This window comes from Brienomyrus brachyistius, chromosome 22 (assembly GCF_023856365.1).
Source record: "Brienomyrus brachyistius isolate T26 chromosome 22, BBRACH_0.4, whole genome shotgun sequence".
In the NCBI taxonomy this organism is placed as follows: Eukaryota; Metazoa; Chordata; class Actinopteri; order Osteoglossiformes; family Mormyridae; genus Brienomyrus; species Brienomyrus brachyistius.
The window spans coordinates 8,591,649-8,728,315 of NC_064554.1; the positions used below are offsets into that span (position 1 = coordinate 8,591,649).

The 136,667-nt window shown below is 46.9% G+C and overlaps 7 protein-coding genes and 4 long non-coding RNA genes across 27 annotated transcripts; 4 read left to right on the forward strand and 7 right to left on the reverse strand.

Moving 5' to 3' along the window:
* Nucleotides 1-31,621: 31,621 nt before the first annotated feature.
* On the reverse strand, nt 31,622-46,292 carry LOC125718473 (equilibrative nucleoside transporter 4-like). Its single transcript, XM_048992331.1, is given in 12 exon segments — nt 31,622-32,240; nt 32,821-33,028; nt 33,030-33,062; nt 33,244-33,431; nt 34,145-34,259; nt 37,391-37,647; nt 38,258-38,332; nt 38,423-38,551; nt 39,391-39,504; nt 39,659-39,790; nt 40,544-40,790; nt 45,074-46,292. Coding segments are annotated over 11 exon segments (1,548 nt in total). The 5' UTR covers nt 40,707-40,790; nt 45,074-46,292; the 3' UTR covers nt 31,622-32,106.
* A 12,335-nt stretch (nt 46,293-58,627) lies between these two features.
* LOC125718187 (uncharacterized) lies at nt 58,628-60,048 on the forward strand. Of its 11 annotated transcripts, none has more exons than XR_007384792.1 (7): nt 58,628-58,760; nt 58,921-58,960; nt 59,081-59,120; nt 59,201-59,319; nt 59,440-59,519; nt 59,680-59,759; nt 59,879-59,925. It is a non-coding gene; the product is annotated as an uncharacterized LOC125718187 (long non-coding RNA). The 11 variants fall into 11 exon arrangements; XR_007384791.1 differs by lacking the exon at nt 58,921-58,960 and adding an exon at nt 59,001-59,040; XR_007384794.1 differs by lacking the exon at nt 58,921-58,960 and adding an exon at nt 59,800-59,839 and having other exon boundaries at nt 59,001-59,120; nt 59,879-59,901.
* Nucleotides 60,049-60,230: 182 nt separating this feature from the next.
* On the reverse strand, nt 60,231-65,861 carry rusf1 (RUS family member 1). 4 transcript variants are annotated; one of them, XM_048991831.1, is made up of 15 exons: nt 65,730-65,861; nt 65,319-65,472; nt 64,933-65,010; nt 64,686-64,800; nt 64,227-64,272; nt 64,101-64,133; nt 63,920-64,025; nt 63,077-63,178; nt 62,764-62,834; nt 62,473-62,657; nt 62,329-62,386; nt 61,385-61,449; nt 61,134-61,280; nt 60,998-61,063; nt 60,231-60,472 (listed from the first exon to the last, which is right to left on the reverse strand). In XM_048991831.1, the coding sequence occupies exons 2-15, from the start codon at nt 65,460-65,462 to the stop codon at nt 60,387-60,389; spliced, it is 1,302 nt and encodes a 433-aa protein (XP_048847788.1). In that variant the 5' UTR covers nt 65,463-65,472; nt 65,730-65,861; the 3' UTR covers nt 60,231-60,386. The 4 variants fall into 4 exon arrangements, with proteins under 4 accessions (XP_048847788.1, XP_048847785.1, XP_048847787.1 ...); XM_048991828.1 differs by having other exon boundaries at nt 65,710-65,776; XM_048991830.1 differs by having other exon boundaries at nt 65,700-65,763.
* A 2,466-nt stretch (nt 65,862-68,327) lies between these two features.
* On the forward strand, nt 68,328-76,880 carry LOC125717797 (uncharacterized). Its single transcript, XR_007384622.1, has 4 exons — nt 68,328-68,595; nt 68,982-69,096; nt 75,932-76,134; nt 76,219-76,880. It is a non-coding gene; the product is annotated as an uncharacterized LOC125717797 (long non-coding RNA).
* Nucleotides 76,881-77,331: 451 nt separating this feature from the next.
* prr14 (proline rich 14) lies at nt 77,332-89,725 on the reverse strand. Of its 3 annotated transcripts, none has more exons than XM_048991067.1 (10): nt 89,045-89,725; nt 88,669-88,801; nt 88,065-88,194; nt 87,595-87,684; nt 87,240-87,277; nt 82,530-85,955; nt 82,251-82,368; nt 78,699-78,811; nt 77,872-77,940; nt 77,332-77,775 (listed from the first exon to the last, which is right to left on the reverse strand). In XM_048991067.1, exons 2-10 carry the CDS (start codon nt 88,782-88,784, stop codon nt 77,475-77,477), a joined length of 4,401 nt encoding a protein of 1,466 aa, XP_048847024.1. In that variant the 5' UTR covers nt 88,785-88,801; nt 89,045-89,725; the 3' UTR covers nt 77,332-77,474. The 3 variants fall into 3 exon arrangements, with proteins under 3 accessions (XP_048847024.1, XP_048847023.1, XP_048847025.1); XM_048991066.1 differs by having other exon boundaries at nt 78,699-78,814; nt 89,045-89,724; XM_048991068.1 differs by lacking the exons at nt 88,669-88,801; nt 89,045-89,725 and adding an exon at nt 88,345-88,656 and having other exon boundaries at nt 78,699-78,814.
* Nucleotides 89,726-90,157: 432 nt separating this feature from the next.
* cd2bp2 (CD2 (cytoplasmic tail) binding protein 2) lies at nt 90,158-93,046 on the reverse strand. Its single transcript, XM_048991069.1, has 7 exons — nt 92,901-93,046; nt 92,321-92,396; nt 92,050-92,182; nt 91,753-91,910; nt 90,726-91,278; nt 90,550-90,635; nt 90,158-90,349 (listed from the first exon to the last, which is right to left on the reverse strand). Exons 1-7 carry the CDS (start codon nt 93,026-93,028, stop codon nt 90,239-90,241), a joined length of 1,245 nt encoding a protein of 414 aa, XP_048847026.1. The 5' UTR covers nt 93,029-93,046; the 3' UTR covers nt 90,158-90,238.
* A 718-nt stretch (nt 93,047-93,764) lies between these two features.
* LOC125717799 (uncharacterized) lies at nt 93,765-95,592 on the forward strand. The gene is made up of 3 exons (XR_007384624.1): nt 93,765-94,219; nt 94,886-95,189; nt 95,494-95,592. It is a non-coding gene; the product is annotated as an uncharacterized LOC125717799 (long non-coding RNA).
* On the reverse strand, nt 95,278-97,125 carry LOC125717798 (uncharacterized). The gene is made up of 3 exons (XR_007384623.1): nt 96,910-97,125; nt 96,592-96,730; nt 95,278-95,681 (listed from the first exon to the last, which is right to left on the reverse strand). It is a non-coding gene; the product is annotated as an uncharacterized LOC125717798 (long non-coding RNA).
* A 4,679-nt stretch (nt 97,126-101,804) lies between these two features.
* Nucleotides 101,805-107,081, forward strand: LOC125717941 (myosin regulatory light chain 2, skeletal muscle). Its single transcript, XM_048991332.1, has 7 exons — nt 101,805-101,944; nt 102,815-102,910; nt 105,770-105,845; nt 106,041-106,145; nt 106,262-106,340; nt 106,472-106,520; nt 106,759-107,081. Exons 1-7 carry the CDS (start codon nt 101,942-101,944, stop codon nt 106,858-106,860), a joined length of 510 nt encoding a protein of 169 aa, XP_048847289.1. The 5' UTR covers nt 101,805-101,941; the 3' UTR covers nt 106,861-107,081.
* A 1,017-nt stretch (nt 107,082-108,098) lies between these two features.
* LOC125717939 (TBC1 domain family member 10A-like) lies at nt 108,099-118,098 on the reverse strand. Of its 2 annotated transcripts, none has more exons than XM_048991331.1 (11): nt 117,993-118,098; nt 117,626-117,727; nt 115,600-116,385; nt 114,796-114,895; nt 114,511-114,618; nt 113,835-113,941; nt 113,401-113,515; nt 113,129-113,194; nt 112,549-112,738; nt 112,085-112,239; nt 108,099-111,997 (listed from the first exon to the last, which is right to left on the reverse strand). In XM_048991331.1, exons 3-11 carry the CDS (start codon nt 116,367-116,369, stop codon nt 111,131-111,133), a joined length of 2,478 nt encoding a protein of 825 aa, XP_048847288.1. In that variant the 5' UTR covers nt 116,370-116,385; nt 117,626-117,727; nt 117,993-118,098; the 3' UTR covers nt 108,099-111,130. The 2 variants fall into 2 exon arrangements, with proteins under 2 accessions (XP_048847288.1, XP_048847287.1); XM_048991330.1 differs by having other exon boundaries at nt 117,880-118,041.
* A 10,158-nt stretch (nt 118,099-128,256) lies between these two features.
* On the reverse strand, nt 128,257-135,898 carry hsd3b7 (hydroxy-delta-5-steroid dehydrogenase, 3 beta- and steroid delta-isomerase). The gene is made up of 6 exons (XM_048991620.1): nt 135,068-135,898; nt 132,946-133,101; nt 132,021-132,129; nt 130,989-131,088; nt 129,534-129,696; nt 128,257-129,363 (listed from the first exon to the last, which is right to left on the reverse strand). Exons 1-6 carry the CDS (start codon nt 135,222-135,224, stop codon nt 128,954-128,956), a joined length of 1,095 nt encoding a protein of 364 aa, XP_048847577.1. The 5' UTR covers nt 135,225-135,898; the 3' UTR covers nt 128,257-128,953.
* Nucleotides 135,899-136,667: the final 769 nt, after the last annotated feature.

Here is a 136,667-nt window from a genome sequence, read left to right on the forward strand (position 1 = left end):
GACCACTGTCGGGTTTATCCCTTTAACCAGTCATCAAAACCGCTGAATCCGAAATCAATAACTTGAAACACAGGCATTGCTACTACGGGGGGGAAAAAACAAGCATCAGAGTTTATTTTTACGGTTAATCCGCACAGGTTACGCACATTCACGCGTTAAAGTACATTTTTCTCCTGTCTAAACAATGCATAAATGTATACGGAGCACTAATTAATCTCAAACCGCTTTGGTGTATTCACGTTTTAGGCATACATGTTTATAACATGGCTACCCCCATCACAATGATATAACTGAGCCTTCGACATATTTAAAATGAAAATTATCAAATTATTTAAAAATGTAAAATGTTGTTTAACACCGATTGCAGTTTGAGGTTTTTTTCTACCAGGCCCATGTCATTGTATACAGTTATTACAATGCTGTATTGGGCTACACGCAGGATATCACTACGGCACATCCAGTACATTTTTATGGAGTTAAAAATCAAAATATCTGTTAGTATAGTACTGCCATCGTGTGAATGAATACTGACGAACATGAAGCCTAAACAATGGCACCTTTTACACAGTTACATTGCTGCCATGGGCGGGGACTCGGCGGGGCACTAGTGTGTTTGGAAATTTCTGGAACCGAGTTGTTATGACGCTTAATTGTTCTCAATAATCTGGTGTGTATTTATTTTTTTTCTACACCGAAACGAAGTGATTAACTTGCCTTCGGGACTGGAACATTTTCATTTACGTCTACTGAATGATCGGTGTTACAGTAAAAACGTGCGAGTTACAGTAAAAACGTGCCGGTCATAGTGCACAGTATATGTTTTATTAGAAAATTCCGGATACTGAAAATTAAATCCAAAGATGAATTACCTGTACCACTGTAGTTATATACGACAAAAAAGGTGATTTTATTTAATGATCTGTTAGCCTTCTTGGACGGGACAAAGAAGTGTTTCTTATTAGTTTAATGTATACCGGAGTGTCTCATCGTACAGAAATGCTGTAAATTCGCGCATACATTTAATGATAAGAAGTAAACCTTTCATTTGACTCATACATTCACTAGTACCTTCCACACAATATCGTCACCGGGCGCTTAACATTTATTTATGATTTCTTCGGTCGAGGAAGTCAGCTTAATACAGCGTATGCAAAAGTAATAGTGTCGAGTCTGTTCATGATTCCAATAACAGATACAGGCCACGCCCATAACTCTTGGCGAGACTTGACATTCTTGTCATTCTAATTAAAAACAGCTATTTGAAAAGCTTTTTTTTTTAATCACATGACATGAAAAAAATCTATCACCCCTCCAGCTTTGCTGCACTGTGTCCCATCCATGATTTAACAAGCACCCCGTGGGAAGCTGACATCAAGTCCTGACATCACCACACTTGAAATCCCATCTCCGCTGGCCATGAAGTACCTTGTCAATTAACAGACCAGACTGCCTGTTGTAGGAGTAAGGGATGTGGTGGGGGTTAGGGGCGGGGGATGGTGGTTGCGTTGAGCTAGGGGCGGCCAGTGAGTGAATGCAGCAAACCATTCCTCAAGGGGCATATTGGTGGGGGTGGTGGAGGAGGTCAATTTACCAGTGATAGACCCATACATGTGGTGTAAAAAAACAGGGCCCGAAGGGGGCACACAACACATATCTTTGGAGGGAAATCGGCTCTCCAACTGCGGCCGATCCTATTGTGAGCGTCTGTATATCGGGCGCCGTTATTGTTGCGATTGTTAAAAAAATCAACAGGACCTCCGAATCGTGCTGGGACTGACAGCCCGACTGATGCAGCCGGCATTGGTGAGCTCCCACTGGGACGGCGTTACCACAGCTTTGGATGGTATTTCAAACGATTTTTTGGTACTTCACAGGCAGTGTTTTAGCCCTATATTATGTTAGTTATTAATACAGATTTACCGAAAGACTATAAGGCCATCGTTGAATTATATAGCACCATATTTAGATATAAAACACAAATCAGCTTAAGTAGAGCACAGGTGTCTGTATTATATACCGGGACGAAATTATCTCATCCATTGATTGAAGAGTCATGATGCTTGGGGAATTAAACGATTTGATTGTCCTATTGACCTTTCAGTAACAATGTAACAACGGCAATTCCTCACCGTTCTCGTATCGCATGACACTGACTAGAAATAGTCTAGTATTTTAAATAAAACTTAACATTTACTGGCTAACATTCTCCGTGGAAAAAAGGCGAATAGTGACTGAATATTACAATTCGCGGGTCTTCGACATATGTTGACATTTTAAGTTCATGACCAGATCGGTTGAGCTTCCGTTACAAAAAAACCAACGAGGAAGAGCAAACTACTTAAAATAACACACACAAAACAGGAATAAAATACCTTAATGGCAGCTTTCAGTGATGTAGTATTTGCTGATTTCCACTCCGCTACTGAAATATAAAATATGCATTATATTTGTTAAAATCCCAGCAAATCGTCTTTTAATTAAAGGGTAGACGGTAGATATAACGGCTTCTCCAGACGTTTGAACTCATCAGCGAAAGACATTCCAGGTGGCCTAATACTTTCTATTAAAATGATCCCTGCCGAAATGCACATTAAATAACGTTTAGTGTATTTCGAATTTAAATGTAGAGCCTGTGAAGTTTTTCCACCATATACGTGCGACTTTCCATCACAATTAAAAAGAGAGAAAACGTCCAATGCACTGATGTCTTACAGATACTAGGGCATACCCCGCTTGTTACAGCGGAGCGATGCGCTGCGTCCGCAGAGTCACGCCGGTATATTTCACAGCTCACTGACCGAATCTGTTGGTATTTCTCAGCTAGAAGGGGCTGTAAAACTGGAAGGCACGCATGCTACAGGTGGGCGTGTCAGTGCTATATAGCCTGGATGCTGGCGACACTTTGAAGGCTACCTGACTAATTCAAAGCGAAGATAAGTCAGGGCGCCTTCTTGTTTTTCCTGGGTTGTTTTTTTTCTCTCCACGTGAGAGACCAAATGTGATGAACCCCAGGATCAAAGGTGCACTGCGAACTACAGTGTGCTTGAAATGGCACGATCGCTAAAGATTTTCCTAATATAAAAACGTCAAAATATCTCTTGTGCCTGATACACGTACGTCTATCAGCTAAAATATAAAAATACTGTGGAAAGCTTAAACACTTTACACATCAGAGAACGTAACATGAACTGTAGGTAATATTTTCTATAAATACGCAGTCCGTTTATGTACCGAATGTTTCAAGCTAATATTTAATTAAGAAAGCATACTCTAAAAGCATTTCCAATGCATTAATGTTTTAAATATGCGACTTCCGCTTAATGAGAAACGTACATAGGATTCATTATTCCCAACCCAATAAAAGGTATATGCAATTATATGCAGGCCTACTATTAATAGGAATACAGATTACTCTTTGTAAATTAGGCTATATTTCACAGCTTTGGAGAGGCGAATTGTTTCCCTTAATAGGTTCGATGACAAGCAGTTTGATGACATTTAAGCAGTTATTAAATATCCTGCTAAGTTGTACCTACAATTATTAAAAATAACAAACCCATAACAAAATGTAAAAATGCATTTCATGTCAGTCTAGCGCAGCTTCTAATAAAATGCAGGGATACAGTTTAAATAACATCGATTCTTTCTAGTTCACAAAATCTCTTGTGGGGCTTAAACTGTTTATTTTTTCCAATATTAGCATGCTAGCAACGACACATTTAGCATATTGCGTATAAAATCCTATTGCAGATATTCTAGGCTTGTTAATAGCCTAATGTTCCCAAATATAGTTAGATTTTTTTGGAAGGGTTAAGTGATTTATAATGGCTCCGAGCAAAATCAAGTATTTCTAAAAACAAGCGTTCGCGTGTTATTTAAAAATGAAACGCGAATAAATAAAAAGTGTACCGAGCCCAGACATCAGGCGGATTTGCTCGCGGCAGCAGCGGCGGAGTCCCGAGCGCTGGCGGCGGAGTGAGAAACCTCTTTCCGTTTTGCATTTTAGAGTGCACTCTACTCAGCTTTGTGTTCTGAAACAAAGGGGGCTAGCTATTATGCGGCAATACAATATTAATATATTGTTTGGGTTATTTTGTTTGTTCTGCGAGTAACCTTCGTTATTTTAAGAAGCTTTCTTTAATTATGGCAATTTGGTCCGGTCGCGCAGCGGTTTGGCTTTAAAGTTCAGCGGGTACATAAAAACACTTTTTATTGGAAGCTACTGCTCCGCAGATGGATTTAATTACCCCCCCATAAAGGTCTGCTTCAAAAGATGTTGTTTTACGAATCAATTTAACATGTGTATGATGACTGCTAATGCTGACCGAAAGACATCTCAGTATTCATGCCATCCAATGTCATCCAGTCTCTTTTGTCTAGATGTAGGCTAAAGCTATGCAAGCTGCTCTTGTTATAGTAATGATGTTTTTTTTCTCTTAACCTTACAGGCATACAGTTTTCTTAACATTTTTCCCGCAACCTAGACCACCATATGCGGTAGCAGATAAAATACACGATCACTGTGATAAAAAAAAAAAATCGGCCCTTGGTTTTAGGGTCCTCTACTGTATATTTTGCCGAGGGGGGAGATCCCCATAACCAATTTTGCCTGCCCATATACCTATTTCGCCCCACGTGAAAATGTCCGGTACGCCAGATGACCATTGCAGCCCTCCATGCTAAGAACTTAACGTGAAAGCCTTCTTATACTGAATTTTTTTTCTCTCAGACAAGGAGTTTTCGAGCCGTTCACACGCAAGACATTAACGGGGAAAAAAACCGTGGTATTACTTTATAAATTGATTTGCACGGGCGCTAGGCTCATTTGTGAAGTCTTTACCTGTTCTCCCTTAGCAAACCAATTTTCCTATTACACGACCAAATCGATTTATGTCAATCCAAAGAGAAACGGATCAACCACAAATGAAAATGCGAGCGATTATAATTTCAGTATAACTGATGTATTCTCTATGGTCTGTAAGTGATCAAGCTCTGTACCTACATAATGATAGGTTCAGTGATATTTCGGTGATGTGAGGGTTAAACATGTCTTTATACGTTAGGTTTAACAGAGAGGGCTTAATTGTTAATTTTGGCATTGGCTTTATGAACAGCAGATGGTCGACTAGTGGAATCTTGGTCCAAAACCTAATGCTGTCAATTTCTGTTGTCATGGTTAATTTTCATTCCACCTGGTCTCCTGTGAGAGAGATAATATTGTCAATTGCTTTTATACATCAATAGAGTTTGACACATGGCGATGTCAGTATCAGAGTAGCAAAGAATCAGATTCACATTGCAAATTTACAGGTGAGTGTGTGAGAACACAGAACACACCTAGTGCCAAAGGCATAATAGAATAGGGATCTAACAACTGCCACATGTATTTGGGTTTCCATATTGTTCCAACCCACTTCTGATTTTGAGGAAGAGCCTTTCAGCCAGCTACAAAAAGCTGCGATGCTACCAATGAATCTCATCTGAAGAGATCTTATAGAGGCCCCTGATTGGTAGAAAGAAATCATGTGAAATGATTGACCACTGAACCCCAATATGCAGGTCAGTCTATGTCTGTGTCAGTCTGCAGCTTGTGTATGGTCACAGTACCCTTTGTTTATTTTTTTGAACCGAGATGCAATAAAGGTACACCTGGCAACCACTGCAGATTTACAGCCTGCAGTTGTTACACCCGTCACAATTCACAGGCGTGCCCTTCTCTCTTGGTCTTGTAGTTTTCCACATTCCCTTGGACCAGAAGTACCACTCTAATTATATAACTTATGGGAGTCTCACACCTTCGATGAGCAAACAAGCAGGAGTAGCGAATGAGGCGTGATCCATAATGAAAACAACATTAAAAATGTGACTGTCAGGCCGGCTTAGCTACAACCGCCGACACAATTACCAACCAAACGGCATGTTCCATGGACTGTGACATCAGCAAATCAGCAACTGAAGGTGATCGCAATACGCCATCCATCCTGTCTGGGTACCAGAGAAAGGAACGGCTCAGTCACAACAACCGCAAGGGATCGACTGTCACACCAAGGACGTAAACATCCCCCTGACACAAAAGTGAGGAGACACCGTCCTTAGCAACATACGGAATGGTGGCTTTTTATTTGAACACGAGGGGACCAGATTTCCAGAATAATTAGTTTCAGGGATTTTTTAACTGTATGCTGGGGACCAGAAGAGCAGTGTGTGATAGCCATAAAATGGTAGTGTTTTGAAGTGGGTAAGTCCTGTCTGGAGGGAACTGAAGTAGCACCTTATGGATCTGCGGCGAGACTCAAGCAATATCACAAAGTAATGGAACAAGGTCTATATATACACTAAGGCAGCCACAGTGGGAAACGCAGGTGAAAAAACAGTCTCCCCAGGACTGCCTACTATTTAAAACAAATGCTAGGAGTTCAAGTCAAAGGGAGGTTCACAGAGATTTCACATTTCTGAATGGAGTAAAAGGTCTCTCTATTTCAGGGCTCTCTGGTACCTCAGACCATTGTTTTATCTTCAAAAGGAGTGTCAAGTTCCTCTGTCTCTGCTATGTTCATACTTCATTAAAAATACTGAGTTCTTATTCTGCATAAACAAGCACCCCTAAAACAGATTACCGCAAACAAAACTGACAGATGTATTACACAGAATACCACAGACAATCCAAACAGAATACCATACACAATAGAAAGATGTGCTGTGTTATAACATGGAACTTTCAGCTATGTGGTTTTCCCGTCCTACATCTCTCTAGGTAAATGTGTTTCATTTCCTGTACTTGGTAGCTGTAATACAGGAAATGCCAAATGTAAAAAATCGACCAAATGCAAACCGACCGCCTTGCTTCTGCCATCCTGAGATTACAGAAGGCCCCATTTGCAAAACTAGGATTTGAAAATATAAGAAAATGAATGAATGAATGAATGAATTAATGAAAAAATGAATGAATGAAAGAATGAAGGAAAGTACTCCAGCTGGATGGAAAAGAAAGCTAAAAGCTTGGCACCCTGGGAAGGGAGTTGGAGGGCCTGTGTAGATCTTTGCTTGTCTTAATTTTGTATGATTTCACGTGTCACAGAGGATGCTGTAAAATGACCTTGAGCTATGAAGACAAAGGCGAACTAAAGCAAGCTTAACAACTAAAGACTGACACTGAAGGAGAATATTAATATGTAAATGTTAGAGTAAGAATACCTAGTCTTGAACCTCAACACAGCTACTATTATAGTCTTTCTTATAGTCACTCAATGGATGAATTGACGTAGGATTTCAAGTTGTTCTTAATGGGCAAAAGAAAAGTAAGTTCCTGTAGCTCCACAAATACAGCATTGTACTAATAACTCAGGAAAATTATAACCCTACTCATTGGGTAAAGTCTTGGTTAAAACCTCAAGTAAATGGGAAGTATCTTAAGACATTAATGTGGTTCGGTGAGTGAATCTCGGTGAGTGAATCCCAGCCAGTGAGAAAACAACTTGAAACATGTTGTTTTGAGAGAAGGGGATAACACACAGCTTCTCGAAGATACTCAAGGTAAAAATATCTGCTGATTTCCCATAATTCATTTATTTGATTTTTTTTTTTAAATTGATCTTACCTATCTGAGGAGAGTATGCAGAGCCTCGCAGCTACAAATCACCCATCTATGTGGAATGGCAGCCCAGTTATTTAATGATGCACATTTTGGAACCAAACATGGACTCTTTGAAGAGGAGATGGGAAACCTCAGAACTAGTTGGGGGATAGTTTTCACCCACTGGAATGAACAAACCGCTATGCTGACTGACTCCTACCATCCCATCTCAGAATACCACTATAAAGAAAGCTGGAAAACCCACAGGCAACCTGGCCCTCCACGACAAGGGCCAGTTCACAGATCAGTTCTGGTTAATCAAAACAGTGGAATGTCATTGCTCTGTTAAATCGTAACCGATGTAAAGGAGCCCGGCTTCCGTTGCTTGGACGCGGACGGCCGACCCTTGTGACTCTGTCCACAAATGTCACACAGTCGGGAGCCCTGACCCTAAAGTGACCCACGGTTCAGCCCGGGACGGAAGATTGAGAAGCTGGTTAGTTGAATTACAGAGGATGTCTTAACAAAAACCGACTACAGAAATGCTATATCGGGACCTTTACCCTAGATAGCAATAAGAAATATTTTTACGGGACTCTGCGAGAGGATTTACCGTGCAAAGCACTCAAGAGAGTGGGACTTATATTTTACAAAACTCCATCTGTTCTTTGAACAGAAATGTTTACTGCCTTTGAGTAGGTAGCTACTTATATTGGTGCACATGATAAAGGGATATAACTTGAGTCATCTATAACGGAACATTTGGAGTAACTACAATTTAAAAATACTCTGCTGAATTGTTTGTGAAAATGACCACAACTTCTCTATATATTACATTAAACGGATTAATGGACTGGTTAATAAAAACGCAAAGCTTTCCCCAAAATATTATTGAATTTGTTGTTAGACATTATGATGTAGAAGACAACAACCGGAAACATTACCAGAAACAGTCCGCACCATATAGAAGCATAAACTGACAACCCCAGTTCAGAGCCAGAAAAATCGGGGTGAAATGTAACTGGTGGATATCCAGGTCCTACTGGAAAACGGGTCACGGTGTGACGGATGAATTATCCATAGTATATGGATGTGTGATTACTTCTTATGAGACGGCTTGTGTTAAAAAAAGTGTAAGGATTGACATGTAAGGCTAGGGTTCCTATAGACTGCCAAGCATTTTTACATCTACATTTATTCAGGAGTCGGTTTTATCCAAAGCGACGCACAAGTGAGACAAATAGCACATTACAAACAAACGCTACGTGCTGTCCAAAGCCAATAAAACATGATTATACTGTACGTCAGTTTCTGTTTATATCCGAATTCAGAATAACTCGCGAAATTATTAAGGCAGCAACATGTTTAATTTAGGCTATTAATGGTTTGACTTGAGAAAAGCAAATGCAGTTAAATAACGTAGGCCTTTATGACATGGCAATTATTACGGTTATTATGGTGCATATATACAGCACGGATCTTAAAGAGAGTTAAGACGATTCATATATTAAAGCATAGGTCGTCTTAGCCGTCGGTCGCCTTGCGATGTTTAATAAGATGTTTTGTTTTGGTTTTTTTTTTTGCAAAAGCTGTCTTTTCCCAAAATTACGATAAACACTTATCTTAAGGAAACAAGGAAACAGCCGCAATGTTGACTTACAGCGGATCCAGATACGATCGCATGAAACGAAAGACGAAAGTGTGATTCAAGGAGGGGAAAAGAGAAGCCGCGATCGTGCTGTGCGGAAGAGGAACAGGGAGTTAAGGCTGGCGGACCTATGGTTAATCTGCAGCCGCTGCCGACGGACCGCTGGTTAATCGGTTATTCTACGGATTTCCATGGAAAGCGGGACACCTTTTTAATGTCAGGACGCAATCTATTGAGCGCGAATGAACTTTGAGGGAGATCGGGGCATCTGTGGTAGATGAAGAGTCTCTTTTTTCTGTCGCCTGCCCCTAATGACGACGGGAGGAAACTAGGGTTTCTGTCTCAATGGGGCAGAAGCTTAGAGGACGGCAGGAATGTGTGTTAAGTTACGGCAAACTATCACGTTACTATAGTAATCTGCGAGTCCCCGCATGACCAGAACCGAATACTGCAGGAGGTGGTGCGACAGGGTACTGCAAAGTCTGAATTAAGGCGTTTTTTTTTTACGTAATTTAAAATTCTAGATGCAAACATCAATCCATGCATAATAAACAGGATAAGAGGGGAAAACTGATTTAGAAAGCTTTCAGTTTCCTGATTAGACAGGCTGCATTGAGAGGACAGCTATATGAGTAATGAGAGTAATAATCTGTGAAGTGGCTACACTCTGCTGTTCCCTTGACAACCTCTGACCTGAGCCTCTCGAATCAATTATTCTTAGGTCACCCTGCTGGCTGAGAGCGCAGTCTTGGGCAGAAAAGCACACGCAAGTGCTGGAATGGAGACTGTTTAAGCGGGAAGGAGCCGGTGGTCTTGTAGCTGTAATGAACACTATGGATCCCCCTATGACCCAAACTTGTGCCTGCCAGACTTTGAATCAAATGTCTGTTTTTCCCACCTGAAGTGTAAAATACAAAAGCTGTCACACCGCAAACATAACAAGCAAGGACTGGGGTGGAGGGGGGGGGGGGAGCTACACTCTGAATGTCTTTCTTGCGTTAATTACGTAATAAGGGGGCGGGGTCTTCAACAGACAAGGACAACTTTCGGTTTGGTCAGATGCCTCCCATTTCCCGAGGCTTCTTGGATTTGGCCAATCAGAAGAGGCTCGGTGGAGGAAAGTGCAAGCACTGGGCAGGGCAAACAAGGGGCGATTAAGGGCCTCCTTGCCAGGGGTTGACGAAAGGACCGCGGGCCACGTTTTCAAGCAGCGAGCGGTCCGTTGGCAACCCCCAAATCAAATAGCCCCGCTCCGCCACGGCGGTTTCTGCTGCGTAGACAGAAAAATATTAGGCTAAAAAGCCACGTCAGCAGAAACATTCAGCCAGACCGCCTGCGTGATGCATCGACTCCAAGATCTAATAATCCTTTATTTGAGCTAATCTCCCAGAGGTTGCAGTCTCTTGTTCATTTAAATACAATGAGTTAGCAGATATTTGGTGAGCCCGACAAGCTCTGAGCTCCCCAAAACATTCCCACAAACAGCAGCCTCCGAGAGCCTGCCTGCAGGAGAGGATGACAGCTCAGCCCCCCCCCTCTCACATATATGTTGTACCCTCTACATGGATTTTATTTTCTTGGGCCTCGTCTTCGAACTGTCATAGCTAATACTATGCTAACAAGGTCTCCCTTTCTCGGTTTCAATGCGCTGTCCCTTTAAATATTGAGGAAATTTGATTTGATTTAAAAGTTCCTCCCTTTCACCCATTACTGCAGTTAAATAAATGCTTTAAACGCATCCCCACAGTGAGATATGGGTTGCTTTACGGCTCCGCCAGTCAAGTTTTTAACTCCAGAAAAACTTTGGAGAGCAACAGAGTTAAATTACGTATTTTAGGGGGTCTAATTCTTTTCCACTTCCCCAAAGCAAGTAACAAATTACTCTACCTTCTGATCACCATCCACTTTGCCTGGGAGTTTCTTAAGTGCAGTAACGGGAATAAGGAGCAAAATTTATTGAACTTTTTGCTGTACTGTCACCAGAGGGTTGTTAGTTTATATCCAGGGGAGCATGACAAAGAGAACTAGCTGCAGTCACTCATCTCAGTGCTGACAGTGCCACACTTGACGGGCAGGCAAGATGGGTGACCTTCCCAGGGGGGGCGTGGTCTCACAGATGGCTTTGTCTTGGCGAGGTGGGGCCTGACTGCTTGGCCTTCAATTCATCACATACCATCTGTTGGGAGCCCTCAGTCAAGAGTGTGGTGGGATGCCTGTGTTCCCAGCCAAACAAGTGCGGCCTGTGGCCCAGCTGCAAGACCCGCCCCTGCTCCAGACCCCGCCTCCTACCCCAAACCCCACCCCTGCTCCAGACCCTGCCTCCTACTCCAAATCCCACCCCTGCTCCAGACCCCGCCTCCTGCTCCAGACACCACCCCTCACTCCAGACCCCGCCTCCTGCACCATACCACACCCGCCGCTCCAAATCCCACCTCCTGTTCCAGACCTCACGCCCCCCCACTCAATATCCCAACTCCTGTTCCAGACCCCGCCTACGCCACTGAGAAAAAAAATTCTTTTTTGATGATTAAAACGGGCTCCCCAATAATTTCTGGGTTGGCCACAGGATAAAAGCTGGTGACCTGGCCGGGGACAGGCTGTAAACCGTCTGACGTGCCCCACTTTAGCTAAGGGAGGACAAGCAGGGAAAAGCATACACGCTCACACATACATACACACTCCAACAACAGCAAGGCAGCTTGCACTGCAGTTCACTGAGCCAACCTCTATATGGCTAAACAGACATGGGCAGGCTGGAGAGTGACCTGTCAGGATCAGGCGGGGCTTCCAGGGAGCAGAGCCGCTTGGCAACAATACCTCTGGATTATTAATACACCTCCTGCATAAAAGGTGCATCGATCGCTCACCATTTAGCGTCACCACCGTTGTGGATTCATCGTTATTATTACAGTTTAGCATAATTTATTTGCAAGATGTAATTATGTAAGATTGGAGACATACTTTATAAACAGACTTGCAAACCTCTAGTAGCAAGAACGGCAAAAATAAAAATGACGTGATGCAGCTGAAACATTACACTGTGGGTAAGTCTATAACAGGCCCTTCAAAAACGGATGTCAATACAGAATTTTGTGAGCCGGCTAATTCTTCTGCCCAAACGCTAGATTCCATAGGAACAGGCACACTGATTTACTCTAAAGATCTTCTTCTAGCAATAATGCAGTGATACAAAAAATAAGTTGATTCAGTGAAAATTAGAAATGAAATATTTGTGGTATATTGAATCATGTCTTTTATGTCCAGATATGTGAAAATGTGAAGTCTGTATTTAATTTCCCTGACTAAAGGCAATCTTTGTGCTACACTCCATTCTTTGGGAAACACAAGCTGGCTGGAACGTATCGTGTTTGTGTTTGAGCTGGACATGCCATATGTTGTAATAACTAAGGTTATTAAAATGGAACTGAATCAGAACGGGGAATTTCCCAGAGCATTGTGGGATTAATTCATCACTGTGCTTTAATGACAATGGCCAGTACCCACAACACTCTCATATACATCCTCAGGGGGAATTAACACTACATGCTACAATTTTTGGCCAATTCTTTTAGGCCAAGGAAATAACTGGATAAAATATTTACAATGTTTACAGTAGCACTGTTATTACCTACAAAGGTTAAAGCCTCTTCTAACCAGAATGCACATGCATCCACCTCAAGCATCCTCTGTACTTACTGGTAGCTGTGGATGTAGCCCTTACTGGCTGACATTTCTCCTCAATCTCTACTGACTGTTCCTAATCTGAAATATGGGGTCAGGGCATAATTCAGTGCAAAGATATCTGGTATTATTATTCTTCCATTCTGAATGTTTATATCATTTTTCTGCATCTAAGTCATTATTAAATAATGGACAACACCCTCCAAAGATGGCTATCCCTCATTTGCATCGGGGACGTGCTGTTCTAGTTCTCAACAGGATGGACCAATGGTGGCGTTTTGCAGAAGTTGGAATATTGGGGTAGCCGCTAAGTAGGAGGCGTGGCCATGGCAGGATTGGAGCTGCTGAGGAAGAGGGGGCGGGGTCAGAGCAGGATTGGAGCTGCTGAGGAGGAGGGGGCGGGGTCGGGGCAGGATTGGAGCTGCTGAGGAAGCGGGGGCGGGGTCGGGGCAGGATTGGAGCTGCTGAGGAAAAAGGGGCGGGGTCAGGGCAGAATCGGACCTGCTGAGGAGGCAGGGCCAGGGCAGGAGTGGAGCTGCTGAGGAAGAGGGGGCGGGGTCTGGGCAGGATTGGAGCTCCTGAGGAAGAGGGGGCGGGGCCAGGGCAGGATTGGAGTTGCTGAGGAAGAGGGGGTGGGGTCAGGGCAGGATTGGAGCTGCTGAGGAAGAGGGGGTGGGGTCAGGGCAGGAGTGGAGCTGCTGAGGAAGAGGGGGTGGGGTCAGGGCAGGAGTGGAGCTGCTGAGGAAGAGGGGGCGAGGCCAGGTCAGAAGTGGAGCTGACAAGGAAGGGGCGGGGCCACAAAAGCATACCTCAGGTGACTGATCCCTCCGCAGTTGCAGATTGTCAACTCCTAGTGTAGATTACACATGGCACAGTGTTTTGTGTTCTCAGCAGAATATGAACCAACCCCTCCAATGCCCTGACCTTCCCAACACCAAACCCACCCCCCCACCCCTCCCAGCACGGCAGACTTCTGGAGTTAGTCTCAGCCATTATAGGCCTATTTCAACTAGTGTACTCTCCAGCAGAGAAGACAGTCTGCTTCAGAGCCCAAAATCAGGAGTTCGCTCTGGTAAAGGCTCCTAATGAGCCGTACGCCTCTCTAAGGATACCAAAGGCTCCTTGTTAAAAGCCAGCACAGCTGAGTCCAAAGAACTGATATATAGTCTTTTTTGCATGTGAAGTATCTGTTGGTATCTGTTGAAGTAATCATTTACCCTCCCTCGTCCCCAAAAGACGCCTCCCACTGCACTTGAGGCTGAACTTTCTAATCGGTAATTACCGCGTTAGTCTGTTTGGTTTTGCAGAGCATAGATTCCATAGGCTGTCCTCCTTGAACCCACAGAACCCAGGCCACACATCAATCCCCGAGACAGATGGCCCAGATCAACGGCAAGTTTGAAAAAACAGGTTAGTCTGAGTCGACTTCCTGCCATGTGTATGTGCCAGAGTTATGACATCCAGCCAAGATTCTCTATCGAGAAAAGAAAAAACGATATAAACAACAGCGGACAGCCCCCCAGGACAGAAAGACACGGGAATGTCGTTCCGTGATGTGTGAGGTCACGGGATGCGCTTGACACACCTGCAATTAGTTTGTAATTAAGAGCATTATAAAGAGAGAGACTGTGCTCGTATTTCCCTGGTTTGTTTGTTAGAGCCAAAATGGCCACCCTTGCCGTTTTGCCTCTCTCCCAAGCGGAATTATAAAAGTTTAATATACTCACTACTCCATCCTCCAATCCCTACATCTTCCTGGAGGAAGAGGCTTTTATGGGACTGTTTTGTAGGGAAATGACAGGCACAGCAGTAAAGGGCTCTACACTCAGTGTTCTTGGTCGGTTAATCTAGCTGAGACGAAAACCAGTTAAACAAGTAATATAAAGCAAATCTCATTACCAGTATGAAACACCAACAGCTATAAGACACTAAGCAACACCAGCTCATTCAGCAGGAGGACTCAGAACCATCAAAACTTCACTGAAGACCCGCAAGCACAGGGGCAGATTTACTATAAGGCAAGGGTAGGCAGCCACCTGGGCCCCTGAAACCCAGGGGCCCCTAAGAGCCACCCCTCATGAAGAGAGAATTTCCAGAAGTTACATGTAAGAATTTAAGATAATGTAATCTGATGCAAGGTTAATATTTAAATGACCATTTAAGCAAATACTCCTTTAAGGATCCACAAGCTGGAAGCTCAAAGATGTTCTCGTTCATGGTCTTGCAAGATGCATATTGGAAATTTTCCATTCGTAATAATAATAAGGGGCACTCCTGACATGGTTGTGATGGAACTATGACAAGTCACACATGTGTTACCTGGTAGCAACTGATGGGAGCCCTGGGGTCTGCAGTTACAGGAAGCGGGTCTTAAAATGCAGTCTCCATACCTGTGTGAATGAGCCATTCCTCCAGTCAACTCATCAATCAATCATTCAGTCATTAGATATACAGCTTCAATAGCACATGGGAAAGTACCATCACAGACAAAAACTTCCATCCATATAATATTCAGATCTATGTAACAGAAAGTACAGGATACGTGAAAGGAGGCGCCCTGGCGCAGACGCTAGTCAATTGCAAGGCACACACACAACCATGCAATATGGGCAACTTAGAGACAGCAATTCACCGATTAAAGTATTAAAGTCCAGAGACAGGTCTGGAGGTGTGGGGGCACAGTCACATCACCCGTCTGCCCATGAAGTCCAACAGAAGACCAAAATCCAATTTTATGAACAAGTTGTGGTACTTCTCTTTGGAATGGCTGCTAAATTTAAGAAAGATTCATGCAGGGATCTTGCAGGCCCTACTCCTGCATGGCTATCAGGGATTCAGACAGCATGCCTCCTGGGGGCTCTACATTTGGGGTAGAGGGAGGTGGGGGAGGGGGGTCAGCTATCAGGTTGCCGTTCCTGCCCAGTGGACAGTGGAGTAACACTATGGCTGAGTGGCAGTCATGTGATGGACAGACGACTCCGTTCGGTGCACAGAGCCCAGCGGATTCCTTCCGATGTCAGAACCAAAGGGATGACTGCATACGCACACCCTCTTAGCTGGACTTACAAAGTTTCCTGTGATGTATTCAAACATAACAAGACCCCATAAAGAGTCACGCTGTCTGTGCATAACACATCCTGTATATACACTTAAAAATGTGGCACAGACACGATGACTGGAAACAGGAGGCACTTCGCCTTTCCGTGCGAAACCACGCAGCTGCTACTCATGGCGACTATCAGCTGTGTGCTTAACTGTGACTCAAGTCTCCTTTAGCTGCCTCAATGGGGGGCTGAACTGGAAGATTCTGGCTACAGAGAGGCTGCAGAACTCTGACGCCCCATTAGCAAGAGCCTCAGTTGGTGAGGCAGTGAACACCAGCATCTCCTTAGCAAAACTTCTCTAGGCCCCCGGATACTAAAGGCCCATGAGTGTTAAGGTTACTCAAGGGGGTCCAGGGAACTTGGGAGTTATTTGAGGATGTGTGCTGACACACACAGAGGCCCACTGGCACCCCGTTCAATGGGACAACATTATGCACCATCGTGACAGCAGTCGACTAGGTCTGGTCTTTGAAAGACAAGAGCTGCTGATCGTTCTCTCTACACATCTTGCGACTGAACCCAACCTTGAAGTAATTACCTTGAAGTATGAACCTTAAGATGCCCAACACCCAAGGAAGAGAGAAGGTGCGCTAAGTTGCATAGTTGTCGTCTTAATCTTGTGAATCCAAGGTGACCCAAGGTGACCATATGTCTGAATGAAAGGCTCTGTGGTGAAGGCACAGAGAAATGTTGCCCCCCCTCCCGATCCCGCTGCTGTTGTCGGCTGACTAGCTACATGATCCATTCTGCTTGTAGATGCCTGTGATCCATCCATTGGGGTGATGTTAAGGCATTTTGCAGTGGGACTGCAAGCCTACCTGCACTTCTACAGTCATCTAGTCTTGTTGCCATTCGGGACCAGAGATGTTTCACATTTATCATCCAACCCAGGCCCTCCGTTTGTGCCTTGACATGAGAACAATCCTACACCCATCTCTGCTACAGCAGGCATTGGCAGTAAACCAAATGGGCAGCGGCGGGGAGACGCTTCTGGGGAGCAAATCGTGGAGCTCTGGTAATGGCAGATTCCTCTCGCTGCTGGAATTATTTTTCAAAATGTACAAAGTTTATTAGACTGCAGGTTACTTACAGAAGGGGCCATCCATTTTAAGGAGGCAGACACACTATTCAAAACCTGATGCATAACAAAATCAATACATACCGTGATTTTTACCCACAATGTATAGAGAGAGTGTGCAGCACAGAAGCACTTCACTGCACCACAGTGATCTTTACAGCAATTGGACAGATTATCAGATCCCTTCCTAACCACAACAGGGCAGGAGGGGAACAGCTGCAAAGAGTGAAAAGCTAAACACAGTAACTCATTGGTTACGGCGACGTGATCCCAGTGTCACGTGATCACCTTCGATGGACCACAGCCACAGTGTCAGCCTGCGGCAGTACAAGAATTCTGACCATATGGCTACTATATTCCTGTTAGTCCAACATCGCTGCTGCCAGGGATGTTAAAGGACTCAGTATTAGAGGAGCTCACTCCTCCTCCCCCCCCCCCCCCCCCCCCGCTAAATACTCGTAGTGGTGAAACTATCATGGTTAACCAGCTCTGATTTCTGATTCATTTGGCTTTTGTAAAGGACAAAGTAAATTATGGAAGTTCAGTATCATTTTAAATATATCAATCTTCAAAGGTATTCTTGTCTATAGGAGACAGCAGGGGTGCCTGACACCTCTGGGATTAGTAGTTTGAATCCCAACCCCCCACTGTATGTGAAGTTCACCTGTTTTTCCCTTGTGCTTACTCCCATAGTCCAAAGCCACATAGGTCACAGTTTAGTGCCTTATTCCCTTTGCTCCTTGGGACAGGCTCCAGGCCTCCCCAGCACAGACCAGAGGTGGGGATTTCAGTTCCAGAGAGACCAATATTTTCTTTCAGCTAACCAGTTGCATGCTCTGTGACCGTGACTCTTTATACTCAACTGGTTGACTGAAACAAAACCTCGCTCTGGATTTTTACTTTCCGGAACTGAATTATCCACCTATAGCACCGACTAAGCAATTGGAAGGTGGATGGATGGATCTGTTTCCATTTAGGAATCCGCGTGGAGTTTCCAAAACGTGGCATAGATCACGTTAATTATGTTAATCACATTTAATTTCATATGTTATATTTGCACACTTAGCATCTTCAGGAGGGCAAACATGCAAGGAAAAGGAGGTCTCATGTTGTAGCACATGGGTAGGCGATATGGGTCACCATGGGAGCGATGCAGCCTGACGTGTTTGTAATCAGCCCCGAATCACTCGCACAGTTGAGCCATAACGCTTTTGAGTTAGGAGTGGCTGCCCTAAATACATAGGTGTGATAAGGGCCGTTTTGTCGAGTGAGGTACCGCAGAGCAAATCTGTCACCCACAATGCATCAGGGTTTGGGCACAGAGATGCACAGAAAATAAGAGGGAATAGGATTTCTTAAGACAGATTATTCTGCAGCCTGCCCTTCATTTCTCGTGGGCTTACAGGAGTGTATGAAGTACGCGGCCAGCTGGGCTCGCAGCTGCGAGTGACGCCAACACGCTTTGCAATGCATCATGGGTGCACGGGTAGAGATGTGGCGTGCCTCGAACTGATAACGTGTCATCTGCATTTTAAAAAAACGTGCACAAAAACAGGAAACTGTCTAACAAAAAAGAAAACTTAAGCATACCTACATTTGCAGAACAACAAAGACCTATAGAGAGGAAGAGCCCAGCTTCTGGGGTGGCCCCAAGTTCTGGCTTTCTTCAACACACAACCAAATATTCAGTGGTTATGCTGATAATACCTCCAAACAGAATAAACCCACTACAAATAGTGAGCTCATTTAGTCCAGGGTACACTGCATGATTTTGATAAATTAAAGGAAATTAAAAGCATGAAATGCCTCTTTACTGCAGAGCCAACCAAACCAAGTCAGCTGACATTTTGTTCTGTCATGCATGATAATTCATCTCCTGGAGGAAGTCACGTTTTCTAAGCGTGGTTCACATCATTGTTTTTGTTCAGATCTTTTTCTTGACTGAGACCCCACTGCAAATGAAATTAAAGGACACCGACCATCCTGACAAAATGAGCCTCATGACTCATTAAAGAGAAAGTGAGTAATTGCCTGGAAACAAATTGAATTTCTTGTTTATTTTATTACCTACAGAAGACACAAAACACGGGCTAACAAGTAATAAATGGAAAGTAACACAATAAATCAAAAAAGGAATTCAAAGACATTTAAGAATTGTTATTGAATTGTGCAGAAATGTATCATACTGTACTGCTCCTCTGAATGTCTGCAAAATGACTACAAAATAAAAGTTGTCACCAGAAGAGATGAATGTAGATGTTTTTATTCAAAAAGGCTCCAAGTTATAGATTCTAAGCTTGACATAGCCGACAGATTTTCATGGTGGTGGGATGGACATTTCAAGAATGTATTTATATATTTCATACATACCGTCCAAGGCAATGTTCAAGGGTCATAGAACAAGGTCAGCCAGCCTCCCTGAAACAGCTGGAGTTAAGGGCCTTACTAAAGGCCCCAATGGCCACAGAATTTGACTTCACTACCATCCAGACACGTCCACAATTCCCTAATCCAGTAAGATACACACTGACCCCTGGAGACAATGAAAATAACAATGCCAAGCAGAGGGGGATTTCAATGGTTAGCATAAGCATGAAAACAACACCTTCAAGAGTGACAAACTACACAATCAGGAACTAAAAATGAACATGAAGAGTGATAGCTATCCAATACTGTGAGGTGAGGAGCAGTGTGGTCCTGATTTACCCAAAGGTACTATAGACCACATGGGTCCTATTACTTGGAGGTATCAGGAAAAGACTGCAACACGATGAGGTCATTTATGTATCTGATGTTTGAGAGCTAAGGCAGTACTTCTGTGAGAATTTCTGGAGAGCTTTTGAGGGTTATGGAGGTTGCCAACGCAAGCGTTATTCAACCACAGCTGCTGAGTCTTCGGGGACTGACTGTTGGGAACAAAAGTGGACTCAAGAAATGCTTGTCAGCAGGAGACGATACCTGAGAGTTACCCTATCGCACACCTTCTGCCTTGTCTTTCTGCATTCCCATCAACTTGTGGCAGATGTTTGCAAGCCATGCTCTGCCCTGACATTTGAAAGGCCTTCAGCTAGTTGCGCACACGGACCATTTCTACTTGCTGGTGACACTAGATTGCTCTTAGAATATCAGTTGCCTGTGCTTTCCAGATTCGCTCCAACAAGTGAGATTCTTGCTCCAGCTCGGTTCCAGGGCCTCAGGTAGTCTTATTCAAGCTTCATCTCCATGCCAACATACTTTCTGAGACACAGACGAGTCCCCAAGTTCAGAGTGCAAGTGCATCATAGATGTTCTGTACTTGCCAGGCCTGGACAGGCCATTAGACATACTGTGCATTGGCCAATGAGTTTGTGGGTTGATCGTGGGGGACCCCAAAATCCAGGGCTAACTGTTAATCCCAGTCCAGCCCTGATACTCACTTAACATGCATTCACAAAATGTGGTACATGAACAGTATTAATTCAACAGAAAGAACACAATGGTCATCAGAACTAAAATGATGGGGTACCTGAAATTCACACAGTTCATAAATATCATAACTCACCTCACTGCTGTGTCTCGTACAGATGTGACCCGTCCAACAACTTTGCATTTCATCAGCCACGTATGATGAATTTCTCAATGATGTTGGGTGAAACCTCATGATCACTTTGCATGGCATGGCATTGTGTGAAAAATAGGAGCTCTAACCAGCTGTGTTTTTAGTGATGAATGGTAAATTTGATGAGGTTTTCAGCACAGAGCTTCTGTGTGTTGGGTTTTTCCCCCCCTTGAATCATACAACAAAGATGCTTAATCAAGAGAACTAACAGCACATCCTTTTAGAGCCTAACCCAGGCAGCATAGGGTTGCGGTGCACCTAAGAAGGCATTGCAGGACAAATACACACACGATATATATAATCTAGGGATACCAATTAGCCTAACTGCATGTCTTTGGACTTTGGAAGGAAACTGGGGAGCCGAGAGGAAATTCACACGAGGAGAACATGCAAGCTCCACAGACAGGGAGGTGGGAGGTACACCCCCAACCCTGAAGGTGTGAGGTGTCAGTGCTACTTACAGAACCCACATTTACGCACGATTAAAAAAATACATAATCTCACTTATTCATTACGAAAACAATAATCTCAGTCAGGGAAGAGGAAGCCCTAAATGTGAACAGAACTCAAAAGTCTTCAAAGCCAAGATGGAAAGAGTGATGGAAAGATCAGCAGCCAGGCTTTGGGTCCTATGTTCAGATGTGTAAGTCTTCAAGGAGTCTCTCTTCTGTGATCAAGGAAGCTGCATCACCATATTAAATGTGCACATTCCCAGCCAGTGCAAGGAATTACTCTTCTGCAGACCAACACTGAAATTTAGATAATGACACATTTTTGCCCCCTAAAATAAACAAAATTAAACTGATTAAATCAAACCAGACATGCTTAATATTTCTGAAGTTTTACACTTTGGAGTGGGACTGTTAGATTTAAACATTAACTCAACAAAGTTTGCGTAACCTTGTAAATGACCAACCCCCAACTGAGTTTTTGCAAGAGACAGATATTAAATCCAGGACAAACGCAATTTTGTACAATTCGTTGTACGCAAGTGAACATAACAAGTAGAGCATAAAACACTGAATAGATTAGTACAGTGTGTTTCTCTGTATAATCCAGTTTGAATGTTACCATCCATGTTCTGAATTTGCAGATCTGAGAGTAGGAATGTAAGTGACGCTGAAGACGATGGTGGTGTTTGACGAGGGTGCAGCAGGTAATGGAGAGGACAAAACAAGTTTATGGGTTAATAAAACTCACATTAGCTCCAGCGTCAGGCTTGACCCAAGCAGAATTACAGCGTTGCGCTGATTTATAAAAGTCTTTCACGGGAAGCAGGGCTTACAAGAAGTGACGTCAATGGGTTTATGGTTTCAATAAAACAGAGCCGCCTTCTCGCCCTCCTAGCAGCCATCTGAGCTGGGGTTTACCGGCGGTTCTGGTGGTATAAAAAATAAAAAATAAACTTCCCAGAAAGTACAGCGGCCTGTGAGGGGAAAGTGGTCTTCTGGTTATTTGGGAATGGATGGGGGGCACTGAGGAGGAAGGGGAGTATAGCCATATAGAGGTGCATCATTTTTTATATGATTCAAAGGTACCTAAAATAATGCGGTAAAACCTTTCAAATGTTGGAAATATTAGTAAGGTTTAGTGTGAATAGGGGTAATAACAGGCACACTGTGTCTTTCCTGAGAAGAACAAGCAGGGAAACTGAGGAAGTTTAAAGCACTTGACTCCTAAGATAGGATTTGTTATCCTGCCCATGCCACCTTTAAGGGCAGCCTCCTGAGTCCAGTAATAAAAGAGCACTGGGCTTTTTAACGCTTCCTAGCACGTCACAGTATAGCGCTGAGAGCCTGGAGTCTCAAGATTTCCGTAGATCAGGAAAACAAGAGACATTCAGTTTCACAAATGTCACTATCCCAAACCTCTTGCCTTAGCTGGGTGAGGACCCATGCAATTTTATTTCAACCACAAGGACTCAAAAGACATAGCTGAGTGTGCATAATATTATCTCTGTAGTGCATTTACCACATGAATTTATCCCCCAGATACGCATTTTTACCGTTTGACCTATTTGCAGTGGTGTATATTTACAGATCCACCTCAGGTCATTGTACTTTAACTCAGAACCGGGCTCTGACCTGTGTGGTAGCTGCTCCCTTCCCATGATTTAAACCCACATCCTCCCTTACCCCCCCCCCCCCACACCCACCCCCACCCCCGCGTCCCCTCTGGTTCTGGCATCACGTGCCACTCGCTACTCGAGAAATACTACCCGCTTTAGAGGACGAAAGGAGACCGAAGTGGAATTTCAGACCTTCCGAACGGACGAAGAGGCATTAGGGGAATGAGGGATGGGTTTGGATCTCGCGCATTCCTAGCTCTCCGTTACTCCTCTGTGCTATTTTGATGCAGGAAACATCACTTTGCCCCCTCATGGGATCGCAAACCATGCTCATCACCCGTCCTGGTTAAAAGCGGAGGTCACAGTAATCCATATCTCCGCCTGCCACTGTCAAAAACCCATAATCCAAATCCTTAACCTGCCTAAAGACGTCATCGTAAGCCTAATTCCTCGCTAAGGCCCGTATTCTGCCGCTTCCCCACCAGCGACAAAGCCGGCCGGTGTACTGCCATTGTCGCCGTAAGGAGATTTGCGTTTCCGCGCCGCCATTTGAATACCTGACAAGAAGATTAATTCATTTTCTACAGAGAGAGGAGCCCGGAAAACAAACAGAGCGCTGATTAAATCCTCCCGCTCGCCAGATAGTTTTGTTAGGGAGCCTTTAGTCTCTTCAAAGGGGAAGAAAAAACAGCGACAGAAGTTGGGTGACAGTATGGGGGGGGAGAATAAAGCCGGCGCAAGTGCTTTCTGTCGGCTCCAACTGGAACAGCTTGCTGGCAAACCGACATAACGGCATTTACATCCGTCATCAGGAAACTCGCGAGGCACAAAAGCGACGTGTTACGTACCTATAATCCCGTATTTACATAACGCGCTTCTCTTGTTGCAAACGAGCAGCTATTTTGCGTACCGCTACCGCGCGCTCATCACTCCTCTCCTCTTCTCTCCCTCCCCCGCTGCCCTCTTTCCGGCAGCTGTCTGTCCCGGAGGCGCACTTCGGCCACCTTGGACACACGCTCGGCACAACTGCAAAGGAGCCCTTCCAACAAGAACAGCCATCCAATACGATATCAGTAACTTTCAGGAAAACACAAGAAATTCTGCCAATTTGTTATTGTTCTCCTGTTCGTTTGTATGTATTCTTACGTTAAATTGTTTTTTTTTCACACCCAGATAAATTGCTTTTGGTCAGTAGTGTACGTGCTCATTCCATAGAAACACCCCCAAAACCATACATATGACATGTGTTTGGCCATGACACTGGAGGTCTCTTGCCAGAATTACTTTATTTGTTATTTAAATTACCTAATTGCTGCATTCTAAGGAATTAATGCCCTCCCATGTACACCCAGGTAACCAGCAGAACTTCCTTAGAACCAGAAGCCTGTGGCTCTTTATTGAAAAGCCCGTCTCTTACATTGACATGCCACTCCATGCCCTCAGACAGGGTTAACTGTGTCTGAGGGAAAGTGCGCATGCCAGGGGTTTACTGCAACCGTTAACGATGATGTCAATAAGACAGCAGAGCTTAATAGACTCATTAGGCCGGAGGCACCTTACTCAGGGCTGGATCCCCCCACCACACTGTCACATGTGGACTAGTCCACCCCCCCCCCTTGTTCAGATTGACTTAACCTTGCAGAAGGCGATGATTCCTGATTCTTGTTTACAGCATCTCTAACCCTTGCACTGAATCTTCCCATAATTCCTTTTATGCGATTTCTATAGTGGCTGGTATTGGAGCTCCGTACTGGAACATACCAATGCCTGTGAGCCTCAAAGGGTGATAATTTGCTGCTGGAAAATACTGAGATGTACTGGCATAGACACAGATAAACACCTTTAGATTGGCATGCCAATGCCTGCCAATTTTATTATTATTATTATTATTAATTTTTTTTTTTTTTTTTTTTAAATTAACTTTTCACACGTTCATTCACAGGGTTTAGTAAACTTAGAGTGCCACCTGCTGGGTAGACCAAGCCAAAAAAAAAAATTGACAAGCGACCAAATACCAGAGCGAACAGCGAGAGCTACTTCACTTGGATCAGAGAGGCTTTCCCTCCTTCCATTTCCCAGCGAGTTTAACGGGGAACATCTTCCCCACTGCTGCATGCGAGGATTTACTGAAGACTCCAGGTGCATTTTACCACATGAAAGAGACAGATTAACTATCCCAAGAACCTCCACGAAGCCGATGCTAAATAAAAGCTCGGTTCTGAAGCAGAGCCTTTGTGTGGCTTTTTCCACCTTTCATCGACTCGTCTGCTGGCTTGGTCATGTGACATCATCACCACAGAACCCGCAGGCTGCTGGTAACAGCACCTGTGACCCGTCCGTCCTGGCCCCGGGGGGGCAATACAGGGTTACAGCGATGGCTAATACTCTAGCAGGAGCACAGTGGCAATCAGCAATATTGCCAACATCAGAGCCCTTGGGAACACAGGCGGCCATTATGAAGGTGGGGAGCAAGGAGCTGCTCAGGGGAGTGTTTTGTGCAGCCTGAAACACATTAAAGCCCCAACAGTGGGGGGGGCTACACAACGGTAAGGAGCCTTCCCATCTGCCCCGGCTCAGCCTCCTACCTCCTTCAATGACTTAAATGAGCGACAGGCCTTAACTGTTAAACAGCCCCCTCTACACACCACCCTCCCCAATCCCCTCTCCCAGCCCCCATAATTGATCCCCCCGCTCCCCCTCCTCTCCAGCCCAACCGTCGGGGGGACGTTCCATTGGCCTGGATTGAAACCCAGGGTCTCTCGCCAGGTCCAGTTAAACAGGCTGGGCTGACAGCTTGAGTGATGAGAACGACTCCTTTTTAAAGGCTTGGAGAACTAAGGACAAGTGGGAACAGAAGGACCCCCGCTCAGCGTGAGCCCCTTTCAGATGCCTGCACTGCGGCCTCCCTTACGCGGGGCTAACCCCGACTGTACGCGGGCCTTTGATATCTAACTCCCCTAAACCAATATTTGACAGTCCTCTCATTTTAAAACATGAAACATTTCGAGAAAAAGCCCTCTGTACAGAGGTGTAACATATTATTTTTCCGCATACTACTTTGGGGGGGGGGGGGGGGGGGGGGGGGGGGGGGGGGGGGGGGGGGGGGGGGGGGGGGGGATTATCTGTACCCTGCTAGAAATCACCGGCTTGACGTTTGGTCACCTAGAGGTTTATTTGAATGAGCAGCCACAGGAAAACAACCCTCCCCCACGCAGAGGTTGCTGCTTCCTGTCCTCGGTGGTCTGGCACCATAACTCACTCCCCTCCCCCAGTCAGTGTGGTCCACTATGGGGGGGGGGGGGGGGGCGGGGAGGTTGTCTTTCCTGAGAGACAGGTTCACATGCAGAGGGATTGAAGGGGCTTTTTTTATTAGGCCAAACGAATGAAAGCTTGTCTCGTTTCAGCTTTCTGAAATGCATATATGGTCACAGGGAATGTGCTGGAATATCTCTCACAGCCTGACATCTGCGTCACCTAAAATACATCAGCAATAACACTCATATAAAAGTTAAAAAGACTTAGTCCTTGTATCCTCAACATCCAGACCTTGCTTGTGTGGGGTCTCACTCACAGCTTTTACCTCACCTCTCTCCTTGGCACTGCAATGCACTCTGGGAGATATCCAGTCAGGGGGTGGGGCCAGTCATCTGGGAGATGGATTAGGGTCAGTCTCAACCACTAGGCTGGCTATGTCAGGTTCATTCCTAACATCCCTCGGGACAGACTGTCATGTGCTGCTATACTTGATTAGTGAAATTATTCTCTCTTGGCAAGATGTATGTTGGTTTGAATGAGAGCAGTAGCACTGCGTTGGTGGCGTTGCTGTTGTCTGAGGGCCTGTGCAAGATGGAAGAGCCAAAGTGCTGTCCCTTTCTGGTTAACGTCTCGTTCAAACTGCTTCGGTTACGCCGGCCTGCCTCCGAGGGAGCAGAAGCACAGACATTTCGATTTTCCCAAAGAGGTAACCATCAGAAGCCGTAAGTCACAGCAGATTTTAAAGATGGGCCCCAGAGAGGATGGGGCCATTGCGGACAACGAGCCATGCTAAGTGTGGTACGGGGTCGTTAATCCGATAAAGGACCAGAACCAGAAGTCTTGTCCTTTGTTTTCTTCCGGTCCACCCAGATCCATCAGTTCATAGGGCTACAGAGAAGCTCGTGCCCAGCACCCAGGTGACAGATGATCACAGAAAGGCCCAGCAGATTCCGGAGATGGCATCAGCACTCTCCCCTGGGCCATAATGGCTTCCAATACGCCACATTTCCACCCTGCTACCATTTACCCCTGGATAACGTTAAGTTACCTTTATGCCTCTTTGGAATCTTTTCACAAGTCAACACAGATAAGCTCCCATCACACAAGCTTCCAGACCTGAAATCTACTCTCGAAGTAGAAAATAAATCACCCCCCCCCCTCCCCCCCCGGAACCTAGATAACTACGTACATTGCACACTTCACCCCGCAGAATTAGCAGATCTATGAACTCGGAGGGGGTGTCCTATCGGCCCTTTCGAGCAGGAGGAACTGCTGATGTGTTAATCCAGCTGTCGGACGCACTAATTACCTACTCACACGGACCAGCTGCCTGAACATCACCTGTGGTTCGACACCACAAATATCTGAGGCAAAACTAATCTGTCAAAAAAAAAAACAAATAAGAAGATCCAGAGAAACTTCTTTATCGGTACGGAACAACACGGGTCTCACTCAGCCAGTGTGGATGTTGACTTCGGAAGGATGCTATCTATGCTCATCAGATGTGGCTTTAATCAGCAGAGTGAGGAGCGAAGCGCAAAGACAGCACAAGCCTTAGCAGTGGAACGTATGTAAAGTGTGAAATGAATGAGGATTTGCCGGCAGAGAAGACAGGAGAGAGACAGAGAGACAGCGGCGAGAGAGCGGCTATGCAAATGGATGCAGAGCTAAAATATTAATATCCCCCCCATCATCCGTGGCACCTGCATTCCCACCCCCCCCGCCCCCCGCACACGGCAGCCGGCACCCGTGTCACCCGCGTCCTTATCTTTAAATAGCCGTGCTGTGATGTGGGATCTGCAGGGCCATGAATCTGCAGACGGCGCCCCGACAGAACGTGCATTTATGTCAACCGTACGCCGATCCACTCTAGCCCATCTCCCTGGAGACGACGGGGCCCTTTGTCATCGTCCCGCCGCGGTGGAAGGGGGGTGTGGGCCGTCCACCTTATTAGGGGGCTCGTTGGAACAAAGGGGGCGGCCCTGCTGCAGCCTTTCGTCATGTGGCAGGCTGGGCCGGGGGGGGGCGGGGGGGGGCACTGTCGAGGCCGGCTCGTCGAAATATTGCGAGAGGCATGCGTACGAAATCCTAGAGGGTTATTTCTAGCCCTGCAGCGGGGCGTGGGGCTTTGTCGGCGCACTCTCATCTGGGCCCCCGGGTCCTTGCAGAAAACGTTTCCCTCACATGCAGATATACGGCTCTGAGTGCCTTCCGATCATTCCTGAAGGCCCCACTGTTCACCGGGGCAGGTTTCCTTGTAACCCGCCCTAGCGTGTCCAGGCAGTTTCATTTGCTCACCATTATGCTGGGAATGAGGTGGACTTGGAGTCAAAAGGTGGAGTCAAAATAAAATACATTTAAAATGCTGTCAAATGCACTGGTTGGGTTCTGCCGGCTTTATGTATTAAAACGTATGAGATTGAATGTTTTTTTATGAAAGGATCCTTTTTCTGATGGAAGAACAAGGCCCCTCTATGTCCCCAAGGCCACTTCGAAAATAAATTGTTCAGAAATAATCACGAAACAATAAATACTTGCAGTAGAACGCATCTGGGTAAAATGCGAAATATTCAATTCATGCAGTTTCTGAAATGTTACCGCTGCCTTGGTCGCTCTCATCTATTAGTGTTTTGAAAATTGCGTGTTTTCCCATTTAAGTATTCAAGGCCTGCCTCGCACTTTAATAGACTTCATTCTGTGAAAATTGCCTCTGGTGTAGATGGCCCTCCCTCCTTCTAAAACAGAAATGAATAAGAGCGCCTTTTAAGGACACCGACATAAAACAGGATGTCACATGTGGTAAATAACTTTCCTGGCATTGATTTAAACGCCATGTGGGATCGCTGTGAAGTCCTTAAAGGAGAGCCAGTGCCCATTTGTTTGGTATTAGCGAGTTTGTTTAGACTTTTAGCACGGTGCTCGGTTGTGAGTTAGAGACGGGGTGTGCTTGTGGAGATATCTGGGGGTGACACAAATTAAAAACAGCCATCTCCATCACTGAATGACTAATGTACAGCCATTGCAAAATAAACACAGAAGATGGCTTCCAGATGTAAAAGGCCCGAGAGCAAAGTGAGCAGAGTGAGTGTGAGTCTGCATGTGTGTGTGTGTTTTGCCATGCCTTTTCGCACCATCGTTATGTGTCATATAAACACAGAATTTCCACTTGTTTGCTGCTAAATATGAATGCGGCTGTTCGGAAACATTTCTAAACACAGACAGACGCACTATTAAAGAAGCTGAATTTCATACCCCACACATTATAGTAATGGCACCCAGCTATGCACGCAGCTACATACTGAACTTAGGCATGACTATAAGTGGTACTTTGAAACAGGTATTGTTTTTAAAGTTTTATTTGACATGATTTATCATTTAAGAGAAATATGTAACACACCCCGTAACTGAAATGCAAAGACGTCGGTTTTATCAGGCTTACAGGTGTGCAAACATGATATATATTGTCATTTCTGCAGATGCAAGCACAGTTTTGATTTGCTACGTGCTGTTTACCCGATTTTTAATCTTCACAGTTCCCCGGCTCTGCAAGCCTCACGCCAGGCTCAGCAGAAATGGATAAATGATCCTGTGAATATGCGATTACATGCATTGGATGCATCCAGAAAGTGCGCAGCCTGGCTGAAATATTTATGAGCTGTTGTTTTTTTAAGCAGAGGAGGGAAAGTGTTTTCCCAGGTGGCTCAGATGAGTCGACCGCTATTATAAAGAAGCGTGCTTTGACAGATCACCGCGCTCCTCAGATCTCATTAGGCAAACCCTGATGGCGTACTCTGCTCCGACCGAGGCCCTCGCCGCAAAAAGCCCATTAAAATAAATTCAAAATCTTAACACACAATAAAATCTACATGCATTATTCAACTATCTCATTATGAGGCAATCAAAGTACAGAAATACGCAATATTCCATGACATTATTGCGGTCTATAAAACTCAAACAGACTGCTTGTGAGCGATTTCCTGCTTGTGGGACATCTGCTAAAACCTAATTAGGCTGTAAAATATTTTGAAAGTACCTGGCCGTTGTGTTTGAGAAAAAAAAGCAATTACTCGATTGGTTAATGCATTATGTCCGGACCAACTTGTGATTAGGATCCTGGGGCATCTTAGTACATGAAAAAGCATATGACCTTTATGGCTTCTTAATACTAAATAACGTTCATTTAACGTTATTTTGTAACGTTATTTTTTTCGCCATGTCCTTGAATAATGCATTAATGGAAGCACAAGTTATTTTCTGTTCAACGCCTTGTCCCCAACGCTAACTACCAGTGTGTAAACGAAGCTGTATCAAATTGGTGCCCTCTGCTGTTCCATACGCTATACAACAGCGCCACCTATTGGTGATCATATGACGTTTTTTTAAAACTACTACTTGGCGTGTCCGACATCATGACTGTAATCACTTCTGGTGATATGTAACATTTAAACGAAACCTTCAACCATTTAAACGGGTCCTGGGGAGGGAACCCAGGGAAGTCTGGCCTGTTTTAGCGGTGGATTAGCCAGGTGGCATTAGCATTTCAAGGTGAAGCAGGAGACACAAACACTGATGTCATTCTCCTCAATTCATAAAAAGTCTTACCTGCAGAACCTGGATCAGTAACTTCTTCGGGTTCTATCCAGTGTAGGCCCGCTAACAGTCCAGTGAGTTTCTCCCCGTCCACTAGTCTGTACAGTGTGCATAATCTGCCAGCTGGTCAGTAACCTTCTTCAGAGGCTTCAGTGACCCTGACTACTGGCACAGGATATAACGTTCACTCTGTGTCTAGCTGTAAATCATAGCCAGGCCTGAGCCCTGCCCTTTGCATTACACAATGTAAAAAGTTTGGCCCAGTTAGTGACAGCAAGCAGCAAGGCCACTGGAGACAGTTAGAGCTGGAGTCTCTGTTCAGATAATGCTGTACATAACTGGGCTCCCTGGCACTGCCTTGCAGGATGCCCCTAAAGCCTAGAACTTTCTGGAACAGTGCGACCTCCCTGTAGGATACAGCTGGGCTGGGCAGTCGATCCAGGCCCGCAGCCCTACTCAGCATCACCACAAGGCCAGTTAATGTAGAGCCAGCTTCATTTAGCTGGAATTCTTCTGTGTTCAACTGCGATAAGATGGTGAGCATGGAAGGACCGGCTTACGCTTGCACTTTGAACCACTTACATAAGATACGAAATACTAGCAAAATAATACCATTAATAATAAAACTAGTTTTAGTAATACCTCTGTTTGCTGCTAAATATGACATAGGGTGCAGATTTCCTGCTGGGCAGTTAGAAATCTTATGTGGATATGCTGTACATATGCTTTGTACACATCCGCATTCTCATGGAATTTAATCACCGGTCCATGAAGTCCCTAGGAGTGCGGCAGGCAGGACTCGCCGTCCCGGAGCGCGGATTCCGGCAGCGACTCGTCAGTCCTGACTGCCTTTGGATGTGGAGAATTGGTTCCTCCTAGTCTGGTACGGTGCCTGCATTGTTAGGAGTCTTTGTATCCTTTCAATAAATGATACATCAGTGATGAAAGGTGTGCGGGTGCTGAGATGCGTTGCAGAACCACGCATAGCAGACACACTCACGCTTTACGCAGTCAGAGACCAAGGAGTACAAAAAGATGGTTTTATTATTTACACAGAATGACTTCGAGACCAGAGGAGGAAAGGGGTTCGACGTCCATGGCAGCTTCAGAACCAGCTTGCACATACCAGCGTTATTTATATATTTATGTACCTGTTTTTTTTTTTTTGGAGTCTAATCCGGGAGAACCCAGAGGGGGGGAGACGAGAACTCAGCCTCAAATAGAGCGGTTTGAAAAAACCCATGTCCAGGTGAAACCGAAACGGCGAAGTAGGTCAAAGGAAGGACCTGAATGTGCAGATGTCAGAGAGCGCCGTGGCCTGGAGAGCGGTCCAACGCGGTGGTACTACAGGATAGCAGATGCGCGAGTGCGTATGTATGGATGCGCTCCGACGCCAATGAGTTGACGTGTCTAAATATGCACGGTTACACAATCAAGTCCAAGTGAGCACTAGGGAGGCTCAGTGCGGCGTTTATACCGCGGCTTGTAAGGGCGGTGGGGTGGGGGTCTCCTCAGTAACCTGAGGTGAAGTTCCACAGTGCTTCTGAGTGGGAGGCGGAGCCTTGAGCCGTGAAACTGTAGGCGAAGTAGGCAACTGCAGAGCCCAACATCAGGCCGGTCATGTAGGACACGGTCATCGTGTTCCCTGTGGGGCAGGGGGATGGCGGGGGAGAATTTTTCAGACAGGTAAGAATGCAAGTGAACATTTTGTGTGATGTTCCCTCCTGTAATACATCTGCTGAAAATTCAGCCCAAATCCCGCATTAAAATGGAGCAGGCAGCATGAAATGTAGAGTATATATAACAAAAACACCACCCAAATTCTCAGGAGTCTGTCAACAGTAATTCATAAAAAATACAGACCTCTACATGCCTGTAAGGAAATGTTTTCCTTAAAAATTACCTTCTGCAATACGATATACCGGATATTACTGCTTGAATCAAATTTTGCGGGGGGAAATGATATCTCAGTTGAAAGTCCATCAGTGGTTTTTAAAACTAGGCTTTTCAGACACACACGTAAACTAAGTCAAAGCTACATATAGCATGAGATGTACAACCGCACATTTCACTTTGGGCCTGTCACACGCAAGGCTTGAGGTGACATGCACAGGTTCGCTATAATAACCGGGTGTTAAAATGACACACAGAGGTCGTGACCTCATTCCCCTGTGCACTAGCTGTGAGTGTGAAGAGCCCAGTGCAGGTGGCGTGCAAATGCCCACCTGCCAGCTCCCTTTGCTCCGGCGGCACCTTCCGGGCGGCCAGGATCATGGGCACACTGCCGAAGTAGCCGTTGCTGATGCCCATGAGCAGGGAGAAGAGGCAGGGCCAGGCAGGGTGGCTGAGCGTGGGCCTCTCTGCCGGGTAGACGCACATGATGAAGAGGGGGATGAAGACCACGCGGAAGGAGGAGAACAGCAGCAGGCGGGCCGCCTTTCCAGTCGTACGGCACGGCAGCCAAGATCTGGGGAGATTGGAGGACGGCGGGAGTCAGGCTCCTCCCATTCATGGCCTAATCCCTCCCCATAAGTGACTCCCCAGTCAAGGCTCAGCAGAGGCCCCCCCACCCAAATCAGGCTCCTTAACCACTTTCACGAGACCCCGGTTTCTCCGCGTCCTCACCGCCTGCGGTCTCCCGCACTTACTTTGCCCACGAAGTCTGACATGTTGAAGACAGCCATGATGAGAATGGGCAGCCACTCCCCCAGCGTGGCGTTGCGGATCTCCGACTCCAGGCCCGGAAACAGGCAGAGGGTGATGAAGTAGGTCACCGCAATGGAGAGCATGTAGGCCCAGATCACGCGGGACACCACGTAGCGGTGCAGGATCATGTCTGTGTCACCAGCAGGGGGTGCAGGTCAGACCCCCGGTTGTCATGACAACCACATATGTGTAGTGCCCCGATAGCATCATAATTCATACGTTTTGTCTTAAATTTATTTTACATGTTTTTACATTCCAGGGTCTCAAGAAACACACAATATCCAGATGGGATCTTTAATTAATAATCCCTGACAGATGTGTTGATTAAATGCACTGCACCATTCAATTACTTTAAACCACATTTGTTAATTGAAGACTACATTATTTTCCTTTTTTAAATTGATTTTGTGTCAGGAATAAATTTAATGGCTAAAAAGCCAAATAGATGTTTCACAATGTTTTCTGTGTGCCCATTATAATGATGAAAATGATTCATTTGCTTCATTATTTCGATTAATCTAAGGTTACTTCATTTCCCTGGTGTTTAAGTAACTAAAAGATTGATTAATCTAAATTAAGTTAATAGCTAATTCATTCAAGGGATGCACTTGTAGCTTTTTTCTTATTTAGTCTTGTTTAATTTAATTTAATTACTACGGTGAACCTTCAGTTATAGCATAGTGTTTACTGTGATTTGAAATATGTGGTACATTTAATCAGCATCTCATAGAGGGAGGATTTACTATCACCAGACTGGAACAAAATCCATAATGTCCACTTGCTACTGCTGGACCTGGGATATTGACCTCTGGTGTTTGTCACATTAATGCCTATTTTGCTTACCTTTCACTGTAGGCCAGCTTGTCTTTATTTTTTGTTTGGGAACGTCAAACCTCACGTAGGTCCCGCTGCCGGCCAATTCGCCATCGGCAGGAAGGACGCCCAAGGCTCCATCATCCTAACAGCAAAGACAGCACAGGTCTGGGTCCTCCAAGTAGAAGCCATGAGAAGCAGCTGGAAGCTCCTCCCCTTCCAGCCCGTGCCCAATCATTTCCTCTCTCCTGGTAATCAAGTACCACCCTCTATGACATCGCTAACAGTCAGTACCAGGTTGTGCTTCTCTAATCTATTAGAAAGTTGCAAAACCATTTTAAAAACCCGGTACAGCAGAATTACATTGGTTGGTGAAACCTTTCGAGAACCGTGCAAGATTCCGCCTTCGCCTCTTTCATTTTTGTGGAGGCTTTCCAATTCAGTCTCATTTCTGACTAGCGCTGTTCCTCTGTCAAGGCAGAAAGACAAACAACAGTGCCCTCTGACATCCAAGGAACAAAACATTATTTCATGCCAGGGATGCGCTGGGCTGTGCTGTGCTTATCTGACAGCTAAATCTCAGCAACTGCCTGGGGGGGAGGGGTGTTTCAAGCCAATAACTGAGACAGCAACGTTTCAAGGTAAACCCAAACAATCCACCAAATGAAACAACCTTCCGAGATAAATGATATTAAAAGGGGATAAACAGACTCTGGCGCTCACATGATCACAATTGTCAAAGAGGCGGCCATTTTAGGGAGGACGGATGGAAAGATTTTCAAATGATGGATTATTTAATTGTTGAAGGAACACAGTTTTTTTTTGCACCAGAACACAGTACCAGCCTTCCCTGTCCAATTATCAATGGTGTACCGCCTGGCTGGACTGGGAATTTCTTTTCTGTGTTGTTTCTAATTCCCAGTACTGCATGTATAATTGAAATCAGTCCACATTAACAAGTGGGATTCTCTGCTGGCCATTTCAGAGCTATTCTTTAGAGCTCAAAATTCATGTTAGTGGTTTTAAGGGTAGATAAAAAGGCAGTCTGTTCATTGTTTTGCTGTCATTCAGTTGAAATTTGAATTCACTATCACTCTGTCCACGCACACCTTCAAAAATAACCTTCTAAAGCCTGGATTAATGAGGTCGTTTATATATTTATTTATTTTTCCCCCCACTGTAAAAGTAATTATTTTCCTCAGCGTGTGATAAAGGAAAACCAGCCCCCATGTCTGGACGTTAACGTGACTTTTAGCCTTAAAATGGGGAAACTCCGTTGCCAACCCGACAATTAACGGGAAATTCAGAACAATAACACAGTAAAACGTAACTTGGTAGCGTGTTGTGAACATGGGCCCCTAAACCGGCTTCAAACAGGAATAATAAGTAAATGCCAAAAGCCTTCTGGATTTTTCACACCAGTAAAGTCAAATTTTTTAATAAACGCGTCACGAGCTGAACAGATCCGGGTATTGCTGCAAATGCTGATCACGGCTAATAGATGATAAGGACCGAGGCAGCCAGCATGCAGCCTCCCTGCTCGTGACGCACTCACAGCCTGCACACCGCCCTGTTGTTATGGCGACGCAGGGCTCTGGCAGGGGCGTGGCGTTTGGCTGGGGATGCACAGCTGGCGCCCATACCTCAATAAATTACCAGATAAATGCCCCCCCCCCCCCCCCCCACCCACCCACGGAAAGGAAGAGCCGTGTTACAGACCATGCATTACTGTATTTAATTCTGCAGTCACTTTAGCTGCTCAGCCTCTGTGACTTCGCTGTATTGCTCACATACTTCACCTTGGCTCAAAAACACTGTCACAAACATTCTCCACCCTGTTAGATATGTATGCCAATCCTTTACAGAGATACTCCACCCTGTGACATAGATACTCTGCTCCCTGACAAAGATTCTCCACCCTGTTAGATATGTATGCCAATCCTTTACAGAGATACTCCACCCTGTGACATAGATACTCTGCTCCCTCACAAACATTCTCCACCCTGTTAGATATGTATGCCAATCCTTTACAGAGATACTCCACCCTGTGACATAGATACTCTGCTCCCTGACAAAGATTCTCCACCCTGTTAGATATGTATGCCAATCCTTTACAGAGATACTCCACCCTGTGACATAGATACTCTGCTCCCTGACAAAGATTCTCCACCCTGTTAGATATGTATGCCAATCCTTTACAAAGATACTCCACCCTGTGACATAGATACTCTGCTCCCTCACAAAGATTCTCCACCCTGTTAGATATGTATGCCAATCCTTTACAGAGATACTCCACCCTGTGACATAGATACTCTGCTCCCTCACAAAGATTCTCCACCCTGTTAGATATGTATGCCAATCCTTTACAGAGATACTCCACCCTGTGACATAGATACTCTGCTCCCTCACAAAGATTCTCCACCCTGTTAGATATGGATGCCAATCCTTTACAGAGATACTCCACCCTGTGACATAGATACTCTGCTCCCTCACAAAGATTCTCCACCCTGTTAGATATGGATGCCAATCCTTTACAGAGATACTCCACCTCTGTGACATAGATACTCTGCTCCCTTACAAAGATTCTCCACCCTGTTAGATATGTATGCCAATCCTTTACAAAGATACTCCACCCTGTGACATAGATACTTTGCTCCCTTACAAAGATACTCCACCCTGTTAGATACGTATGCTAATCCTTTACAAAGATATTCCACTCTGCCATTTAGATACTTAGCTGACTTACAAAGATACTCCACCCTGTGACATAGATACTCTCCTCCCTTACAAAGATACACTATACAACCACTTGGATACACTACTCCCTTACAAACTCCACTCTGCCTCTTGGATACTGTACTCCCTTATAATGATACCTCACCCTGTCACATAGATACTTTACTCCCTTATAGAGATACTCTGCCCTGCTACTTGGATATTCTACTCTCTTATGAAGATACTCCACTCCGTCACTCAGATATTTCACATCCTATCACATAGATACTCTACTCCTATGCTAAGGTGCTTCAACCTGGCACTTAGTTACTTTACTTCCTTACAAAGGTACTCAACCCCACCCATTGGATACTCTACTCCCTTGCAGAGACAGCCCACCCTGCTACTCAGATACTCTATTCCCTCCATTAGATAATCAATTTTCTCTTTCACCCTTATTCCTTAACAGATGCTAAAGTCGTTTACACCGCATTTTTGTAACCAAATTTAAACTTATCCAACTTAGCATTTTCTACCTAAAGAAAAACTTACGAATCTTACTTCCTCTGCGTTGACATCATGGTGGACCTGGTATCCGGTGGCCCGGTCCGTGTGACCTTTGACCTCGGTGCGACCCTGGCGGGCAAGGCTGGTGTAGTACCGCACGAAGCGGGTCCGACGCACCAGCAAGTGCAGCATGAAGCAGGTGAGCTCCATGCAGATTGAGATGAGGAAGAAGATGATGGTGCTCTTCCTCTCGTTTTTAATTAGGAGCTTGGTGAAGATCCGGCTCAGGGATATGATGACGCCCGCAGTACCTGCGTCCACCAGGCAGCACGTTGGATTAGTGAATCTCTGATAAGAGACTGATTTCTTCAAGTTTATTTTAAGTACCAAACCAGATGACTATATAATAATAGTACTACAAAAAACATACTAAAATATCTGTCTTTTCGTTAATTTTTCTTTTTTAATAATTTTAAATGTGGTCCTACAAATCAAGGACGTGGGTTCGATGTCAACACTGATAGGAACCAAATCAGCCCCGAAGCCTTCGCACAGTATAGGTAGGTGTGTCCATACCCAAATCTACACCCTTGCTATAAATCTTTCCTATTTTCATTGTATGTGCATTTATGTTCCTAACAAACCAGGACAAACAGTGGGCTTAGTTAACTTGGCTGTAAAATACAAATTGTACCCGACAGATGAAACGTTTTGTTTCAGAAAATACAGCAAAACAATCAGATAAAATGTAAAGGACGCAATAAATCAACACAGCTGACTAAAGGACCCCTCTGCTACAAACGCCATGGATTTGACATTTGGATCCGTGGTTAGTGATTGGATACAGCAGCTCAGGGGCAGCCTGTGGGAAGGAGGGGGGAGGGTGGTGATGAGGCCTGGAAAGGGTGGGGTCTTACTCACTCTCTCCGGTCATCACTCCTTGCGTGTACCTCTTTGGAAGCATCCCCATGTAGCCGTAAAAACTGGACTGCTGAACTGGAATGAAAAGAGGGGGAGATCAAAGCACAGGGTGGTGCGGGGAGAAGCTGGTTCCCTGACTGAGCAGCAGCTCCCAGGCGCGGTTACCTGTGCATCCAAAGGCCACCACCCCCACCGCCACCAAGTTGATGACATAGGACTGCTTGTTGGTGAACTGCTCCAGCCAGACGTCACAGACACCCACAAACAGCAGTGGCCCGAGAGCAAACAGGTAGCCTGCAGGTAGGCGAAGGGAGCGGGGAGATTGCATTAAGTTCACTCTGTCACCTGTGGGGATAAGCCCCTCCCCCAGCAAACTTGAGAGCTTGGTGTGACCTCAGACACGTTGAGATACTCCTGGGATTTGTCCCTGTGTCCCTCGTGTTTTAAAAAGCCATCTTAATTCACCCCGCTGAATTCACGAGTGGCTACATTATCAAAAGCCTTGCGTTATTACTCGGGAAAACACAAAGGGTTTTCTGTTCCAAACGCATCCTTTGATCTCATTAGAACTAAGGCTCTATCTCTGCTCTAATGGAACTGTCTTGGTCTGCCATGTGTGCGATTTAATGCTCTCTGCGCTGTTGAGAGTATTAATAACTCAGATATTCCATCAAGGCCATTGGATACAGCTGCTTTTGGGCTGTCGCGGCGATCCCCAGCCAAATGTTCTCTTAACTGCGGCTCACACACATAAGAAAAGCAGGTCTTCCATTTGTAGCTGATCCTGAGTTGTTTCGGAAGACCAAGGTCAGTCTGATGGCGATGGCTTCCCCCATGACAAGCAGCATTAATGGAGTCCAATGAGTTCCTCAAGTTCCCAAGACACAGGAAGGACTTGGAAGGACCTATGGTTGAATTCTTATACATTCTCTTTGATTCTCCTGAAAGACCTCAAACGTTAGGAAGCACATCTTCTCTAATATGACCCACTTAATTACGATACCCATTAATAAACCTATAGAGTTGACAATCGTCAACCAAACAACTACTTGCTGGTATCGTTGCACTAAAGAAGCATTCAGACTATTGTTCCAACAGACAGGTGATATTGGAGATGGTCCCCTATCACTCACCCACAGTGATCCGGGTATGTAGACCCAAAGTCTCCACCAAGGCATTGTTCAGGACCACCGCCAACAAGGCCACCAGGATGTATGTCAGACTCATGTCAAACACGATAGACGTTCCTGAAGGACCAGCAGAAGGGCAAGAAGAGAGATCACAAAACTTAGCCCATCGCTAGTTCCTCATCAACTGTACATTTTTCACAATACATTTCAGAACCCCCCCGCTCCCACCCGAATGCCGTCAGCCCACTGAACCACAGTGGATGATGCGTACCTTGGAATTTGTGATGTAGGTAGTCCACGTCAGTGATGAAGCTGTTGTAAGGCAGCAGGAATCCAACTCCGGCTAGCAGCATAGCAAAGTATATCCCATGGTACCGGTCATCTGGTGTAGGCTCCTCGAAGACTTACCATGGTAAATCAGAGGGAGGAGCATGTCATGAGCATCCCAGCTGGGATGAGGAGGGGGGACTTTTTATTACTTGTCCTCTTGGAGAACCTTTAAGAGGTAGAACCGTCTCCTGTTCTGTGCAGGATTACAGGCTTGCGTAGACTGCATCTATAGCAACCACAGCCACTTCACACATATCCCATAGTACCGCTTATGGGCTAGGGTTTTTTTTTTTAGCCAGCTCACCCCACCCATCCCTATTCCACTGCCTCTAGGAGTCTCAGCCTTGGAGCCCAGTGCTAGCAGTCATTCACGACAGCCTCAAAAAGCAGGGTATGCTTACTCCTAATCACTTGACTAGGCCTCCTTTGGTAATGGCCCTGGTCCATTAGGGAGCTTGTTCCACGTTAACAATCCAAAGGAAACCCACAGCGGCTCCTTCGACACGATGATCGCAGGGCTCCAAAAAGCAGCCAAGCCTCTGTATTTCGAGGCCCAAACCAATGGCAGGCGAGAGTGTATCTCTGATTTATTCTAATCCTGGAGGATGAGTCTGGGACTGACTGCTGGCGCGTGGGGGACTCAGGGAGCAGATGCAGATAGAGGATCAGCTTTCTCCAAAAGCCGAGACAAATTACCATACAAATGGCTCCATATCTTACAGAGGCTGATGGTACTGGGGGGCAAATTGATCTTCAGGGGCACGTTCAGTCCACAGGGCAGCTCCACCCTAACCCTCAGGCCGTGACAGTGATGGCGGTATCTTACCCGGCTCTGCAAAGGTAAGGATCCCTCTGTCGGGAACGTCTTTGGCTTGGAGGTCCTCCTCTTCCAGCTGGTAGCTCTCAAAGCTGAAGCTCATCACTACATTTCCCTCCGGCGTGGTGATGGGCGTGGTCTGCCGGCGCCTTTCCATGCCGTTCGACGCCATTCTGAACCCGGCCCAGACCCCACTGTCTCCCAGCTCTGCCGTGGTTCCTCCCAGGGATGTTAATATGAGAGTTCCTCCTCCCTCCTGGGTTGGGGGGGGTGGGAGGGGGGGGCGAGGGGGTGCCAAGAGTCACTTTAATCCTAATGAACGTTTATTCCTGGCTTTTATTACTGCTAAGAAAAATACTACATTTCAAACCACACTTTTTAAATATGCCAGATTAATCCTATCCTAAATAATCCAATTAATATTTATAATTTAAAAATTATTTATACAAAATTTTTGACATTGAAGTCTTAGATAAAACTCAGACTAAAATATTTAAAACTTAAATAAATAATGCATTCTTATGCAGCAGATGTTTCAGATGAGTTTCGCTTCGTTTCAGGCAGATTGCTGGAACGGAGTGGGAGTGAAGGCGAGGTTGAGATGGGGAAGGTCTGCCGCATGCGTTTAAGGCTCCATCGCGGTCCCACACGAATGCAACTACGAGAACAGGATTTTAAAGAGGTGACAGACTAGGCAGAAGGTGGTGCCTTTGATTTACAAGGTGCCCAGCTGGCGGGGGGGGGGGCGGGGGGGAGGGTTGATGACGTCTGGCAGGACAGGACTGCCCCGCACCACCAAGGTCTGCCAGCGCTACTTCTCATGCAGAATATGCCAGGAGGCCTGGCAGGGGTGCCAGCCAGCGGCACAGTGGGTCACGCCAAGTCAGCTCCTTCCAGCCTCCATTTCATTTGCTGTCCTTTGATAACATGCGCTTCATTATGGTAAATGTAAAAATGCACTGAGCCAAAATGCGATCGATACTGAACGGAGGGGAAACTGCAGCGTGCACATTACTGCCATGTCCCATTAGACTGCACTGTACCACCTCCACCGCAGGCACAGGGGGCATCATCTGTAACGCGGGCTGGCAAACCGCTGAATATTTACATATATTTTACGTGGCATAAGAAATATACTTCTTGGGCTCTATATATAGTTCAGCTTCATAAGACACACATTTTTGATTTCGCAGAACAGGCACTTACACGCAAAACAAAACAAAACGAAAAAAACAGGAATGATTTTGGTTGGACCGGAAAGACCTTGAAAGAGAGGATTCCTCTTGGGGGCCCTGCGTTCTGCGTGACCGCGGCTCTGAAAGCGGGCCACCCTCCCAGCAGCGCCTCGCCTTCCCGGCTCCAGCCCCAGTGAGACCCCCAGGCTTTGCAGGCACAAAGCAGCCTCAGCTTTCTTCTGTTTCTCTTCTTTGCCTCCAATTTTTCGCGTGTTCCTCTCTTTTATTTTTTAATGTGTGAAACACTCACACTGCTGCCGCATTTCTAGTTGTCCCACTTTTCCGATGAAACTATTTTGGTTTCCCTGTTTGTTTTGTGTTTCGAATTGGATTTCCGGGACCCAGCTATTGAAAAAGCACACAGCGACTCTGCCATCAACTCTTTGATAAATTGCCTGAGCTTCACTTTTCTGACTGCCTTCTCAATACTTAACTGCGACACAGGCAGGCGGCTACGGAGGCAGAACCAGGTCCTGGCTTGCCGCACTGTGGTGTCCAGCAGATCCCTGATAATAGATCACACCGCAGATGAGGACCTGGGTCTCCTGGACCCTGTTTTAGGCCCGAGCACCCCAGCCTTGAAATAGCCGACCGCTTCCTCTCTTTCGATTTGGCAAAGTATAGGAATGCAAAGTCACGACAGGCCACCAAGCTCCCAAACAGCTACACTACTGCCTAATTTTTTGTTGAACCAGTGTTTGCTCTCCTTCACTCTTACTCATAATTGAGTCTTACCGCTACGGCAAGGTACCATGATGTGTTGCGTTTAGCCTTGTTACGGTATGTTCACACTGGGGATGCAAAAAAATAAACACACAACGAAAGGCGCAATGCTTTGTACTGCGTTTCTTCCCGTATTTTCATCTCCTGTTTGTCCATGTTCTTGTGCGTCTTTACACGTTTTCAATGCTGCGTTGTACTAGCCGTCGCTACGAATGTACATGATCGATCGTCCCTAGTGTTTATGGGAAAAAAGAGGGAAGGAAAAACATGCGTACAAACACATCGGAATGCATTTGCATTCATCTTTGATGTGTGCAGAAATGTGGGCAACGCGGCGCAGTAGTGGGGACATCATGCATAACTTTCTATGCGATGTATGACGTTCTGGTTGATGAAAAGTGCAGCTAAACGCCCTTATTGCGCCCTGGTCACGTTCTTTAAAGAAGTCTCCTAGTTACAGTCACTAATGCTCCATCAAGTTAGACCCTTACACTGCCCCCTTGAGGGCAAGGACTCTAAACCCTGTTGCCCAGGAAACAGACCAGAGAAGGTTTTATCTGAATGGACTTACTGTTTGTCAGGACTAAAACAAAACAGGCCTTAATTAAAACCACAGTAATTAGCTCAGTAGGAATAACTGTGCTCAATAAAAGTCATGTAGAAAAGTTGACACCCAGGATGGTCTATATGATAGAATCTATGAATATATGTATATATATAACACACATATATGTGATATAAAACGACAAGCCTGTAGTTCTTATTTATTCATAAGATCTAGAAATTGCGTCCAGCTGGAAGGTGTGAAATTTTCAGACACATAGGCGATCCCAATTAATTTTACAGCGGACAGCAAGGCGTCTGCGTTAGATGTGAAAACCTCCGGCCGTAGAACGACCCCCGACTTCCTTTCCGTCTCAGTTTTATTTGGCAGGATCAAAAACGCACCAACCAAAGCGCACCAGAGCCAGGCTTGGGAGGCGCGATGAAAGCCTTTTGTCGTCGCTTTTGCTTTTTACTTACGGAAGGGGGATGTTGAGAGCGGCGCTTTCAGAAAGACATGCCACTCTTTCATGGTGCATAATGTACCGCACGCTAAAGGCGATTTTGAGATGGCTGGAAGTCTGCGATGTATTATTCCTCAAATGCAGGGAACCAAATGTAAAAAGAAAAAAACCTGCAACAGGCGCATATGGTGACCGAATAGCTCACTGACTGGGGGCGCAGATGCATATGGATCCTGAATATGGTCACTTCATTAAAAGGAAAAACAAAACTGTATGCTTTGTCATTCTTTCACGTATTCGTACGGGGCGACGACGTAGACTGAAAATTCGACTTTTTTTTTTTACTGCATTACCACTGATGCTCGCCCTGCAGCACGGAGCCGGTAGATCGCAGAGCCCGGTGTTCCGAGCGCAGCCCATGCGGGTGAAATAGCGGCACCGCAATTCCCGCACGTTTCATCACCGAGTCCGATGTGCCACAAACTGACAAAACATTATATCTAAGCCATTTCAGCAGCAGAGGTCCATTGTTTTCCCCCGGCCCAGATGCCAGCTTCTGTTTTCCTGCGCACATGTAAGATGAGAATGGGATACAAGCAGAGAGCCTTACAGCCAGCTGTCTGGGGGAAATGCTAAACTGAGACAGTCTTGACGTGTTATTTGTTCATGGGGGGTGTTGAAAAGCGCGCGCGGGGGGGGGGGGGGGGGGGGGGCTGCCCCAGGTGTGTTCTGGTAGCATGCCCCACCCCTGCCCAAATAACGATCAGGCGTGGGACAGAAAACTTCCAACAGCTATACCTTTCGATAAATATATTATCAGTATACCAGTTATGTTAAACATTAGTCTTCAATTGACAACAAACAAACAAACAAACAAGGACAAAAAGCACACATGAGACGTCAACGCAAACATTTGTTGCTATAATAGGATAAAAAAAATACTGCCAACAGCCAAGTCAGGCTGTGTACTTTCCTATTAGAGAAGCTTGTATTGTACGTGATGTACCTCAGTCAAGATGAATCTTTTAAACTAGGTTTGATGAGAAAGGGGTTTATCTGCTGTCAGCGGAGGGTGGCGCTCATCATGTTCCTAAGAAGTATCCGAATGTTTTATGTAAAAGGTTAAAATAATAATACTAGTAAAAATATTCAATGGTATTGTAGTCCTCTCAAAATCTCAAGACTCAAGCGGTTTGTTAAGGTCAAGTGAAATTAAAATCAATCGAATATTCGTACAATTAGTTTTGATTAAAACATGCTTAGATCATTTTGAGAAATAACTGCGTTGTTATGACATTCATCAAAATAAAACAGTATTCTTTTCCCTAACAGGTAACATAAAAACCAATTTTTATTAATTTCTTAAAAATCAAAACTAAACTACTGATATTGTTTTCGTTTGAGTGCTCGGCGTAACAAATAATACACAAACATCGCTGTTTGATTAGTTGACCAAATGGCACATTTGAACTCCGTCCTGCTCGTACTTACCTACACGACGCGTCCTTATCTAGCCTTTATAATCATTTCATTGTGTGAGAGACCCGAGCCGCGCACAACAGGTCCCGGCTTACCTTCCGCAGACTCCTCGGCGCTTTCGCTTCCTAAAGATGTGGCTGCATTAAAGAGAAAAGCCGGGGACGCGTCTTATCTGCCATCTTCGCTGCGGGATGCAGCCTCCATCCATCGGGGAAATGTTCGTGTGCTGTGCTCGGCTTTCGAGCAAGGTGCACTACCGCCTTCCCTCTCTCCCACCCTCCCGTTTTCACGATCACAGATAGTAACTCGGTATTAACAGCAACGGGGGAACGAGTGTTTCAGCAGATTTAAAGGGTTCATCCGCGCACAGAGCACCCACCCTGTACATTTGCGTAGAATAAATACCAAGGAGATGTTTTCAAATGCACTATGGAACATATCATGCTAATTTAGGCTAAAATTAATTTTTCACCATTTATTTTAAGCGATTTCATATTTCATTCCTTTCCTTTTCATCAGCGCAGTGTGCGGTTCCGTCGTGCTATCGTGGAAATGAAGAAGCAGACTTTACTCACGAATTTGTCAAACGCTTATTTACATTTGCTTAATTTATTAACCGCGCACAGATGGAAAAGCATCTGAATGGAAAAGGCGAAAGCTTGATAAATAGCAACGTAGCCTATTTACACAGGCAGGCGAGCTTGCAAGTCTTGGTTTACACATGCATGTATGAATACACACACTAACACATATATTAATACATGTACATATATGATTGTATACGAAATAAATCCGGGATGTGTTCTTTTAAATATTAATATGTCATTGTCGCGTGACAAAGGGAACAGTTGTACATCCCACTGTTGTCTTTGGAGCCTTAAATTCTGATCGCTGTTATTGCTACGTGACTAGATTTAAGCCTAGATTTCATTCTGGAACCTTCCCCATCACAGTCCTCAAATCTCCATATTCACAATAAGCACTTATGTTTGTCCCAGACCCCGTTGTCATCCCGTTAGTGTCACCAAAGCACAGGACGGTGGCGTGTCTCAGCTGTCAAATTGCGGGGCTCCTTCTCTCCCCAGGTCCCACCGCATCTCGCCCGGCTCATGCTGCCTTTGCTCAGATTTTAAAGGTATCTATCTGCTGACGGCATCCTACATACAATGGGTTCTGGAAATATCCATTTAGATGCGTGATTTAGAAGTCTTATCGCTTACTGCAAGCCATGGCGGCAAAGCGATGTTCAAACAGGCTCCATATCCAGATGAAGAAACGGGTCTCACGTGTGTAGGGGTCACGTGTCCTGCTCTCTGAAGGCAGGTTTCAGCTGTATTTGATCATGAATATTTAGGCCTACAAACAAATTATTTTCGACATGAAAGACAATTTTTTTCCATCAAAAATGAACGGGGTACCAATAGACTGACAACTCCCTGCCAGATTGATGAAAAACGATTTTTTTTTTTCAGTTACAGGGGAAATACGTTATGAAAAAAGATAAAATTACATTGCACATTCACTGAAAGATACCTACATATGAGAACTGAAACCCGGGGATCACCAACCTGTCTGCACTTTGATGAAACGTCTGTCAGAATCTGCCGTGGTGTTGGCGTTCACCCCTGTACAAAGGTGTTATTAATTTAATCTTGTAAGGTTCTTCATGTTTTTATCACAAGAACATAGAACATATGTGTGTGTTGGTTATGTTCTTATGTTTATAGGCATGCATATGTATGTAAGCATTCATTCATACATACACACATTTCGCACATGCTGAGATTTTCTGCATTTGCATGTTACTTAGCATTTATTAAAAATAACCTGAATATTCTTTACTAACAAATAAATTTACAGTATATTTATCTTCTGAGTGCCTTTATTAGCAAGAAAACATCATATCTCTGATTAATCAAAGTAGCCTCCTCGAGCAGTTATAACAGCAGGGAGACTTTGAGGCATTCTCTCCACACAGGACATTAAATACTGCTCTGTTTCATGGAATGAAACAGTTAACTAGTGCATTTAAAGTTAAAGGACAGCCTAGATCACGATCACCACGCAACCAGTTAATATGGTGTCAGACATGCACTGTACTATACTCTTTCCACATTATAAAGGAAAGTTCTTTTATCTCACTTTTCATCTATAATTGACTCAACTCAACTTTCCACTGTTTAACATGAGGAAAAATCTGCAGTTTATGAAATGAATGGAAAAGTGGTATGCAAAAACGTTTGTCTGGTAGTATATATATATATATATATATATACACTGAACAAAAATATAAACGCAACACTTTTGTTTTTGCTCCCATTTTTTATGAGATGGACTTAAAGATCTACAATTCATTCCAGATACACAATATTACCATTTCTCTCAAACATTTCTCACAAATCAGTCTAAATGTGTGATAGTGAGCACTTCTGCTTTGCTGAGATAATCCATCCCACCTCACAGGTGTGCCACATCAAGATGCTGATCTGACATCATGGGTAGTGCACAGGTGTACCTTATACTACCCACAATAAAAGGCCACCCTGGAATGTGCAGTTTTGTCTCACAGCAAAATGCCACAGATGCCACAAGCATTGAGGGAGCGTGCAATTGGCATGCGGACAGCAGGAATGTCAACCAGATCTGTTGCTCGTGCATTGAATGTTCATTTCTCAACCATAAGCCGTCTCCAAAGGCGTTTCAGAGAATATGGCAGTACATCCAACCGGCCTCACAACCGCAGACCACGTGTAACCACACCAGCCCAGGACCTCCACATCCAGCAGGTTCACCTCCAAGATCGTCTGAGACCAGCCACTCAGACAGATAATGCACGGCCCCATGTTGCAAGGATCTGTACACAGTTCTTGGAAGCTGAAAATGTCCCAGTTCTTGCATGGCCAGCATACTCACCGGACATGTCACCCATTGAGCATGTTTGGGATGTGCTTGACCGGCGTATACGACAGCGTGTACCAGTTCCCACTAATATCCAACAACTTCGCACAGCCATTGAAGAGGAGTGGACCAACATTCCACAGGCCACAATTGACAATCTGATAAACTCTATGCGAAGAAGATGTGTTGCATTGCATGAGGCAAATGGTGGTCACACCAGATACTGACCGGTTCTGAGTCCCCAGACCCCCAATAAAGCAAAAAACTGCACATTCCAGGGTGGCCTTTTATTGTGGGCAGTATAAGGTACACCTGTGCACTACCCATGATGTCAGATCAGCATCTTGATGTGGCACACCTGTGAGGTGGGATGGATTATCTCAGCAAAGCAGAAGTGCTCACTATCACACATTTAGACTGATTTGTGAGAAATGTTTGAGAGAAATGGTAATATTGTGTATCTGGAATGAATTGTAGATCTTTAAGTCCATCTCATGAAAAATGGGAGCAGAAACAAGAGTGTTGCGTTTATATTTTTGTTCAGTATATATATATATATATATATATATATATATATATATACACACACACACACACACACACAAACAAATATAAACACATGTCTATGTATTAATACAGACAACACAGGGCAGAGTTTAAATTGCCTATGTTTAGAAAAAATTCTATAGCAATTGCTATAAATTTAAAATTGCTTAAATTTAAATTTAACGTTTGCTTTGGTACTTAACTCCCTTGTTCTGGCATCGGAAGACTTGCTTTCTTTGCAGGCTTTTCTGCTGTCTTAAAGCTAGTTTGTTTAATTACGGCAATAATTACTTGACTTGAAGACCCTTGCTCTGCTCCAGCATTGGTTGCCAGTCCTTAAAGATACAGAACGTCTGACTGGACCAGAATCCTTAAATCATGGTGGTCCATTCACAGCTGCTGGTGACTGGCGTGCTTCAGAGGCTGATCTGAAATCAGTGACAAAATAAGTGCCTTATAATGAAATACAAACACTCTGACACAATCGTCAGTATTGATCTGTCTACCAGAGAAATGCATATCCATTATAAGTAGGATAAAGTGACACTGATGTCACGGGTCCTTTGTAATGAAAATTCCTCTTTCTACACCGGCATTTAAAATATTTCTAAAAGTGTTGTATTAATGTGCATGTTTGTTTCAAAAACATACAAAGGCCTCTCGTGGATTAATGACGAGGGCTTAAACTGAACCTGGGCTTAAACTGAACCTGGGCTTGAACTGAACCTGGGTTTAAACTGAACCTGGGCTTCAGCTGCTCCTTCAGCATCGATGCTAATGATGATGCATGTGGTCCTCTTATGATGCTGATGGTCGATGATCCATTAGAGGGTGCTGGGGGTGGGGGGGGGGGGGTCATTTCAAGGAGCTTGACTGTACAGGCTTAGGGGTAAAAGAATATGAATCTATCCATTTGTCCTACAACCGCATGTTAGTGGTCTATACCTGCAGGTCTGATGGCCTGACAGAAGGCAGGGCAGCTCCGGCCCTCCTGGGGCCCCTCCTAGGGAGGTCACTCTGGGGAGGGGGGACAGAGACACGGGGCCACCTCAGTTTTTGTTATTCTCCACCCCACATTTCTACTATACTTCCCAATCTCTTAACCCCCCGAACGTGTCGACGCTCTAAGCACCTTCTCTTTCTGTTCTCCCCATCAGATAAGGTACGGCCATTTCGCTGTCCGGGGGGGGGGGGTGGTGAAGGACAGTGATGAGTGGCCACAGCGCTCATTGAAATTCCAGCTGGGGCGACGGGCCACGCTGTTCACGGTAGCCAGCGGAGGGCGCTGTGCACGGCGGCTGGAACAGCCCGTGGCCCTGCCCAGGAAGCCATACACAAACCGCGTTCCCTTCAAATAACACTACAGCAGCTTATAACATTAAGTGAACCCCCCCCCCCCCACCCCGCTGTGGGGCTTTCTGTTTTATGAATGTGTAAAAAGGTCACGGCGCTTACTTTACTGCCACCCTTTTGCCGGGAAAATTAAATAGTTTTTTTGCACGGCTGCTCCCTGGAGATTACGGCACGGCGGCATGTAAGGAAGGCGGCTGGCATTGACGTTTTAATTGGCCTTAATGATTCACTGCAGAGCGTTTCCACGGCACTGGGAACGAGGGTGCAGCCAGGCAGAACCCCCACAGACGCCCCCCCCCCCCCCCCGCCCCCACCCGAATCAGCTGGTAGAAGTCGAAGGGTTTCTCTGAGAACTCCAACTTTCACTGGAGAAGAGATTCAGACTTTCCAGCCCAAGGCGACATGCCTGGTGGGTTTCAGGAAAGCGCGGGTTTTAAATAGAAAAAAAAATCATGAAAATGACCTCAGGCGACTCCCAGTCTGAAGGCAGAAGAAAAGGCAACGTATTAAAAAATGCAAAACAGATATGATTTTTAAATCACGCGGCACAGCATTGGAAAAAGAATCAAAGGCCATAATAACATGTGGTAAATTTGCACTTCAATTACCGACAGTCGAATACAGTAACAATTAGCCTTTGTAATTATTTGCATACTGTCAATTACATGCTGCATCTTTCCCCAGAGTCATTTTTAATGAAGTCCACCCCAGGGTTTGGGGTTTCCATGATGTAACTGATCAGTACCCATGTTAAATGGCATGTTTTGAAGGCAGTGTGTTTGAAAGTAGGTGATGTATGCACTAAACTGAAGAACAGCTTCACAAATGACAGGAGGGCTCACCTGTGAGTGCGTGGCGGTCATGCATCTCCGCTGCAGGATCATGGGCGGATGACTGCGACCCCAAGCCGATAAACAGTGATTGTGAGCCGGGCATGGCTGGTATCCATGGCAACACACGTGGGGGCGGGGCCATGAGACACGGCACAGAGTCGCTATACATCTGCATCCGGCAGCCTCTGTCGTTTTCCCACCATTGGGAGCATTTTCCTCACATAAGCTATATAAAATTCTTTGTGGCATGGATTCCACAAGATGTTGTAAACATTCTTTTGGGATTCTGGTCCATGCAGACATGATTGCGTCACTTAATGCCTGCAGATTTGTCAGCCGCACATCCACGTGAATCTCCTGTTCTACCACATCCCCAAGGTGATCTATTGGATTCAGATCCGGTGACCCGGTGGCCACTGAAGAATAATAAACTCATTGCCATGTTCATGAAACCAGCTCGAGATGCCTGTTGGTTTGTGACTTATCGTGCTAGAAATAGCCATTAGAAGTTGGGTAAATTGTGGTCATGGTCATTAACAATATGTGAATATGCTGTGTTATTCAAGCAAAGACGGATTGGTATTAACGTCCAAAAGGGTGCCAAGAAAACATTGCCTTCACCATTAGAGCAGCAATCCAGCCTGGAATGTGGACACATGCCGTTTGGGTCCATGGATTCATGCTATTGACACCAAATCCTGACCCCACCATCTTCATGCCTCAGCAGAAATCAGACCAGGTGGTTTTCTAGTCTTCGTCTGTCCAGTCTTGGTAAGTCTGTGCCCACTGTAGCTTCTGTAACCTCGGCTTTCTGTTTTTGGCTGATCAGGAGTGAAACCTGACGTGGTCTTCTGCTGATGTAGCCCATATGCCTCAAGGTTCGATGTGCGGGGGTGCTGTGCATTCTGGGATGCTCTTATGCTCATCACAGTTGCACAGTGTGGTTATCTGAGTTTCTGTAGCCTTTTTCTCAGGTCAAACCAGTCTGGCCATTTTCCTCTGACCTCTCTCATCAACAAGGTATTTCTAGCTGCAGAACTGCCACTCACTGGGCGGTTTTGGTTTTTCGCAGCATTATGATTAAACTCTAGAGGCTGTTGTGTGTGAAAATCCCAGAGGATCAGCGTTAGTAAAAACATTCAAACCAGCCCATTTGGCACCAACAAGCATGCCAATTTCAGCAGGGTGGTCAGGCTAGCATTCCCCCCCCCCCCCACCCGCCCAGTCTGTAACTAAACAACATGCTCCACGGGGCATGGGGGTCAGAGTTAGGTTAGCAACCGCAGTGCAGTGTGCTGGTGCCAGGCTCACTGCACCATGCCAGCTAGCTGGGCCCAACACACTGATCCCACAGCCTCAAGTCGTCATTTATCCACTTACTTAACACCCCTCCCAGATCATTCATTACAACAATGATCATTAACTTTGTGACAGTACAGTTGAGGAGTTTGGTTTTGCTTTTCCCATTGAAGTCTATCATTTCAGAGATCATTTTTGGGCAAATGAGTGCAAAACTTTAAAATTTGTTTAATTTTCCACACGGGGCAGAAGAGATCACATGCTCTGAAGTGTTATTTACGTTATTGGTGTATTCACCCCTGTCAGCATTCTCTAATGGAAAATTCAAGCTCTGTTCAGTTCGGAAAGTCTGAGGCGCCGTGGGCATCCATGGCGGAAGGACCAGCCACAAAACGAGTGTGGATCACTGGAGCGTGAAGGCAGAGGCCAACACTAATGGACAGGAAGAATATTATTACACGTGGCAGCATTCTTAAAATGGACCAATTAAATCAAGCAAAGGCAATTGCAGATCTATTCACCGTCAATTTTGATCCAAGGTCCGAAAACTGTGCAAACAATTCCACTATATACCGTTAATATGGCTGTAGACAGATGCATTCTGGGAAACGTATGCCCCCCTCTAAATCAATGGCATCAGTAATTATTTCTGTGTGGCACATTTCATGGCCTCCTCGTTATCATGGTGCGCCCTTGTGCGGCTAAATGACCTCGCCATTCTGCAGGTTAATTAGCTGGCAGGATTATTCACCACCGTGTGAGATCAGCCAGTTGGGAGGAACTGCAGTCAAGGGAGGCCGGATGACAGGCCCCTGGAATGAAGTCTTGTCATGTGGTGCTGGAGGCATGACCTCCTGGGCTGTGAGGCACACAGACAGGCTAGTCCTATGAATATATCTGAGTGCATATAGAGACAAGGAATTCCTTCAGCTGTTATATACAGTATTGTGCTAAAGTCAGACACAGAGAATGTTTAAAGCTATTTATCTGGGTAGAAAGTGTATATTTGCTCAGAAATAAAACATTAGAACGTAGGCAAAATAACAGTGACACAATAAAAAGCAATAAGATTTTTTTCTCTCCTCTAAAGGGTCACTGATATCTTGTGGAATGCCTAGATGAACACCACTTCAGTTCCTAAACCTCTGCTCAGGGGTACCCCAGCCATGTGTTTCACTCACTTAATCGATGAACTTATTTGTATAATTAAGTTGATGAGGTTTCCATTAGCCGAATCTGGAATGCTAGTGGTTCAGTCAACAAATACATGAGTATATTGAATAGTTACTGCAAATATTGGGGTAAATTTAGATTTTTTTAAATGGATAAACTAACACATTTTATAAAAATCAGTGTTACAGCAACAACAAGATTATTTAAACATAATTTTCTATGCTTGCACTTTTTTACTTGCCTGGTTTTTCTCTGTTAGACAGTTTGACTGCTGTGTGTAACGTATAACTCATCTATATCAAACCCACAATAGTGTGTATTTTTGAAGATTAAGCATGGATATATTTTGTAATGTTGCAGTAAGAGATAATAACAAAATGATAAAAAAATATATACAGACAACGTGGTCTGTTTGTTTATCTATGATGACGGGCTCTTTCTGACCCCCCTGAAACAGCACCTTACCTGAGTAACTTTAATACACACTCCCATCGAGTGAAACGACAGGAAGAGGCAGTGCTCTAGCCTACGGGCTGTCGGGGCCCTCAGCCTGAGGCATGTGAGTGCCGACAGCCCAAAGTAACAAACAAACAACAAAGAATTAAATAAATAAAGATTTTCTGGTAAGGGAAGGTTTTAAGATCCTCAGGTGTCTGTCTGACTCACACAGGATGGTGACTCCTGCTGGATTCGGGAACTTCTGTCTGTTCGGCTGTCGTTCCGCATTCCCCCGCCCACATGTGAGCAGCCAGCCCTGCTCTCGCTGCCGAGTCTGTCTGTAGGTGTGCAGGTACCTGATTTCATCACCTTTCTGGCATAAAACCGGACTTGGTTTCAGTGACCATAGATTGAAGATCCCCTCACTAAACACCATCACGAGATTCAGTCAATTTCTCAGACCCGGTGTCTGAACCAAGGGTATGTTCACCACAGAAAGGAAAAATTCAGCATTCTGTATTTAAATAAAACTCTGAATTTACTTCTATAGTAAATTCAGCCAATGCAGAGCATGTGCCGATAATATCAGCCTGTTATCAGAACTGCAGAGGTTTGTTTTAATTGAACAAGTTGATAATGGAGCTTTTGATAACCAAATCGTTGCTGAAGGGCCAGCTCTCTCCTTCCCAGCTTAAGGGTTTAAGGATTCTCTGCACAGAAAATGAAAAGCAACTTAAATCTACGGCAGCTTACACAGAGAAATCTATGTTCTATCATGAGCAGAAAACAGTTAATATTCTGCCCATGACGCTGACATTTCCGAACGTAATACAAGATGCTTAGGATTCATCCTGATATTTATCTGCTGTCTTAATTCATTTGTTTCGTCCTTTGAATCCAGCTCCATTCTTCTCCAAGAAAATACGTATTTGTCCCACTAATATCTGGCATCACTTTATTTGCAAACAATGCAACCATAAGTCTAGATAATCAATGGATGAATAAACATGAAAGGAGCTGTCACTGCATTTGGCAGCATGATGTCAGCTGTTACCATAGTGATTCAGAGGCGCCCACAGACAGGGGCACCGCTAGAGATTTTGGGCCCCATGAAAGTATATTAAATTGCCCCCCAATCCAGATATGTTCAGAGATTTTTAGGGCTGCTTTGTTTGATCACCAAGATATGGCGCACCATGTACTGCTTTTGTGGATGGATGGATGGATATACATTACATGTCATAGAAGTCTAAGAGCAGATGTCCACCATCTTAATCACCTCATCCTTTCTTCTCTTCCTCCACCCTACCTCTGGCCTAATCCATTCATCTCCTCCTCCACCCTACTTCTAGCCTTATCCATTCTTCTTTCTCCACCATACCTCTAGCCTCATCCTTTCTTCTTTTCCTCCACCCTACCTCTAGCCTCATCCTTTCTTCTTTTCCTCCACCCTACCTCTAGCCTCATCCATTCATCTCTTCCTCCACCCTACCTCTAGCCTCATCCATTCATCTCTTCCTCCACCCTACCTCTAGCCTCATCCTTTCTTCTCTTCCTCCACCCTATATCTGGCCTAATCCATTCATATCTTCCTCCACCCTACCTCTAGCCTCATCCATTCATCTCTTCCTCCACCCTACCTCTAGCCTCATCCATTCAGCTCTTCCTCCACCCTACCTCTAGCCTCATCCATTCATCTCCTCCTCCACCCTACCTCTAGCCTCATCCATTCATCTCTTCCTCCACCCTACCTCCGGCTGCCATTTTATGTTGCTTGCAGCTCCACTTTTCCTATGATATATTTGTTCACATTAAAGTTAAATGTGATTCAGTTTCAAGTTAGATATTTCACTTGGCCTGTCTGAATCTAATAAGGCAATTAATTCAACTTTTCCTTTCACAGCATATAATGACTTTAAAGCATATGATAAAATAAGTTTTATGCTTTCTGCAGAACTATTACAATTTCTAGAACCTACAACAAAAAAAAATCAAAGAATCCAGATTTGTGAGCGTATGTTCAAGTTCAGAGAAGAATCCTGAGAAAAATGCACTTATAAGGGTCATGAAGAGCAATAAATGGTAAAATGGTCCTTGATTGAAGGTTAAATATGTCCACAACAGCCAAAGTATAATGGAAATATAAAATGAATATTTTGCAGTGAGAATGAGAAACTTTTCAATTTCCATTATTATTAAGTAACGATCACAGCAGATTACAGTGATTTAATTGAAATCAAAGTCAAGTCACACAGATGTAAACATCGTCAGATTGGAACTGTGAGGATAATTAAAAATCCTAATTAGTTCCTCTACACTGTACTGATAAATGCAGCACATAGCAAACAGAGGCCCTACCCAGGAAGGGTTTACAGTGTCAAAACATAATAATCCTCACAGATTCAATATGTATTTTTCATGGCGAGTTCTGGCAGTAAAACAACCCCACATGCTTCTATGGTCGATTGTATTTGGACTTTACACTCCAAATGTCTGATTTAGGAAACGGCAATTTGTACCGAATGACAGAGGTTCCTGAAAGCATTTAGCAATGAGCTTTCAAGACAAAAACACAAGAGCAGACTCATGCTTCTAAAGAGGTTCACTTTTTGTTTTAATAAGGATGTTGGGCTGAACATTTTGCCCAAAGCTATCATTGAAGCAGGAAAAATAAAATCCCAATATTCCGCTCGGGTCCAGCCGGGCCGGATTCACAGAGGCAGACGGCAAAAACGAAGACGGGAGATGTCTCTCGTCTGTGAAGGTCAGGCGGAGCCGACGCCTCAATCAGCCCGTCCTCCATCATCTGCTTCCTCTCCTCCCCCCGTCCTGCATCCCCCCCAGGCTCTCCGTCACCATGGCAGCCCGACAGGACATCAAGGCCCCGCCTTCAGCTCTCGCTCTTTGAATGGGACCTACCAGGGCCTGGAACGGATCCAAAGCGGAATGCAAGGAGAGCAAGTGCAGGGCGAAACGAAACATTTACGGTGCCGGTAATAGAGGCGGGGAGCTCCCAGCTCCCAGCGTAACCTTGAGCCATCGAAAGGCGTGAAAAAGCTGGGAATTTTTTGTATGCACTGGCTGTAAAGAACTATTGTTGCTTTGCTGAATGCAAAAAAACTGAGATTTTGCATATTTCATGCACTATAAGCTCTGCCAGGGTCACGCTTTCTCACAGGGGATTCGTGTGGGTCTGTGAGATCCCTCCCTAATCCGACACTGCGAGACCCGTGTGACGCCACACTGCTGTGCCCGTGTGGCCGCGTGTCGGGTCGAGAGGCTGATGCGGGAATCTGCAGTGCGGTTACCGGGAACACAGCCCTGGCAACCGGAAGCCACAAGCGGCAGAGACACTTCGAGCGGTGAGCTGGCCAGAGCTCAGCAGGAAACAGCGCGGCCAGACACGAGGCCAGCAAACGTTTACCGCGAGGACGCCGGGACCATTAATTACCCTCCGAAAGGCTGGTGTGTGGAGCCTGTCGGATATGCTCCTACGTGATTGTGAAGTGTAAATCACAAGCAATGCTGTGCAGACGCCCGCCAGCATGCCCATAGCTCCACAAAGCTGGACTCGAGGGGAAGTAAAGCTGCGTTTTTCAGCCGCCGGTAGGACGTCCTTAAATAAGGTGCGCAGTGTGACGTGAAGGCAGCGGCCCACCGGATTGGGTCACACCCTCGGAGGATGTGCAGGCTGTCAGGCGGGGACGTTTCCCCCTGTGAAACTGCATCTTAATTGCCATCTTCATGTATAAATCCCATCTGTCCTCTTAATATAGTGTATTGTTCTGAAGCCTTTGACCCCCCCTGCCTTATATGGCTGGTTGTAGATGGCGATGGGGGAGGGGGGTGTGACTCATCTCTCTCATCCTAATGAGAGCCATTAAGGTATGCGGCCGCCTGCCCCTCACCCTGTACCCACAAGTGACGTGGAAAGTGGGTTTAACCCGACATAATAGGAGGCTCACAAATTCATACTGCATAAAATCAGAGCCAAAAACAAATGAATTGTCACTTTTATGGGAATATGACAGCAACCCCCCCTCCCCCCACCCCGCAATTTATCCTGGCACTTGATATGGCCCAGTTCCAAACTCCTTAAGTAAATTAAGGTACTGCTATTAATGTAACTTCAGTTTAAACCTGCACATGCCAATGCCTGTAAAAATGAAACTGAATAATGGTGCAGTGGCCGACGTCCATCCCGGGCACTTAGCAGGGCCGCCAAACGCGCCTGTATTTAATACACTTTGGCGCGACGAGGCCTCATGAACACGCATCTCCAATCTACTGACGCTACCCAGTGATTCATCAGCACCATGCTGCTTGTTTACATCGGAACAAATGCAGAATAAAGAATCCAGTTATTTTTGTACAGTTATATAACACTTACAATATCAAAAAACCGATGAATAATCACATGCTACACCACTACAAGATCAAACATGCAAAGTATTTAGCTATTACTGAATATTATACTCCCTTTGCTGATATACTAGAAATGTTCAAGATAAGGTTTAAAACGCCATTTATTCAGCATCTAAAAGAGATACTAGATTCTTAAAGTGTTTAAGCTGGGATACTGAATGGTAACAGTAGTACTGTTCTGGTCCTGATACTTTGTTAGCAATACTTATATTTTAATCATACTTACTTTGACTGCTGAGAGTCTACCGCTGGCTGCTTTAATAACACAGCATTAACAGGAAGCACCTTGTAATGCTTATTTTCATAACAGTTGGCTTCACACAAACAACAATATGCAAGAAGGGAAAAACCAAACTAAAAAAAACTTTTCATTTCACCCTTTCTGGAATGAGAAATTTTGCTCACTTCCTTCCAAAGGTGAAGATAAAAAAAAATAAAACATTTTCTGTTGACAGGGGAGAGAATATTTGCAGTGACACATCTCAGCAGCCACGGGCTGCTATGTGTCTATAGGGGACGTGTTCAGTCAGAAGCGGGAGAGGTCACCCGAGGGGCAGCCTGCAGTCGGGCCGGAAGAGGCGGAATAAACCGGGGACGCGCTATGATTGGATTAAAGTGAGACCACAAACCAGGGTAGAAAATGAGGACTAACGATAAAAGTCTCAGTCTCTGAAATTAGACACAAAACTGATACATTCAGCTACAAAAAATAAACACCCTGGCAGTGAATCAGAAAAATAATGACAAATGCATAAATAATACATGCAGTTTGAGGCCTAAGACAGACATGGTAGGGTTATGGAGTGTGATGCGGTAGGTGGAGGGGGCTGCCAGGCATAGGGAGTGTGATGCGGTAGGTGGAGGGGGCCGCCAGGCATAGGGAGTGTGATGCGGTAGGTGGAGGGGGTTGCCAGGCATAGGGAGTGTGATGCGGTAGATGGAGGTGGTTGCCAGGCATAGGGAGTGTGATGCGGTAGATGGAGGTGGTTGCCAGGCATAGGGAGTGTGCTGCGGTAGGTGGAGGAGGTTGCCAGGCATAGGGAGTGTGATGCGGTAGATGGAGGTGGTTGCCAGGCATAGGGAGTGTGCTGCGGTAGGTGGAGGAGGTTGCCAGGCATAGGGAGTGTGATGCGGTAGGTGGAGGGGGTTGCCAGGTATAGGGAGTGTGATGCGGTAGGTGGAGGGGGCCGCCAGGCATAGGGAGTGTGCTGCGATAGGTGGAGGGGGTTGCCAGGCATAGGGAGTGTGACGCGGTAGGTGGAGGGGCTATCAGGCATAGGGAGTGTGATGCGGTAGGTGGAGGGGGTTGCCAGGCATAGGGAGTGTGCTGCAGTAGGTGGAGGGGGTTGCCAGGCATAGGGAGTGTGATGCGGTAGGTGGACGGGGTTGCCAGGCATAGGGAGTGTGATGCGGTAGGTGGAGGGGGCCGCCAGGCATAGGGAGTGTGATGCGGTAGGTGGAGGAGGCCGCCAGGCATGGGGAGTGTGCTGCGGTAGGTGGAGGGGGTTGCCAGGCATAGGGAGTGTGATGCGGTAGGTGGAGGGGGTTGCCAGGCATAGGGAGTGTGATGCGGTAGGTGGAGGAGGCCGCCAGGCATGGGGAGTGTGATGCGGTAGGTGGAGGGGGTTGCCAGGCATAGGGAGTGTGATGCGGTAGGGGGAGGGGGCCGCCAGGCATAGGGAGTGTGCTGCGGTAGGTGGAGGTGGTTGCCAGGCATAGGGAGTGTGATGCGGTAGGTGGAGGGGGTTGCCAGGCATAGGGAGTGTGATGCGGTAGGTGGAGGGGGTTGCCAGGCATAGGGAGTGTGATGCGGTAGGTGGAGGGGGCCGCCAGGCATAGGGAGTGTGCTGCGGTAGGTGGAGGGGGTTGCCAGGCATAGGGAGTGTGATGTGGTAGGTGGAGGGGTTGCCAGGTATAGGGAGTGTGATGCGGTAGGTGGAGGGGGTTGCCAGGCATAGGGAGTGTGCTGCGGTAGGTGGAGACGACACTAACATGAACATCAGCTGAACGCTTTCACTTTATGTGCCCTTGTAAAATGGCATATGTGTCGTGATATACACGCTGGTCACATACTCGACTGTGGTTCTCAGTATAGCAATTTCAGATGCTGCCACCTTGTGGACGATCACACACGGTGAAGAATGGAGTCCTTGACTGGAGAGTCAGTCAAGCAAAACTAAGATTAAGATGTCCAATAAGCGGAAACCTGGAGATGATGGAATACATCCATAAATCAAAGGAAACCCTCAAAAAATATAGGGTGGGGGAGAAGATACAACAACACATGGATCTTTTCATAGTTTTATCTCGTTATCAAATCAAATGGCACACAGATGATGAGAATGAAGACGGACGACTCCAGGGGAGCTTTCATGATGGGGAGGGGTGTTCATCACCATGGGGTCCCAACACGTCACAACACCCCTCCCGTTCTTTCTCGCCTTCAATCGCTCTTCTTCCTCCACACCACCCTCCACTCATCCCAGTCCAGGAGCGTGCGGTCTGTCTGCCAGCCGGCCCCCCGCAGGCCTGAAAGACAGAGGCCCTCCATGCTGATGCGGCTAATGCTAACAGCGACAGCCAGGACACACCGGTCTGCTGTAGAATCAAAGACACTGACTTCTGAATGCCTGACTCACACCTAAGGAAGCTTAATGGCCTTCATCTGGAGCACTTTGGGGAAGCGCATTAATCCGACTACACGTGACTGGAGACGAGAGGACAACGGAAGGTTGGAGCCCATTGGTTAGCTGTCCGCTCCTCACTGTACAGTTTAATCAGTCACTTTCATATCGATCTCCATCCTCAGCTTTTCTCTTTTCCCAACAGTCACTGCAGTTCAGTCACACAGCTGTATTGCATTTGGGTCTTTGGGAATGAACAGCACCTCATCTCCCCCCCCCCACCCCCCCACCACCAACACAGAGAGGATTCAGGAACTTTATTGCAAGGAATTGATAAAAAATGATCTGACAAACTCTATATCCTCAGGGAAGCAATATCTAGTGTTGAGAACAATATGCTGTTTGGACGGAGCTATACAGAGGAACCTACCATTAAGGAAGAGTGGAAACATCTGGTCAATGATTTTGTGACTCTCAGAGACCATTTCCCAGGGGCCTGAACAGGAGAGACAGGGATGAGTAAAGGGATCGGTGAAAATTAAAATAAATGACATTCCGCAACTTACTTTGCGTCCGAGTGGCTGAAAGTGCATTTAGAGCTCCCTCTGGTGGACACATTTGGCACGGCATCATGCTGAGGCATAACGCCTGGCTGGCAGCCTTGATTTCCTCGTCTGCTGATGTGTCTGAGCCCCGGCACACCAGCACACGACCTCGAAAGCATTACGGGGTCACGTTAACAGAGCGGACCTTTAAAGGCTGGGAAGCTAACCTCAAACAGCTCAGCCAGTCAAAACAAAAGTCGGTTTCTACTAACCATCTCTCATCCCAATGAGGTACGCCTTACTGTTACTCTTCAAAGCAAGACGAAGCTCATCAGGGCTACACAGCGAGGAGAAAAAAAATACATCATAAAAACACAACAGTTATACTGCGTTTCTCCGTGTTTCATTGTTAAATACAGACAAAAGGCAAAGCTGCACTGTAGTTTGCCCTGTGTTTACCACACTGTTTGTTAACATTCCCCCTAAAATGTGCACAGACCAGTTTGGGACTGGTTTGTTTGGCTGTGATTGTGAATCACATTCTTTCATTTTTCCTTTGAAGACATGGGTCTGGGAGTGTTACCAACACTGCAGTGGAAAGCAGGACATCAGGTACGTTTGCAAGCCAGAGCACGTTCGAGTCGTTAAACACGTTCCCTGGGGGGGGGGGGGCGGGGGGGGGCAATGTCCAAGCTGGATGTCCAGAGAATTTTGCAGGAAAAGACACAGACAACAGGACAGGCAGGAGGGGAAACAGACAAAATGGAGAGAGGATAGGGCACAGGAAACACATGGAGTAGGGAAGAGGCAGAAGGAGAAAGAGAGACAGAAAGAAAGAAAGAAAGAAAGAAAGAAAGAAAGAAAGAAAGAAAGAAAGAAAGGGACACAGGAAACAGACTGAACAGGAAAGAAAATGGAGAGAGGAAAGGACACAAGGAAACCTGATCCGGAGAGAAGAGACTAAAGAAAGAAGGTGGTACAGGAAACAAACTGAGCAGGAGAAAAAATAGACACAAAAAAATGACAAAGGAAAGAGAAAGAGCAGGAGAGCAGAGACAGAGGAAGAAAGGACAGCAGGAAGAGCAAGAAAGAAGAGAGACATGGGGAGGGACGGAAAATACACTGAACAGGAGAGAAGAGAGAGAGGAAGAGAAGAAAGGACACGGGAAACACACTGAGCTGGAAAGAAGAGAGAAGAGGAGGTCGACAGACATACCTGGTGATAAGGTCCCCAAATTTTACACCAAGTTTAATGGGGACTCTCCCTCCGAACTCTGGGGGGAAACAGCTGGCAGACAATAAGACACGTCCATTCTTAATAAGGTAGCAAGGAAAACGTAAAACCGTGAAAAAGACAGACCAAGGAAGACAGGCTCTCTGCTGTTGGCTTCTGATGGGCTGAGAATCCGACCATCATGCAGGTACTGGTGCAGCAGAATGGAGAGGCGGGCCTCGTTCAGGGTTTCCATGACAATGGACCGGACTGCCTTGTAATTGGCCAGAAGGTGCAGGACAGTGAAGGAGAAGAAGAGGACAAAGGTCAACCTGGACAAGAGAGAGAACGGTGCTATTAATGTGGCAACACCAAGGCGATCTGTGGCAGTGCTGATGGGTTTAATATGGAGGAAGGTGTCAGCAGGGGACAGCTCACAGCGCACTGTCGGTGACGAGGGGAATGAGGACCAAGCTGACCAGCAGTCCAGCCAGATTCACCAGCGTCTCCTAAGAGAGAACACAGACATGAAAGATGACATGCTTAGGACAGAAATAACGAGGGAGAACAACGGACTGGGTGAAGGCCTTCCCTTCACGGGGTGATAACATTACAGGTAATTGCATTAAGCCCTCAAATCATCACTTAGACAGAGGGAACAGCAGTAACAGTCAGCCTACGCTGACGGTGGGAAGCACATAAGGACAAGTGCAGTGAGGGGAGAACATCTGCCTGGGGAGCATTTCAGCACCTGGCTGCCATCTTTAGCAGATACGTCGGCCATGTTGTCCCTGCGAGCCTGATGTAAGGTCAGAGCAGCTCTCGTGGCTCCACCTGCCACTCCAACGATGGACTAAGGGAGACACACATAAAACACACAGATTATTACAATACTTATTGTACTATGTAATCTATATTACAATAGATTACATATTACAATAAAGGTCCCACATATGCAGTATATAACTAATCAAATCCCTTATGTACAATATGTAATTAATGAAGTCCCATAAATGCAGTATATAAATGAAGAACTCCCATATATATATAGCACATAACCAGGGATTGACATAACTGGTACGCAGGTACGCATTCACCTTTAAAAGCGATACGTGCGGCAATCGATCGTTGTAACAGCGTGAATGCGTATGTATTTTATGTGTATTTGTGCCGATATGACAAGAAATTATTGTGCATTTTAACCTTTATACGATAATCCATACTTGATTTGCGGAGGTTAAAATGCACAGTAATTTCTTGTCAGATCGGCGCGAATGCACATAAAATACATATTTACGCTGCTACATTAATCGATTGCCGCACGTATCGCCTTTAAAGGTGAATGCGTACTTGTGTACCAGTTACTTCAATCCCTGCATATAACCAAAGTACTCCTGTGTATATCGTACATAACAAAAGAACTGCCTTATATACAGCATATAATTAAAAGAGTCCCATACATAAGCACATAATTAGGGTTCAATACATGTTTTGTAGCTTACAATTAAAGAAGTCCCATAAACATAATACATAATTAAAGGAGTTCCATGCATATGGTATATAACTAAAGTAGTTCCATAAATAACATTTTAACCTTTAAAATCCCAGCTATGCAGACGATGAAAGTGAAGCATGCTGGGAAGTTGGGCGCCAAAATCTCCATGAACATGGCGATGTCATTGAGAACGTCGGCCACCAGCCTGAGAAAGAGGCATTGGGAATGGCTGAATCCCCACCTTCCCAGCACCCTGTCAGGGACACCCTCCAAGCCTTACCTCCATTTCTTGGCATCGCAGTCCAGTTTGCTCCTGGGACGGATGAGCACAAGGGAAGTGACACGTTAAAGATGACACGCAGCTAAGAGACACGCAGACGTGGCTGGCCGATGGCAACATGCTCACCCTTTGACCCAAGCGAACAGAATTCTGCCCAACATCCCGGTGCCATCTGAGGGAACCAGTAGGTATACAAGTCAGAACCAAAGGCACCTTCCCTGTGACAGACTGCTCCACCCAACACATGACCCATCATCATGAAAACAACATAGAGGAACTATTTCACAGACATTTCTGTTGTGGGTAAAACCAATCATATAACCCAAAAAACTATGCAACAATTTAAATGTAAATGCAGTTATACCGCAAAATGTATCGAAAAAATGTATGTTTTTTGTCTGAATTGGTGTGGGATCCTGGGGTGATTAATAAAATGAATGTGCAAATTGTATGAAGCAATAATATGGCTAATTTATTACCACTCTATAATACTCCAAACCAGTCACAGGGAATGTGAATATCTTATTAGTATGCTGATAATATGCTGAAAGACAAAAGAGGGCAGGACAGAAGTTCCAAACACACCTCTTAGTAACCAGGTAACAGTTGCCGCAGCAACGGTAGCCTCCTGATTGCCTACACCAACACCCCTTAGTGATGCTTGGGTGGATAGTGTGCCAGACAGGGAGCTGGAGAAAGCCTGTGTGCATGAGAGAGGAGAGGAAACAAGGAAGGACACACACATTATCCTCACATGAACACCTACACACTCAAAGAGCCCGAAATCAGGCATCGGGGACCTGAATGTTAATGAGCATTAATTAAGGGTTACCTGTATAGTATCCCAAAACTGGTACTGCAGGTAGTCCTCACTGACACTGTCTGGATATCCTTGTGGTAAGAAGACGATCTTAAGTGCAAAGATAAACAGAAGGTTAATCAGGACAGCTGTGTTTAGAAACCAAGATTACAAAGGAAAGTGTAATGTAGGTCATTCAGGAGTCAGACACGTATATGATACGTTTAACTGTCACTCCGGTGACTGATTAACAGATATGAAGGAATTAACAGCTCGGTATAATTCGGAGTCTAATCAAAGTGCGAAGAAGCCTAACAATGGCTTGGTTAATGCTTCTGCTGATCTCGAGTGTGTTATTAACTGGTGTCGGGAATTAGTTACATATTACAAGAAACTTCAGTCGACAGCTACAGACTCACTTTAAACACCCCAAGAAATGACTTGGTGGCTCCCCCAGCATCCAGCCTTTCCCGCTTCAGCACTCCCTTATTTAATCGGTACGTCCACTTCTCCTGAGAGCCGTATCTTTCCATCACGAATGCCGTTTCTTTTTTTTGATCCATACTTTCGACTCTACATTTATGCATACATGGAAATCGATTTGTAAATCAAACTACATAAAGCGACCGTAATATAAATCGAGAGGATCGATTAATTAGCTGTATTGAATACAGACCTTTATCTGAATGTTAAACATCTGAATGCATTCGACAATTACGACAATAAATAGATACATTAACACATGCTATAACTAACTTGTAGCTAATTTAAAATAATAACTTGGTCGTTTACACACGCACATGTTCGTACCAAAACGTTTCCGTGTTTACCTCTTACAGCCACGTCAACGCGGTAATTTTTCGCTTTTCCATTGGCTAAAAAATGCAAGGGCGGGATTAAATTCTATACAGTCATTGGAAGAAAAACAGACAGAGCCTGTCTATCCATAGCCATTCCCGAGTTAATCACTATTAAAAAAAAACCCAAAAAACTCGCTCACTTCATAAATTAACATAATACAAGAACGGGGAATATGAAAATGAGAAAAAGAGTCGAGTGAACGAAAGTTGAGTTTTTATTAGCAGCAGTCAGGGTCATAAGGTGGTCTGGAGCCTATCCCAGTCAGCGCAGGGTACAAAGCTCAACCGTATATTCGTGGGGAGAGGCTGCAGGCTTCCCGCTACGGGATGAACTACCATATGCGCAATTACATCATTATTATTTGGTTTTCATGTAACCCTTTGTTCTCTCCCATGAGACATACACATACACACCAGTTAGCCATAGCACTAAAACTACTGAGAGGTGAAGTGAATAACATTGATTATCTTGCTACAATGGCATCTGTCAAAGGTGCCATTATATTTCACGCAAGTGAACAGACAGTTCTTGAAGCTGAAGTGTTGGAAGCAGGAAAAATGGGCAAGCTTAAGGATCTGAGCGACTATAACAATGACCAGACTGTGATAGCTAGACGACTTGGGCAGAGCATCTCCAAAACAGCAGATGTTGTGGGGTACTCCCAGTATGCAGTGGTCAGTACCTACCAAAAGTGGTCCAAGGAAAGCCAACCGGTGAACCGGTAACTAGGTCATGGGTGCCCAAGGCTGTCTGGTCCGATCCCACAGGAGAGCTACTACACAAATTGCTGAAAAAGTTAATACCGGCTGTGATAGAAAGGTGTCAGAACACACAGTGCATCACAGCTTGCTGTGTATGAGGCTGCACAGCCCCAGACTGGTCAGAGTGCCCATGCTGACCTCTGTCCACCACTGAAGGCGCCTACAATGAGCACGTGAGCGTCAGAACTGGACCGTGGAGAAATGGAAGAGGGTGGCCTGGTCTAATGAGTCATGTTTTCTGTTAAATCATGTGGCGGGTTCCGTGTGCTTTGATTACTTCTGGGAAACCTTGGATCCTGTCATTCATCTGGATATTACTTTGGCGCACACCATCTACCTAAACGTTGTTTAGTACTCCCCTTCTTGGCAACGGTATTCCCCGATGGCAGTGGCCTCTTTCAGCAGGATAATGCACCATGCCACACTGCAGAAATTATTCAGGAATGGTTTCAGGAACATGAAATGAGCGTCTGAGGGATGTGCCGGACAAAAAAAGTTTGATTCATGGAGGTCCCCCCTCACAACTTACGTAAAGACATAAAGGATCTGCTGCTAACGTCTTGGTGCCAGATACCACAGGTTATTTTCAGTGGTCTTGTGGAGTTCATGCCTCAATGGATCAAGGTTGTTTTGGTGGCACAAAGGGGACCTATACCATACTAGGCAGGGGGTCTCAATGTTAAGGCTCATCGGTCTTGCTCATGGGCCCGATGATGATGTAATCTCTCTGCTGGCCAAGGGATTAAAACCAATGACCTTCCAGTCTCAGGCAGTCCCCTAACCCACAGAGCTGCACACCACCTAGACTTTGACTTGGCCTGGGAGTATGGATAGCTGTACCAAAGTGTCCTACAGAATAACTTATTCAATTATTTTTCAAAACAAGTCCTTGTATTTATTTTACACTAGAAAAATCATCAGAGATTCTAAGGAACCGAACTCATAGGATCACACATCAAATATATCAGTAATATATGATAATATTGACGTTACGGGTGTATCAGCTCTTGATGACTTCATTTATTGTTGGTCAATTTCCTGCTTTTCCGCTTCTTCCATTGCTTGATACTGACTACAGTTGTTTAATAAAGCACATTTTTGGCAGGAGTTAAGAGGAGGTAGAGATTTGTCAGTATTGTATTCCATTGGGGTTGTTTCATGCAGAGCAGTGTCTCCCTACCCCGTCCTCAGAGACCCACAGACGGTCCGCGTTTCCGATTCCCTCCCAACTCCCTGCCAGACAGACTACATTATTGCAGAGAGCTAAAACATGGACTGTGTGTGGGTTCCTGAGGACCAGATTCGGAAACACAGATGTAGAGCACTCAGTCCAGTCACCATCGATGAGGTAAGACTACACTCTATGAGTAAGTGTATGAGTAAGAGAAGTGGACCGGAACTGAAAGCAGCCCGCCTGTGACATTGCGCAAGACAACAAAAGAAACGCGGAGAGAGAGAGAGAGAGAGAGGGAGAGAAGGAGAGGGAGAGAACCCACAATGGAAATAAACAGAGGATGTATTTACTGGAAGACACCCCAACACAGAAAAAATGGTTGGCATGACAACAGAGCAAGTAAAGATTTACTTCACTAAAGTGAAGTGAAACGGCCCAATGAGTAACAGACTTGTAACTACACTTGAAAATACTTTTACATAATTCTGATGGGAAGGGTTTGTCTCAGCATGAGGGGGGCAAAAATACCACAGCTAAAAGAGGAAGGTTAACATGGGGGGGGTGGAGCAAAAGCAAAGAGAAAGAAAGGGGTGTGGAGCTATACTGTAAGCCAGAAACACTCCCACTTCATTCTTACACTTAAAGCGCATACCAAGAGGCTCATTCCGGGTTTTCCCACACCGTCGAAGAGGAGACACACCAGAACCCGCTTGGTCTCACACAGAAGTTGTTTCATTCATCGTAGCTGAGAACCACTGAAAGAATTTGTTGACGTAGACAAAGGAAACTGAATCTAGATTTATACAACTATCACACTTGTGGATTTAGATTTCTGCTACTTAGGATACCGCCTCTGTGCGCCGTGTGGAATTTGCCGGTCATGTCTGGACGAGTGAGTGTGTAAGTATACCTGTGTCTGTCTGATATGGCAGTGTTACCAGATACCCCGTGTCGAAATCTGTTGGTGCTCTGGCTGATGTCCTACCTCTGTGCTGTGTTCACCCAACAATACCGATGCACCGTTGTGTGTGATCGCAGGACAGCATATAAAACGAGCTGCTTTCAGCTGGAAGTTGCTCTCATGTCTGTGTAGTCACGCAGCCCCTGATAGGAAATGCAAGTATGCATGTCTCTTAACTTGTTGACCATTTCCTCTTTGTCTCTTCTTGTTTTTTTGCCGGGTTGATTTACAGGTTCAAAAGTTCAGTGAAGAAGCAAAAACCAGAACCGATATAACGGCAGATATCAGACGCATGTTGATTTCAGGTTTCCCTCCCATTTCCCAGGTTTATTCACACCGCTGGCCGCCTGCTGTGACCACTGCTGTCCTCCTTAGTTTCAAGGTGCCACACGCTTTTGAGGTGAAAGCCTGAAGCCTCAAGTTCACTCTGACAGGAGACGGTGAGAACATCTACTACATTTCAACACGATGAGAAAACTTCTGGTCAAACAGATGCTAGCCATGTGTTTCAGCTCGGACTACAAGGTCTCCACCATCCTCGCCCCCGGGGGCTACATAGTTATATCGCGCAGTTTTGGTTTCTGCACCTCAGAGAGGCACTGAGCACTGGAGGAAATTGAGGGTGTTTACATCCTGTGGTTTCAGCACCCAAGCCGCTGCGACAGAGGGGAGACTGCGTTACCCAAGCTGCTCTTGTCATCTTTAGATAAGTTAACAAACAGGCTCTCCTTACAGACAGCAGCAACATAGGGGCGCCTGAGGGCAGGTGGTTCTGGGCCAAACAGTGGCAGCTGCCCCAGCCCGTCTGCATACCTGTTTTGCAGGCTCATATCATTACATGGTATATATCTGTGCGCTAGAAAATCAGTGCTGGGTTGCCAGGCACCCACAGTGCGTCACCTTTAGTGAAACCTGCCTGGCCCGTCTCCCTCACCCCGACCCGACTTGACGCCGCGGCCCGTCTCCCTCACCCCGACCCGACTTGACGCCGCGGCCCGTCTCCCTCACCCCGACCCGACTTCACCCCGCGGCCCGTCTCCCTCACCCCGACCCGACTTCACGCCGCGGCCCGTCTCCCTCACCCCGACCCGACTTGACGCCGCGGCCCGTCTCCCTCACCCCGACCCGACTTCACCCCGCGGCCCGTCTCCCTCACCCCGACCCGACTTCACGCCGCGGCCCGTCTCCCTCACCCCGACCCGACTTCACCCCGCGGCCCGTCTCCCTCACCCCGACCCGACTTCACCCCGCGGCCCGTCTCCCTCACCCCGACCCGACTTCACGCCGCGGCCCGTCTCCCTCACCCCGACCCGACTTCACGCCGCGGCCCGTCTCCCTCACCCCGACCCGACTTCACCCCGCGGCCCGTCTCCCTCACCCCGACCCGACTTCACCCCGCGGCCCGTCTCCCTCACCCCGACCCGACTTGACGCCGCGGCCCGTCTCCCTCACCCCGACCCGACTTCACCCCGCGGCCCGTCTCCCTCACCCCGACCCGACTTCACCCCGCGGCCCGTCTCCCTCACCCCGACCCGACTTGACGCCGCGGCCCGTCTCCCTCACCCCGACCCGACTTCACGCCGCGGCCCGTCTCCCTCACCCCGACCCGACTTCACGCCGCGGCCCGTCTCCCTCACCCCGACCCGACTTCACCCCGCGGCCCGTCTCCCTCACCCCGACCCGACTTGACGCCGCGGCCCGTCTCCCTCACCCCGACCCGACTTCACACCGCGGCCCGTCTCCCTCACCCCGACCCGACTTCACCCCGCGGCCCGTCTCCCTCACCCCGACCCGACTTCACCCCGCGGCCCGTCTCCCTCACCCCGACCCGACTTCACGCCGCGGCCCGTCTCCCTCGCCCCGACCCGACTTCACCCCGCGGCCCGTCTCCCTCACCCCGACCCGACTTCACCCCGCGGCCCGTCTCCCTCACCCCGACCCGACTTCACCCCGCGGCCCGTCTCCCTCACCCCGACCCGACTTCACGCCGCGGCCCGTCTCCCTCGCCCCGACCCGACTTCACCCCGCGGCCCGTCTCCCTCACCCCGACCCGACTTCACCCCGCGGCCCGTCTCCCTCGCCCCGACCCGACTTCACCCCGCGGCCCGTCTCCCTCGCCCCGACCCGACTTCACGCCGCGGCCCGTCTCCCTCACCCCGACCCGACTTCACCCCGCGGCCCGTCTCCCTCGCCCCGACCCGACTTCACCCCGCGGCCCGTCTCCCTCGCCCCGACCCGACTTCACCCCGCGGCCCGTCTCCCTCGCCCCGACCCGACTTCACGCCGCGGCCCGTCTCCCTCACCCCGACCCGACTTCACCCCGCGGCCCGTCTCCCTCACCCCGACCCGACTTCACCCCGCGGCCCGTCTCCCTCACCCCGACCCGACTTCACCCCGCGGCCCGTCTCCCTCACCCCGACCCGACTTGACGCCGCGGCCCGTCTCCCTCACCCCGACCCGACTTCACCCCGCGGCCCGTCTCCCTCGCCCCGACCCGACTTCACCCCGCGGCCCGTCTCCCTCACCCCGACCCGACTTCACCCCGCGGCCCGTCTCCCTCGCCCCGACCCGACTTCACCCCGCGGCCCGTCTCCCTCGCCCCGACCCGACTTCACGCCGCGGCCCGTCTCCCTCACCCCGACCCGACTTCACCCCGCGGCCCGTCTCCCTCACCCCGACCCGACTTCACCCCGCGGCCCGTCTCCCTCACCCCGACCCGACTTGACGCCGCGGCCCGTCTCCCTCACCCCGACCCGACTTGACGCCGCGGCCCGTCTCCCTCGCCCCGACCCGACTTGACGCCGCGGCCCGTCTCCCTCGCCCCGACCCGACTTCACCCCGCGGCCCGTCTCCCTCACCCCGACCCGACTTCACCCCGCGGCCCGTCTCCCTCACCCCGACCCGACTTGACGCCGCGGCCCGTCTCCCTCACCCCGACCCGACTTCACCCCGCGGCCCGTCTCCCTCACCCCGACCCGACTTCACCCCGCGGCCCGTCTCCCTCACCCCGACCCGACTTCACCCCGCGGCCCGTCTCCCTCACCCCGACCCGATTTCACCCCGCGGCCCGTCTCCCTCACCCCGACCCGACTTGACGCCGCGGCCCGTCTCCCTCACCCCGACCCGACTTCACCCCGCGGCCCGTCTCCCTCACCCCGACCCGACTTCCCGCCGCGGCCCGTCTCCCTCACCCCGACCCGACTTCACCCCGCGGCCCGTCTCCCTCACCCCGACCCGATTTCACCCCGCGGCCCGTCTCCCTCACCCCGACCCGACTTCACGCCGCGGCCCGTCTCCCTCACCCCGACCCGACTTCACCCCGCGGCCCGTCTCCCTCACCCCGACCCGACTTCACCCCGCGGCCCGTCTCCCTCACCCCGACCCGACTTCACCCCGCGGCCCGTCTCCCTCACCCCGACCCGACTTCACCCCGCGGCCCGTCTCCCTCACCCCGACCCGACTTCCCGCCGCGGCCCGTCTCCCTCACCCCGACCCGACTTCACGCCGCGGCCCGTCTCCCTCACCCCGACCCGACTTCCCGTCGCGGCCCGTCTCCCTCACCCCGACCCGACTTCACCCCGCGGCCCGTCTCCCTCACCCCGACCCGACTTCACGCCGCGGCCCGTCTCCCTCACCCCGACCCGACTTCACGCCGCGGCCCGTCTCCCTCACCCCGACCCGACTTCCCGTCGCGGCCCGTCTCCCTCACCCCGACCCGACTTCACCCCGCGGCCCGTCTCCCTCACCCCGACCCGACTTCACCCCGCGGCCCGTCTCCCTCACCCCGACCCGACTTCCCGCCGCGGCCCGTCTCCCTCACCCCGACCCGACTTCACCCCGCGGCCCGTCTCCCTCACCCCGACCCGACTTCACCCCGCGGCCCGTCTCCCTCACCCCGACCCGACTTCACCCCGCGGCCCGTCTCCCTCACCCCGACCCGACTTCACGCCGCGGCCCGTCTCCCTCACCCCGACCCGACTTCACGCCGCGGCCCGTCTCCCTCACCCCGACCCGACTTCACCCCGCGGCCCGTCTCCCTCACCCCGACCCGACTTCACCCCGCGGCCCGTCTCCCTCACCCCGACCCGACTTCACGCCGCGGCCCGTCTCCCTCACCCCGACCCGACTTCCCGCCGCGGCCCGTCTCCCTCACCCCGACCCGACTTCACCCCGCGGCCCGTCTCCCTCACCCCGACCCGACTTCACGCCGCGGCCCGTCTCCCTCACCCCGACCCGACTTCCCGCCGCGGCCCGTCTCCCTCACCCCGACCCGACTTCACGCCGCGGCCCGTCTCCCTCACCCCGACCCGACTTCACCCCGCGGCCCGTCTCCCTCACCCCGACCCGACTTCACCCCGCGGCCCGTCTCCCTCACCCCGACCCGACTTCACGCCGCGGCCCGTCTCCCTCACCCCGACCCGACTTCCCGTCGCGGCCCGTCTCCCTCACCCCGACCCGACTTCACCCCGCGGCCCGTCTCCCTCACCCCGACCCGATTTCACCCCGCGGCCCGTCTCCCTCACCCCGACCCGACTTCACCCCGCGGCCCGTCTCCCTCACCCCGACCCGACTTCACGCCGCGGCCCGTCTCCCTCACCCCGACCCGACTTCACCCCGCGGCCCGTCTCCCTCACCCCGACCCGACTTGACGCCGCGGCCCGTCTCCCTCACCCCGACCCGACTTCACCCCGCGGCCCGTCTCCCTCGCCCCGACCCGACTTCACGCCGCGGCCCGTCTCCCTCACCCCGACCCGACTTGACGCCGCGGCCCGTCTCCCTCACCCCGACCCGACTTCCCGCCGCGGCCCGTCTCCCTCACCCCGACCCGACTTCACCCCGCGGCCCGTCTCCCTCACCCCGACCCGACTTCCCGCCGCGGCCCGTCTCCCTCACCCCGACCCGACTTCACACCGCGGCCCGTCTCCCTCACCCCGACCCGACTTCCCGCCGCGGCCCGTCTCCCTCACCCCGACCCGACTTCCCGTCGCGGCCCGTCTCCCTCACCCCGACCCGACTTCACGCCGCGGCCCGTCTCCCTCACCCCGACCCGACTTCCCGCCGCGGCCCGTCTCCCTCACCCCGACCCGACTTCACGCCGCGGCCCGTCTCCCTCACCCCGACCCGACATCCCGCCGCGGCCCGTCTCCCTCACCCCGACCCGACTTCACCCCGCGGCCCGTCTCCCTCACCCCGACCCGACTTCACCCCGCGGCCCGTCTCCCTCACCCCGACCCGACTTCACGCCGCGGCCCGTCTCCCTCACCCCGACCCGACTTCCCGCCGCGGCCCGTCTCCCTCACCCCGACCCGACTTCACCCCGCGGCCCGTCTCCCTCACCCCGACCCGACTTCCCGCCGCGGCCCGTCTCCCTCACCCCGACCCGACTTCCCGCCGCGGCCCGTCTCCCTCACCCCGACCCGACTTCCCGCCGCGGCCCGTCTCCCTCACCCCGACCCGACTTCACCCCGCGGCCCGTCTCCCTCGCCCCGACCCGACTTCACGCCGCGGCCCGTCTCCCTCGCCCCGACCCGATTTCACCCCGCGGCCCGTCTCCCTCGCCCCGACCCGACTTCACGCCGCGGCCCGTCTCCCTCGCCCCGACCCGATTTCACGCCGCGGCCCGTCTCCCTCACCCCGACCCGACTTCCCGCCGCGGCCCGTCTCCCTCACCCCGACCCGACTTCACCCCGCGGCCCGTCTCCCTCGCCCCGACCCGACTTCACGCCGCGGCCCGTCTCCCTCGCCCCGACCCGATTTCACCCCGCGGCCCGTCTCCCTCGCCCCGACCCGACTTCACCCCGCGGCCCGTCTCCCTCGCCCCGACCCGACTTCACGCCGCGGCCCGTCTCCCTCGCCCCGACCCGATTTCACGCCGCGGCCCGTCTCCCTCACCCCGACCCGACTTCCCGCCGCGGCCCGTCTCCCTCACCCCGACCCGACTTCACCCCGCGGCCCGTCTCCCTCGCCCCGACCCGACTTCACGCCGCGGCCCGTCTCCCTCGCCCCGACCCGACTTCACGCCGCGGCCCGTCTCCCTCGCCCCGACCCGACTTCACCCCGCGGCCCGTCTCCCTCGCCCCGACCCGACTTCACCCCGCGGCCCGTCTCCCTCACCCCGACCCGACTTCACCCCGCGGCCCGTCTCCCTCACCCCGACCCGACTTCACGCCGCGGCCCGTCTCCCTCACCCCGACCCGACTTCACCCCGCGGCCCGTCTCCCTCACCCCGACCCGACTTCACCCCGCGGCCCGTCTCCCTCACCCCGACCCGACTTCACCCCGCGGCCCGTCTCCCTCACCCCGACCCGACTTCACCCCGCGGCCCGTCTCCCTCACCCCGACCCGACTTCACCCCGCGGCCCGTCTCCCTCACCCCGACCCGACTTCACCCCGCGGCCCGTCTCCCTCACCCCGACCCGACTTCACCCCGCGGCCCGTCTCCCTCACCCCGACCCGACTTCACCCCGCGGCCCGTCTCCCTCACCCCGACCCGACTTCACGCCGCGGCCCGTCTCCCTCACCCCGACCCGACTTCACCCCGCGGCCCGTCTCCCTCACCCCGACCCGACTTCACGCCGCGGCCCGTCTCCCTCACCCCGACCCGACTTCACCCCGCGGCCCGTCTCCCTCACCCCGACCCGACTTCACCCCGCGGCCCGTCTCCCTCACCCCGACCCGACTTCACCCCGCGGCCCGTCTCCCTCACCCCGACCCGACTTCACCCCGCGGCCCGTCTCCCTCACCCCGACCCGACTTCACCCCGCGGCCCGTCTCCCTCACCCCGACCCGACTTCACCCCGCGGCCCGTCTCCCTCACCCCGACCCGACTTCACCCCGCGGCCCGTCTCCCTCACCCCGACCCGACTTCACCCCGCGGCCCGTCTCCCTCACCCCGACCCGACTTCACCCCGCGGCCCGTCTCCCTCACCCCGACCCGACTTCACCCCGCGGCCCGTCTCCCTCACCCCGACCCGACTTCACCCCGCGGCCCGTCTCCCTCACCCCGACCCGACTTCACCCCGCGGCCCGTCTCCCTCACCCCGACCCGACTTCACCCCGCGGCCCGTCTCCCTCACCCCGACCCGACTTCACGCCGTGGCCCGTCTCCCTCACCCCGACCCAACTTCATACCTTCATACCCGACCTTCTGTCATGTCACAATGATGTCGAGCTTTTATCCATCTCTATCCACATCTTTCTCTTCACTTTCTTTTTTCCAGTGCCCAGTACTGCTGATCCTGAACTTCACATCTCACCCCAACCTCTCCTCTCCAGCTTCATCGGCAGCCACCTACAGCACTCCTATGTCTGACAGCCCCGTGATGGAAGAGGCCGTCCCCTTGCAGACGGTACCCTTCCAGAACTCAGAAGGAAAGAAGCCCAGCAGACAGATCAAGCTGTACAGGAAGCTAACTGTCTGCAGCATTATCTGTGGGATATCTTGCTTGGGCATTCTGGCTCTGATCAACTCTGTCAGAGTAAGTGTAGCATACATCAGACTGGAAGCTCTGCCTGAGACTTTCCCTCTGATCTGACCGTTGTCTCGCTCTCCTTCCCCAAAGGCACAGGAGAAGAGGGAGACAGATGTGGAGAGTGCTCAGAAATATTCCCGTCAGGCACGGAAGTACAGCGTCATCGCCATCCTGGTGTGGGTGGGGATCCTGGTTCTCACCCCAGTCCTAATGGCCTTGGTATCATACCTGTTGCGAATTGCAGAGTGACGCAGTTTACAGCTCAGTCCACATTCCAGGCGGGCCGCTTTCGTCCGACTGGCCGTGGAAATCCAGTTCCTAGGGCCAAGGCTCCTGCCCGCCTGCCTTCTAGTAACAGTATAACAGGTCAGACATGGTGCCTATGACGACTGCGCCGGCAGGCAGTCAAATCCCATTCATACACTGATTAATTTTTGGATGACAGGGCCATTGAAAAGCATACACTTAAGAATGATTCTAAAGAGTGCTCGGGGATTTTGGTTTAATGGTCGGGTCCTGTGTAGGCTCAAGAAATGCATCAAGAGGCAAGCATCCTAGTAGAAACTTTTGCATTAAGTGTTACTCGTATCTTAAATTATATACTGTTTCTTGGGTAAGTCTGACTTAATTTAAGTTATGGAGAAGAAATTGTTACACTGTAAATTTTTTACTTGATACATTTTTTTGAATTTTATATTTTATGTACTTTTATTTACTGTAAAATGTTTTATAATAAAATTTGACATACCAAATTCAGAACTAGTCATTTTGAAAGTATTAAGTACAGTAACGATACACTTATAACAGCTGCTACAATTTAAATAAAACATCAATAATACAAACATGCCATAAAAACATTTATTCAGTAGAAAAAAAATTAAACATTTATATATATATATATCTATATATATAGATCAGTATGTTGAAAGCCTCGAGCTCACATGTATGACTATTACTGTATGTGTTCAATGTATGAAAAAGTTAGATTTATTTTATACAATGCACAGAAACTGCACTATTAAAACTCTTCAACGGTGGTCATTCACAAACAGCATAACTTTTCAGCGCCTACTGCGTGTGATAAAGCTCCACCCTCTTCTCCACCTGCTGCAGGGAGCCGTTAGCACAAAGACGAGAAGCCTGACACTGGACAGGAGAAAGATGGTGGCACTTGGACACAAAAACAACACAATAAATACAAAATTCATGAATAACTGCATTTATAGAAACAAAAAAAAAAGTCCATGTGTAACCAGTCCACATAAGATGCCCCTTTAAAACCCAGGACGGATGGGGAATAACCCCAATAGATCCAAGCTGCCTTATAATTTACCAGTAGTTACACCTCAGGCCAGCACACCTTCTTGGTCGAAGGCAATCCAGCCGTCTAATTGACTGAGTTTGGCACACAGGACCGAATCAAGTTCCTGCGAGGAGAGGGCGGTGCTTTCTCTGCCCCGAGCTCCTCCCCCTCGGCGAGTCCTACCCATGGCGGGCTTCCCGCAAGACCCAACCAGAGGCTTCTTGGGCTTCCTAGCCACGCCCAATTCTGGGAAATCTACCAATCGCTTGAATCGGCGCTGACTAATCAGGGACAGGGATCCATCACGACAGCTGACCGGCACTTCAAAGATCGTCTCTAGACGGCTGTGGGAAGGGGGACGGGGAGAAGAGACATGCAGGCGTCAGCATACAGATCACATCCCTCACTGTAGCAAAAGAGGACTGGAGGGAGACCCTCACCCCTCTGGCGGTTTCTGGAAGTTCTTGTTGGTGTAGATCTCCTCCAGGCTGAACTCCTTCTTCTTCAACCTATAAACAAACACAAGAATCAAGCTCTGAGCAGCTGTTTGACTTCAGCCAACACCCTTTACTCTTAGCCTTCCTTTAGAAAAGGGTGGTTACCCACCGCCCACAATGACCAAGGACACACTGACGCATGAAAACCAGAGTCATTCAAAAGAGCCCCTCTCCTTATCTAGAACCTCCTGTAATTTCAGGCTAAACAAACATGCTACGTGATTAAACGCTGAGTCCACAAAAAAGTTCGAACAAACCGAAGCCTGAAAGGATATCCCTTTCCACACACTCACATCCATCAGTCTTCCACTTATCTTGGTCAGGGTCACTAGTGGGTGTGGAACACACACACACACAATCTTTCACTATTGGTAGTTAAGGGACACCAATCAGTGAACCCCACGCCTGTGGTGTTGTTCAGACCACCAGCCCTAAAGGTGTGAAGCGACTACACTTCACCTGCTGGGTCACCGTGCCCCTCCCCCTAGACACAGAGTTACATGCCTCAAGGACGGCTGTGATGGAATAAACTATAGTTAAAATAAAATAAAAAGGGGGGGGGGCTTTCGGAAAAACATGAACATAAAAACACAAACAAAAAAAAGACAAAAAAACAGACCAAGTCACCCCCATAAGCCCAAACTAAAGAAGGTTAACAAGCTGATTTTGACAACTGGGTGTAGAAGCGCAGGGTACATGAGAGAGGGGGTCCAAGCCACAGGAGAAGGACAGCGGCCCCCGCCTGAGGACTGTGCCCTGTCCCCCCTCACCTGATTGTCTTGGGCAGGCCCATCGGTGTTAGGTTGGCGGGGGGCTTGGGGACGGCCCTGCGGATCCGGATGCGTGACACCTTTCCATGGTCACCTCGTTTGACAGAGCCCACCTGCTGGGATAGGGGACAGTACTGGGGTTAGGGGCCGGGGTCACACGACAGGGGAGAGCACTGACCTTCCGAAACAACTCCAGTACCTCATACGGGCCTTGAGCATAACCCAGAACGCACAGGGTGCCAGGCTGGGGACACTACGGGAAATTCACAGCCATCGACGTCACACGATTTTGGCCAGAGTTCAGGGAGAAGATGCACACAAACATGCCAAGAATACACAAATGCAGCACGAGCAGAACCAGGCACAGGATCAACCCCAGAGCTACCCACTGAGCCGGAAACGAGGGGAACAACTTCAACATGGCCACTAGATGGCAGCATTGAAGCAGATATTTACATATGCATCTGATACCCAACAGAAACCGAACAAACTAGAAATGCTGCTCTCAGAATGACAATGTGTTCCCTGGATAGGTATCAACCCTCCCCCCATATAATCCTTACTCCATTACCCCCCCCCAACCTCAGATTCTGGAATCAACTGGTTAGAAATGCCAAAAAATTAGATTTTACCCAAATATTCTGAGACCTAGTTGCGAGACATAACTTAAAAACTACACCTATCAATTTCTTGTACATTCCACTTACACGCCAATCAAAAGAAACTTTCTCCACCAAATCACATAATTACTTGTACTTGTTTATGTCTTAAAGTCCATGTGTTGCAATGCTATTTATACAATTAATATTCCACATATGTATATTCCGCTCCTCCTTCGCACAATGGTGAAGCAGCTGACAATAAAATATGTGTTCCCTGGATGGCCCCCCTTGCACCTCCCCAATCAATACTCCTCTCACACACACCTCCCCACCTCCATCTCTAGCCCCCCTACAGTAGGCTTGGAATGTATCAAATTTTCATTTCTATGGGCAAAACCCTAACCCTAACTATGACTATGACAACCTTAACTTCTACCCAGCCCTAATCTTAGCCATAAGTAAACCAAACAAAATACATGACTTTTGGCTATATTAATTTTGTTGATTGCAGACAAAGATTTTCATGAAATTTAGGTTCATACTGTGGAGACTTGAATAATGTCCCCACAAGGTAAAAAGGTACAGGTTTACACTGCATTTTTGGGAAATCTGGTCCCCACAATATAATTACAATTACAAGCGTGCACACACACACACACACACTTTGTGGTGGTCCGCTCACAAAAAATTTCACTGAATGACAATATTGCAGTCTAACAAAATTATTACTCTACTACCACCCAAAGCTACTCGGTACCTTCTCCAAAATCCTTAAAGCCCAAGTTCGACTAAAATCCTACACATGAAATTTCACTGAGCTCCCCACAATACATTTCACCAACTGGCTACAGATAAAATCTGCTGAATGGGGGGGGGGGGTCTGGCAATGTGGGGGAGGGAAGAACATGTCTAACGATTTTAGAATATTCAGAAAATGGCCACATCCTACAGTTTGCGAACCACTGACCGGTACAATGTTCCTAGGAAGCTTGAAAAAGATACTTTCATACTCCCAGTCGCCGTGGTCATGTCTGCAAACCTCCTTTTAAGCTCTATTACGGCAGTTTTCTTGCTCCACCACCACCTATTGTTGAGGTTTCAATTTTGGGGTGATCTATCAGTTATACATTTACATCCATATGAAATATTTTTGTAAAGTGGTAATAAGATCAATTAAAGATCAAATAGAGTAAAAGGAGTAATAATAAATAGAATTATCCTGTCCACAAGTTCAAGCATCTTATCCAAGTCATCCTACCTTTTGCTGTTACTAAGAGCTGTTGCTCCGTACAATGTGCCTACAATCTCCAGCTTCAATTTTGGGGCAAACTTTCTCAGCTTTTGAGGGGTTCCTGTTAGTCTCCGATAGAAAGGTTTGGAAAAAGATTAAGTGTCTGAAACTGCCCCTCTTTGAATCACTATGGAGCTCTGCTTCAATTTTCACATAATCTGCCTCAAAATGTAAACAGCCCCAGTTTTTCCCACCTATACAATGCCTCTGCAAAGTTTCAAAAAGATCCATCAAATAGTTTTTGAGTTCTCATCTTAAAGAGAAAGTGACTGTGACAGATCGGTCTCGATGGTGATGGGAACAATGGAAAATTTGGTTATAGTTTAATGGAAGAAATTAATAGAAAAATAAAAATTTGCGTAGTGTTTGTGGAGACTACTGAAGTGGCAGAATTTAAAATTAATCAGAGTAGTGATGTCCCAAAACCCAATATTTTCGGTACCAATTCAGTATCAACGCTCAGAAGACATAATGATACGGGCTTTTGTTCCAGTGTTGGCAGTAACCAATCAAGTCAGCACTTGTTACCACAATAGTCTACAAGACGCTAAAAAGGTAACATGCAGTGTTACCCAAATTTCAACCTTTTCTATGCTCATTTTCAAATAAACCGTTTTCAGCAGAACAGTCTAGCTAGTTTGCGATTTACATCTGCTGCATATTGCAAGCGCACTAAATCTGATAGATCTGGGGATGCCCAGAGACGCCTGACGAAAAACAAAGTTTCAAAACGGCAGAGAGTCGTGGTTCAGCACCTGTACCACAACAGTCATTCATTGACAGGAAAAGTTATATTTAGAAATATTTAAAACACGCATCATAGATGCCAAAAATCCTGTTTGCAAAACGAGTCAGCGTTTTAAAACTAAAGTAACACAGGAAACCTTGCTAAGCACTTCGAAGCCTGACAATCAAACTTATTCAAAGACTTAAAGCTTAAAAGTTAGTATTTTAATGTTCCATCACCTCGTTTTATCTAAAAATGCACAGATTGTCGGTACTCAGATTGTTTATAATTAATATAATTTGCGTTGCATCATGATGTAGCATCCTTGACGTTAATGTGTCACTTTAACCATAACCTATATAACTCATTTATATTTACAGGTTAAATTGTCTGTCGGCATGCCAGTGAATTTTGACTAGCCAACCAATTACAGCAAGAATGTATAAAGAGGTGTATGTAGCATAGTATTAATTTGCACACTCTCAGTTACTGACTGATCGCAAAACTGCCATTTAAAGCATTAATTTGTAAATACTTTTATTGATTCCTTAATTATATATTTTAGATTCTGTAAGTTTTAATAAAAGAAGTGTGAGTTTTGAAACAAAAATTTGTTTTGTCATGGTGTCAAATTAGGTTTTGAGAACTAAGATTTCAGTGATATCACTACAGACTTCTAAACTTTTGGTACCGCGATATCCCAAATTCAGAGTGAGTTGACTAACTACACAGTATCTAAAAGGCTAATTAGGTAACTGTGGTTATCCCCAGTTTGTTAAATGTAGAGAGTGAGGAGCCCTGCAATGAAACAGGCACAGCTAAGGAAATCTGGGGCTGGTGGAAATTGTGGCTCATTTTTTCCCCATGTGACTGTTTGACATCATTTTCAAGTCTGTAGTCCTGAACATAGGTGAGGAGACTGAGGAGGCTACCTTGAACTCCGAGTAGGAGATTGCCTTTTCCTCACGGGTTCTGGAACTCTGACTGCTCTCCTCTTTCCGCTGGAGCCTCCCTGGACTGGGTCCCTCTAAGGGGACCTGTGAGGAGACACTGACAAACCAAGCCGAAAGGGATAAAGGTCAGCAGTTGCCAGGAGAAGGATGACTCCCATAGGTTGAATGGGAAATAAGATCCAAAACAGGCATTGGTCCTCCATCTTAACAATACAATTAAAAAAAAGAATTTAAACCTTCCGAAATCAAGTCACTCACCTACACAGAGATGAAATGGAAGCAGCGGGTTGGCCAGTTCTGGGATGGGCAGAGGGACCGGTGCCAGGGAAGAGGTGACGGACTACTGGGGAAGCAGGGAAGGGGCATGAGGGAAAGGCGGAGGACGAAGAGGAGGAGTCACGGCTGCTGCTGCCACCAGTGCTGGCTCCTGAGCTGCAGCCGCTCCCGTGGTGTTTCTGCGAGAGGAAGGCCAGTGGGCTGGACAGGAAGCAGGAGGCAAGCACTGTCACGGGGGTGCAGGACGGAGAGGTGGTGGAGAACCCGGTGGGGTACACTTCCTTGCGGAGACACAAGGGGGCGATCTCCCGTTCCACCTCCACGCTGCAGACAGTGTGCCGACGAGTCCGCTTGACTGGCGAGGGAGGGGAGTGAACCAGAGAGTGCTGCTGGAGGAAGGAGGCGGGGAGGCTGCTGTGGGGGGGTGAAGGGCATGGCGAGGTGCTCCAGCAGTCCTCAAGGAGGGACGAGGGGATCTCGGGACAGGAGCGGCTTCGCAGCAAGCGAGCATGCAGAGGCCCGCTACCTGACGCCTTCGGTAGACCAGCCTCCTTCCGGTGCAGCCCCACCATCCTGGCACTGTCATTCCCCTCCTGCTCCCTTGTAGTCTTCATTCCCCGCCCTCTTCTTCGCTCTACTGGGCCACTTGCAATGGAGCCGCTCACAATCCCTGATTCTTCCTCCTTCATGGCATTCATCTCTACAATCTCTAATCTCTCAAGCTTCACAACAACATTTGAGGCAGCCAGGCCAAGAGAACGAATAGCTTTTTTCTCCTCTTCACAATATGGTGGGAGGCCACCCACAGTTGGAGCAGAAGTCCCATTGTCCGAATGGTCAGCCATTACACGCAAGGTGCGCCCATCCACCGAGTTATCTTTTGCCATCAGTGGGTCATCGGATGGTGTGAAGTTCTTGAAAGGGCTCTTTGGTGCTGCCACTGTATTGGATGAACATGAATCTTTACCAAGGTGTTGATCAACTACCTCTTTTGGATGAAGTTCTGCAGCACTGGAATCTCTACTCTCCAGTGTTCCTCCTTCAATCTCGCTGTCTTTGTCCAAACCTTCTGATTGTGCCATCTGCTGTTCCATGCCCGCAACCTGACTCCTGCCCGCATCAATCCCTCTCAGTCCTTTAGAGAACTTTTTAGGTCCCTTTGTTGCACTGCAAAGGGTCTTTAGTTTTCGTTTCCTAGCTCTCTGCTGACCTAAATTTACTGCTGCCTGGTCACCATGAGTCTCCTTACTCAGCTCCATCAAATCATTTGTCTGTAGAGCATAATCAAGGTTCCCTTGCACAACCAGACTATTTTTACAATTTGCAGCGAGACCCATCGCAATATCTGGATTTGAACCCCTCTTTCTGCACCTGGAGCGTTGATATCTCATGTTTGGTACCTGGGGACACATGCTGTCTGACATACTCCCGCAGACCGTTGCACCCTCCTTTTCCCTCGCTATCGTGATAGTCATTGTAGTGGAGACCTGTGTCGAGCACGACGCTTTTGTACAATCCGTCGAAGATGGTGTGCGCACCTCTGAGGGACACGGACTGCAGTCAGCTCTGACATCATTAGGCAGCTCTGAACCCCTCAATATTTCACCTTTATTCCAACAATTACTTGTGTTGTTTACATTCCTGTTGATACTGTGGTCAGATCCACTGTTACCAACACTGCTGTCTGTAAGATCCAAGGGAAGGTTCTTTGGGCAGTTAACAGCGAGCCTCTTGGTAGAAGCCACCAGCTCTGTGACAGGAGATTTCTGTTTTTTTCTTGTTTGCTTATGTGTGCCGACTATGACAGCATCACCCTCAACCCTATGACGATCAACGTTGACACGACACATCTTTCTGCTTCTTCTCTGCACTTGTCTCACTGTTCTGACACCTGCAGCTGAGGCACTTAGCAATTCTCCAGCATGTTTTTCCTGTAATTTCTCATTGTCTTTAACTTGCTTTGCCATGTTTCCTCTGCAATCTGCCTTTTCATCTTCAGGTTGGACTCGCCAAGATTTTTCTGTTCCAACTTTTTCTTCTGTAGAAGAGGGTCCTTCGAGTAAGAGACCGAGTTGAGGGCCGGCCAAAACCTCTAGGTGAATTGGCTGCAGCTTGACCTCTGCTTGGCTTTGAACAGAGGGTGCGCTATTATTTTCTGGCCATACAGAGGATTTTCTCGGTGAGGAAAGAGAAGCTGTACATTCCTTTCTTTCAGTATCAGTGTTGTTCTGGTCCCAGGAGACGGTTACGGTTGAAGGCTGCCTATCTTCAATACTGTCCAAGAATTTCAGCTGTCCAACACCTGCCTCCTCAACCTCAGAGAGTCTGAGAGAATCAGGGGGTGTGTAGTACTTTAAGGGTGTTAAGTGATCAGACTCCACGCTAATAACTGTCTCATGAGTCACAGGCCCTGCGGAATCTTTGAGGGTATGCCCCTCCCTCAGCTCAGAGAGGACCGATGACACTTCTGAAAAAACCAAACCGGCTTCCACAGCAGACAAAGGCAACCGTTTGTGAGGACAGTCAGGGGAGGAGTCAAGCTCAAGCATACGTTTACGGTGCAAACTTCTCAACAGAATACATGCCTCCATCTGCTCCGGTGTGCCAGGGTTTAAGGATAAACTGAGCCTAGGGTTGCAGGAGTTCTCAGAAGAGGAATCCACCTGGGAATCTATCCCTTTCTCTGTACCAGATCTATGTTGTAGACAGAGATCTGAATGAAGCTCCTGCTCACCCTCCGTAACAGATGCTACTTGGTCCTCAGAATCCCTCAGACCATCCATTTCATACACAGCAAGACCATCACTGTTCTGTTCATCAAAAAGGACAAAATCCTGCTCTTGCACAGAGCTTTGGACATTGGCCTCTGCTTCAAAGTTTAATCTCTGGATTGCAGACGACCTCCGGACTGCAGACGACCTCCGGACAGCACAGTTCAGCTCTCCATCTGTGCAGCAGTTATTTATGATTCCTGTGCTGATCTCTCTTTGTAGTTCTTTGTTGGTCAACCTGTTGATACTGCTCTCTGCTCCCATCTGCTCTCCTTCAGTTTTTAGCTCCGAATGAAGTTCTCTGTGGGCACTTGAGCAGCCATCAGAGTCCTCGCTGGCATCCGCGAGAACTGGGTTGCCGCTGCAGGCTGAGGATGAGGGGCTCGTTTTGAAAAACCTGACTGGAGTCATAACGATTTCGCTGAAACTTGCCATCTTCGATTTGAATGTCTGTAACAGGGGACCAATGATCCACTGCTTCACAGGAGAAGATCTTTCAGGGGGTTCCGGCTGTTCTAGACCACTTTCCGTTCGACCAGCTTCCAACCCAGTCTTAGCATTCCCAGTAACAGAGTCCTCTTCTTGAACCATGGAAGTAGCAGGATCCCCACATTTGAAGGCGTGTCCCCCAGTGGACCTACAATCAAAAAGACACATCAAGCACCAAAGACCTACACCATGCACCAACATACATGAATGACAGTGGTGTAACAGTTCTGAAAGAGACTGAAAACCACAGTACAAATGGTCACAATCTTGAGTCGCGTTTCTGGAAGATGGAACACTGCTCTCAACTGTCTTACTAATGTTATGAGACTCTTTTTTCCATTTCAGGATTAACACCAACACATGTAAATCACAAAAAAAATATTGCATTTAGTGAGGGCAAACTATACATTTTGAAAATTTCACACATTACACCAGTTTTTTTTTTGTCTTCCAACTGTGTGTCACGTGACTATTTTGGTTCAAACATGACTGAGGTCTGAACTGACCTGCAGATTTGGAGAATCATTACATCCCTAATGAAAAATATCTTAAATGAGAAAAATCATTAAATAAATCCTCCCTGTAACAGTTCTGTGTGCCTTGTTCATTTGCAAAGGCTCCCAACGTGACTCCTAATTATATGACAATATGGGATCCTTTTTCCATACAGTGTTATTAAGATTAAGCTGATAAACTTTATTGCGGAACTACTGCATTTCTTTAGTGCTAAACTCACGGCAAGCCTGCAGCTTCACTAAACTCTGTAAAGGCTGGTTCATACTTGTCTACGTTTATGATGCATGAGACGTCATTGTGCATCTCCACGGAAACACGTCTGCTGCACTCCAAATTTGTGTCTGCGCAGCTCTGTGCAGACTGAACAAGATCCATTCGCTGGCGTCCACTTTAAATACCATAAAGGATGCTTCTGACGAGCACTGGGGTACTTTGCAAAACCCTACAGACTATTTACAAGGTAATAAAACTGTTGCATACATGTGAATGTGCGCAACTGTGAATGCAGACAGGGTCTCGATTTGAAAATTTCACACCAGTCAGCTGCCAAAAAATGGCAGCCATGCGAACTACCTCTGAATTTATAAAACACGGAGAAACGGAGACAACCCTCACTGCTGTGGTACATGTGCAGGGAAAATCAGAATAATTTTATTATTATTATTAATATATCAGTACAACACGATGTGTGCATGTGTAAAGCATGCAGCTTGACCCGAGGAATTATAAACGTTTCTGTGTACACATAGACAGAGTGGATATGCGTGTTGCACTTCTGCGGAGAAGTATGAGCAGGTCTTAATAAATCACAACCAGCCAGTCAGCGACCTAATTGGTCAGTTTGCCACTGTATCTTTATGCCTAGCAAACTTTTCGGCGTTTTTCTCTGCAACCAAAAGGAAAAAAAAAAACTTACATGGTGATTCCACTTTGATCTTGTATGCTGCAACTTCTCTGTGGAGAAAAACATTACAAATCAACTATCAACACTTCATCAACTCACACATACGTTCCCAGGATCTCCCACTCATAATTGATCATCACCCTGCCCCAAGATGGGTTTGCACGAAGGTTTACACGCAAGGACTGGTGCGAATGGCACAGCATTCAACGCTGTCAAACAGGTCAGAGATACAAATCGATTTTTCATCCCAAAAAAAAGGAATCATCATGACAAAATTGTCTTGTCAAAATGGCACGAAACCACCCATCTTTCACAGAGGCCTAAATACAGGAGCAAAACATGATAAATGGCAGACGGAGATACGCACAGTGCTGTTTGCCGAATCCTCCTCCTTCTGATTCTTAAGTGGGGAATCGATCCTTACTAGCTTCACAGACAAGGACTTTGGGACCTGTTCCTGAAAATCAAAGGAACAAACAAACAAACTTAGTTATCCAACGCTGCTTCAATGCATGATTTACCCTTTGAAAGCATCTCCCAGAGTCTCTATCAGCATCCAGACATTTACAATTTATCTAGCCCACCATTTCACTGCAGCAAATCAAGTCAACAGATTTCTCCTCCCAAAAAGCCATTCTAACAGTGAGACCGGAACTGAGAAGCTTCTGGCTGAGCGACTACACCTGTGCCTATCTTTAAACAGCATGTTCTCACCTCCTTAAGTCAAAAACCAACATACCACTGAAGATGTTCGACAGCAGAGATGAATAAGTCTCATTATTATCAAATCCATCAAAAGACACTTCAGGAATTGTGAGAGGGACAGAGCTGAGATACCATGCTGCTGGACATCCTCTTCCTGGGGGAGGATCTAGTCCCCTTCTGTTTGGCAGCTTGGAGCTCCTTGGCCAGCTGAAGACGGCCACTCCTCCGCCTTGCTTCTCTCCTTCCCCCATCAGTGAGCATCCTGGATGTCAGTGACATTCGAGCAGGCAAATTAAGCCAGTAGTTGGAGTTAAAACAGGGTGAAGTCTACTTAAATTATAAAATGCAGTGAGAGAAGTATTTGCTTCATATCTTGGAGCAAACTAATCTAGGAACTGGAGAGGATACCAGCCTTCTCAGTGTCCTGCTTAAACACTTGGCTGGGATCACTGGTTCCCATTTGCTGGTGGTGGAAGTTCCCCTTTGTGGGATTTAAAAAGTTCAGAAAGACTGTTACATTTCTGATGTGCTGTTCTGAGGTAGTCAGGGAAGACTTTTCCCCGTTTTGTTTCAGGAATCTACAACGAACAATGCTGATCAAGAAAGAAAGACTAAGGAGTTCTCAAAATGTGAGAATATTCAGAAGGTTCAGATGAAGGGACAATGGGCACAAACACAGATAATTAACAACACAAAGGCTCAACCAAATAGACAGGAACTGGGAAAGACATGGTACCTGCATGTGACTAGGGAAGGAGGCAGGAGACTGGGATGGGATTTTCTTTGAGGAGCTTTGCAGGCAGCCGTGGCATCTTCTTCCATTGTACAGATAACCCGGGGGAAGGGAAGCATCCTCAATTTTTCCTCCGCTGCAACAGCAGTTACAGAAAGTTAAACCTGTGCACAATTCCAAATACAAATTTTTATGGTCGTTGGTCGTGCATTACAGTCCCCTAGTTAATGTATTCTTATTTTTTTGTTTACCGTAACATTGTTAGCTACTTCTAATATGATATCCGTTTAAGTATTGACATAAAATAAACGTAAAACCACGAACCCAGATCATGTTGACCCACAAGGACAGTGCCCTGAAGCAATAAATACGAACTTACCGCTCGCTTTCCGCCGGCCGCAACAGCTTTTCCAAGCGAGCGTGCACCGGCTCCGGTCGCGGAGTAAAACTAGCTCCGTTTCCGATGCATCGTGCAATGCCGCCGCCTCGGATCGAGCCCCATCAGCCTGCTATCGCTATGCGACGACAGGAGGGCGAGCAAAAACCGATTTGGCCGCACAGTAAGGAGGACACTTACTTTTCCCCCATGAAAAACAAACAACAAAAAAACTATACAAATCACACCACCGGACAGCCACGGATGTTATTTCTCCACGTTAACGAAAAATACCGCTATATTTTAAAAAGCAACCTGGCGCATCTAATTAACAGGCGATCGTGCTGATACACTTTGACTTCGATATGCAGTATATATTTAGTAAGCCAACTAACGAAGGACGGATTGCCATCTATTAATATTACCAAAAAAATTAGGCACGTTAATTAAGGGGGGGAAAAATATTTCGGGGCAGTAATATGTTTACATAAATCCGCACGAACTCATTTGAAAAAGGCACCCATTTATATTGCTTTTAAATGTTAAATATTTCACTGCGACAATGCACAAATAACAGGAATTATGCACCGCGACCGCCGATTACGATATGAGACTGTCGACGGCGCCCAACCTTACAATTTCACTCAAGCTGCTTCCCTAAACGTAACACTTCACAACCTACCACAGTTGACGGCTTTCAACCAATCAGCTGGCGAAGCGTTTACTTTATACCCGCCTCCTAATACTTCCAGAGATCAACCAATGGGAAATTACAAACCGTGGCTTATTGACCAATGAAACAATGAGAAGAGCGCTTCTAACGAAAAGAGACCAATGAATTGATCAGGAAGCGGTCTTTCCACCCAGATGAACTTTAATAATACATCCTGAACCAATTAAGTCCCCGCCTACCTCCAGGCTAGAAACTGGGCGGGAGTCATACAAGGAGCCAGAATTGTATACACCAGTTTGGGCTTTTTAAAAATTAAAATGAATTAGGCATTTAAAATGTACAGTCATTAAATACCATGCATACAGCGTCTGAACCATACCATACTACTGTGTACCTCCCCCATGTTTCCTTTTCAAACTTTATTAAAACACAATACTCAATAATTGACCTGAAATGGTCTAATTTATTTAAAAAAGAACAGACACACACAAACAGAAACTTTTACAGAGGCATGTCTCAGTTTTTCAGGTGTACAGCTCAAAGTCAAGCCTCTTGGAGCTGTAGAACTGTGTGTTTCCCTCTCCGACCCTCCTGCAGTAGACACCATCTTTGAAGTGGCCCTCCTCTACCCAGTTCTGAAGGACAAAAAAAAAAGAATTCTATTATGAGACTTGGGCACTCACAGAACTTGATCCCTTAATCAGAAATCAAGTATTAATAAGTGTGATCTTCAGAGTACAAACACATATACCAGCAGGCACATGTTTGCAGACATGAATCATAATCAGCCTGTAAAAGGAGCGGAAGAAACGTGGGAAAGATCTGCTAGGTTCACCTGCATTTGTTGGCTGCTGAAGGGGCCATAGATCTCCGATTTATCATCCATATCCCACTTGTACTCCCACATGACATCATCACTCACTGCATAGGGACAACAGTTTGGTCTTAGCTCGAGCCACGAAAATGCACTTCGATGTATCCAAAACAACCACCATCTTTACTGGAACCCACCTCTTCCTCCGTCATCTTCCTCATCTTGTTCTGGCGCTTTCCCTCCATCCTTCGTATCAATTTCATCTGCAAACATGTCTAACACATCATCCTCATCTTTTCCAACTCTTTTCTTGTTTGCTGAAACCTTTATAATGTATGCCAACTTCTCGTAGGTCTTCTGGTATATCTCAAACTCCCCACTGCCCACCAGCCGGTCCGCTAATGCCGTGAGTCTGTCCAGCTTCTCTGTGTCTCGGTTTGAGCCCTCTTCCTGGCCTCTGCTGTTCCCTTTTCCCTTCTTCCGCCCAACCATTCCCCCGAGCCGCCTCAGTGCCCCAGCAACAGTCTCCCCTGGCAACATCAGATCAACAACAGCCTCCATGAGCTGCTGCTGGCTGAGAGATGCCAAAGGATCCTCGACAACTTTAGGCTCCTCCTCTTCTTCCTCACTGTCGGCCCGCTTCTCTTCCCTCTGTTTCTCCTCCTCGGCCTCATCTTCGTCCCCTTCCCTTCTCTTCCTCTTTGCTGCAAGACCTTTCTTTCGCTTTACAGGTTGCTCCTTAATCTTTACCTGGGGAGGCAGGAAGGAGGGGAACAGTGTACAGACATAAAGGAGCAATCACTATAATTAATTAGGAAGCAACGATAACCATCAAGGTAGGCTGAAAGTGTCACGCAAGCGCTTAAATATACTCTCAAACGTGCAGTGACACAGCTGGCCTTTTAAACCAGAGTTACAAGATAAAAATAAACAGAGATTTTTTTTTAACCATTTGACCTTTTCCTGAATTCAAGCTCAGCGATACAAATTTCACTAAAGTCAGAGACCTCCTTGCCATATATAGAAAAACTAATTTTGAATTGAGGAATGAAGTTTAACTATATGGGGAGGTGGGTTATGTCAGCCAATGACACTGGAATGCACTGAAATCCCACCCACCACAACTGACAAGCCGAGACTTGACGCGTTCATGTGACTTTACAAATATGGTGTCATTTCCTGGTCATGCTTTAGAGCACAGCCATGTAGGCACAGCCATGTTACCCAGTCAATATTGTCAAGCCAGTTGTCTCGAATCTGCTCCTCCTTTTTCACAAAGTAGTTGCCCTCTGAGTCAAAATGGCCCTCCTGCATCTCTTCATGCAGGTTAAAGGGTGTGATGGGCACCCCCTCGTCATAGTCAATCGTAGCCTGCTCCTGACCTGCCAGAACAGAGAAGACTTACAAGAACCAGTACAGGGAACTCACTAAAGCTCAGAGTTAATTCACACGCAAAAAAAAAATGAATGACATTTGGCCAACACACGTTATTGTCACACCATCCATTTTCATGATACGTACCCTCCACGTCATCACTGTCCAGAGTTTCAAATTTGCTCCCATCCTCCCTTGTTTCTTCGTCGTCCTCCTCATCACTGTCCAAGGAATGTTTACCCTTGAACCTTGAGCCTGGACCACTCACAGCCTCACATATCTAGCAACAAGTAAAGGGGTGAAGAGGAGTAGGAACACGCGATGTATATAAACAATCTTGTGACAGAAGAGTTTCTGAACACTATCAATCTCTAAGTAACAGCTACTACCTCTGAATATGAACTGCACAAGTCCTCACCTTCTTCTTCTGGAGATCCTCTTCTAGGCTGAATTCCCCATCGCCGTCCTCGAACGTCACTTTTCTTTTAGACATGCTGCAGAGAGTGGGACAGATCAGTTAGAAACCACAAACGAGGCACGGAGGTCTTACAAGAGCGTCCGCAGCTCGCCGTTAAGTCTAACATGGCATTATGTTATAATATATTGCACATCTGCATCATCTCCCAAACACAGGTCCATATAAAAGGCTGAATCGCTCCTATCACATTTATCATCACATGCGCAGGATGGCTTCAAATAGTTTAATTAATCCTGACACAAGCTTGTTAATTATCTACAAAACCTGCTTCAAACCAAGACATCCACTAAGAGACTAAAAATAACAAAATACTTCGATATCTACCCACCGAAAAGGCATAAAACGTAACTACCCTATCCAAATAATGCAGCGAGCTAGCCACTAAGCTAATCGGCTAATTACGGTACATGCGTACATGACGGGATACAAAATACTTAAAGAAAAATCTGCAAATAGAGAATAAACTCTGACAGAAAGCTGGTAAACGTGATGCAACGCGTATAAAAAGTCGCTGACTTACACGTTAACAACTCTGTCGTGAGTCGCACCACCATCCGTAAAATACCAAACAGGACGTGACGCCAAACAGCGACACTTCCTATCTTCTTCTTCTGTGAGGTGTTTTCGAATTTTTACAAAATGATGCATAGCGCCACCTACAGTTCCGACAAGGTGATAGATCCATCCATCCATCCATCCAATGAGCAATATTTAAAACTGATTGCTGTGGTAGTGTTGTACGTTTGTCCTGGGCTTGTTGGATTTAAGTGGCCAAATTTTATGTTTTGTGGAATTTACAGGACAGTATAACACTACCGTCTCATGCAATACATATTACAAAATCTGCACGATACAAAATAGTGTCCAGTTTTCTTCTATTACATCTTTATCTTCACTGAAAGTTTGTGATGTTAATCTGTTTGACAAACAAACCTGACAGTAAACTAGTCAGTACAGTTTTCAAGCAAAGACTCTTGGGGACTTTAAATCAGGCTCTTTAAGTGAGAAGACAGAGATCTCTTTGAGTAGAGGAGCTATTTATATTTATTTGTCAAGTCCTTAAAGTCTAAGAAACCTACTTTAAAATTGTATCAGCTACATGCAGTCTCGTGGTTTTCTACATAGAAGATTTAAATTTGATACTAGCCTTTGCAGCTTTTGTTCTGCGGAGACAGAATTCATTTAAGTTATTTTTTTCGATGTACTTATAGTAAACTGCTTGGTCTGATATTCATAATTGACTGTCATTAAATAATGGGTAAGACACCTTATTTTTACTTACTATGTGCTCTTATGAAAACCTGATCATTTACCTTTTTATGTTATTATTATTATTATTTGCTTATCAGTTTCTTTCAAACTGTTAATCTGGAATGTGGTTGTATATGCTCTAAGTCTACAGCGTATCAGCCTATGGTTATCCACCATTATTAGTTGACACTGGTTCTTTGTATATTTCTATTGTCTGTTTTGTTTTGTATTGTGTATTTCCTTATGCTCAATAAAAAAGATAAAGGGGGAAAACACAAAAGCAGGTTTGCGGGGTCTAATTCGACTTCGCTGAGATTATCGAATGCACCGTCAATAAAATGCATCTGGCCCTTCCAGCGGTCCTCCAATTTGCAGGGAAAACAAAAACATTGTAACGCCTGTGACTTGGGGCAAAGTCCGAGCTGTGAAGAAAAAAAGGAGTTATAATGATGTACGCCTGTATATAAAAAAACAGAACCGGAACTTTGCTAACTGAAAAGATAAGCGTCTTATTTATCACACCAAGTTTCCTTATTGGTGTGCTGTACAAGTTTCTTATTAAGTGGGCAAACAGAAACCATCGACCAGGTAACCCTTGTAACCCTTGTACCGTTATGAGTTTTTTTCTGGTGTTATATTCATAGCCGATCCGCGATTTTCGGTGGTTTTACAAATTATTTTTGGTGGTTTCATAAATTATTGCATACCGTGCTTAGACTCAAAATCCGGTTCAAATTAATGCTGTTCAAAAATGTCTACCGATTTTCTCTGATGGTTTCCCCGAACTGAAACTAATTCAAAGAGGTGCGCATCACTTCATCATCTGCTGGAGTAGAGCGGATAAACCTCCCAAAACCACGGTGATTTGCTGATCAATCATTAACGCGTGAAACACTGAAAAGAGAAAGGCGGAGTCTACAGCGACTCCTGTTACCGTTTCGGCACTCTTTAGTCACATCCAGGCTTTTGTAGTGAGGGAGTGCTCTGATGAAGGTCTATGGAAGCATCCTGCGACACTTCTGGTCCTGCTGCTCACCGGCTATCTCTATGAAAAGGTAGCGGGACACATTCAAAACCATTTCGAAAGACTGTTGGTCTATATATCACATTTATTTTACACTTTATTGGCTGATAGCACGTTACTTAATTACACTTTGCACTAGTAGCTTATTGAATAAAATATATGGGTGCAATTAAACCAACACACAAGGCTGGAAGACTGAATTAAAATTATTGTTGAAAATTTCTCCCCAGGAACAGAAGACTGGCTCCTATCAGAAGCACTGGATTATACTGAAGGTTAATCTTCTCTTCTACCAAGTGTGACCAGGGGACAGCGGCCCACTGGGGGTCATAGTGCTGGAGGGCTGCTCCGTCCGGCTATGCGACTCGGAGGAGCCGTTTGTCTTTTCTGTGGTGTGTGGGGAGCTGGGGCAATGGAACCATAGGCTGGCCGTTGCAGATGAGCCGACGCAGCGGAGCTGGGTTGAAGCGCTGCTGGCAGCCAGCCACTGCTTCTCGTCCATGCTGGTGAGGGACCTGCAGTGGCAGTGTAAAGGTGAGCATGTCACCGGGAAGGCGACAGTGGAAGAAGCGAGAACGTGCACCAGGCATTTGACACACAGTGACCGCAGACTGGCATCTCTCACAACTACATGGCTGGCAACTTTTTGGCAAAGGCACTGGTGGTTTCCAGTGTCAAAATATTTCTGGCTCTGGAAGCGGAATGGACGTCTACCAGATATCTACGGGCTGCACTTAGCTTCTATAATGAGCTCATTCTCTCTGCCTCAGTGTGTGTTTTAGCTGCCTAACATGAATCGTATCTACATTTCCTCCTATTCTCCTTCCCCATCGAACAGATATGGGAGGTATAGCCTACACCTCTGAGACTCCGCAGCTCTACACTGGGTCTCATCTAGATGAATCAGAGTTTACCTGCTCTCTGGGTTCCAAGCACATAGGCCGCTCCTTCTTCAGGTGAAGCAGGGGTCCCCAGCCAAAAGCGGGGCGAGGCTATACCTGAAGCCTGTCACGTCATGCCGAAACCCTGGACAAAGAAGACCATCCATGTCGCACCCGTAAGCAGACCAGCCCCACTGTGTGCGGGACCAGAGCCCCTGGAGGATCTCAGCACGTTGCATGAGCTCTATGGTCAGGAAGTAAAATCTGTAATGGCCACATGGTGAGAAAGGCAGAAAGATGGGGAAGTGCAGGAGGGGGATATGACTGATTTGAGGTAAACAATGTTCAGTAATGTGACAAGGGCACTTATTTAGGTTACCTGTGTCACAGTCAATAAATGAGGCTGAGTTTGTTTACTCTTGCATCCAAACCCTAATATCCCTTGCATCCAAATTGTTTTCAATACCCATTTTTGTCCTTGTGTGTGTTTTTTCCCTCTGCTATTGCCGAAAATCTCTCTGCTGTTTTTCTTTAAACCGTTCTCAACTCTCATACCCCCAATCTCTAATCCTCCCTCCCAGCCCTGGGCCCTATTTTGCACTGACAGAAAGCAATGCAAAGTGGTTCTGCTAGTCTGCTCATTTTCACGCCTTGCGCGCACAACGTCTGAATAGCAAATGATTTTGTGCCCATTTCCCGCTTGTAGGAGCGGGGCTTTTTAAATGAGGTGTGGTCGTCGCTCTTTTAAGGCAGTGCAATGTCGCTGTGCTTTCGACCAACAAAAATAACAGCCCTATTGCCTTTTATTTGAACATTTTAAAACACCTTAAAACTGTAGGTTGTGTTTTGTTTGAATAAAGATCACAATTTTATTCATATTTTTCAAACTGCAGACCCAAAATTTAATTAAAAAAACACACAAGCATAATTAAGTTCCATAATTAAGCAGCAAGCTTCTGTTTTACTCGTCATCTATCTTCATTATATACCGCTTTCGACACAGATGATCTGGTGATGCTAGATAATGAAGACACCTCATCCCACACCTGCTTCACCTTGAAAGGCTTAGGTAGACAAGTGGTGCTCCCGTAGATGATGTGCTTGTGCCTTTTCACCTCACGCACGAGCATGTGTTTCCTCAGGTGAAAACTGATCCGGTCGGCCAGGAAACATGCCATGGTTCTGGAGGCTATACTACACATGGGAGATAGACCAGGGAGATAGACAGACGGATAGGCAGATACATTATTGTATGTAATCCCTAATCGCAAATTCATTTCTGTTCGATATATATATATATATGCCTTGCAATAATTTAATAGAAAAGCCTAGTGCTGTAATAACTCAAGACATTTAGGCTTGTTTTGTCTTACCTCTGGTTTCAGCCCTCGTATGGATCACTCAAGCTGCCTCTCATTTGCTCCCTCATCAGTACTGTTATAAAGTGCTTCCCAGTCATGTACTCCCCAGTCCAGTCATTGATGTTGCTCCCTGCGTGTGCCTCAGAGTTTGTCCTGTGCTTCAGTGCTGTCCAGTCCACATGTTCCCATTTTGACCTTGCTTCTGTTTAGTTTTTTCCAATAAAGCTCTTTTCATTCCCCCCCTCTGCTTGTTCTCCCTTCCTTCCTTGCCTGGGCGTGAGACGTAGTCGTAATTTGTTCAGCATGAAATGACCTCATGCACAATTGGCTGTATTGAAACATCTTGAAATATGTATTTGAACATTTTTCTTCTCCTAGTCATAGTCTTTGCAAAGAAACAGGAATACATAGGCTTGCATGCGGAAAAGGCAGATATATATATAAGGTAATAATGAAAGCTCAGTGGTACTGCTGTTTTTTTTGCCTTCTTTACAAAATAAAAGTCACAAATGGTACCTTCTAGGCTAGGCACCGTTCTTTTATTCAGATTTCTAGATCCTGATTGGCTGTGTGAAGTGCCCATACCATTAAATGAAGCAACAGGAACCCTGGGCATGAATATGTTGAACTTGGAACGTGAGGAACGTGACCCTGTTGGTGACAGTGATGGAAGGACAGAAAATCCAGATACTGCTAGTTTTGCAGAAGGTCACATGCCACATGGACTACCAGGTCCACTTGACGATATGTTCAAATCACCTAAATCATTCACAGAGAAGTCCATGGGGTCTCATTTACACCCATGGTCAGATGTCACATTAGCACAATTTGTTGTATTAATTCTGGCATTTTCTACAGCAAATGAGACCATCTAAAATTATTAAGCATCTTCTTACCAGCAAATAACATCTTGGCATGTTGCTATGCTCTCTCTTCATGCATTCAAACAACCATGTAAATACCCAGCCGACAACATCACATTACATTTCTTTTGTCAAGGTTGTGGGGCATATTTTTTGTGTCACATTGTGCAGGGAATATCACACAAAGAGTGAGTCAGGTGACTGGATAGATGGTTGTCCTTTGAGGTCCAAAGCTATAAGAGTTGAAGACATTGTCTTGCTTGGTTGTCTATAGCACATAACATAGATGTTAGTTGAGCCTTGCGCTTTGCATTAGATTGTGAAAATAGAGCCCACTGTTTTATACAGTTCCTGTCGACACCACCCCCCCCCCAAAGTTGCCATTATGGATGTAGACAAACCTAGACACGCCACTGAAGGTAACTCAACGTTGACTGCAGGATCGTCTGGTCTCATGCTGAAGTGAAACTTCACTTCTACTTGCATTATGTGTAAGATCTTTTTATTTTCACTTTAAGAAGATGTGGAAATATCATTTTGTCATTATTTTAAGCCTCTCCATTTCTTCCTTTTCCCGTTTCCAATAAGAAGCTGGAGATCTAAGGAGAACAGCTGCAAATTGTTGTTGTTTAATAGGGTGTACGCTCCATGAGTAACGAACAAGCCTTTAGATGAATGTCTGAGTGGTACAAAGTGATGGCAAACTTTAAATAGACATTTACTAAAATTCTATGTCCTTTATGTGAGTTTTTGTGTGTGAATGAATTTACGAGCCCTCTGCCAGCCAGCCCCTTTGACGTTACCGTTTGCAGGGACTGCATGACCTAGGTAACGGGGTAAAAGGCTCTAAGCTATTTCTGGGCAGAAAGTGAACGCAGCCCTGGGACAGGATACCGGCTCTAGGACTCCTGCCATGTTTCACTCCAGGGCAGCCCCCTGATGTAAGTGCTGCTGTGAATCCATGCTGCTGCCAGGGCGAGCAAACAGCCAAGAGGGAGCGAGTGCCAGCTGAAGTGACGCCATCCCGCAGTGCACATCCAAGAAAGACTGTTACATAAGAGCATTACGCTGGTCTCTGCCGCGCTTGGCTTCTTGCCAAAGGAGAGACGTGTATCTACGTTACGTGTAAAGGGTGTATACTTTAATGGTCTGCTTCTTGTTCCCATAGTATATTATATCATTCTTATATTACTACTTATACAAAAGATATTATTATCATTATTATTGGTATTATTATTAATAATAGTTATGATAATAATGGCAATTATTGTTACTATCACTATTAGTACCATTATTATTGTTGTTATCATTATTAATATTATGATTATTATTATCATTTTCTTATGAAGACGGTCATACTGTATTGCATTACTCATACATGCTGCCACCTGCCTCATGCCCAGTGCTTACTGGGAAGGGCTTCCAGCTCACCATGACGGCATAATGGAAAAGTAATCTGGATGGATGGGTGGATGTTGATGTGTCATATTAATGTGTATCAGATATCCACAAATCTACGTGTGTTTAGAACCACACCTAGCAAATATGCCTTACTGGATATTTGCGTATCCCACTTGATATTACACTTTGCACAGAGCAATGCTATACAGCATAGCGCACAATCATACACGGAGCAATTTAGCACGTCTTATGCTTTTATTTTAAACGAAACGGGATTAAAATAATTGTAAACAACTTTAAATCGTTTAAAACTTACATCATCTAATAATAATAAACTTACATTCATTATATATCTAATTGGTGACATACAAAAAATACATATTTCTTATGCGTATTCTATATTTTTTTCCATTAGGTTTATATATTACACTTAATTTTAATTACATTAAATTTCCCATATTTACTCTTTCCGACGTCTGTACATCATTATTCCAGTGGGGGACGAAAGTTACGGTATGTATGAATGTTAAGTCATGAACGAAAAGCAACTCAGTGGACGAATTAAACGATGGATCAGTTAGTAAACGAAATGACCTGACGTACCATATATGTAACCATGTTAAATTCGTTCACTCAACAACAAACAATCGTTTATTAACCGCGAAGGCCTGTGTTTTATGACGAAACAGCATGTTCATATAGGCATACTATAACCATGAAAACAGTTCTAATCTCATTTCCAATAAAAACGCCCACATTTAATTACAAACACAACAGAGCGATTACGTACACAAAACAAAGACACACTGTAAATGTGAATTGTTTAAAATGAAAAAGTTCCTCCACTGACGTTTGACAATAACACATTTGTTGGTGAATTAAAGTTAGATTTGTTCTCAATAAAATTCTGAAAGGTCGTGCAAATCGAACCTGGCGACATCGCTTGTATTTTTAGTGCATTATCAGATTTCCAAAGGCGCCTTTATCTGGAGGAACTTATATTTATATTAGATATGTCTGAATATTAAAACCCAAAGCAGTAATTTCTAGATAAATACTGCACTGTTTCAAAGTGGGCCATTCGGTTGCTGGGTGTGAGAGCAGACAGTCAAATTGCCCCTATTTCCAGACCTGCTCGTGAGATGGTGATTTTATTTCCCCTCCTATTTCTTTGAATCCTATTTTAAAAAGATTGTATTATATAACTTTACTGCAAGGCTATGAGCAGCAGTAGATGCTTCTGCTTTCTACCAACAGAGAATGTAAAAACTGTCCTTAAGCCTCACGTCTAAATATTATTAAAGTGCTTGAGATATTGCGATAAACGTAAACATACATTTGCTTATGGTCACATCGAGGGGTACGGAAAGAAGTAAGAAGAGAATTCATCACTGTGGGAATAATGTGGGAAGAAATTTGCATGAGTCTGTAGAGAATTTAAAAAAAGTTACAAAAAGATTTACGACTTTTCGTTTTCTCTCACATGTTCCCTCCAGAGGCCTTTCATCTTGCCTCCTCTTTTCAGTGGCGATCCATGAAGTACAAAAAACTTTGATAACACAGCTGCCGTGACCATTGCCTCGGTGCCGATGCACTGGCTGAAGCGACCGCTTTTTCTTATCAGAACCGGACCTGTTTCTCTGCAGCAATGTGACATTAGGAGAGAGAGAATGTGAGTTAATGGGAAAGAGAGGGAGACCGTGGAAGGGTGTCAGCTTTCACGCCTGCAGTCCGATGCTTACTATACAGTATTCGGGGTTCAAATATGGACCTCGGCGGTTAAAAGGTATGTCTGAAGCTAGTACTATACCGGGGACAAACATAAGAACTTATTATTGCGTCATTGTCAAATTAGATTGATTTATCAACAACTGATAATATTCTCTTAATATTTTCTGTGTCGAATCCATTGCGTCACAGAATTAGCTGATTTGGAGTGGAGGTAATATTTGTGGCTAACAAACTGCATCTATATGTATCTGATAGCCGGACCCCCAATTTCCCATGCATGCAAGACGGACAGAATTGGGAAAAGCTTAAGAAAAAAGGAAAAAATAAAGACTGTAGCTTTGTAGTTTAAGACGCAACCCGACTGCTGACGCTGAGAAACGTTGGCTTTTATTTTGAAAGATAGAGTCCAGCTACCCCAGACTCTTAATTCATGAATTATAAAGATAAATGCAGCTGTCTCAGATCAGCATACAAATAAAACGAAAACCGCCCAGAGTCTTTGAAACACCGTAGTACTAATGTCACATTGACCCACAGAAGTAGCATAATGTTTTCCAAAGGTGTGTGACATGTTGCATGGTGTATGACAGACTTGATCATCTCGGTTATTCTGGTCTGAAGTCTGTTTAGATGCCTAGTGGGCCACCAGTTACATGACAGACATATTCATAAGAGTTCAGAGAATTTATGTCTAGGAACCAGCTGTAGTTGAAGGCATCTACCAATAAGAATAAGTGATTTTTTTAGGGTGTAAAGACATATGAAGGGATATCTGCTGTAGGGCCCAGTAGCCCCTAATATTGGGTATATCCATATTAGTCCACACATGACACTAAAGTGTAGCCTGGACTTCAGTATCATGTTCTACTCATTCCAAGACACATGGATCTATTTCTGAGCAGCTGTGAGGTTTCCCTTCCAAACTTGACGAGCAGCTATAGTTAACCCAGCTGCCGGGAGGTATATAAGCCCCCGGGGAACTGTGCTTTCATGCGGCTTCACATTTTCTTCTCCTTTCGACCGTCCCAACTCCTCACACCGTTCGGGAAATGGTGAGTAACTCCGGCCCGGCCCATCCACATCCATCCTTCTTCCTCCAGTGGGGGGCGCCACAGTGGAGAGTGTGCGGACGTTCAGAAACACACCGTTGTTTCATTTTTATGGATTTAACATTTGAAATATATTTTTATTTTTATTGTCAATTTTTTTTTCTTTTACAATTGTGCTCCTCCGTTCTCAGACATGAGAAAGTACGGGTTTATGTAGCAAGTCAGAATAAGCCAGAAATTTTGCTTAAGGAGAATTAAAATGCATAACAACACGTAGGTGGGGAAAACTCTGCTGTTCAGTTTGACCTGGAAATAATGTACCGTTAATGCGAATGTGTCAGGTGAGCCAAGCTATACATACATATTTAAACTAGATTAAATTCCAGAAATAAATCATAATAAAGGAAAGAATAGACAAAAAAAATTAAATGAATCACCAAAGCAAATTATTTTTTACTCTAATATCGATTCTGATTTCCTTTTGAAACATGCTGTATTACTGAATTCTACCATTTTATGGTCAAAAGATGCACAATACCTTCCGGCTATTATCATGCTTCAAAGGGAAATTAACAGTTCTAGGTGATTTTTTTTTCATTGGAAGTAGCAAACATAGTACTGGCCTCCACTGTGATTTTGGGTTACTTTTCAATATTTTTTCTCAACATTTGATATGTATTAACAGATGCATAATCCCACTGTAAAAATAGCATGACTGGATATATATATAATGTGAATAATACAGGGCACACAATGTATCAGGAAGGACCTTTTCCCAGGGGGGGATCACCACACTAGGAACTGCATGACCACAAAGTCACTCTGTCCTTACCACGCCCACGAGTTGAATGGCATGTCTCACTCAACCCCCAGGCACCCAAGAAGGCCAAGAGGAGGCAGCAAGGAGAGGGTGGGACCTCCAACGTGTTCTCCATGTTTGAGCAAAGCCAAATTCAGGAGTACAAGGAGGTAAGAGTCTCCCACCAGCTCTCTGTGGGTTCTACACGCCCACTCTGATTCACTGGCTTGGAGAGCAAACTTCTGCTAGACTTTGATGTCTAGTAATTAAGCACATAGTTAAAGTACCCTGTCAGGCGGAGAGCTCTGGGAATTTTGATAGGTGGCCAAGTTAATCAGTCATTTAGCACAATGATGGATGGAGTTTCTCCATGACAGCTGCTATCCAGGCATAACAGAAGGTAACCTCATATTCGACACTTTAGAAGGCCCCGCCCCTTTGCCAGGCCCTCTGCTTCCTTCTTGATGACCTCGGGACGGCAGGGAGGCGCAGCTGTCAGACACAGCTGAGGGAGGGAGAGAGAAAGTAACAGTGGAAGGAGGAGGCTAGCAAGTGTGGACAGCAATATCTGCAGGGGAACAAGGACATATAGGGAGGCTCTGTGCGTACCAAGGTTAATCTATTCATACAGGCTGCGGTGACAGTCGCTAGGCAAATGATATAGGGTTGACGCAATAACTAGGAACGTACAGAACAACATGTTGCACCAGATAAGCCGAAATTGCCAGAAAGTGGAAAAGTACGGACAGGGGCGGGGGCTGCTTATAGAAGGGGTATAAGACAAATGATGAACAACAAGGAAGTCGAACTCTGTGGAGGTTACGGTGTGTAGCAGAGTTCCCAGATCGATCTGCTGGAATAAAGGTTATTGGACAATTGCTTCCGGGTGATCTCATCTCATCTACGGACCCGGTGGAGACTGCATACTCCAACAATTTGGGGGCTCGTCCGGGATGAGATAGAGGTCGGCATTTGACAAATACCAGACGAGACCTGAGTGGGCACAGAAGGCTGCAGGTGCGCCACTAACAAAGGGTAAGCAGAGCCTGATATATCAAAATCTGTACATTGGCTATACTAAATAAAGTAGTCCGAAGTGTCCATCAGGGCCGTCAGTAAACTGAGGCGGTGGATGAGGTTGGGTAAAATAATATTAAGGCTGGGTTGGAGTCCCAGGACGGTGGGTTAGAGTCCCACTGTGGTGTCCTTGGTGTGGCAGCCCCACTATTCGGTGACGAGCGAATAGAAACACTGGGTTAGGGTCCCAGTGAGCTGGGTTAGAGTCCCGGGGAATTCAGGACCCCGAATTCTAGTTTGGCTAAAGGAGTAAGGTTCCGCCTCTCTAAAACGGGTTGGAGTCCCGAGGTATAGAGCCCTCAAAGAACTGGGTTGGAGTCCCGAGGTTAAAATCCTCAATGCACCCGGTTGGAGTCTCAAGGTTAAAATCCTCAAATCACCGGCTTGGAGTCCCGAGGTTAAAATCCTCAAAGCACCGGGTTGGAGTCCCGAGGTTAAAATCCTCAAAACACCGGGTTGGAGTCCCGAGACCAGGGGTCTCAAAGCACCAAAAAGTGTAATAGTGTTATTTTGTGTTATCTTGTGTGTGTGTATTAAAAAAAAAAAAATATATCACTTTCTCAACAGAGTATTCAGATAGATGGTATTCATAGCTTGGGTCCTTATTGAGCTAGTATTGGGAAAAATTCATCGCAGAGTCTTAAAGCACTTATGTAAGTCGCTCTGGCTAAGGGCGTCTGCCAAATACTGTAAATGTAAATGTCAAGGACATGCTGTCGTTCCTGGGGCTCACAGGGTACAGCCGCACATACATCCCCGATTACACGGGTCTCACACAGCCACTTCGGGCCCTAGTGAAGGAACATGGGCTGAGACGACTGACTGCCCCCCTTAACTGGGACACTGCGGCAGAAGAGACGTTCATCTCTCTAAAGCAGCGCCTGGCGCAGGCTGCTGACCTTGCTCTGCCAGACTACTACCTCTCCTTCTATCTTGATGTTTCTGAAACAGAGAATGTGACGAACGGCGTGCTGTTTCAGAAAAAAGGGGGGGGGGAAGGTACTGATGTATGTCAGCGTAGGTTTAGACGCAACAGAGAAACGCCACCCAGCATGCACACGGCACGCAGCGGGGGTGGCAAAAATCATTCAGAAGACAGCAGACATAGTGATGGGGCATGCACTCCACATCCTGACGTCACACAGTGTGGTGGCATATGTGAACTCGCAGACAACAGAGCAACAGAGACTCAGCAAAATATTGGAGGCACCTCATTTGACATTTGTACACGAGGGGATAAACATGGCGGATCGATGGGGAACGGGGGAGCCTCACGAACGTGAATATAGAGTACTCAGAGAAGAGAAAGTGAGACCAGATCTTACTCAGACGACAGGACTAAATGAACACAAAGGATATGTTGGTAATGAACAGTCTGGAGAAAAGAAGAGGTGAGTGACGAGTGAAAGGAGGAGACGACTGAGGAAAGACAGAATGGGGAATCGTAATAATTGCAGGAGAGTGATTTCACCCCCGAGACCCGGGGTATGTATATATAGACATATATGTGTTTAATAGAAGGTTAAATGTAACACCTACTCCTTGAATGCCACAGCTGGAATGTCTGACTTGGCACGGGGACCATTTTAAGATGCACAGAGGGAGGTTCCCAGCTGCCTTTTAAGTCCAAGACCCAGAGTCGTCATCTCAGGTTTCAAGTATTAAGGAAAGAACAAGGAGTATGTATGTCCTAGCCGGAGTAGACATGCCCGACAGTACGGCAGCACACGCCCTGCCAGGCAGCTTTTCAGCCCATCTGCTGGATTGAGATGTTTAAGCAATATGGACATAATCTGTAATGCAAAAATTAATTCATATACAGGACTCAGTGCTGTCAGTGACATCAAGGAAGACGACCTATTAAAGCAATTGAAGGCTTCAGGGGAAATTGGCCGTTAGTCACCCTGTCCTTCTCAGACATCCGTGCTCACAAGCCTTCCCTTCTCCTACAGGCTTTCACAATCATTGATCAGAACAGGGACGGCATTATCAGCAAGGACGACTTGAGGGACGTGCTAGCTTCCATGGGTAAGAAGCGTTTTTTTTTTTCACCCCTGAAGTTAATTTCATTTAAGGTGCAGACCTTTGTGAAGATGCCTTGCCAGAAGAACTGAATGGGCAAAGCCTCACCGTCGTCCGGCCCGCAGCAGCGTGGGTGTCTGTCAGCCAAGGTGCCCACTTGCATCTGCAGCACTTTCATTCTTACATTTTTCTGCCACGCAGGTCAGCTGAACACCAAGAACGAGGAGCTGGAAGCCATGATCAAAGAAGCCAGCGGGCCCATCAACTTCACCGTCTTCCTCACCATGTTCGGCGAAAAGCTGAAGGGTGGGTCCTTCCCCCCCCGCTCTCCCCCCCCCCATCTCACCTGCACTTTCACTTCCCCTAATGCAGATGATTCTCACATTCCTGCCTGGCTCAATGTGGCCCCCTCTCCCTCACAGGCGCTGATCCGGAGGACGTCATCGTGAGCGCTTTCAAGGTCCTGGACCCACAGAATACTGGCACCATCAAGAAGGAATTGTGAGTAGCCTAATAGTCCAACCAGAGTATTAGTGAGTGATGTGCCAGTCTTTGCTTATAGGTTGCAAGTCTGTAGATTAACAATGCAGTAGTGCAGACCCCCTGAGCATAATACACGCTGTGTCTTTCAGCCTTGAGGAGCTCCTGACCACTCAGTGCGACAGGTTCTCCGCAGAGGAGGTGAGAATGCGGTCCAGTCCTTTCCCACCTGCTTACTATGTCGATGTGCTAAACCACGAGTTTGTTATTATGTGTAATGCAGTCCACTGACATTCATACTTGCTGAAGACAATAGTGCCAGATAAATTTAAGAAAATATATCGAGTGGAAGGTCTCCGTTGGTATAAACCTATGTAGGTGTCAGACCTGACTTTCCTTACTCTTCGCTGATATGGTGACTCTGACCCCCCCCTGGCAGATGAAGAACCTGTGGGCCGCCTTCCCCCCCGATGTGGCTGGCAACGTGGACTACAAGAACATCTGCTACGTCATCACACACGGCGAAGAGAAGGAGGAGTAGAGAAGGAAGACAAGAAAACTGCATCCTTTGGTTCTCCACCACTCCTCACCTCCGCCACACCCACATTACCTCCCTCTTTTTCACTCTCTCTTTCTCGCCCTCCCTCTCTCACAAAAAGAAAGACTTTACTGAGGCTTTTAGAGAGAGCACAGAAGGTTCTGGGTATCTGGGAGCTACTACGAGGCTCCTGGGAATATTTTCAATAAAATGATGTAATCCCATCCCTCACTCTCTTAGATTCCTCTTCCTCCCTCGCCCACCCCCTTGCGAACACCAGTGTGTGCATTTCCAGCAGTCCTGCAGAAGGCAGTCCGACAGAGCGGTACATGTACCTGCCAGATGGTTCTTTGCAGGCTCTATGGGAGCGCACTAATTGCTTAATGGAAAACAGTAAGTAATTCCAACTGGTGGGAGATTTCGCCGTGTTTCACCAACCCACGGAGAACCTCGTACTGTATGGCACGCAGCCAGGGAACTATGCTGAAGGACATGATCCTATAAAATAGGACATTTCTGGGAAAAGAGAAAGGGGCGTGACAGTGGGGGGGGGGGGGAGGGTGGGGGCTAATGGTGGGAGTGACTTAGCATCCAAAAAGCTGGCGCAAGCATTGTGAGAGCGAGAAAGGGAAAGGAACCGGCATGGAGAGGGAGAGGAAAAGCGGCCGAAAGAGAACATAGACTCTTCGCCCCCTTTACCTCAGCCCCCCCGCCCCCCCCAATGACGGGCCACCTGTGCATCTCAAGTGTAACACATCACAAAACAGCTCCATCCACTGTGAATAAAAAGAAACTCTTTCGTATTGCAGTATCTCTGTGCCTGTTGTTTGGTTGGACTATGCTGGTTGGGGATTTAGATGCACAGCAAATGCACCCCCCTGCAGATGTGGATCTACTGACAGTAGGTCATGACCAAGACCTACTGCATAACACAGAATAACCAAGGTAACTGGAGGACAGTCATACACTGCAGTCTCTTCATAAGTCTGCATGGGATCCTATCTTCGGCGCAGCCAAAGTCGACAGACACAAGAGTCATTAATTCGGTATGTTTGGCCACCAGCAGGAAACAAACACATTTAGGAGCATGGATGGTCACACTGCAAATCTTAAGTGGCATTTTCATATTACACTGACCTGCTCGGTCTGCTGTCCCCACACTGGGAAAACCAGACCGCTGAGAGATGAAGGATGGATGGTTTTTAGTAACTTAAATAAACCTCACAGGCATTCTGTGAACATAAGACTTAATATATTATTTATTATTTGTAACTATCATCATCATCATCAACGGTGTCATCAGCATCATCATTACAATGTAAGTATGTTTCATTCTGATTCATCTCCTGTAGTTAAGGAATGATTTATTATTCACTATTTTCATTTTGAGTAATTACGGTTTACTGAGGACTTTAAAACACACAGGAAATTCACAAATACAAAAAGACCATTAAAATAAAAATAAGTACAACAGTCATTTAAAACAAAACATGGAGTCATTCCAGTTTTACTTCATTTGGTCCCAATGCCTACAGGTATATCTATCTTCCCACCTACAGCCCAGTCCTCCCTCAAACCAAGCGGACAAACTTATTGTTCTTACGCCATTCCGAATGTTTGACCGAGAAGAGTCAGATTTAAAATGATGAGGGGAAGAGACGACAAAGCAGGCAATAATAATAATAATAATAATAATAATAATAATAACGATGCTGATCAAGACTCGGAACAGAAAAACACTTGAGAGCTAGAAAGTTCTGTGTCCAGCACTAGGGAACGAGCTCTTCCTGCGTCATATGACCAAGGGCCAGAAGCTCTTGTCTGCGGGTCGGTACCAGATGGAGCAGGGCGTAGAGGCCACACTGCTCGTCAGAAAGGCGGGAATCCGGGTTTGGTTTCAGATGCATAGTATCATCCGGACCGGTCCGTCAGAACGCGAGGAGTGCAAAAGAATGGGGGGCTTCAGATTCCATAACCGTGGGAGTGACACGGCCGGGGTCTTGACTCCCCCCCTGTCCTCCTGCTTCCCAGGCAAGAGGCCTACCATGGAGGGAAGACGGCCGAGAGGAGAGAGCGGGGGCACCTTGCCGTTAGGTGAGGAGGACCTTTGCATATCACCGTAACAGACTACAGCTAACAGGAGATGATTAAAGTGTCACTGCAATCGGCGATTTACAGTATTTACTGTAAACCCTTGATTTCAGTCAAAATGCAGTGTGACGCAACCGGCGCTGACATTTTCTCAATAAAATAAGATTTAGCCCATTCCTCTGCTGCCTTGCTTGCCTGACATGAAGATGGCTGCTTGTCTCTTTAACTGGGGTATTGCTGGGCGCAAAAGATAGCAAGGTAAAGGAGGAGAGAATACCATAAGTGAGAATAGCAGGTTGTTACACAGCCTAAAGAGGCTTGAGATAATCAGGAGTATATTGAGTTTGGGTGAAGACCCTCCTGGACAGCTTAAAATTCACAACCCCCTATAAGATGTGGCCGTCAAGAGCCTCCCAGCTCATACCACTTACCCCCCACAAGCCTTTCGAAATGCCCTCATGAAATCTACCTTTGGCATTGTGACCTCTACATAAATCAACACTGTTAAATTAAAAACAAAAAAAGACAATTCATTCAATAATGCACTAACACACCATGCTATACATAAACTTCACGGTTTTAATTCTAAATAAATGGGAATTGTTGAAACACTGATCAAAGCTTAATACAGGAAGAACTTGGCTATCAGGGAGATCAGACAGTCTGCTCATTGGCCATGGGGGAGATTAAACAGGCTGCTCATTGGCCATGGAGGAGATTAGACAGTCTGCTCATTGGCCATGGAGGAGATTAGACAGTCCGCTCATTGGCCATGGGGGAGGTTAGACAGTCCGCTCATTAGCCATGGGGGAGATCAGACAGGCTGCTCATTGGAAAGGGGTAGGTCAGCAGGGTTTGAGAAAATATACCCAAGCTGAGATGTGCAGGAGGACCCACAAGTCTCTGATCTGCAGTGAACCAAGCAGGCAACAACTACCCACAAGAACAAGAAAGGCCTTTTTGTGCAAGATTTAAAAGAAAAAAACAAAAAACAAACAAAACAATGTTCCCAAGGCTCAAGCCGCGTCACACAAAAAAAAAGAAAAAAAAATGTATAAAACAGTCCGCGGGACTCTCAGAACCTGCCATTATTCCAGTCATTCCAGTTCTCCATAATAAAATAAAAATATGAAAACCTTTGCCTCATATATCATTCTCTGGTTCACTGAATTAATTTCTACATAAATATAATACAAGTGCTGATATATATACAAAACTAACGCTTCATGGGAGATCTGCCAAATTCAACCTAGATGTGCTTGGGTACCTCCGGCAGTGGGGGGCAGTACAGAGTCAGACCGTCTAGATCGTCTCAGTGCTCCTTCACAGCCCATGGAAGAGGGTTTGAGTGTCAAACACACTGGCGGGTTTGGCTAGAACATAAAGAAAGCCCGGCAGGCTTGGCCTCGCCCGGCCTCCTCTGAACTACAGGGTTCGGGAAGGAGGAGGTGGCATCCAGACTGTTTTTGGCCAGACAATGTGCTCTTCAACTGAGCCAGAGGAGAGGAAGAAAAATGACAATTATTTAAAAAAAGCAAGAGGATGTGACAGAGAAATGGCAGGACTTTTTATAGACACGACAGCCAGTCTCAATTTATCCAGACAGACGTGTGCAACCAGATTATTTTCCTTCCTCTAATGGCACAGTCAAGACGCTCACACGCACATGAGAGAGAGAGAGAGGGAGGGAGAGGGAGAGTGAGGGGGCACGTTCACAGTGTGAGTATAAACACACCAACGCATAAACACACAGAATACAGCCTTCCGTAAATACAGCTTACGAGGCATCCAGTACTGCAGTGGGATCACTGGAAATGTTTTTGGTTCTTTGTCTGGTTGCCTGTCTTATGACCCACGTAAGCACACAGTGGAGAACCGGGCTTGGATATGAAGGTGAACAGAACCATAGTGTCTATTTACAAACACTGGCAGCTCCAGTCAGGTTCAAAGTCTCCGTCAACGGGATAATTAACACAGCCGAATGAAAATGAAGGAGATGAGCCCAAGATGTGATTTCTCAGGATCAACAGTGCAGGAACAGGGAGGCGTCTGACTGGTTAGGGACGGGTACCGGGGGGCTCCTCCTGATGACATCACCCGCTCTTATGCACCTGCACTGTTCAGCTCCTCATTCAGGCTCCTCTTGGCATACCTGCTCTTACATTCCCTCTCCCTCCACCTTCTATTCTTCCTCCTTGCCCCCTCCTTTTTCTTTTTTCTTCCCTCCTTTCTCCTTCTTCTTCTCCTTCTTCTGTCGCTCCTTCTCCTGCCTCTCCTTCTCCTGCCGCTCCTTCTCCTGCCGCTCCTTCTCCTTCTTCTCCTTCACTCTCTGCTTCTCCTCCTCCTTTCCCTTCTTTTTCTCCTCTTTCCCCTTCTTCTTCTTCTTCCCCTCTTCCTCACCGGCACCCCCTGCTGGCACCTCGCTGGAGGCGCCCGGCTTGCCCCCATCCACGACCAATGGGAGCGGGACATTGTTGGCAGCGGGGGATGGGAGGGTGGGGGTGATGTGCTCAGAGACGACCCTGGGGGAGGCCATCAGGGTTTGGGGAGGGGTGGGGCCCTTCTCGGCCACGGCCGGGTCCTCCTCAGCTGTGGGCACCGGCTTCAGACCAGCCGGGAGGGTGGAGCCCGCTAGTGCGCTGACGGTGGCGCCCGGGGAGGACGGTGCCTGTGGTGGCAGCGGCTGGGCCTGGAAGGGGGGGCTCTGGAACGACTTCGGCTGCTCCGGTTCCAGTGCAGCGAAGCCGATAAAGGCGCCTTTCTTGATGGGCGGCCGAAAGGTAGGCTTGGACTTGCGGAAGCCCTGGAGGGAGAGCAGGCTGGATGAGGCGCGCAGGGGCCCTGGCAGGGGGGCGGAGCCGGGCAGGTAGGAGAAGCTGCCCCCGGAGCTGATGGCAGCGGCCCGCATCTTCAGCTCGTGGATGGCGCGGGTGCCATGCAGGCGGCGGCGTGGTTGGTGACTCAGCTCGCCCCGTGATTCACGCCACTTCCGCACCTGAATGCTGCTCTCGCGCTCGATCAGGGCCTCGGACACGGGCATCACGGTCACCTGTGGGCGGGGCGGGGGGGGGTCAGCACTCAGGGGAGGGGGGTGGGCTTGGGGCAAGCAGGTGGAGGTACAGGGGAGTAGACGCACCTCGTGCACCAGCAGGTCCTCGCGCACGCTCTCCGGCGGAATGTTGCGAAGACGGTCCATGGTCTCATACATGCCCTGCACCTCCCGCAGCTTGTCCACCGAGCCCAGCATCTGCTTGAGCAGCACCAGGCCCACGCGGAAAACGATCTTCACACCTGCGTAGAAGATGGGCATCCTGTCAAGCGTGCCGCTCCCGGTCCACAAGGGAAAAAAGCACAATGGGGACATTTCCAGGTTTATTACAGAATGCCATTTCTGGCTGGGGAGTGTCCTCCTCTCGTTCTAAAACAGAACAGATGGTTTACCTTACTAATAGAGGTAGATAAAAGGTTAAAAGAGGAAGAAAGGGCCATAAGCTGGATTAGTGGCTGTTTTGTCACTTTCTGCTTTAGTACAGCGCCCCCCCGTGGCCTGGAGGACTGTACACGATTAAATAACAAAAGGAGGAAGGGCCTTATGCAGACCTTCGCAGAAGAACATGTCCCAGACACGCAGCACGCAGGCCCAAGGGAGGGTCCGGGAGAAGATGCACATGAACCACTCGGTCATGTAGAGGATGGGGTCGATCTTGAACTTCTTCAGGTGGCGGTAGGCCATGGGACAGACACGTCGTAGCAGGGAGAAAAAGATCTCCCCATCCAGCTGGATCGCTTCCTGGAATTGGGAGGGAGGGGGGTGTAGGGTCGGCAGAGAGAGAGGCTCACACAGCGGTATCAGTCAGGATGAACGCACATCTTAGCCGCCTCGTGACGTTAGGCGTCTTCACACAAAGACCCCCAACTTGTTCTGAGAGCTTTCAGGAGATCTGAAATGCTGCATTCTCTGCTGGATGGGAGACACTGGCTTGCTTTGTCCCAGTGATGGGAACGTCCGGTTTTAGGCGCCCCACGAAAACAACGGACAGACTGTTCAGCTGGAGACAAAACGGACATTCAGAGAACCATCGGGACAAAAACAGGGGTCCTGCGTGTTACAGGTGAGTGGGATTAACGTGGCAGGCGTGCATGTGCGTGTGTGTGTGTGAGCGTGCGTGTGTGTACCCACCAAGCCGGCGCTGTAGTACCCGGGAAGGTATTTCTCACAGATCTGTACCAGACACCAGAAGGCTTGCTATGGGAAACAAGAGGGAGCACAGTGGTGAATACAAACACACCTTTTTCTTAGTCATGATTCTACATGTGGCTTCACTGCTGTTACTGCAGTGTTTCACAGCCTAGGCCATGGAGACTCCCATGTGGTCCTCATGTTTGCTCCCTCCCCGCTCTGGGAAACACTGCATTACTGTGAGCTGGAGGGTCATGCCGGATACCCCGTACCTCCGCAGGCATGTGCATGAGCAGCACGGCGGCCACGGGGGCCTGAGCCTGGCAGTAGCCCTCGTCTGGCCGGTACACCGTGTAGGCCTTCAGGATGCGGTACAGGTCCTGCTGGCTGGGGAGCAAAAGTAGGGGCAGTTCAGGAAAGTGGGCACACGCAACGTACACCATCACGCGGGAGAGAGTGGGGCACAGACACGTGCTAACGCGCATCGACATGCACCAATGCAGCAGGGCACCGACGTTCACCGACACGCGGGACACCAACACACGGGGGGCATAGGACACAGATACGTGGGGCGGGGCAGGACAGAACAGACAGGACAGACAGAACAGACAGACAGACAGGACAGACACGAGCAGACGGACACAGTCACAGATGCGTTTGCAGACACAGACAGACAGACACACATAGGGCTTTGCTGATTAATTACCCATGTCCACCTCGAGCAGCAAACATCTCATGAAAGGGGAACTGTCTGTGCAGGTCCTTCTCTATGATATCCAGCCATTTAGGGTCTCCTGGTTCCCTCTCGAGTTCCTGTGAGTCAGAGGAAGAGTGGCGGGGCTGGGGGGTGAGTTACAACACCCTTCACACAGACCTCGGCAGCAGACAAGGGAAAGCAGACGTCTGGCATTCCGTCCCTGACAATGACCCTTAGGAGAGGTGCGGGTGTCATGGGGGGGAACGCTGATCCTGGCCGGGACCAGGGAGATGCTGGGGGATGGGGCTTGGGGAACGCGCATTGGATGGTGGGTGAGCACCGACCCAAGGGGTGGGGGGGGGGGGGGGGGTGGCATGTCAGGATTGACCTACAGTGTGGACAACAGCAGTATGTCAACACGTCAGTCTGAGTCAGTAACGGACAAGCACAAAGAAAGGAACACAGGGGTGGGGATTTGGAGGGGGGGGGGCTGTGTAACATGATGGTGAGGTAGACGACCCAGATTAGGGGATGGAGATAAGAAGATTATGGCTGCTAGCATCTGCTGCAAATCTATCTAGCAGGGGCTACGGGATGGTGCAGCTACTGCACTCCTAGCCCAATGGCAGATGCAGACGACCAAAGGCATGGCCAGTGTTGGGGGGGACTGTCATAGGAGGCGTACCTCAAACTTCCCAGAGTTGGTCTCCAGCAGCTCCTGGCTGTTGGACAGCAGCTGCCAGGCCCTGGCTCTGAGCGACGAGGGAACCCCCTTCCGACAGCGCAACTTCACCTGGACAGGGGGTGCGGGCCATGGGGAGTGTAGGAGCATCAGAGAGAGAGAGACGCACAGAGAGAGAGAGAAAGACAGGGAAAGATACATCACAAGGAGAGAAAGTGGCAGGACACAGACTGTCTAATGGCAGATGTGGGACCGCAGCCGTCACACGGGACACGCGGGAGGAGGTACCTTCTGAAAACGTCGCGAGACCCACTTGTCCCAGTTGGCAAACATCTCTAACCATTTCATCTCCCTCTGCCTGGCCACGTCCACACTGACCTCCTTCTCACTGACACCGGGGGGAGAGAGAAAGTTACGCACGGCTAGGTGCCAATACAGCATTAACATGTAGCATGTAGGAGGAGGACTGCGGAGCTACGGCTAACTGCAGTCCTGCTGAAAGTTCAGACAGGCGGGGGGGTGAGTCACTCATCACCCTCAGCACCCCGTGACTCACAGGGAAGGGGGCTGTGGGAGGAGCAAAGGGGCACGTAGAAGGAAAGTGAGGGAAGGAGAGAGACGGGAAGTCCCAGTGGCCGGTACGGACGGGAGCGAGACCGCTGTGCCACACCGGCCCCAGGAATTGGGGTTTTCACAACGGACTGGGCTACTTTAGAATGAGGGTTATGGGTTTTGTTTTAAACCAGGATGATCAAAATATTGTAATCACACCGAGTGAGGACCTCGTCCACCGGTTGGGAGTGAGCAGCGTTAGGGTGGATTTAGGAAGCGCAGCTAGACCCAGAATCTGTATCTGCAGAGAATCGTGGGAATCAGGGACCCCCCCCGTGCCACATTTTGGGCAGCTGATTTCATGCTGTATCATGCAGTTTTTTGTTAGTACCCAGCAGTGTAGTCACTGTGGGACACGAGTCCCATTTGCTGATGGAGTCATGGCATTAAGTAAGGCGCAAACAGGAGGGCTGGCAGCTAAGGAAGGAGAGCACATGACGACCAGGTGCAATACATTGGCGGGGGCATGGGGGGGCTCACCCGGTCTCGGTGTACTGATTTCCGCCCAGGAAGCCGTACTTGTCGGTGCGGCGCAGCACCGAACCGTTGACCTCCGAGTCAGAGCCCAGGGAGCTGGTGTCGTCCCCAATGCCTGACAGTGACTCCATGGTGCCCGACATCAGGCTGGCCGACTCCAAGTAGCTGAGGGAGTCGGGGGCGGGCTGGCGGAGAGGGGTGGTTGGGAAGAAGGCGGGCTGAGGCTCCTGGACGATGGGGATGGGGGAGCAATGGGAGGTGCTCTGGGACTGGGTCTGGGGGGGCAGCTGCCTTGGGGAGGTGTTCCCCAGCGGGGGAGTGTGCTCAGCAGGGACTGCAACCGCAGGAAGATGGGGGTCGCTGCTGGCGGTGGGGGTGGAGCTCAGGGGCTGAGCGGCTGCCAGGGTGACATCACTGCTGGAACTGACGCTAGGGGCGGGGTCACGATCAGAGGGCTGCGTCTCTGAGCCCAAGGACCGCACGTCGCAGGAGTGCACCTCCGTGCCCGCTCCCACCCCCCTGGATGACCGTGGGGGGGGCTTGGGAGGAGCTGGGGGGGGACCTTTACCATCCCGGGCAGGCTCTTTTGCCCCTCTCCATGTGGTGCTTTTCACTGCAGGGTCCCCATAGAGGGCAGATTTGGGGGTTTGCGGGGTAAGGTCCTTTGGGCTCACGGGGTGAGGATGAGGGTCAGTGCTGTTCGGCAGGGGCTGGGGGATGTGGGAGTCACCCAGGCCAGGAGGGGATGGAGTAAGGGCTGAAATCTCAGCCATGACCTCTTCTAACTGCCTGGGGGGACAGAGTGTCTTTAATACAAGAGCAGACAATGATATGTAGACAAAGACTAAAGACTAGGATTCCTTCAAAGACTAACTGATGTGCATCTTTATCCAAAAAGTTGCATCCTCACCTACAGGTACTGTTGGATTGAACAGTGCTGGCTTGCCTGCCCGCACCCTGGAGGACATGGGCCGATTTTTAATCCTAATCAAGCCCTGCTTCATATGTTAAATATTTGCACATTAAAATATAGCAACAGTTGTGCAAGCACAAGGCTTAATAAAAATAAAAAGCCGACACAACGCACACCTGTTGTCATTCACAGTTATGATATTAAGAAAAAAGTAAGTGCGAGTCATGCAGCCACGCGGGATGATCAGTCAAATGAGAAGCGATAAACTTCAATTTAACGTGAGCAATGTCTGTCCACACACCTTCTCCATAGTATAAGCAACACTTTACTAGTCTTCACATCGTGTGTTTTTGAGTAAACTTCCGCAATCTTAAGATCCCTGCGCCACGACTCGTCTTTCTGGAGCTCCTCCTCCCGTTTTAAATCCTTCAAACGATGAAGATTACTCACGCATGCAAAAATGTATTAATACAGTTTCCATCCATGGTAATAGCTCGGCGTGCTGCGTACTTCCCTACATTATAAATAGAGACCGTGGTCAAGCCGGCCCTGAACACTGAGGAAGTAGCTTTAAAAGCGATCTGCTGCTCCACCCACCCTCCACCCGCCGTGTAATCAGACTGTGGAGGAGTAGCGTGCGATCATATCAACACCGCAGGTAAAGTGAATCAGCCGGAGGTCCCAGCCAGGCCCGTGCATTTAAGCCGCTTAACACGTTCGACTGGCCCCTGGACTCCAGTGCAGTCCGTTTGTCTCACATCCACCTGGCACAGGCTCATGCTGCTGATGTAGGGTGCTGGAGATGCCCATCCCCGCCCCAGCGACCCACCGTGTACATCCCATCACTAGCATCAGACATCCCACTCCGGCGCAGAACAAGCAGAGCCCAAGAGAGTGGTCTTCCTCATACCGCTGGGTCACCGCCGTCATGGCGCCATCATCGAGCCCGGGTAGCTGGACTGTTAACTAACCAACGCCCGTTTCGCATCCAGTCTTACGACCTTAAGCTCAGTTTCGCACTGCAGTCGGGCGGGCTTCATCCGCGAGCCCCATTCGAACCGCTAGGCCTCCTCCATCCTCGGCCTCTCCTAACGGTCCCCTCGGGGTTGTACTTACCCACGGCCGTGGTGTCCAGGGCTCTGCGTCCAACGGGGCGTCCAACTGGGCGCCCAAAAGGGCCCACCCCCCCCTCCACGGATCCGGTAGCGTTTACCCCTCCTGCGGGCCGGGCGAAACACACCCGATGACCGGAGAGCAGAGGTGAAATTATGATGAAAGGGATGAGACGAGAACGACGGGACTCTCCCCTAAACCGCTCAGCTTTAGCGATTTCCACAAAGCATCGATGCTGCTAATAAGTCCATATTTACTATTCAGGAAATCCGACGGATCCTGTTCATTCGTCTGCTCGGGCTTCGTCCGGCCGTCCTCGGATCACTCTGTTTCTCTCGCTTAACTGCAGCTGACACATTCATACACTCACCATCCGCACTTCCTACCGCGGATCTGACAGCGACGTGCGCGCTCACGGGGCACGCGAAGGGACGCGCGGGCGTGCTCGCTCAAGGGGGCTTGCAGGCAGGCGTGGCTGTGCGCCTCCGGTCGGCCATGCGCAGCTTCTAGGTCAATAATGTGTAGTTAATTAAGATCAGTTACATTTACTAATTTTTAAATTGCACTATCCTATCTTGTTTTGCACTGCTATATGTGTTATCTCCCCATGCATCAGTCCCTTACCCTGAATTTCACCGTGTTCCTCCGACCACATGAACGGTTAATATTTTTTAAAGTAAAATAAGTCAGTACGCGGAATTGCCTCATTTCCAGATGATGTGAGCTAATTGGTGCGCATGTTGGCGTCTGATAGCTGCAAGTGAGCCAGGGCGAGGTTTTGCACAGCGTTACTGAGTGAAAAAAAAATCAATCTGCAGTTGATAGGGACGAAAACCCCCAGATGAAATGTCTAAAAATAATGATAATATTATTATAAACATAAAATACATGATTATAATATATATTTTTATTTTAAATTAATAACGGTGAACAATTTCAAAATGGGCGGTGCAGTGGTTAGCACAGTTGCCTTATACCTGTGGGACCAGTGTTTGAGTCTCTGCCAAGGCTCCATGTATGTGGAGTTTGCATGTTTCCATCTGTGTCGGCACTGAGTGTCTTCCAGTCCAGTTTCCCCCCACAGTCCAAAAATATGCTAAGGTGACCAAATTGCTATAAGTTGTGTATGTATGAGTGAATGGCGTGTGAGTGTGTTCTGTGATGGCATGGTGCCCAATCCTAGGTTGTTCCCCCCTCGAGCCCCTAGTAACTGGGATAGGCTGCAGACACCCACCCAACTCCCTCCCCATGCTCCTAAATAACATAGGTAATTACAGAAAATGGATGGAATTAAAACATGCTATGAATGAAAACAAGTGATGGAAGAGGACAAAACGCAATATGAGAGGTATGTTAAGCCAAACTGATTTGATTTCAGAATGTTTCTTTCTCCACCAGCCCAACTCCCTCAGCTACTTGGAGTCTGCCAAAAAGTTCCTTAATAGTGCTTTTTGTCACCAGAAAGTACAAAACAGCTTCACGGTTTCTTTGCTCTACATTGTACAAATGACTAAACGATATTCTTTAACGAGAAATCCCCTAATTTGGCATTTCATTGACGGAGGTGGAAAGACACTCTACCGTTCAGATTTGGTCCATAAGAGTCAAGCGTAGTCAAACTCCAAACTGTAACCAAGTCAGACTCGTCACCATACACACCACAGCAAAGCCAAATTTGATCACTCGTTGGACCATGACACATTTCATTGTCCTGGTCACTCTTCTTTCACATTTCTGCAGAAAAGAACATTTTTGGTGTAGTTCATGTACTCCAACCAGACCACAGTTCTTCACAGATCGTTTAAACCGACTGACATTTGCGATAAATGCCAGCAGGTGATGAAACATTTGCTGAGACCCCTGTGCCAACATCAGCATAACCTCTGTTCTTCAAGACCTCTTGGTCATTTCTCTTCTTCATCTTGTTTTATACATTACTTTAATGAACTTGGAGGCACAGCTCTGTGGAATTACCTCGGACATCTGCCCCCAGTTGATTCCTGATCCAGCACATTTAAGATACAGTTCAGGGTTTCCCCATCAGCTCTGGATCTGCTCCAGGTTTGTCTTCCTCTCCAGTCCTCCGACCATATTTAAACTCCACCATCTGTTTACCTTTCAGTGAGGTTGTTGTGGTCTTTTGTACTTTCAAACATTTGGTTTCTGCTTGTTATTCTCTGATTGTGGCCTTGTGCGTTTGCACGTTCTTATGGAAGAGGAATTGTCTGTATATGTAATCCTGTGTTGCTCCCTGCTTGGTTTCTGTGTGGCTTGCTTGCTTGTCTGTGTTTCCTTGTACATACGCATAATGTTAAGTTATAACTAACAAGGGAAAAACAATTAGTTTTTGTTTCCTATCTGTCTTGGTGTGACCCCTTGTGGTCCCTATATTTCCTGTTTGTTAGTCTGTTAAATTCCCCATTTTTCGTAAGCCGCACTGTGGATGACACACATGCTCCACTATAAGTTACCTTGCTTTGAATGCAATTCTAGCGACATTACAAATCACAAAACCTTTTGTGGCAAAAGTCCTGCTCATTCCGTCTTTATGAAATCTAACACGACAACTTCAGCCTCTTGTAACTGCCTGGTTCTCACTTTTCACCTAAAGGGGAGTGGAGTCTATTTAGGGCAGGCAGTGAAATTTGGGCACAATGATTAAAAAAAAAAAAAACAGCTCAATTATGACTCGGTTCAATTCATTTGTAACAAAGACTCCCCAACAGGCTGCCGAGTTTCTGAACACAAAGATGGTGGGAGTGTCTCAGTGGTTTAAGAATAATTTTTTGACTCTTAACCACAGCAAAACCGTATCCATGTGTTTTACAATCGGATGTAAAATTCATTGCTGTTGTCTGTTTTTAAAAAGTCCAACCAAGGACTATGTTTGCAAATTAGCCTCTGGCTAGAAAACCTCTGTACAAAACAATGGTTGTATTGTTTTTCACATGTAGCATTTTCTTTTGTACTGTCCTTGGTCAATAAATCCAATTAAAGAGGCGTTGAAAAGATTGTCAGCTTGACACAGTCTGTCAGCTTGTTCCGACTGATACGTTCCAATCACCAGTAGAGTACAGGCAGGTAGCACCGGTTACACAAACTGTCGTAATAAATTGTTTTTCAAGGATTTCTTTGCTTTTCATAGTAACAGGGTCATCCTATGAACGTCCCAAGGATGCCCACAGAACAGGGACATGACGCGGCCATCCAGGGGACGTCCTCAGGCTGAACCTCGTTTATATCCCTTACTGCTAAAGTGTTAAACATCACTTGACCAGCAGATGTCACTCACCATCCCACATCCTTCACTCCTAGTGTTTCCCTGTTCCCCTGGCCACTGTGAAGCTTAAGCAGTTGGCTCTTGTTCAGTCTCCCTTTTGTGGTGTGTTTTGAGTTTGGTTTTGTCCGTTGTTAAACACAAAATAAATGTTGACTAGTTTTCTTGGTTTATCATGTGTTTGTGTATTTCAGTTACAGTCCCTTGCTTTTGCTCCCTGTTCCCTGTTTGTAGTATGTTCCTTGTTTTATTTTTTTCTTGGCATTTGGACCTTTCTGTATCTATTGATTCATTGCGCAGAGGTAAAGTGGGTGTGTCCCGGCCAGGCGGTAGGTAATCTGTGGATATGTTGGGCTGCGAGGGACCGATCGGGTGGATTCTTCTTGACTCTGCGAAATAAGGACGCATTTCTAGGCCCCATTTAAAGGGGTCTTCAAAAGGGGACAGCCTTGTCGTGAATCATTCCGTCTTCGATTACAGCTTTAGAGGGATGCAGCACCTGAATTTGGACACAGCCAGCGCTTTGTGTTTGACATCCGAAGAATGCAGCCAGCAATGATATTCCACTGGTTCAGAAGAGGGCAGACGTAGTGCAACAAACAGACAATCAAGCAGTGTAGGGAAGTAGGTAAACTTTTCTGAACAGATTTAAAGTTATTAGTTTAGACTTGGGTGATATTACTGTAAAATAGCATACCACAGTATTTTGAAATCCTATGCCATAGTTGCAACGCTTGCGTAACATGAGAGGGTGTTCAACACACTGCTGTTTCTGTTTAGATAAATATTTTCGCATTGTTTTGTTGGAGCTGAACACAGAGCTATTAATTTTTCTGAGGTAATTTGTTCATTTAAAAAAAATGTTCATTTTATGAGCACTTTACAATAACCTTATAAGTGAGACTTTCATTCATTTATTTTTGGTTTGCAGTTATTCCTGTTAAGCAAGTAGCTATGACAGCCCATAATCACACCCCATCCACTCTAACGTTGTCAAGTGTCTGTCTTCAGTACTCTTTACTTAAAATAAAGGTTGTTTAGATGTGGGATAAAGGGATAATGATGCTTAAAACTTCCTTACTCAGTTGTTATTATTATGACCAGCAGGCCACAGAACACTGGGAGTAGAGTTTTGCCCCCTGTCCAATTGTTAGGATCAGTCCCTACCTTATTCTTCGTTTACCCATTTGGTCAGCAGGTGTCACTAGACGTTCCATTCCTTTCTGCTTGTTCCCACTAGATTTAGCTCTGTTCTCAATCTATGCTGTTTCCTTATGCTCACTGGGGTGCTGTGCGACTGATGGGCTGAGCGTGTGGCTGAGCACCATGTGGAGGCCAGCATTAACTACACTGAACAAAAATATAAACGCAACACTTTTGTTTTTGCTCCCATTTTTCATGAGATGGACTTAAAGATCTACAATTCATTCCAGATACACAATATTACCATTTCTCTCAAACATTTCTCACAAATCAGTCTAAATGTGTGATAGTGAGCACTTCTGCTTTGCTGAGATAATCCATCCCACCTCACAGGTGTGCCACATCAAGATGCTGATCTGACATCATGGGTAGTGCACAGGTGTACCTTATACTGCCCACAATAAAAGGCCACCCTGGAATGTGCAGTTTTTTGCTTTATTGGGGGTCTGGGGACTCAGAACCGGTCAGTATCTGGTGTGACCACCATTTGCCTCATGCAATGCAACACATCTTCTTCGCATAGAGTTTATCAGATTGTCAATTGTGGCCTTTATATTGCGTTTATATTTTTGTTCAGTATATGTTAGATATTTTTGCCTTGTGTTTAATTAGTTCATGTATTTCTGTATTGGTTCTGGTTTTTCCCTGGTTGTATGTAGTTTTGTAGTTATGTCCTGTTTCATATTTGTATCCCGTGTAGCTCTAGTCCCTAGGGTTTAGTTGAACTGCCTCGTCTAACCCTTGTTACCTGTTTATGTATGTGCTACCCTTTGCCCTATTCCCTTGGCAGCGATTGTGTCTGTCTTTGTTAATGCCCTTCACTGATATCACCCATTCCCTTGGTTTGTTACATTGCTCTTTGTTCCCCTACCTTTTTAAGTCTATCCTCCTGTATTGTTTACCTTCTTTTGTCTCTTCTTTTGTTTCCTGTCCTCTTGAGTTCAGTTTCTAATGAAGTTCCCCGCACCTCAGTGTGAGATTGTCATTCTACGTGTCCTTTTGCGGCACCTCTACATTTATGAGATCAGCCCAGCCTTAAAAAATAGTTTCTCATATTGATCGATGAAAATGTGCAATTCGCCCAATATTTTTCATACACATTTCCACCCCCACTTGGAAAATTTCATCATGATAATAATAATCGATGCTTTATTGATCCCCATGGGGAAATTCTCTTTTTATTCCTCCCTCAACTTACTCTTTGCAGAGTAAGCTGTCCTTAAAGGGCAGCCACCTGTAGGGGGCTGGGGGTTGAGGGCCTTGCTCAAGAACCCACAGACACGCTGAGGCTGGCCTTGAACCGGCAATTCTCTGATTACCGGCACAGAGACTTAGCCGACAGCCACATACCCTTATCTGATTAGCTGTAGATGTGAATAGTGAGTATGCCTGTGATGGATTGGCATCCCATCCTGGGTTATTCCCCGTCTTGTGCCTGTAGCCTCTGGGATTGACTCCAGACTCCTGTGACCCTGAATAGGACTTGCAAGTAAAGAAGATGGATGGATGGATGGATGGATGTGTGCAGAGCTCTACCCATAACATAAAGAAAAAAATCATATATTTCGTGACCACATGTAACAAATTTGTCCCCACGATGTATGAAATCACGTTTTATTAATTCATTCCTTTATTTTTGTTCAGTTGTTCCCACAATGTAATAAAAGACTTTGACAGTTGATCTGAACGGATCTGAACTTCCCACATCGAGCCCCTCCTTAAAAAACAATGTCCGAAAGAATATAATGATCTCCGGCAAATAGCTCTTACATCCGCGATCACGAAGACCTGTTAGAATCTTATATACCTGGATCATGTCCCCCCTTAGTCTCCTTTGCTTGAGGCTAAACAGATTCAGCTCAGCTAACTTCTCCTCATAAGACATTCCTCTGAGACCAGGAATCATTCTCGTAGTCCTACGTTTCCCTTTCCAAGGCAGCAATGTCCTCCTTAAGGTATGGTGACCAAACCTGCACACAACATTCTAGGTGTGGTCTTACTAAGGAATTATATAATCATAGCATCACCTCCCTTGACTTAAACACACCCAGATATGTGACCCGACATCTTATCAGCCTTTTTAATTGTTTCCCGTAATATGCCAAATCAATTCCTTTTAAAATATTCAGATGATTTCACTGTACTGTTTACCGAGTATGATGATTCTACATTGTATCAGAGAAATATCCGCTGGCTGAATTAACACTGCGAAGACAGAGGAAATATTTTTTGGAAAATTGCCGGTAAATTATACCCAGTGATTGATAATGCAGAAATTAACTTAGGATCAGTCTATAAATATTTGGGTTTCATGATAGATGAACATCTCTCATGGACCCCTCATATAGAATTTACTTCCTTCGGAGACTGAAATCCTTTGGAGCTATAATTATTGTTTTTTACTTCAGCGATTCAGAGCATCATGCTTTATTGTAGCACTGTCTGGCTGAGTAGCCTATCAGTTAAAAATAATACAAAAATATATGATCAAATTATAATCTGTTCAAAGACCATTGGATTACCTGTGGTGTATTCTTTTCAGGAAGTAAATGGCCTGCCATCCCTTCCCCCTGCAGAAGGTCTTCGTATTTGTCGCTCTTCCTTTCAAAAGCCTGCTCACTCCCCTCTTCCCATGGGACCATGAGTTCTATGAAGATGATCCTTTCTTGCCTCTCCAGACCACAGTACCACAACCAGCTGAACAAACACAACAGTGCTAAATATTTGCAACAATATATATATATATATATATATATATATATGAGATGTATACCAGAGTTTGTGTGTATATAAACTTTTCTTTGACTCATACGTACATGAACTACTCACACGGGACATTGGTTACCCACTTAAGCACCACTATGGCTTAATGCCATTTCACTATGTGGTTAGACGGTGAAGAGGAGCATTCGGTCAGAATGCAGGAAATGATGAGGAGACAATTAAAGGCTTTCACTGAGTTCTGTATTGCATTCCACCCAATGCTCAGAGTTCCAATAACAGTAGTAAATGGACTGCATTTATATAGTGGTTTTCTACTCCTACGAGTACCCAAAGCGCTTTGCATTTCCTGCCTCACATTCACACACCGGTTGCAGAGGCTGTCATGCAAGGCGCCAACCTGCTCACCGGGAGCAATTTGGGGTTCGGTATCTTGCTCAAGGACACTTTGATGGGGTGAGGAGGAACCAAGCCTTGAACCTGCAACCCTCCAGTTGCTGAACGATAGCACTACCTCCTGCACCACCATCTTCTGAGGAAGCTCATCACAAGAGCATGATTAGATTACCCAGAAACATTTCCTCTGACTCTTCACATATTCTGCATAAAGAATATCAACTTCTGCCCTCAGGCAGGCGTTTCAGAGTTCCTTCTTTCAAACGTATTCCATTTAGAAAATCTTTTGTATTCCAATCTATCCTGTTGTTGAACCAGTTATGCTAAAACCATGTGCAATGGGGTGCCTGTTATGGGGATTTGTATAATAATAATAATTATTGGTCCCTGTGGGGAAATTGTCTTTGCTACACCTCCCTGAACTTGCTCTTTGTAGAGTAAGCTGTCTGTGAAGGGCCCTTTGAGGACACCTGTTGGGTTGTCCAGGGAGCTGGGGGTTAAGGGCTTTGCGCAAGGACCCGCAGACATGCAGAGGCTAGATTTTAACCAATGACCATCTGATAATAGGCACACAGGCTTAACCCACAGATCCATTTTTTATTACCCAGCTCCACTATGGATTTTTTTAGAACTCGAACTTGGCAGGTATGACATTAGTGTGAGAGATTACTGTAAATTAGCCCATTCGTGAGCAGTGGCATTGAAAGGAGTTTGACATGGGGGGGGACCGAATTTGCCCCACAAAACATTGCAATAGTCACATATTGAAAGCATGCAATGTAACACATTATTGTTTAATTATTTTAAAAGATCTAAAGATTTCATCATTTAAAAAAGACTAACACTACAAGACATATCATTTTCTATTTCAGGAACAATGTATATCTTAGCACTTTGTAAACACTTGTCAATGATATTATGTCCCCGTGAGGACCAGTTAACCTTGTCGGCACCTTGGTTCTTATTTGTCAGTTATGCGGACCACCATTCAGAAGTGTGGGGTGGGCTGGGCTGACCTCAGCTCTCCCCAATGGAAGTCCAAAGCAGGGGGAGTAGGGGAATCTACCAAATAGCGCACATTGAATTTGGTACAGTACTAATGCAATTAATGAAATCACGATAAACCACAATTCATTCATAAAGCTGTGAATACATAGTTTTGCAGACATATTGTCAATTTTTTTTCCCAGTTTGTGTGAAATCATTAAGAATAATATATTGGCAGTCTGCACACCAACAAGGTGAACTGGTTTAGTCTCAACTCTTGGTTCACAGTGTTGGGAGATTGATGCTTGAGTGTCAAATTAACACAAATTGATAAGAAAAGGTCTAAGCCAGGGGGCGTGGAGGGCCGGAGCCCTGCACATTTTTGGGTTTCCCCTCATTTAACACACCTGATTCAACTCCTTGTGCTAATTACCACACAGAGCTGAATCATTCATGGTGGAACAGGGAAAGAGCTAAGCTACACAGGGCTCCGCCCCCCCAGGACTGGAGTTTGACACCCCTGGTCTAAGCCTTTCGGCGCCCAGTTTAGAAAAAGAAGAAAGAAGAAGAGGAGAAACACACAAACGATAATGGTATACAGCTATTTCATCTCCTTATGAGTATAATATTAAGCATAACAGGCTATAGTATAACACCTGTATATTTGTTAGCCAGTCATTTTCTGTAACCACTGGTCCTATTCAGGTTTGCAGGGTGTCCAGAGCCTATGGACACAAGGCAGGGAATGACCCAGGTTGGGGCACCAACCCATCACAGGAGACACACACACACACACACACTTGGTAACACAAGGAGAACATGCAAATTCCCCGAACCCGGGTCCCAGAGGGGTGAGGCAGCAATGCTGACCACTATGCCCCCCCCTCCTTATTGTGTATATTGTTTTACATTTATATAGTTTCAAATTTATCTGTATCGTTCCACGTGTCATGGGGTGGGAAACAGAAGCACAGTTTTTGTTGGGGGGGGGGGGGGGGTGATCAAAGTGGAGGGTCACCCAGGGTAACTTACAAGCTAGAACCACCACTGACTACACACTGAGAAGCTGTCCAGACACGATGGCTAATGCCATTATGATTGATACCATTTGTAGGAGACTTAAATTATTTCTGATTTTAAAACCCATTCACTGACAGCCATTTGGTTTTAAAATCATGGAGTTTCTCTGATATCTCTAATAATTTATTAAAATTCCTCTTCCCATTAAAGTGACCATATAACTTCCATATCTATAGTATCTTCGACATTACAATGAAAATATCAAACTGCGTTTCTAATACTGACCACCGGATGGCGAACGTCCTACAGTAAAACGGGGGTAACCAACCTTATCCACCAAGGGCCGGTGTGGATGCAGATTTTTGGGGTAACCTTTAGGTCAGCTGTTCACACCCAGGTGTGAGGACTCTTCAGACAATCAGTCCTCTAATTAATGATCTAATCAGGGAGCTGCAGCGAAAACTTGCACACAGCGGCCCTATCTGGGAAAGATTGGCCACCCCTGCAGTAAAAGAACCCATAAATACTGCAAAAGTTTTTAATCTACACATAAGACACTTCATGGTAGCCTTCTTCAGTACTGACCAGTCTGTAGTCTGTAACATTATAAATCAGCAGCAACCTGGAATCCACTGTCGTAATTCACTCTCTAAATGTTTGAGTCAGAACAATAATAGTCTCCACGTTACCACCTCGCTGCAGTGTAAATATTGACCACATCTCCGTGGAAAACCACTGAATGACATCACGGGGTTCCCTCTGAGCGTGTGGAAGACGGGAACTCCCAGCTCTCGGTTTCACTCACTCTCGCTTTGGGAAAATATTATTCCCCTTGTGTTACAAACACATATGGAAAAACCATTTCTTTAACTTCTTCTTCACAAATGAATTTCCTCTTCAGAAACCGCATTTTTCCAACACCCACAACACAGAGCATGGACTTGTATGTCTAGTATAATTATTTTATGTATACTGTATGCAAACTAACAAATCCTCGCCCAGGGAAAGACAGCACATTCTGGAAAAGTGCTACTTTTATGTCCCATTACAAGGATTTATTTTGAAAACCAAGAAATCCTGGTAAGGAAGGAATGAGCCTCACCAAAGACCACAAGTTGCTGTCACTTAGACAACGGAATTTACTAAAAAGCAAAAGCACAAAACACACACAGATGGTGCTTTCAAAACATCTTATTGCTAGGGCAACTAACACTGTTCTGTGTTACTCCGTTGTCTTTTGTAGTAATAATATATTAAATACTGCATCTCATGTACTAAATTATAAATATATTAATAAGACAAAGATTGTTACACTATAACAATTGTATAAGTCTATTTGATAAATACACAAATATGTTATTTCGGATTAAATGCAAATACTTTAAATGTAAAAATTTCATACAAATTAATATGATTACAGATATACAAAGCTAATAATATTCCGGACTATTCAAATAATATTCAAATACCGGCAAAATACTGGTTTACAGTTCTATGAAAAACCAGACTGCTAAAGGGACTTCATATGAAAGATGCTTATTGCTACATTTCCATTTAGTACGGAACATACAATTGCACGGTTCCTAGGAAGGAAGAATAATGTTCCTGAAGAAGGAAGAATGAGTCAAAACAATGGAGGGCAGTCTCTTCGTGTGTCAAGCCTCAACTTGTCAGTGATCAGTGAATCTCCATCTCTTTGCCCGGAGCCAAACAAAGTGTTTCCATGGTTAGGCATTCTTGGTTGGGACTGGGAATGTGTTCACCCAGGTCTGCGTGCGCGCCCGTGCCTCGTCCCAGTCGTATAGCGGCTTGTACCGGAAGTGGCGCTGGGCCTTGTCAGAGCGCACCGTGAAGGACGTGCATGCCACGGCCAGCGTGTAGCGGTTCAGGAGGGGCGTGTAGTTGTACACGGGCTTCAGAACCATGCGCAGGAAGTCATTGACGCAAGCCATGAGCTTCAGAATCCAGAGCGGCATGGTCAGCTCGCGGAAGTTGAAGTACGACAGGAACTGCATGTTGAAGTCTTCGTAGCTCTTATAGGGTGAGTCGTCGTAGCAGTAGTACACCTCTCCTCCCAGCGTGTGGGGCTGCTCCCGCAGGGCACGCCCCGCCAGGAGATGCATCCAGGCTACGTTCCCTAAGAATCCGTGGAACAGTAGAGTCAGTCGGCGAAAGAAACACCTGCCAGTGGCAGCCTCCATTGTCTTTGACGCCGAGGTGTGGAGGAGTGAACGTCACACCCTTCAAACACTTCCTTTTATGGGGGAGACGGATCCAAGGGCCTAAACGTATTGCCATGGGACCTACCTGCATATACGCGGCCATGCTCCGTGTTGGGTGGGACGCCCCGGATGATGCAGCCACCAGCCTGCACCCCCTTCTCGTAGAATTCCCGCATAAGCTGGTGATGCTCACCGTAGATGCCAGTGGGACGCAGGGCACAGGTGTGCAGGCAAGCCCCCCCGGCCAACTGTGTTATCGGGAGAGAGACCCAGAAATGGTCACATCCTGGAACATCCATGTGGAGGTATGCAAAAGCAGCACATGGCTACCAGGAACTATGGTCTGTCTCTACCTCCCCCCCAATGTACAGCCATGGAAAAAATTAAAAGACCACATTATATTTTTAAACAAATCTACATTTTTAAATCCTGCTTTAAACGTGATTCTGCTGGCAGAAGCCTATGCTGAACAGGACGTCGCGTCCAGTTTCTAAGACAGCAGTACACAATAACAAAGGGAAGCAGGTGACACTGGGTACGACCAGAAACCAGCCAGGCAGAGGGAAGAAGCAACTTCCTAATGCCGGAGATGGTCGGCAGCTTATCCGGCAGTGCCTCATATTTCGGAGGATGACATCAAGTGACCTACAAGGGGAACGGGAAGCATGAAGTGCAGGTGTGAGGTGCACTGATAGGACAGTTTGTTTCAGGCTCCTAGAAGCAGGACTGAGGTCCCAGAAAGGAAGGAAGCCGCCCTTCATTAATGAGAAACAGAAAAACCAGACTGCAGTTTGGAAAATCGTGCATATTAACACACACCCATACATTGGGAAATGAGTGAAACAAAAAAATGTGCTGTAGTCTTAATTTTTGCCATGGCTGTAAATTGAGGCACTTTTAGTGTGTTCTCGATGATGGGGGGGAAAGGAGAAGGTTCTGAAGAGTCAGCATCATATTGCTAAAGCGCTTAGTCATACAAGCCATGACCTCTGTACCAGTATGATACAGCTATCTCATTGCAGAATACACAGGCGATAAGGCCCTTAGACAGGCAACCTTTAACTCAAAAGCCGACAGAAATTCATGGGTGACAAGCCAGGCGATAATGAAAGCCGTAAGTCAGCAGTGCCAGGCTTACACTGACATGATAAAGGATGTCAGTGCCAGCAAGCAAACATTAGCATTAGGCAGTTTTCATAGCAGAACGTGTAACACGACTAACAAAACAAAACAAAAAGTTTTCCTCATTGCTCACCATAGAAACCTGGAAAAATGATCTAGCGATAAATGGAAAAGCTTAGAATCTCTTGTTGGAACTAATTCAGGAAAAAAAAACGTTTCTAGTTGACGCCCTCAGATATATGGCAGGGTAATAAGGATTGCTTTTCTTAAAGGGCGAGTTTCGTAAGCATGTCAAAGAAGCTATTATTTATTCACTTCACCTGGGAAATGTATATACTGTGGACTAAAGTCGTCCCAGGTGACATCGGTGTTGAGAGAATCGCATGATGCTCCACCCTGTCTTACGGTGTCGTGTTACCTTCTTGCCATTGGCCTCCAGCACCAGCCTCTCAGCCTCGGCCTTGCTCTTGGGGTACGGCATCTCGTGGTGCACGTTGTACACAGTGTCCTCATCTCCACTGCGTGACAAAAGGGATGGTTTGCCAAAATGCTCCGTGGCTCACATACCACGAGCTACCCCAGGGTGTTTACAGGGAATTAAAACACAGCGAGAGAGAAAACCAGAGCTGGTTCTGATCCCAATCGACATGAAATGCAAGGAACTGAGGCAAGCATTCCAATAAACATCCATGATGAACAACCTAGACAGCAATGGGACGCAGCCAACCAGGCCTCAGGAGGGGATGCATTTTGCTAGATCTCTACATTACTGTTAATGTGGAACTAGCCGCACATCCCAGAATTTGAGGAACACCCAAAGAAATGGTGTAATTACAATGGTATGTGGTGACATATTACTGAACCACACCAGCAGGGATCAGGATACAGCTGCGAACCTGATCAGTGTTGACATAGACTGCGTCAAATATTAGGGCAGAGCTGCGCAGTGTTGAGGTTCAAAGACAGGTTGGTATCTAATGAAGGACTGGCTCAAATGTCTGTTTACACATTTATGTGGGTGGAATGATTATTTTCATAAAAACTGAGAGGCTTAGTGGTGCCACGCATCTCTCGTCTAACTCTTTGATGGATGGCGAGTTGGGCTAGGAATGGAGCCAGAGTTATACATCAAGCATGTGACTGCCCGATTCTACACAGACCAAAAAAAGCCTCTCAGCTCTGGGCCCATAGCAGACCGAAAAGTCTCTGCCTGTTATAGCATCGTCCAAGAAGCCACATTATGAAAAGTCGGAGAAATCTGCAAACCAGATCTCTGGACATATTTAAAAACACATTCTTGGGAGAAAATCTATGTGGCAGCCATCTGGAATTCCTGCTGGTAGCCAAGAGCATGTCAGATGAAGAGGGGAGTAGAGGAATGAGAAAAACAATGTCAAGTGACGGAGATTTTAGAAGGAGAGTATAATGCAGGATTTCCCAGCCAGCATACCGGATGAAAGGGTCTCCCTTGATGTTGGGTCCAACTACTTCCATGCTGCTGGTGTAGACTAGATATGGGATCTTATTTTCTATGCAGGCATTGATGACATTGATTGTTCCTGCGAAACGAAAGGACCAGTGTTAGATGTCATCTTCCAGCAATCTTCCTTCTTAAAGGAAAGGGGAAACAGTACACCCACTCGGGGACACCCACGTGCAGCACGAATGACTCGATCAAAGGCGAATGATGCAGGTGTTACTCCCCGAGCGCGGCGGCGGCATGCCCACAATGGCGGCGTGCTTTCGAGAAAGGAGGCACGGAAAGCCCGACTGCAAATTTACGGGCGTAATCTTGGCGAGATTCCCATCCGTGTGCGAATTAACAGGCACGATAAGCGATCGATTTACTGTGCTTCATGTTGCGTATTTACTGTTGCAATTTTTCCCGAAATGAAAGAGAGAAGACATTTATCTACAAATCAAATCAAAGCAGCAGACGGGAGTGGTACAGAATTTAGGATGGATAACAAAGAATAAGGTACAAAAGAAAACGAGATAGTGACCAGGACCAGGGCTTGCACAGACGTGCTCCACCCATCGCTTGATTCTTTGTGTGTAAAAAACATCTGGACTTCAGATGCTGTTCCAAAGGGTGGGGGGTGGGGGGTCTGTATAGGAGACCAGCAGCTTTCTAATAAACAACAGCAAACCCCGTCTCGAAAAAACACCCAAAATAATGCTAGAAAAACAGAGCAGGTCATGGGCGGAAAACCAGTGTCACTAGATTTTTGTTGTGTGTTGCGGTGTTACAAATTCCCTTCCCCGAAATACCAGCCCAACCCATGTGACTATGGAAACCAGTCCTCTGTAGAAAACATGCAAGGGGGGTTAAAGTGAAGTGAGTCCCATTGGTTTTTCCTTGAACCGGGACTCACCTGTGACATTGACCGCATGAATGGCCTGCTGGGGCACTCTGTGCCACACGTCCACCAGGCTGGCTGTGTGCATGAGCAGGTCGACCCCTCGGCTCGCCTCCAGCACGCTCCTGGGGTCCGTGACGTCCCCCTGTATCACCAGCACTTTCACCCGCTCTGTGGGAAAAGAGAAGCAGACAGTTTGTGCGTGACACTATGAACCAAGAGGCAACCAGACACTGGTTTCAGTTTCCAGAAAAGAGTAGCTAGTTTCTCATAATTTACAATCGATGTAGAGCAGTCTTCTAAGATTTATCCAAATTTTCCTTTTTCTTAATTCCTTTTTTTTTCCCCAAAATGGGCACAGGGGTACAAGATGAACAGGTTTACCCTTTCATGGCCTAAAAATCAGGGGCTATTGATGGGGGGTGAGGCAGGGGGTGGGGAAATCACCGACCTACCTCTGACTCCTACGCTGCCAGTTACGGTAAATGAGGACAAGCAGCCTGGTTGGGAGCCCCACAGTGTAGCCCTGAAGGCCTCACCTCACCTCTCATTTTAACAGCGATAGAAAAACACCATTCCACACATTTCCAACGGCACTGAATCTCCCCCACAGGCCAAATGTCAGACTCAGCTTCAAGCTGTGATAAATGGACCTTTCACTGTGGGGAAAGCCATCTTAAAACACTGCATACAGAAGCGGCGGACAGGCTGTAATGTGGCAGGCCCATTCGGAAACTGGGAGGGGTGTAAATTGCGCATCCGTCATCTATGTAGAATTATATTATGGGACCCGAAGGGGCTGGCAGTGCTCAGGGCTGGGTTTCCGTTGATTTTCAGCGGTCGGTGACATATAACGCCGAGGCATAAACGGCCTTGAAGGTAATGGCCGCAGTTCCAGGTATTATGTTAGGGCTGAACTTTGCACTTTGCTCTATTTGCATGGTGGCTGGCAGAACACTGCGCTCCAGTGGAACAGCATCAGAAACAGTACAATCCAATGTGACGCCGGGGGGGGGGGGGGGGGGGGGGGGGGGGGGGGGGGGGCTATCACGGAACGAGCTGCAAAAGGAAGGATGCAGCTCAACCCCCATCAGCTGCTCTGGCGACAAGGTTGGGGTTCGGGAGGCTCAGGAAAAGACATTCATCAAGGGAAGGGGTGACAAAGACCCTCCCACACCTGCGGGACACTCCTGGTCATCAGTGCCAGCTTCACACCCAGCCGGACGGGCAGCAGGGTTAGGGTCACATCAGCACAAAGGGTGTTACGGAAGCCCGCTGCGCCCTTTTCCATTAACGGACACTCACAGCTGAGTACACAGCACAGGTTTAAAAATACACATTATGATGAGTTAATATCCAGTGGTGAGTCCAGGCATTGCCGTGTCTGTCTCTTCTGTCTTTAATGTTAAGAAGTACCAGTCATAGTTTGAAAGACCTCAAGATAAAGAGACAGACATATAAGCAAATACTCAGCAAATACTCAGTAAGTAAATATGCATGTAAATTATTATTATTATTATTATGCAAATTATGCAATAGTTAGTGTGGGCATTGCCATGAGATATTTTCTACTGCTTTGTATCCAGGCTCCCTGCACTGGAAGATGGATGAAAACATCCCATATCATTTTTGCCCATACTGTTCCTCCGAATTTTCAGCAGAGCGACAACATTTACTATATTTCAGTCATTTTGGATGAAAATGACGCAACTGCCCTCATAGCGAATCCGGTAACACTCATACGACTGTGGGATTATAGGCTAGTTAGGTGGTGACATTACAAGTATATTCCGGTATCCATTATCCTGCCATGTAATTATAGTAGTTTCACGACCATTAAAAACACTGAACGATTATTTTTCCCAATCTCCACCCCATATATTTAGGAGTTTGTTTTTATTTACGGCTAGAAACTCCAGCTCATGCGCAACTCCTCGCCCTAATCATATTTTAACCGTCTAATGACACCATCTTACAGCGCAGCGCTGATAACGGGGCACATAGGATCAATACATATTTAATTACATTACACAGTTGAAGACAAACATGAATTAGCTACATACAATCCTACCTCGGCAAACTCCTCCCTTATTCCAGCAATCGGTATTACAAGGTAAACTTAAAAAACAGTATTCACCTGTGCTGTGCGCTTCCAGGTCTGGCTTGGTCTGCTTGTCAAACAGGCGGATCTCTGTCAGTCTGTCTTCATGATCCAGCAGGACGCTGAGCAGATGCTGCCCCAAAAAGCCGCAGCCTCCGGTAATTAAGTATGTCAGACCTCGCTTATCTCCCATGTTTTTTTAAGGTTGCGTGTCAGATGTCCCTGATGCCGATCTGTTTTCACGCTGAGCTAATTTTCAGATCCGGCTTCTCCTTACGCCGCAAATTATAGTGGCACGAAGAGGCGCAGCCCTGAGAAGGAAACCGACAGCAGATGACAGTTATAGGCTACCTCCCTCCCGATATTCCAAGTATGTTTTAAGCGCTACAGGCGACAGCCTACTGGTAGGACGAATTTATAACGATACAGCAGGTCCCTTGACTGCCCGACCTATTCGATGTAGCCCCTCCTGTTGCCTCCAATTGGCTCCCGCTGCTGACGCTGCAACTCATTCAGTTTTATAAATACTTTTTAAGACTTTTGATCATATGTATTTATCACAACCGTACATTAATATAGCCTTAGTTATTTTAGTGTAGTTTACTTGCTGCGCATTTCTCTCGTCTGCAATGCGGCTGGACTTCATACTGTGTGTTAAAGCGAAATGCCAGTTAGCCTCATGCTGAGCTCGGGATGCCGTTTTTTCTCATGCCCAAGTTTATGTAAGGGAGTGATAACGGGGAGAACTTGAACGTCAATCGCAAGTTTTCGGGATCTGCTGTCGGTCCGGCGGAGACTTTCGGCGCCTCGTGCCCTTTGCCTTTTGCCTGTGTTTTTGTTCTTCCATGTGATCCCCATTAGTATCAGTGACAATCACCCTTCAGTATGCTAATTCGTAATAGCAACATAAACAAAAACAAGTGACGCCATACAATTCCTACGGGAAGTAGGCTTTAGCATGTGGGTGTAAACAGAAATACTCTCTTTCTTCTGGGTTATTTATGAATGGACTTTCAGATGGGAAAAGGACAGTGTTCTTCTACTTCCTAGATTGCTGTCACTAGCTGTTTCTTGCCTTATGCTACCTCCTGAATCCAGTATTGCCTTCTTGTCGTTATTAATCTGCTTGACCAATCCAGCCAGGAGGAGCTGCCTGCTTCCCACAGGAGTCTTACGAATGCATAGTCTGCATCATGTTCAGCAGCTTTTGCCTGTATTTAATTTTGACACATCAGCTATGGGCAGACATGGTACTTGTCGCTCTGAAAGGGGTTCAGTCATCTTTGTGGGCATGTCTTTCAGTGCTTTTATCTTTGCACAGAATCACAGTTATTGGCCTGTGGTCTTGAAGTCCCTTATCGTTAGGATGCTCCACCACAAGTGCTATTTTCCTTTGCTGTCCTAAGGGCGATCTTGTTTCCAGAACATAAAGCCATGTGGTCACCTCCAACAACATCCAAGGTTTCTGGTTGACCTGTGGGGTGATGATCTGGGAGACAGTCATATCATATATACTCCTTCCAGTTAATGTGATGGCCATAGGTGTCTCTCTCTGAACACCTCCACCTAGTCAAGAGGGTGCAGCTGTCGTGCCGGGCAGGGACGGAACGGGGAGAGGAGAGGAGAGGAGAGGAGA

What these genes read in the sequence shown, in the direction of transcription:
- rusf1 (XM_048991831.1), bottom strand. Translation starts at nt 65,462, where the DNA reads ATGGATCAAAAAAAAGAAACGGCATTCGTGATGGAAAGATACGGCTCT. An exon ending in TGTTACCTGGTTACTAAGAG is followed by an intron (nt 64,273 to 64,685) that starts GTGTGTTTGGAA and finishes TGGTTCCCTCAG; the next exon opens with ATGGCACCGGGATGTTGGGC. An exon ending in GCATAGCTGGGATTTTAAAG is followed by an intron (nt 63,179 to 63,919) that starts GTTAAAATGTTA and finishes TGTCTCCCTTAG; the next exon opens with TCCATCGTTGGAGTGGCAGG.
- prr14 (XM_048991066.1), bottom strand. Translation starts at nt 88,784, where the DNA reads ATGCTTCCCTTCCCCCGGGTTATCTGTACAATGGAAGAAGATGCCACG. An exon ending in GATCAAAGTGGAATCACCAT is followed by an intron (nt 85,956 to 87,239) that starts GTAAGTTTTTTT and finishes TTTTGATTGTAG; the next exon opens with GTCCACTGGGGGACACGCCT. An exon ending in GGCCTGCCCAAGACAATCAG is followed by an intron (nt 77,941 to 78,698) that starts GTGAGGGGGGAC and finishes GTTTGTTTATAG; the next exon opens with GTTGAAGAAGAAGGAGTTCA.
- cd2bp2 (XM_048991069.1), bottom strand. Translation starts at nt 93,028, where the DNA reads ATGCATCATTTTGTAAAAATTCGAAAACACCTCACAGAAGAAGAAGAT. An exon ending in AGGATCTCCAGAAGAAGAAG is followed by an intron (nt 92,183 to 92,320) that starts GTGAGGACTTGT and finishes ACTTGTTGCTAG; the next exon opens with ATATGTGAGGCTGTGAGTGG. An exon ending in GGAAGATGACGGAGGAAGAG is followed by an intron (nt 90,636 to 90,725) that starts GTGGGTTCCAGT and finishes GTCCCTATGCAG; the next exon opens with TGAGTGATGATGTCATGTGG.
- LOC125717941 (XM_048991332.1), top strand. An exon ending in AAATTCAGGAGTACAAGGAG is followed by an intron (nt 102,911 to 105,769) that starts GTAAGAGTCTCC and finishes CTTCTCCTACAG; the next exon opens with GCTTTCACAATCATTGATCA. An exon ending in ACAGGTTCTCCGCAGAGGAG is followed by an intron (nt 106,521 to 106,758) that starts GTGAGAATGCGG and finishes CCCCCCTGGCAG; the next exon opens with ATGAAGAACCTGTGGGCCGC.
- LOC125717939 (XM_048991331.1), bottom strand. Translation starts at nt 116,369, where the DNA reads ATGGCTGAGATTTCAGCCCTTACTCCATCCCCTCCTGGCCTGGGTGAC. An exon ending in GCTGCTCGAGGTGGACATGG is followed by an intron (nt 113,516 to 113,834) that starts GTAATTAATCAG and finishes TTTGCTCCCCAG; the next exon opens with CCAGCAGGACCTGTACCGCA. An exon ending in GGACATGTTCTTCTGCGAAG is followed by an intron (nt 112,240 to 112,548) that starts GTCTGCATAAGG and finishes TCTTCTACGCAG; the next exon opens with GTGTGAAGATCGTTTTCCGC.
- hsd3b7 (XM_048991620.1), bottom strand. Translation starts at nt 135,224, where the DNA reads ATGGGAGATAAGCGAGGTCTGACATACTTAATTACCGGAGGCTGCGGC. An exon ending in CCTGGAAGCGCACAGCACAG is followed by an intron (nt 133,102 to 135,067) that starts GTGAATACTGTT and finishes CTTTTCCCACAG; the next exon opens with AGCGGGTGAAAGTGCTGGTG. An exon ending in GCATGGCCGCGTATATGCAG is followed by an intron (nt 129,364 to 129,533) that starts GTAGGTCCCATG and finishes ACGGATTCTTAG; the next exon opens with GGAACGTAGCCTGGATGCAT.